At 37.6% G+C, this 144179-nt stretch overlaps 4 protein-coding genes and 1 pseudogene across 10 annotated transcripts in view; 3 read left to right on the top strand and 2 right to left on the bottom strand.

Annotated features, from left to right (window-relative positions):
* Nucleotides 1-20883: 20883 nt before the first annotated feature.
* On the bottom strand, nt 20884-35480 carry ANGPTL5 (angiopoietin like 5). Its single transcript, XM_010977799.3, has 8 exons — nt 35127-35480; nt 33305-33449; nt 31514-31617; nt 30554-30647; nt 28495-28595; nt 26667-26787; nt 24404-24589; nt 20884-21449 (listed from the first exon to the last, which is right to left on the bottom strand). The coding sequence occupies exons 1-8, from the start codon at nt 35220-35222 to the stop codon at nt 21130-21132; spliced, it is 1167 nt and encodes a 388-aa protein (XP_010976101.1). The 5' UTR covers nt 35223-35480; the 3' UTR covers nt 20884-21129.
* Nucleotides 35481-39972: 4492 nt separating this feature from the next.
* CEP126 (centrosomal protein 126) lies at nt 39973-101910 on the top strand. Of its 4 annotated transcripts, none has more exons than XM_010977798.3 (9): nt 39973-40343; nt 46730-46849; nt 57163-57308; nt 64711-64822; nt 81327-81525; nt 85102-87256; nt 87856-88065; nt 95289-95353; nt 101558-101910. In XM_010977798.3, exons 1-9 carry the CDS (start codon nt 40216-40218, stop codon nt 101618-101620), a joined length of 3198 nt encoding a protein of 1065 aa, XP_010976100.2. In that variant the 5' UTR covers nt 39973-40215; the 3' UTR covers nt 101621-101910. The 4 variants fall into 4 exon arrangements, with proteins under 4 accessions (XP_010976100.2, XP_064348915.1, XP_031316484.1 ...); XM_064492845.1 differs by having other exon boundaries at nt 87856-88057; XM_031460624.2 differs by lacking the exon at nt 95289-95353 and having other exon boundaries at nt 101558-101624.
* On the top strand, nt 78659-81025 carry LOC135322696 (uncharacterized). Its single transcript, XM_064492846.1, has 2 exons — nt 78659-80145; nt 80932-81025. Exons 1-2 carry the CDS (start codon nt 78975-78977, stop codon nt 80973-80975), a joined length of 1215 nt encoding a protein of 404 aa, XP_064348916.1. The 5' UTR covers nt 78659-78974; the 3' UTR covers nt 80976-81025.
* Nucleotides 101911-123552: 21642 nt separating the features above from the next.
* Nucleotides 123553-125299, bottom strand: LOC135322611 (tigger transposable element-derived protein 1-like; annotated as a pseudogene).
* A 14836-nt stretch (nt 125300-140135) lies between these two features.
* Nucleotides 140136-144179, top strand: part of CFAP300 (cilia and flagella associated protein 300) — a 23258-nt gene continuing 19214 nt past the window's right edge. For 3 of the 4 annotated variants that reach the window (XM_010977797.3, XM_031460628.2, XM_031460629.2), the window contains exons 1-2: nt 140136-140291; nt 140513-140594. In XM_010977797.3, the coding sequence (XP_010976099.1) occupies nt 140182-140291; nt 140513-140594 (192 nt within the window). In that variant the 5' untranslated portion in view covers nt 140136-140181. Of the gene's footprint in view, nt 140347-140512; nt 140595-144179 lie in introns of all 4 variants that reach the window. The other variant, XM_064492847.1, reaches the window with a different exon arrangement.

A 144179-nucleotide genomic window follows, 5' to 3' on the forward strand; every position in this document is an offset into this window, starting at 1 on the left:
AACAGCTGGTTATGTACAGGATCAGTTGAGTCTGACTTTTATTTTTGTATTCTTTCTCTTCTATCATATTCGTAAGGAAAGGTAAGAGTTGTTTGAATGGTTAAGTACAGGCCTGCTTGTGAATTGCTTCTTAAAAACCTTTGAAGTACTATATTCCAAAATCAGAACTGCATCAGATATTCTTAGAAGTCAAAGGGGGAGATCTATGAATAAAGTTCATCTATCAATAAGATGGTTGGGACCACTGTATCCCAGGTATGATGGAGGTGGTGATAAGCAAGACCCACAGTGGCCATATCCATGCAGCTTATTAACGAGCTGCAGTCACCGTCAAGTGCTAAGTCTTTCCTGAACAGAGTATTTAGTCACCACGTTTCTTTACGCCATTCTAGGAGGCATAAACATTCATGGTTTCCAGTACCAAGTAGGAGATACTGTATCGTGATACTGCCAAAGATGAGAACGGGGATCAAATCGTATTGAGGGAGTTCTTAGAGGAAAAGAAGCCAAAATTGAACGTAAATTCAGCCTCTGGTTTTAGTTCTAAGACTAATAAGAGGGAAATGGTGATACAGGAGCCAGTGGAGGTATCACAGCCGGAGGAGAGTTCAAATCCTCTAGAGGTGACTATCGGACAGACCTCCCAGACCAACCGTCAGCAGGGCAAGGCCTTAAAGGTGGATAGAACTTGTACAACTAGAGGAGGTGGAAGGACATTCCAACCAGTGGGAAGAGTATCAAACCAGGCCAGTCACCTTGCCAGCCAAGTTTAAAGTCGCCGTCAGAGAAGCGGATGGTTCTAGTGGAAATCTTTAGGATTACTCAGCTGCAGGAATTCTGGTTGTCTTAAAACAGTTGCTCTGACTCTGATGTGAGTCAGCATCGCCTAGGCTCTCTCAAGTACACTAAGGTCTCAGTCTGTTTTTAATGTTTTCCTGTGTAATTCTGATACAAGCAAAATATTGAGAACAACCGCCTCTCAACAGCGAAGCCAATTTTTTTTCAAAGCGTAGTTCATGACCTGCAGCGCCACCACATAGAAGCTGGTTATAAGTGCAGGGGAATGAGACCCACCCGCCCCCAACCTGGGATCTACTGAAGGAAAACCTGTGCGTTAACGAGATTCTCATATGATTCATATGAACATCTAAGAAAAACTAATCCAAACCAGTGACTCAACCCAGTTTCACGTTAGACTCACACCAGGAACTTTAAAAATTACTGATACCAGGATCTCACCCTCAGATTCTTAATTTGTGAGGCTGTGGCCTGGATGTGAAGGTGTTAGAGGCTTCCTGGCAGATTCTAACCGGCAGTAAAATTGGCGAATCACTGCTCGAAGCAATGTCCAGGTGTTCCTGATTCTTTGCAAGTGTACTAATGTAATACAGGGTCCTTGATAGGGTTTTTTTTTTAATTAGTCCCATAAAGTAAAAAGAAATCTAACAGAAGAAATTTCAATTAACTTATAAAATACTAGAATAAATTAATATTTTCCCTAACTTACTTCATTTTACATACATGTACACATGCTTAATTTATTACATAAGGAAGCAATAGAATTTAACCATGTATCATATATGTAAGCTCTTCAAGTCACAGATGTGTCCAGATCCAAAATTTAGCATTTGGTTGCAAAAGTTTCTTTTGCTTAATCAGTTGGGGAAACACCTGATTTTAGAAGGACTCCCCTAATCAATAAGGTCCTGACATTTAAAAGAGAGTATTTTGAACCTTAGGGATCAATGATACATTAGACTACGTAGACCACATCTAAACTATCATAAAACTGGAACTAGCATATATAATTTAATTTGATTTTACAATTAAAGACTCATCTAATGATACTATATATTTAAAAAATCATAAAATTAATAATTTTTCGTAGCTTTTAAATAGACATAAAAAGAAAAGACCAAAAAAGCCGTGGTGCAAGAAAATTGTATGAGTGAAATTAAATTTAATCTATGGGTGTAATATTCTATTTCCATCTTCTGTAAATTAATCACCTATGACCAGTAATATTTAAGATTATATTGCCATCTGCTGGTGGATAATTTAGGATTCTCCTATAATGATGTAATACTTATATTGGTTTAAGTAAACGACTTTTTGCTATTGTTTTCAGCGAATATATGTTCCATATTAAAATTTAAAACTTCATAAGAGAAAATCTTTCAACCATCATATAAACCTGGAACATAGTTAAGGCAGATTACAAAATATTCTTTGGGGAAATGCACAACCTGAGACTCTGTAAGGAGTAATGATGTACGTGCCAGGTTCGGTCTAAGACCGCAGGATGGAATGCGCCTGCGCGGGCGGCGCCCGGGACACTCTGAGCCGGGGTGACGCTGTGACGCTGAGCACGTTTATGCGCCGCAGGTACCCAGCTGGCCAGAGACCGGATTCCCACAGCAGGCACGTGAGGCGCCCTGGGCACCCTGGGGCTGGTGTGGGCCACCGCTGGCGGCTGATTCTGGACTGGGTGTCCTACATCAGCGGCAAGTTAAAGAAGGATTAATTAAATCAGCCCCCCTGAAATCTGGTAGTAGGTGGTGCTGCCTTCTTCCATCTGCATCTGGAAGAGCCCAGGCTCTCTGCATGGACCTTGAGGAAACCTACAGCACGACTTGGATTTTCAGTGGTTTTGAAAATAGCTTTGGTGTGTGAATGTGCACAGCATTAAACCTCGCTCTGAAATCGGGAGAGAAAAAAAAGACTGCAGGATTTTAACTATGCCACTAAAGCCAAGGTTAGGTTATCAGCAACCAGGAATAGAGATATATTCGTTGGCAAAAGCACTGAAGCAGAGAAAGCAGACAAGTTCAGGATTCTTGGGAATCATGAAAGTGCAATGTTCACATAATTACAACTGGCGGCAAAACAGAAAGAAAGACAGAGAGAAAAGGTACGGGATTACACATGTGATACTCCTATACTAGGAGGAAAGTCAGGACTTGTATTAAAAAATGTAGGTTATTCTACCCTTCTGGATATGGTTGGACTTCTGTTCCTAAGGAGAAAACTACATGGAACCCCTTCCAGTCCACTGTGGCTCTGGTGAAGAGCGATCTAATGCTTAAAACGAGAAAGGTTTGAGAATGTGCTGTGACTTTCTTCTCTGCAGAGACCTCAGGGTTCCTCCAGCTCCCTCCCTTACACGCAGGGGAAGGAGAACCTTAGCCAAGGCTTCAGGCTCAGCGCAGGGATGCTGGGGCTCTGGCTGGGTGCTGGCCCTTCCGCTCCAGAAGGTGGCTCCCTGCATATGGGATGCTGGGCCTTCTCTCTCCCTGCACTGCATCACGAGAACACTGTACCTTCTATACCTTCTCCTTTCCAACAAAAAAAAAAAAAAAAAAAAAAAAGGATGTGGAACCCAAAGAAGGGGCTGACATGTGCCTCAACTTCCAAAAAGCGCTTTGCTTTTTGCAAAAAATAAATACAAAATTTATTAAAACACCCACAATATTTTAAAGATACCAGGAGTAACACAGTTCCCAAACCCAGTTGTTTGTGTAAATTATAATAAAATACAAATCAAAAAAGGATATATACTTGCAATTTCTAGGTACCCTAAATTAAATTTGCTGAAACACTGGGGGAGAAGGAAGGGAAGGAGGGTAGTTCAGTAGGCAAACCAATAAAGTGGGAGAAAAAATATTAACAAACAAGTAAAAAGTATACAAAATAAAATTATCAGCATAAATTTACTGTACTAAGAACATCTGTAGTTCAGTAATACACATCCTATTGCCTTGGGATGTTTTGCCTTAGATCTTCACTTATCTCTTTCACAAGGCACTTCCAGCATTGCTAGTGGCACAGAGACATCTACATGGACGATATCACATACTGAATGCGTCCACTATAACTTTATGAATAACTTATCATCTTTAGAAATGAAACACGGGCAGCTGCTAGTGTTTATGGCCAGTTTTTACTCCAGTATTTTTCAGTGTAGTCTGATGCAAGTCACTTAATTTCTGTTTTCTCATATATAAAATTGAAGTGTTAACCATACCAAGAAGGGCAACTAGGTTTCAATGTGATGGTTAATTTTATGTGTCAGTTTGACTCGGGCTTAGTACCCAGATACCTGGTCAAATGTTATTCTCGATATTTGTGTGAAGATATTTTTTAGATGACATTAGCATTTAAATTATTAAAACATTTTGGGGAAAGCAGATTACCCTCCAGAATGTAGGTGGGCCTCATCCAATCAGTTGATGGCCTCATAAAAAGAGAGAGAGAGATCTACTAATGGCTCTTTTTCTCTGGGGAACCCTGACTAATACACATGATAATGCATTTATGTCAGCTAAAGTTATAAAGAATGTTCATTTATAGGTTAAAATAAGACATCCCTAACACTTTTTCCCCATCAAGGTAACTGACAAAGCCAAATTGGTCATCAGAAAGGGAGATCGATGGTTTTGAAGAGTAAAATATTCTTGGCACTTGATGTTATGCTGAGATTATTTTGCTATATAGTACTCATTTGCCTTTTTTTTTTTCTTCTTTTAGCTGATCAGCATCTGGGAGGTTATGGCCAATACACCCTAAAAGTCACCTTAAAAGTCATGCCCTGGTAGCCCTGCTATAGTCTCCTCCCCCTGAGTGTGGGCGGGACCTATGACTCACTTTTTCACCAATAGAATATGGCAACGGCGATGGGATGTCACTCTCTTGGTTAGCTTACCTTATGTAAGACTCAGTCATAGCAAATTGGAGAGATTCTCCAGCCAGTCTTAAAGAAGCAAACGGCCATTTGAGATCTGCCTATAGTGAAGGCTACAGGAGGGCCTGAGGGCCTCAGTCCTACAGCCACAAGGACATGAATTCTGCCAACAACCATGAAGGGCTTGGAAGTGGATTCTTCCCTCAACAAGCCTCCAGATGAGGACGCAGGCTGGCTGGCAGCTTGACTGAAGCCTATGAGATCCTGAGCAGAAAACCCAGCTGAGCCATGCCCAGACTCCTACCCACAGAAACCTTGAGAAAATAAACGTGTCTTGTTGTAAGTTACTAAGCTTTAGTAATTTGTTGAACAGCAATAAGAAACAAACACAGAGGCAGTTCTCATTGTTTTAATCTTGCTAGGAGGTAGCGCCCTGCCTCTCCCTACTGAGGCTGAAGGGAGCCAGACATTTCTTCTATGTTCCCCCAACATTGAATTCAGGATTATGATGTTAGGTCTGTTCAACTAGGTGCACTCAGTCCTGGATAAAAGACATGGATATTCACAGGAAACAGTAACAATGATATTAAGAATTACTTGGGGGAAAGGGGATGGGAAGGGATAAATTGGGAGTCTGAGATTTGCAAATATTAGCTACTGTATATAAAATAGATAAACAACAGATTTCTTCTGTAGAGTACAGACAACTATATTCAATATCTTGTAGTAACCTATAATGGAAAATGAATATATATATATATATACATGGAAGACTGAAACATTGTGCTGTACACCAGAAATTAACACATTGTAACTGACTATTCTTCAATTTCAAAACAAGTTTTTTAATTTAAATAATTATTTTTAAAAATTAGGCAGAATTATTTTTTTCTGTTACCTATCGCTTTTGCTATATTCCATTTGTTAGAAGTGAGTCATTAAGTCCAACCACACTAGCGGCGAGGGGATGGCACAAGGGCATGAAAACCAGGGAGCAGGATACCGGGATACATCAGGCGCCATCACGGAGGCCCCAGCTGCAAATGGAGCCACAGCAGGCACTCAGCATTGGTCTCTGCTGCCGGCAGGCTGGACGTTCAGAGGCAGCAGCAGGTCGATCAGCCTTAGGAATTGAAAGCCCACATGACCGACTCGTCCACAGCTCCATATAATGACCCCATAGCCACTTCATTTATGTGCCCATCATGTCGACACCGGGGTGGTCAGTGCAGAGGCTGGCTCATGTCGGTTGACTGAGTCATTCTGTAATTTTGGTTGTTTAGTTTCTCTTCCATGGTATATGCTTCCTGCTGAACATTATCATATGATACAAAAATCTTCGCATTTTGTGTCCACTTCAACATATCCATCCGATTAAAAACAGATAAACAACAAGGACCTACTTACTCTATAACATAGGGAACTATAGTCAATATCTTGCAATAACCTATAATACAAAAGAATCTGAAAAAGAATATATATATATAATGCAATACTGAATCACTTTGCTGTACACCTGACACATTGTGAATCAACTATATTTAAATAAAAAAAGAAAAGAAAAAACGTATTTATTCAAATGACTACCCTAGAATTTCATCTCGAACCTTCCCATCTTTTTCCTTCCAGACGCATGACCAACTGACCAGACTTCTTGAAATTGCCCATAACTTTCCATAGAACATAATCATCATTTGCATATTCCTGCTGCATATAGCGTGTCAATTATATTATGCCTACTTCCCTGAACCTTTCAATCCCTCCCTTTAGTGTCTACATAATAATTATAGCATTTAGACTTAACTCAGCTTGAGCGACTAATGGGTATGCTTTCTACCCATTCTAATAGTAAAGTTTGCCTCATTACCTGGTGTCCTTGCCAGTCTTAAGTCTTTTACTGCAGGAGAGTACTAAAAAGTCAATAAATTCTTTCATATTCAATTGTGGAATTCAGCCCCATAATCAAGGACCCTCACACTCCAGTCTCAGGCTCACTCTTCCAACTCCTACTGGATACTTCTGCAATGCCTTTGGGATATATTCCTGTTCCTCCCTTATCCAGTCCAGCACCTCTCAAGCTGTATTATTCTGTAATTTAATCATAATAAAACTACTGGCCAGGATAAAGGGTGAAAAGTAGGTCTGACAGGGGCAGGTTGCTTTGCAGCAGAAATGCCAATGAGTTGTCTTTCAACTCAATAAACCACTAGCTCTTAATAGGAAGACATGGGCCATTTTTGCAGATTCAGAAAATTCTGGGAAGCCAAAATGTAAGTAAGGGGTGTCTCTCCAAATAGCCCCATCTCAGGTGTTAGGGGTCCAGATTCTCTCAACCAGGACCCTAAACTTGATACAACAGATCTGCCTTGATGTGTCTTTTAACCATCTTTCACTCAGACAGTTGGATCCTAGGTTTGGTCATCTTCTTCTGCCCCCGCTGATGTGGGAAATAGATATTTCTTTATTGACAGTTAAATAAGTCTTCTGGCTTTTATACCTAATTTCAATTGTCTGTTCATTGGCTTTTCTGAAGCATAAAGATGTTTAGCAATAGCCCTTCAATTCATCCATTCTTATAGCTTCCATTTCCTCCGTGGCTCACCTGACACACTGCTCCCCCTAGCGCTCTTCGTTCACATGGTGGAGCATCACAGTCACACGGCGGAAGTCTGCACGTGCTCCTCCCGCCAACAGTGATGGAGTCCTCGTTACCAGCGGGGCAGTGAGTGACCCAGCCCCCAAAACCCCACCTTATCACCTTTTTTTTTCAGTCCATACCACTTCTGGTAACAATTGTTGCAGGTTACGTTTTCCAAAAGCTAAGTCTGCGACCGAATTTAGGATGCAAGCCCAACAAATCTTCTAACCAAACAGAAGGGAAGCTCGAGAGTGAGTACTGCTCATCAGACTTGCCCTGCTTCCGGCTGCAAGGTCCAGCCTTCTCACCCTGCTCTATTCAGTCACTGGATGTGAGTTTCCCCAACAACGGAGTGACCTTGGGCAAGGAAGGTGACCACAGAGGCAGACCCTGAAGGAGCTGGCAGCTAGAAGCTGTCTGTGTCCTGCACTCTCCCCAGTGGGGCTATAAACCCTTACAAGTGATCTGGGCGGCACATCTCTATGTCTACCACACGGTGGCAGTAGAGGAAGAACTGAGCTGAGAGTATAACAGGAAATTTCATCTGCCCAAACAATTGCAGAATACTGCTACATGAAGTTGGCAGAAATATGGGGAACGTGTCTGAGGCTGGAATGGGAAATGTGAAGCTGCTAGAGCAAGCGAGTTCTAAATTTTACCTTGGACTTTATTTAGCGATATGGATATAATTACCAGATTATGGATTCAACTAGAAAAGCTGAAGTAGCCAGGAGCTGCTTTCTTGCTTCTCAACTAATTGAGAAAATTTGAACTCAGAGGTGGCACTAGCTAGGTTCTGGCTTCTATATTGTAAACATAGAATTTCTTTCAATTAAGGACTTCACAAATAGAAATCCTGAGTGAATTTATAACATATGAATTAGAGGGTCACTACCTATTAATTACATCCTATTAAAGGATGTAGAAGGCATTCTCTCTCCATCGAGACTTAGAAAAGGAACATGTCAATATCTTTGAAGTCCTCAAGTGATGGTTTTCTGTAGATCAGATTGCTGGTGGAAGATGCTGAAAATTAAATAACCTCCCTAATTTCAACGGTAAGAAAGTCATTCTGGCAAAATCAAGGAACACTTCGCCAGAGAACCCTAGAGTCCAAACCATTCTGAATCAGAAAACTCAGCTCCCTTGGATAGAAATTATGCTGTTTTTGGCTCTACTAATTGTTATTTAAACAGGAGATCACCAGGATCAAAATATATAGGCAGCCCAGTAATGTTTAACTTTATTTGTGTAACAAAAATTCTTGAGAACAGGGGTCTAATTTAAGCCTTTAATGCAGGGAACTGTTGGTCTTCACCAAATTCCTGAACTGTCAGCTCACAAACCAAGAACCCTTCGAATACAGAGGAGACCAGCAGGACCACCACAATTTGTACAGGCAGACAAATTGTGCGTTGCACAACTTTAGAGGACACTATTCACTATTCCAATGATTTTGCAGTATAAGGCAATAAGGTATCTTGAAGACCAGGTTCTGGTTTTCAATCTATCCAAATTCAGTACTGAAAGAGAGGTAAGCCTGATGGCCAATCCTATTTCAACATCATAGGCAGATACAGTAATGCATCTTCCTAGCTCTCTCCAGTGGAAACTGCTGAAATTTTCAAGGTTAAATTACACTGGAGAAAGGAAATACCCAAACCTGTCAGGAGTTACTGGACATTGGCCCTAATCATTAATTGCTGGGAAATCAAAATGCTATTGTGGTCTTCTCATTATAATGGAGACTTACAGGGATCAAAATATAAGTGGGTATTTGACCCAAGACTGCTCTTTTATAAGCTCACTGGGACCCCAAAACACCACATGGTTATTTCCCCAGTTCCTCAATGTTTTATTGAATAGATATCCTTAGCACCTCGCAAAACCTGCACAGTAATTTAGTAGAAAAAGCCAAATCGAAGCCCATATAGCTCTCTAACTCTATCAAGAATAAATCAAAAGTAAGACCTCATCCGTGTTATCATCTCTAAAGTCTTGAAGAAATTCAGGGTAAGGATTCATGCCACATTCCTCCTTGGCTTCCCAGTTTGGCCACTGCTGAATGTAGATAATTCTTAGCAAGTGAGAGAGAAATATTTTAAGCTTAATCAGATCAAGACTTCTTTTACCATTCTTGTGCATGAAAACCTGATAGCATCTGACTGCAAACATCTGCTATGCTTTGTCTAAGGGCTTTCTTGACTAAGTCAAATGCCAGGGAGTAGCCACCAACAGTGATTTGTGGGAGCCCTTGGCTGGGATACCTCTGGGAGGATTTCTTCACTGCCTCCCAGAATTTCCCAGAGGGATTAAGACCCAGTTGACCACAGCAGAAGTCTGCTTAAAAACACACCCCATATTGGCTTCCTTTCCGTTCTTGTTTCATTCACATTTCTGCCCTTTTGTTGGTGCTTCCTGAGATTATCTCCCAAATAACCACTTATATTCAAATTCTCATCTCAGGATTTTCTTTTGAGGGAACCCAGTGTAAGAGGAATCTATGTCAGAAACAATGGATTGTAAGTCAGTTCCTTTACAATGAAAGGAAACTGTTTGGAGGGAGAACACTCTGGAAAATCCCAAGATTTAATTTATAAAATCAGTCTATTACAGAAATTCAGTAATACTGACATCAAGGGGAAAAGCATAGTGGGTGAGCCCTCATTACTGATTTGAAGTCTCAGGGCTGTTTTCAGCTTCCAACCCTCCCAGAGCTTGTCACTGCTACGATGGTCCCTGGGCTCTGCAGCATCTAAATCTTGTTCCCAGCTGATCTCAGGTACTTAGAGGACTGTTCTTTCTGTCACCTTCCCACTTCAGATGGAAATGCACACACCCCAAAGGTTGACTTCTACCAAAATGCTATGTGACCCCTTCTCTTCCCCTTAGTCACATCTGCTTCTCCTCTGCTCAGACCCACACATCTTATGACACTAGCCCCTCCATAATGGGCTTAAATTTCATTAGCCATCACGACCAGCTTTGGGGAAGCTAGATTTTGAAGGTAATCTGAATGTCTAGGACACCCATCTATCCACTTCCTTATGGGGCAAGAAGATGGACATAAGGTGTAGACCTTGAGTAACTGATAGAGGGAGCAAAGTTAAGCTGCAACATGGGATGTTAAGAAAAAGGCTCCTGCCACAAGCACACGAAATCTGTGAGGTGCAGCAAAAGCAGTCCTAGGAGGGAATTGCATAGTGATACAGGCCTTCCTCAGAAAACAAGAACAATCTCAAATAAACAACCTAACCTACCACCTAAAAGGATCAGAAAAGGAAGAGCGAACAAAACCCAAAGTCAGCAGAAGGAAAGAAATAATAACAATCAGGAGGAAATAAACAAAACCAAAATTTAAAAAAAAATAGAAAAATCAATCAAATCAAGAGTTGGTTTCTTGAAGGAGTAAACAAAATTAACAAACCTCTGGCCAGGCTCACCAAGAAGAAAAGAGAGAGGGCACAAATAAACAAAATAAGAAAGGAAAATGGAGAAATTACAACTGACACTACAGAAATATATAAGAAAAGGCTACTGCACTTCATTAGCATTTATTAGCTGAGAAAATTAAATGCTTGCTCTCTGCTCTGCCAGGACTCAGGAGCTTGCTACACTGATATTGAGGGGATATTAAATAACCTTGTCCAACTACAGTGACAGGTTTAGAGGACACCAACATTCAGGGTAAGACTTGAATTCTTGTTTAAAAGCAATAAAGACTCAAGCTCATCTAAGCTAAATGGGCCTTTTATTTTAACGAATGTCTGTGAGCTCTGAAGGGGAGACCAAGAATCTTGTGATAACTGGAATTTCTGCTGCCTGTCTTCAAGCGAAAAACTGAAATCCTAACGTCATTGCAAACGCACGTTCCTAAAGGTCAGACGCCAGCGGTGCGGTTCTATCAAACAGAATGGACTCATTACAAGGAGATCCCCCTGATCTGTCCCTGCCCCTTAATGACGTATTAGGATGCACTCTCCATCACAAACTGATGCTTTAACGTTTTTAATTCTGTTAACCCCACCCCAACTGGTAAAACCACCCTCACACAAGAAGTGAAGACATATTAAGCCTAGGCAAGTATTAGAAAGGGGGAGCTTCTCATTAACCTCAACCTTTCTCTCCAAACTCAGGTTGAATTTCTGTTACCTGAACAAGTTCCTAGGGAGAACATGGGGATGAGGAAGGACACGAGGCTAGGCTGCAAGAGAAAAGGAAAACAAGTGTTCTCCAGCCTGTGATGCAAACCCAGGTCAAACCACCTGCGGACAGGAACCGCTGGACAGGCTGTCAGATCCACTGTGGCTCCACTAGAGGGAGCAGGTGCCAAGTGTGGCTGAGCTCCAGAAAAGATGTTTGTGCTAAATACGTTCTGATGTTCTGAGATTATGGTGGAGGAGGAGCGGGAGCTTGGGTAGGACCAGAGTATTAATAGATTTGTTGACAGCACGGTGGGTGGGAGTTACAGTACAAGAACAAAGAGGGCAGTTCACACAAGGGGGCTGTTCCCTGGGAAGCCAGGAGAATTGCAGCAGAATTCCACTGACACTTCCCATTAGCTTTGGCCACCGAGGAGAAAAATTCATGCAGAATTTGGAACCAGATGTTTCAGGCTTCGCGGAGACTTAGGGCAACTCATCCTTCCTTTCTCAGTTAGCAGAGAATCAGTGTTGAATATAATGGACAACAGTTCCCAGAATGGAATGAATGCAAGGCTTCTGTGAATTGGCTGACATTTATATGACATTTATGCCCAAGCAAGAGCCTGCCTTAACTGTGGCTGATGGTCCAATTCTTCCCAAGTTGTCCTTGTCCTTGCTGGTGACTTGATGTGACTTTTGAGTATATGCTGTGGGCCCTGACATATCACATTTCTAAATTCTCCTAACCATAAATTCTGAAGGTGTGCTCACTAGGATGGAAACCCTCACCAGATAGTTCTAAGCAAGATTTGGAGAATTAAGTGCCTCCCTTCCTCAGGTGGGCAGTTCCTACAGCCATAATTTGTTGTCAGGAACCCTGTTGACGATCCTCAGAATAAGGTGATTTTCTGCCTATGCCCTGTTCACTCAGCCTGGTTCAACAGTGGCTTAATGGAAAGCTTCACCCTGACTTCTAGAAAGAAGTCATCTGGAAGTCCAAGGTCTCTCTGCTCCAAACCAAGCCAAATGGTTTACACTCCCAAAGTAGTAAACCTTGGATATTCAAAGAAGAATCTTCCATCAATGCACCAAACAAATGAAGGATGTATTAAAGTCTACAGAAAGCCCCTTCTCCCACATTTGAGGCCCTTCCCTAGCAAGAAATAAGCGTAGTTCCTTCCATTTCAAACAGAGACATTTTTGCTATTGACATAAAATAATCATTTCTAAAGTCAGGCAGATAAAATCCTTGTTTGGAAAAAAACACCTACTTCCAAGCTCTCCTTGGACAGGGGCCTACACTGTTAATTAGGCCCTGAGGACCCACTTAGACACCACCCACCCAAACCAAAAACCATAGCCACTGTAAGACCCTGCCCCATTTCCTCCATACCACTCCCTGTCCTGATGACGTAAAGGAAGCTCGGCCTTTCCTGGTCTTGTGACCCAGACAGCGAGAGATTAAGACCACAGAGGCCCAGTTTGGATAAGTGCCACCCAAGGTAGGTCTCTGCTCCCTAACGGCCTGTGCAACACTGCTACAGCTGGGAACTCTCTTGCTTGAGCAGAAATCTCAAGTCTAGCATAATACCTGGCACAAAGGATGAGTAAGCCCATCCGAAAAAGGATTCTCCAGATCCTGTGTTGGAGTGGAGGATACACAAAGGCCGTACCCCTGTCCATAGCTGGGGAAGCTGCCTCTCTGCAGAGCCTCAAGCCTGGAGAAAGGCAGAGTGGCCGAGCATCCGGCAGCTGAGCTCATTAACTGTTCAGTCCTTTGTTTTTTAAGTAGATTTGATTGACGGCATGAGACAATGCCATTCATCAGAGGGGACTGGGGATTCTGTCTGGCTGGTTACACAATCTTGTGAATATACTAAAATTCACCAAGCTTATACTTTGAAACAATGACTATTACGGTTTGCAAATTACATCCTAATTCCTAAATAAGCAGTCCCCTTTCCCCCCAAAATTTTCAGTGGTGGAAGGAGGTAAAATTATTGTTAAGTTTACAGATGACTGTGCTGGAAATTTGGTAAACTAAAGTGTTAAAAACAATACCATTTAAAACAATATTCATTGAGAAAGTTGTTCTGGAAAATGCCCTTTTTCATTATCTGTTCTATAAATACCCCAAGTTTCAGGGAAAAGAATAATATGCAATATATAATTTAAAAGGTGTGACCAGGCGTCAGAGTGTAGATTATATAAGATGGTTATGTTGCAGCTGGACCCGGACAGCTCTATGTTATCTCTGGGAATGCCTGGGATTCTGGCACTGACTCCTAGCCAAGATTAAGGGCAGTGAGCTAATGATTTATGACGTGCTGTTTAAAGTCTGAACTCTCCTGGTGTCAGCCAGGACCAATTTTTAGAATTGATAGCTTATACCTGTGTAACCAGTTGGACAGCCTGGCTTGGCTACGTGACCAAGAAAGACATAAAAGACCAAGATGGAAACTTAAATTCCTCTCCCAGAACAAAGATCTATCAGCATACAGTTCTTGGCAATTCAGTCTGGAGACAAGATACATCCTTGTGCAAATAAGGACACTGAGGAGCTACGCTGGGAAGTTTCTTGTGCTTCGGATGCTTGATTGTTCTCTTTTTCTCCTGCTGTGCTGTATACTTTGCCTTTATTGATCATGGTCTGTGAGGTCTTGTAAGTCTTTCAATTATCCAGTCTAATGTATCCTTTGTACTAGCAATGCATTCCACACTGCAGGTCTTTTATACAAAGTAAGGGACTATCACTTATATGTTGAATCTAAAAAAAAAAAAAAAAAAAAAAGACAAATGAACTTATTTACAAAACGGAAGCAAACTTATAGTTACCGGGGGGGGGGGGGGAGGGATAAATTGGGAGTTGGAGATTTGCAGATACTAGCTACTATATATAAAATAGATAAACAATAATTTTCTACTGTATAGTACAGAGAAATATATTCAATATCTTGTAGTAACCTGTAATGAAAAAGAATATGAAAACAAATATATGTATGTGTATGTATGACTGAAACATTATGCTGTAGACCAGAAATTGACACAACATTGTAAGCTGACTAGGCTTCAAACAAAAATAAAACAGAAAAGAAAAAGTAAAGGAAGACAAGCCTTAGAAATTCTATTCCAGTGAGGCTGTCAAAACCCTGTGAACAAATATAAGCAGAGGGCATTCCCATCTCTTGGGGCAGTGCCACCATATCCAGCAGCTGGTCATGAAAAGAGATGCCAAAGAGGACGTTGCCCTTCCCCAGCCTGGAAACTCCAACCTGGTTGCTCAATTCAAACCACCAAAACTGGTACATTCCACAGACAAGGGTACAAGAGCTGTATTTGTGAGAGAGAAGCTTATGCTGCTGAAGTACTTTCTCAGTGAGTCCAAGAGGTAAGGGTCAGGCTGCAACCCTGAATCTGAGACTCTACCAGCCCACCTCACGTCATTTAACACCTAGAACACAGGTCTAAGTCAGAGACTCTCATAACCTCCCAAGCCATGTCAGCAAATTTGTCACAAACATCCTCTGATCACGTCCGGGTTGAAAAATACATATGGTTAAAATTTACCCGAACAATCCTGGAGCCCAAACATCCAGTTCAGGAGGACAAGATCCCCCAAACCCCCCATACAGGTCACAGTCAGGTCCTCTAGACCCACCAGAGCGTTCCTCACATATTAGCCTATCTCTCTGGCACAGGTGTTCACATTTCTCCAAATACCCACTGATAAACTATCAGGGGCACACGGTTCTCTGTCCTCATGGCTTTGGAGTAAGCTTTAGACGCTTCCCTCTGCTGTTCCTGAGTTCACAGTGTCAAGACAGTACGCAGGGAAAGGCCTGCCTCACTGAATCTGATTACCAGACCCATCCTTTCTGACTGCCATTTAACCGCTTTCATTCATTCTGTCACGATGACCCGACTGCCATCCTCTTCACCCACAGTGTAACCAACGGGCAGCCGGCTTGCTGCCACCTTAGAGGGTTTCACCAACAGCCTGGGTCTCAGGATACTGGCTTGTATTTGTCATTCACTCCCACGGCGGTGTCCTAGACCTCACCATCTGGGACCACATGGCTCTGAGATCCATGCATTCAGCAGCTGGTTCTTTCCACTTGTTTAGGGGACAGAAGAGATTTCTGTGGCCTGCAAGAGCCCTAATGGAGGGACACCTTCCAAGGAATAATCAGGGCCAGTGCAAACCCCTCTGAGCCGTGGATTCACTTTTCCTCTTTGAAATACCTTTGGATATTGCTTTGAAAGCTGACAGCACAAGAGAGGAAATAGGTTGTTTTTGTTTGTCTATTTTTGGGTGGGAAGGAATCCAGTTAACCTTTTCTTCAGGACCACCTATTTCCTAGGGGACAGAGTAAACACTGAGAATCAGTTCTCCAAAGACTCTCTCCCAGGAAAAGACTCTGGCCTTAGTCTTTATTCCCAGGAGGATGATTCTCCCTACCCAGGCAAATGGAAAAACAGTGAAGGAATTTAAATTAAAAAACAAAAAACACGCACACATACAATAAATACAGCAGACTTGATTCTGCCTCACACTTTGATTTAGAGCAGACATAAATCACTCTTCTGCCTAAACTGCTTCCATTTTAAGCTCAGTTTTGGCTCTGTCAGGCCAGTGCATCTCCAGCAGAGCACCTAAGAGGAACAATGTGCAGCCTAAGACATGAAGTGTCATCTGGCTGTTCTTGCAGACTGGCTCTTTCCTCAATACCCAGAACACTGGTAAACACCCATGGGACACAGACACCTAGCAGGGCACTGAACCGGGAACATTTGACCTGAGACAAGACTATGGTTCACATATACAACAGTTGCGTTATTGAAAAATGTGTATTTGTTTATATGCATTCTCATTTAATTCAAGCACTATTGTCCAGCTGATAGACTTAATTGTCAGATTATCAGCTGTTTTGACATTTTTAATTTATGATACTAATTCTGTTTACTTTTTGCATATCTGGCAGGTTTTAGGTATCTTATTTGAGATATTTTTAAATTTTATTTTACTGCAGTACAGTCAGTTACAATGTGTCAGTTTCTGATGTGCAGCACAATGTCCCAGTCATGCATAGACATATATATACTCGTTTTCATATTCTTTTTCATTAAAGGTTATCACAAGATATTGAACATACTTCCCTGTGCTATACAGAAGAAAAAATTTTAATCTATTTTTACATATAGTGGCTAACATTTGTAAATCTCAAACTCCCAGATTTATCCCCTCCCATCCCCTTTCTCCGGTAACCATAAGATTGTTTACTATGTCTGCAAGTCTGTTTCTGTTTTGTAGATTATTTGAGATATTTATGGAGTTTCATCCCCCCTCAAAATGTATTTTTGTAACAAAACACTCCAAGTGTGGAATTGCAGTATTGTTTAAAATGTAAATTAAATGTGTTTTCAAATGTGTTTCTGAGAAATCTGTATAACTTACAAGAAATCAAAGTCCCTCTTATCCCATTTGTTTCGGTTCCAGAAGACTAGCCTTGCTGAAATACAAAATGTTTCGGGCATTAGTGGAAAATGAAATACCTCTTCTTATTCCCAGCTGTTCAGTGCATTAAACTCTCAAATGCCACGTAACAAGTATTTGACTTCTTAAACTCTGCTTTTATGAAAGACAAAAAGCATGAATATATTAAGTTTATAATACTAGAAACCATGAAATGAAAATAGCCTTTAAATAGCCTTTTATATACTTCAATATTACCAATTTTTCTTATTTCCTTTTCTCACCATTTCTAGTTGTGCTTGTTTATTTGAATTGAAAACTCGGGTCCTGTGAAACTCTTACAACACTTCTTGGATTGTAAGCAACCACTACAAGCCTTATGGCAAGCCTGGTTTGGACCAATTTTAACAGTGTGAACAAAAAATACTGCAAATCATCTCAGTAAACAAAGAATGCTGAAGCCATCAAGTCACCAGCAACTGCCACCCCCCACCCCCCAGTGAAGACAAGCCTGTAGCCTGCCCTCTGCAGCCACTCACAGTGGTGTACCCTGAGGGGACACAGAATAAGAAAGGACAGGAGACTGGCCTTAGATAGCTAGGTGCACATCAAAGGAATGAATTCAATGAGGCCAAATGTTTGCTTCCTCCCATACACAGAAAAGCTCTTAATTCTTTAACTTGAGATGCCTGGTTTTCTTTAGCTAACACGTAATCTTTAAAGTTTCAACTACCTGTTCTTTGTTGTAAAACTCGTATATATCCTGGCTCCTCCCCTACCTCCTTGGAGCAGTCCCTCAGAGCGATCTGAGAAGCTGTCATCCCAACTCGAAGGGGTTCAAGTCCTCAGCAATGTCTGCCAAATAAAACATAACTCTCAACTTTTAGGCTGTGCATTTATTTCAGTTGACAATAGAAAGTAGACTTCTGTTTTTTTTTTTCTTCCTACCTACCTTCATATCTCCTATTATATCAACACATGGATTTCCAAGTCTTTTTTTATAATGTCACTGAAACCTAATTCACACTAGCGTAAGGACTGACTTGTCCTTACTTATGGGAGCATTCACTGCACAACAGTCCAATGGGGACAGGAAACACATTGGGGGCAGGGCCAGATGTATGTAAGCCCCCATGTGACACCACACCCAGCTGTTTCATCATGGTGGTGTTGTGGAAAAATGTGTTACAGCTCAGTGTTACAGCTCAGTTGTGACAGCAAACTGGATCCAGGCGAGAGACCAAGCAACACTCAGAGAGTTGGAGAACTCAGGTTTATTACGCCAGTGGGCCCAGAGGAGTTAACACTCCAAGCTCTGGACCCTGATTGTAGGTTTACACAGGACTTTATGGGCTGCCCGTTTACACTTTGCAACATCATATGCAAATAAAGTATAACAAAAGTTGACCAACTAGGAACAAGCTTTGTAGAAATAGACCAATCAGGAGGGAGAGGAATAACCAATCAGGAGTGAGGGAAATGGACCAATTAGGAGTGAGGGAAATAACCAATCAGGAGAAAGCTCAGGGAACCAATAGAATTTTAGGGGTAAGTAAGCCGTTTCAGAGGCAAAAAGTGAGATAGAGCCTCTGGGCCAGGGAATCAGATGATGCTGGCAGGAGAGTGGTGGCCCTGCCTGGGGGTCCTGCTGATCTTTTTATGGGGCTTCCCACCTCAGTGGGAGGGGTTCAGAAGATTTGTGTTCAGGGAGGAGTGACCGAGATGGTGGAGTAGAAAGCTTCTGAGCTTACCTCCTCCCACAGACACATCAAAACTACAACTATTGAAGACCAAATTCGAGACCTGATGACTAGAAGATGACCTGATAGAGAGATCGTGCTCATGATTGATGAGAAAGACTGCAAGACTAGCAGAAAAGATCTTCTACACATAAAGATATAAAGAAGGAGCCACAATAAGTTGGGTAAGAGAGGTAACGGGGCAGAATAGTCAAGACATATTCTGCCAGGTGGGTGCAACCCACAAACCGGAAGAAATGACACTTTCAGTGGTTCTTCCTCAAGAAGCGAATGGTCTGAGCCCCACACTGGGCTCCCTGGACTAGGGCTCCTGCACTGGAAGACAAGTCCCCAGAACATCTGGATTTGAAGGCCAGCAGGCCATACCTTAGGGAGAGCCAGTGGGCATGGGGAACAGAACCCCCCCCCCCCCCTTAAAGGGCATATACAAAATCTTGCATGGTTTGGGATTCAGAACAGAGACAGTGATTTGGAAGAGCCTGGGTCAAACCCTTTCACTGATCATGGACAGTCTCTGGGAGAGGAAGGAAAACACTGGCGCTCACTCTGGGGACATAAACCCTGGGGGCAGCCATTCTGGGGACTTGTTCTACCATAAGGACACTGGTGCTGACAAGTGCCATTCTGGAGTCCTCCTCTAGCTTATTAGCTCCAGGATGCAGCCCAACCAACGAGCCTGTCAGCAGGAGTACCAGGACACCTCAGGCCAAGCCCCTAGTCCCATGAGAGCCCCATCCATGAGCAGGTCACATGCCCTAAGATCCCTTGAGCCCAGAGCAGTCACAGGACTTAACCTTGTTCACCAAATAGGTCCAGGATCTGGCCCTACACACCAGTGCACTGACACTAGTCCCAGTACCCCCAGGGCCCTGCAGCCAGGGATTCCAGGACATCCGTTAGGTGTAGCTAGCTGAGTAGCAAAATTATTTCCTTAATTTGTATGTAAATTTATTTCTGGTACTTATATCACTGCAAATGTGAAAGGCAGTGAACCCACAGTTCTGTGCTCCTCCAGGGTAATAGCCATCATTAACCACTGCTGAGGCACGGAACCTCAGCTGTGCCTCTGTGAGATGCACAGGAGGCCATGGGAAACCAGGTTCATCCACCTGCAGTCTTAGCCTGTGTATATTCTGTACATGATTTAGCCGCTGCTTGGCGAGGAGATCGAAGTGAAAGCAGTCTTGAATTGTCACCATGTCATTTTTGCTTACCCCTGAGCTCAGATCAGGTTCTGTGTTCTGATCAAGCTCAGCCCTGCTCTGGGCTCAGATAACTCACTCTGATCTCTGTATCCTCACGTGTATTTTTAATTCAGTCCTCCTCTCACCTCATTTTTCAGCTACTTCTACCCTCCTTTGTACATTGTATTACCCGAACTCTGGACAAAGTAATTTTCTATTCAATCCTAACTCTTAACTAAATGAAACTTGGTCTAGCACGTTCCTTGCTGGTGTTTTCCCTTGGAATCCTTACCACTCCAACTCCTTCCAACCTAGTAGAAAAAGTAGAATGGATGAGCTTGTCCCTAGAGTCACCTCTAGACCACTGGTTGATTGCTTTCTCCTTTACTTAAAGTTTATACCATTCCTATTGGCTTAAAGAGAGTTAAGATAGAAATGTGTTTTAGAATGCAACTGATCAGGATATAAATGCATAGTAAATTTATTACAAAAAAGCATAAATGTATTAACTATAATAAAATATGAAGGCAATAAGGACTTTATTTTTGCAGCAAACTCTTATTACCTATAAAATATTCTGGAATCACCTGGAAATAGTACAGTGAAGTTTACAAATTAATCTGCACAAAGCTATTTCTTTTTTTTACATGAGAACCTGTATTTTAATTATTATTAATTTTTTTGGCTGGGGGAGGTAATTAGGTTTATTTTTATTTTCAGAGGAGGTACTGGGGATTGAATCCAGGACCTCTTGCATGATTAAGCATGTACTCTACGGCTTGAGCTATACCTTCCCCCTGAATAAAACTATTTCTTGTAATTGTCTTCAACTGAAATTATCTGTGGATTATATAGTTAGCCATTTCAAATAAATATAGAAATAAGTATAATGTTCTCTTTAATTTTCCCAACCATCTACTATGGTTTAAAACTATGCTTTAAAGAAAAGGGAAAATCCTTTAAATGGACAACAGAATCCAGGTCCAGACAAGTTGCAATTCGTCAAAACAAATTTTATTACATATTGTTAACATAGTTAGTAGTAAAAGTATACATTGAACCATGTTTTCCGTTGTAAAACTCTACAAAACTAAAAATTTCTAATTAAACCCATAATACCTAGATGTCACCTATAGTTGAATTTTGGCTAATCTGTCTGCAACACTCAGTAAAAAGAGAAACCATTGTGAAATCTTTCATATATTTTCAAAAATAACTGTGGAACACTCATTACAATTTAAAATGAGGTTACTTAAAATATGGATTGTAAGTTCTTCTAATTTTCATTGAAACAGATTTAATCTTGATAGGTGAGTTGTTTTTGGTCCACGTGTCCCATCGAATTCCAGTTGCAAGCAATTTTCCGGGGAAGTGATGAATGCCGTTCAGATTAGCGAGACCACACTGGTTGAACCACCAGCCCGTGTGGTTACTAAGGTGACTGCAGCTCCTCATAGACTGACCACTGACGAAGCATGCAGGGCGACACCCATCATTATCGACGTCTGATGTGCTGAAAGGCATCGCATTTTGATTATCTTCTTTTCTGAAGCCCCGGAATGCATCACCTGGGTAAAACAGATTATTTTTTTAATGACTAAATTTTTGCAATTTGAACTGACTGTTACCAGCCTATTATGCAAAAGCACTGCATTTAGAACTAACGTTTAAATGATTTTTCACTAGGTATCATATTAAAATCTCTCCTCCAGACAGCAACATTCCAAAATCTGGTAATGAATCCCTCAACATTTTTAAGTGGACATTTGATATAAAATCACAATCCAAAATGGAAGCTGTGTAGACAGACCCAGATAATTTTTTCAAAAAAAAAAATGGTGTATAAATGTCATAGTTTGAGGAAGAATAATATGGTAATTGGTAATTTAGGAAAAGAAAATATTTTACACATAATATATTTTTTCTACCAGATAGAGAGATATGGATGAAGGTGAAACTTCTACCTTTAAGAAACAAATTTATAGCTGTAAGCTGTTTGGTTTTATTTAGAGGCCACCAAATTTAAATAAAATGCCCAATGCCTTCAAGAAAAAAATCAGCGACACTGCTGAGGTATGCCTTTTCCTCATTGCTCTCCACATGATAAATGGACCAACTGGACACTAGTTAAAACAATACTATAGTTTAAAGGCTTACATTGGACATTCTATGTATGGTATCCTTGATGGTCACAATAATTTTCAAAGATTAAGTATCTTGGCCAAGGCAATCCCGTTAACTAAGTGGCAGCAGTAGAAGTCATGTTTGTTTGTATGTTTTAAACCATATAAATAAAAGACTCTAATTAGTCCCATTGTACTTAGATTTCACTTATATGTAAAATTTGCTAATGTATATTTGAAACACTAAGTAAAAGTGAAGCTATGTAAAATCTTTGAAGAATTCAAAGCCCATCTTTGTTTCAATCTATCCCAAATGTTTGGCATCCCTTGAGATACGTCTTAGAGGAACCCAGAGAACTTCATTAACAATCTGTAACCTGTTTTGCAGCCCTGCTGAGTATTAAAATCTCAGACTCTGCACTTCATGGGAAACAAAATGCCTACACTGCAGATATTTGCAGGGAGAATATAATTTTCAACACCCACACAATGCAATACCTTTCCGAAGTTCAGATGACAGAGACAACACTTACGGAGCACTGCCTATAATAATTATCATATAAAGCGTCCCTCCACAGACATGCTCTCTGGTTTAAGTCCATCAGAAGCATCACACATTTTAAGGACTCCTAACTGGATTACATTTAATAGATTATTTTGAAAATATCATGCATAAGTCAGTTTTGGAAGAAATAGCCCATTAAAACTCATTGTCATGTTTTCTGGGAGACTATAGTTAAAAACATGACACTTTGTTTTCTCTAAGAACCCAGAGAAATTTCCCTCAAGTTTCAGAATCAGGGACTATCTGTCCTCCTGGGAGAACTGTGTTGCTCAAATGTTCAAACTTCAAATTTCCATTTTTGCTCTGAGCTCAAAGTCAAATTTGTGGCTCACCTCTATCAAACACCTGATCACATTCAACCCCCTGGTTTTCCTATGTTTCTATCTTTACATTCCATTGACGCCTTTTTCCTTAGTTTGGTCATATTGTGATCACCATTTGGAAGTTACTTGACAACAGTATTGGGAAAAGGCAGAGTAAGGCATGACAAAATCTGAGGGTTCTGAAATGAAAACATTCTTGCCATTATAAACTGAATCCTCTCGTTAGATCCTAGTCATCTTTTACAGAAACCCACATAAACTTTTCCTAACATTGTATGTTCCATATTTAGATAGTTCTTTATACTTTTAGAGATGAAGTCTCAAAAATTATATAACTCTTTAAAATGTCCCTATATGTCAAGATTTAAATTTCAGACTTTTACCTAATATCCTGAGACTAAACCCCCTGAGATGCCAGAGATTCCAACAGTACCAGACAACTCTTCGTGCCCAGTAATTTTCCTCCTGGGTGCCTTGACTAAGGCTGCTTTCTTTGCCAACATTCATTTGCCAAAAGCCTATCCACTCCTCCAAATACAGATCAGTGATTCTCAGCCAAAAGGATGCCAACATATCCATCTAGTGAACACAAATACCTGGGTGCAAACTTACTGAATCAGATTCCGTGTGAATATGTACTTTCAAAGAGCGTCCCAGGTGGATAACATTAACTCTCTGTTGAAAATAACCCTTTCATGAAGAGTTTCTGGATGCAATCAACTGCAAGCGTTTCTCAACCTCTCTTTACCCCCCAAACCTCTACCAGTACTCTGTGTTTTCAGTTTTATTTATCTCTCCCTCTCTATTGCGATCAGTTAAAGAACTGTGAACATAACTCATTCATTTTTGGATTTCCAACACTAAATGTACCCAATGAGCAAGTACCATGAAGTGCAACAACAGGGGAGCTGAATTCAGTATTAACTCAAATTTAAAATTTCAGCATCAAAATGTAAATCTAGCATCAAGTGTTTTGAAGTTCTAACAAATTTAATTTCTTTGGAAATGAGTAGATGCACTGAGGCACAGCGGGAAAGAAACCACTAAACTAGTAGTTCTCTTGACCTGGTCCCTTGCCCTGGCTCAGATGTGATGAGCTGGCAATCTTGGGCAAGTCACTTAATCTTTCAGGTTTCTTCACCTGTAAAGTGAGAAGAGTGGAGATCAGCTCTGACATTCGATGACTTCTAAATGCCAGCCTCTCAGAAACGTGAAAATGTTTAAGAAATACCTTCCCAGCCTTTCCCACAGACTCTCTAGCTAAAGAATCAATTGTGATTACATATGGTAAGTTGTTTTAAAGAATATGAAGCACTTCCAAATCATAAGGTGGTGCAACCATCATGGCAGAGTTTCAAAACTCAAGATTTAGACAGTTTTCTCATTCTTAATCTAGTCTGTTATCATTTATGTGTCATACACCAAAAGAAATGCATGAATTTTATCTCCACCTAATATTGAGTCAGTTATGTTTAACTCTTCTGGATAATTTTAGGAATTAAAAAACTTACCAGCATTTCCTGAATACCGTCCTAAATGCATTTTAAAAAATCTTGTTTCATCCTCTAGCCAAAAATTATCATATGATGCATAAGCGAATGTGTCATCTTCAGATTCCAGTGCCACATACAGCATAAAACTGGTATTCTTCTGATTCACTATATAAAAAATCTTCTTCAGCCCTAGCCAAAATTCGCCTGTTAAGAAAAATGCCTTTTTTTAATATATTTTAATACAAATTAATAACCCTTTATTATTTAGTGTTTGATGTTGTTTAGTGTTTCAATAACTGTGAGATGGCACACATAAATACTTTGAGGGACTGGATGACCCTAGCTCAAATGATCAGTGTTTGCCTAATTTACCAAAAAAATATGTATATCTCCCCACTTCTACTTTACTAGACTGAGGATAACTAGATTCTGTTTCAGTTTTTGTCTCCCCAAGTTAAATTCAAAAATTCATCTGAAGGCTAAGTAAAAAGTCAAGCTTTACCTTAAGGCATGTCAACAAAAGACCAGTTGAAATATCATGGCAGGTAACAAAATGATGTGTACCAGTAAGTGTAAGAGGTTTAACCTCCAAATTAGCCTCTCTTAAAGATATATGTCCTGAAAATGCTCAGTTGAAATTATTTTTTTCTATCTTTGTGAATAATGTTTTGTGAACAAATATTTCTTTGTTATAATACAGCTCGTCGGTTACCTATGACGTAACGTAGCAACACTGGAGACGTAACCTGGAGTATCCTCAGGTTTAGGGTCAATAGTTCCAAGATGATTGTGGATCCAAGGTGAATTATTAAACTCCCTAATTCAGACTGCATGCTTCTTGCATGTTCTAGCCAATGGCTTTCTACCTCCCTCTGCCCATGGCGTAGCCTCAACGTGAACACCCTTGCTCTGAAGTATATCCCTCCACCTGAATCATGAAATTACTGAAGGAAGTAGGGGTCTAGTCAAAACAAACTCCAAAGAGTTGGGGGACAATGGGACTGCATTCACACTCTTAAAACTACAGCTAAGATACTAAGTCAGTCTCCAGGGCTTACAGGGGCATTTTAGCTACAACCCACCTAGAAATGAAAAGTATTCTGAAGAAGTACAGGAATAAAATGGGTATGGGAAGCAAGAAGGAAGTACTAGAAGTAAGATGGGCCTGCCCTGTGCCTCACCGTCTAGGACACTCCAATTTAAGAGTCCTTGCCATCTTTCCCTTTATCCTGACCCTAAATTTGACTTAACAATATATTTTCCCTAATCCCAAGTTTATTTTTAAAATATACCAAATACAAAGCAGCCTGTTTACATGAAGGATACCTGTCTGAAGACCTGACACTCAAATAATTTCCCCATAGAAATAAGCATTTAAAGATGATCATTTAGAGCCTGCAGACCTATGACTACTCAATTCAGAAGGCAGGGCTCACTGGAAAATTGGAGGTAATGCGGAGAAAACACAAGTATATCAACTGCACTCCATAGCACAGCAGCAATCTGGCCTGCTTCATAACATTTTGTTACATTTCATGTCCCTTCTAACATCACTGGCACGTGGTAGCGTTTTTAGCAGCTACACTAGCACCACCACTCACTAAATCCTTGGGTGACATTACTATGGGGTTTAAATTTTTTCTAATTATAACAACAGTAATTTAAAATAATGGCATTGAAATGATCAAAGTCACTTGGGAAAGTTCCAATTAATGTAAAATTCTGCTATGTTCAGAAATACTGGTGGTTCTATTTGCCAGAAAAAGTGATGCTGCCACGTGGTAACAATGTGAACAGATTTTACAATTCACCTGGGGTTTACATTTTCCAAATTTTAAGCATAGTGATTTTTATTGACATTTTTATAAAACACTGCTCCCAGTTCATATATTTAAAGTCATACAGCCATGTACCCCAATTCTCTATTTCATTTGCCTGTGTAGACACAGCACAAATCTCAAGAATTTCAAGGTCCCTGACCATTCAGTTTTCCAGTCTACAAATAGTCATTGAGCATCTACCAGAACTCTGCTGGGGGCCTAGTCAATACTTAATAAATATCCAATTTAGAAATCACATTTCAACAGGTATCTGAAGATTTTCAGATCCCAACTGAAGATCTACTTATTTTAAATAATAATACAGAGAGTAACTTAAGCCACATTTTTATATTCATAAGGATTTGCCATTTTTTACTAGCAATTTGACCAATAGAGACACGGTCTGTAGGCATAATACCAAAAAAAGAAGAAAAAAAGAGGGAAAAGAAATAAAATTTGACCTAAAAGGTCGCCAAATCCATCCAGATAATCACACCACAACCTTTGGAAATCAATTATCCCATCAATTCTTTTCTGTATCACAGTCCATCCACCTCCTCTGTAATCCATGTCACACATTACCTAAAATAAACCCAGAAAAGGTAAAAATAACATACTATTATTTTCATTCTTTAATATAAAACTCATACCTCACCCTTAAGCCTAGAGTAAGAGGTGATACTTCCACTGGAAGTTTCAGTGCAACTGTATGCCATTAACATATTCAGATTTTTTTACTCTCTAGAAATAATATTGTTTATTATGATACAAACCTAACAGATAAACAAGAAGTTTCTACTGTACAGCTCAGGGAACTATATTCAATATCTTGTAGTAACCTATAATGGAAAAGAATATGAAAAGGAAAGATAAAAAAAAAAAAACCTAACTGCAGCCCCTGTATCAGTCATTTTTGTCTATATGTAAGTGTTTGTAGCATTTGAAGTCTATCCTCTTATTCCTCAACTCCATAAATATTTCCAGCTGAGTAACAGCAGTAGCAGTCTGATGTGGCAGAGTGATGTATTTTTTTATAAATTAACTTTTCCTTTTAATTAAAACACTGCTTTGTTTTTAACAGTGTTAAATGTGCCTGTATGCCTGTCTTTAATTGCTCTTTTCTCCAGAAGCTGGAATGCCTGTGTTCAGACTGGGATTTTTAGAGAGAAAGGCATGATCATGGCCCATCTCAGCAGGGCCTCAGAGGTACATCTGTGGTGCTCAGAGGACAACTGTAGGGGACCCACAGAAGTGACAAAGAGAGAAAATCAGAGCAAACCTCCATCAGAAACTTCCCACACACGGACAGAAAAAGGCAGTGTGGAGGAAGTCAGGGAACCAACACTTTCCCACAAAAGAGGTGATTATGCATCCTACTCTTCTCAAAATTAGAAGCCTTCCCTTTCCACATCTGTTCAAGCCCATTTTTGAATCTGTATGTGAAGTAATTTAGGTAATTTAAAATTATTTCCCACTTAATTCCCAATTTTTGACATCTTGCTGATAGAAGTCAAAAAATAATGTTAGCAATTCAAAGACAAGAAATTGGTAGTATCTACTTAGAAAAAAATTATTTTATTGTGTAATAAAGACTATCAGTAAGTTATGATATTGGTATTATAAACTTTCGTATGCACAAAAAAGTAACCAGAAAATTATATATATATATATATAACTTATGTGTATACATATAAAACAATATACATAATTTCAATAATATACAGTTTCTAGTAGAAATTTCTTCCAGAAGTCATATTATAGAACTACTAAGGGTAGACATGAGTAATTTAATCAATTTAAGAATGGATCAGCTTAATCTGTCTCACATTTTAGTGAAAGTTTTTTTAATTATTAATTTCTTATACAATCACATAAAATCATCGATCATTCAAAGAAAGTTATAACCATGTATAGGAAGAGAAATTAAAGTATTTCTAGCAAGCTCCAAGACAAAGCACACCATCACTTTTTAATATCTATAAGCTAATTAAAGGAAAGAAGTATTTATATTGTATAGTTCTGCCTACTGTAAGGATAAGATCTTGCATTAAATGGATTTACTTTAAAGGGTATAACCATGAAAACTCAAATAGAAAAGTGAAAGACTCTTTAGTTCTTTTACTGGTTTGTGGTTTGGGCCAGAATTCCAGAAAGCAAAAAATTTGAAACTGGAACTTATACTAATTTATTTTAAAATTTTCAAGAGAAAATAAAATATCAAAATAATTAAAATTTTAATATTAATTAAATACATAAGATGCCTATCCATATAATAAGGGAAAACTTTACCTCAAATGGGTAACTAGCTCCTTCTGGGTAGATTATATACAAACCACTCGGTGTTTTAGTCACAGAGCCAATGGTATCTTTAATATCAGTACAATCTAAACCTAGAAAAGTAAAATTCATTATTTAGGATATTTCCAGGTATAAATTTCAGACTTAATCATTTTGCTGTAGAGAATTGACAGTGCTAGCTGAAATCATTATTATAATTCCCATTAATGATATGATGATTTTAACTTCTTGGAAATGAAAAATTGTCTCAACTTTAGAAATAAGAAGAAACTAGACAGATAGATGGAAAAAATTGGATTAAACAATTTATGCTGCAATAAACCTTCACTAGTAACTCGCTGTTATTGATCAGTGTTCCATTTGGTATCAACATTTATTTAATATATTTTATAATTATGCTTCTTTTGTCCAAAACATAAAAATGCCCTTTCAGAAATCTAGGCTTATCTTGGGGGCATAACGTGTAGCATAAATCTGTTTGAATGGCAAGGAGAAAATCCAAAGGAATAAGTCCATTAACTACTACTGACACATCCTTTCTACCCTAAGATACTTCACTTTGTATTATCTTTGTATGATAAATGTAATAAAATAGTTCAACCCTTACAGCATCGATTACCCAGAGAACAAACACGTGAAAGCCTGAGACTGGAGAGCCAGAAGCCTTGGTTAGAGTCTTCGTTCTACTCTTTACTAGCCGGGAACCATTAGCTAAGTTATGGCACCACTTTTCTTCATGTGTAATATTGTTATAATAACACTACTGTCTACTTGCTATTCGGACAATTTACATAGTAAGGCATTATGTGAAGGACTTAGCATGGTGCGTAGCACACAGGAAATGTGCAGAAAATGTCATCTGCAAAAAATTAGGTATAAAAAAAATCACTTGCTTTGCCCTTCCTTTCCAGAAGACATAGATTTGTTGCCTTCCTTCTGAATTGCCAGGAGACATTTTTATAAAAACTTTACGCTTAGAGATATGATAGAAGTTTACAATGAAGGACTAATCTGAGTTGCAATATCTGCTTTGCCATCACCATCCAAATAAATAAACAGGTTATTTAGACTTTTCCGGGCTCCATATTCCTCATCTGATGATCATCATCACAGCAAACCCTTATACTGTCTTATGACACAGCAGGCAATATTTTAAGAGATTTTGGTGTATTTACTTATTCTCCACAACAACCATGTGAGGTAGGGACTATCAGTTTACTGGTGAGGAAACCGACATCAAGGAAACAGTGGATCAGGGACTTGAAGACAGATGGTCTGACATCAAAGTCCTTGCTCATTACCAGTGTACTACACTGCCTACACTACTCATTTACGGGAAATAAATGATATAATAAAATAATTTAAAAATCAAAAAATAACATGTGAAAGTGCCTGTCTATGTACCTGACACATAGGAGATTCTCAGTAACAGATTACTCCTTTCTCTTTGGAAGGAAAAAAGAAAGATCATACACCAGGCCCTCAATAAATATCTACTGGCTTGGAACTTTTTGGTATTGGTTCACATCCGTAGAGGGTATTTTTCTTAGAAACCCATGCCTTTAGGAACTACTATACTGTATTTTAGTATAAAAAGTGCTAAATTCCAGTTTGTTTCTATCTTAAGTTTCTTTTTCTTTTCAAATTTAATGTCTCAATTTGAAATCTTTCAAACATGTCAAAAATACTTTTTACAGGTGGGAGGAATTCTGAGACCTTCTTTTCTTCTAACTGAAGACGGATTGTTAATAAAATGTAAAGGGGAGGCTGAATTCAGTTACATAAACCCGTGCTATTTTCAACAGATTCAGGATATCTATACACAGCCATGGCTTTAAAATGGTCGGAAAAACTTCCCGATTCAAGAAAAGTACACATTGTCTGGGTTGAAATTTGCTTAATGGCAGGTATTACTTCTCCGGTCTGTTAAATAATAATGAGCTGTATTTTTTTTTTTTTAAACAAAACTTCTTAAATGCACCGACCTGTCCAGGAAAATTTTAAGCAATAGAAGACAAGTATGAAAGGGCTGAAATACCAAAGTTCTCACCATGTGACTGAACTGGTCTGTGAGGAAAAGGATCCAGCTGTTTTCTAAAAACTTCTGTAGTCAAAAGGAGAACTCGATTCATGAGCTCATTAACCTAGACACACATGCACGCATTTAAATGAATTTATATTTGAACAAAACTCCTTTAGCTGAGTTCTATGACTGATATTTCTAAGCCTCTTATAAATCCAGCTTTGAAATATATATGATGCCTGTTTTTCTACATTGAATCCCTTGCTGCTCTAAGAAAGCAGAAAAGGCATAGCTAAATAGCACTCATTAAATTCACATTGCTTTCATCTGCATTTGACTGCTCTTGCCTGTCTGTTCTTTGTATCTTGCCTGCTCCTTTGCTGTAGTTTCTTATCTGATCTCCCTGTCTCCTTTCTCTGCTCTTCCTCAAGTCTTCCTCCACACCAGCTGCCAATCTAAACATTTCATTTCCCTGCTCAGACACTTTGGTGGCTCCTTGGTGTGGCATGACTTAGTTCCTATTTCTTTAAGTCAGTTTTCCTCATACACCCTCAAACTCACCAGCCACTCCACCCTTGCACCAACTCCGCGCGGTTTCCTGGCTTGGAGCGCCCTACCCTTCCTCTCCAACCTTTGTGACCTTTGAAGCATTTATCCATCTTTCATGACCCAGCTCACAATCTCTATCATCTGGCAACATTTCTCGAAGTTCAGATCGTGAATTTCTCTTGTGCTTCATTCTAACAGCATTCATAACATTTTCACTATCTTTTTCTGTTCCGCTAGGCTGTATATACCTTAAGTGAAGATTCTCTTTTGTTCTTACTGCTTTGTTTGCCCGAGGCTTACTTACTATGGTGCCTCTAACATAATAGGCATTAAATAGATATCTGGACATGAGTGCATTAAAAAATTAAATGATTATACCTCTGGCTAACTATATCAATGTACACATGCAATATCAACACAATACAAAAAAATCCATACCTGATTAGATAAGTAATCCAAGGAAGCCTGCTGTTCATCCATCATATTTCTTAGTAGTTTTTTCGTATTCCGTGTGTAAGAAACAATAGAATTTTGCAAGTTTCCTTAAATCATAATAAAATAAGTGATTTGCTAAATATTATATTGTTAGTTAAATATTATATTGTTATAGAAAACAATTCCAGTGGAAAATAGTGAACTTCACATGATTTTGGATAAATATGTAAACACAGTAATATCTCAATTTACCTAAGTACTCAGAATTGCATATTCTAGTTAGTATTTTTTGTTGTTGTTTAACTCAGGATTGACCAAGAAAAAATTGTTTCAACACTTCTCTACGACAGTATGCTTCCTAATCATTTAGATTACCCCCAGTAATTTAATCTATTATAACCAAAAGACAACATTCTGAATACAAGTTCTCACTTCATAAGATGGGAGGTATAGGAGGTCCAAGACTCATTAATTTTTCCTACATAAGAAAGTAAAAGGCAATCATTCCATATTATGCAAGTTAACTTTTAAAATAAGTCTTTAAAAATTTTTTTTCTGTTAATGCTATATTTTTACATAAAGAAATTGCAAACACACATACATATACACACATAATAAATCTGAATCAAAAGTTTTGGCTGGTTGGTTTCTGGTTAAACTTTTACTATATATTTTCCTTTTTAGAAATGTTTTTATTTTAAAACAATCTGACTTATAGATTAGTTGCAAGACAGTCTGACGAACTTTTTCCTAATTCTTTTGAGAGCATGCCACCATGGTGCCCCAGGAGATTTCATTGTGTTTTTCTCACACCAAAGACATTCTTTACAACACAACCATCAAAATCAGGAAATAAACATTGACTAGCATATATTTGTCAGACTTTATCCAAGTTTATTCATTTATACTGATGTCCTTTATAACCAAAGGAGCCACACATACATTATTGCAAACATTATTCTTTTAAAAATTATTTCTATTATCCTAATTTTCACTCTAGCAGTATAATCACATTAACAATTCTTGACATTTTAAAGCCTACTTCATTCAGCTTCATCTCTCATTTTTACTTTCAGTCTCTCACTTTCTATTAGATATTCCTTATATTTAGACTTTTGTCTTAATGGATCTAAAGGAGGCTACACTCATGGGTTTGAGAAGCCTGAGATACTTGTGTTACACATAGAATTAAACACAACAAAGTGAGCGTTTCATACATTCTAACCTAGGAGTCACAGTCCTATAAGAACTGGGTCAGATCATCCCTGCCCTGCTTTCAGATCCTGCTACTCACCACACCCACTGTATACATAACAGACCATGAAAATTACTACATTGTTACTAAATAGTTTTAAACAAAAATGGAGATTTTTAAATTTTTTTTTTTAATGCTTTGCTACATAAGTTGGCTGTGGATTTGTACTATACAAGTTATGGTATTGTCACAGTTATTCAACACTAAGGAAGTCCTCCCTCAAAACCAGGCTGTAATTTCTTATTGGTTCAGATGGAAGCAAGAAAATAGCCTCCAGGGAGTTGGATACGAACAGTGCCTCCTGGCTTGCCCTTTCCCTCTGCAGCCAACTGATGCCCCGGGGCTGTATAGAAGAAGGGTTTGTTCACTTACCAAATAGTTATTAAGCACTTACCATGTGCCAAACACTTATAATCTCTGGCCTAGGATGGTCAAGATACATATAAAATGAGCCAAATGCTTGAGTATATTTTTTCCATCTCTCCCTTAGAAATAATAAACCATATACCTTTATAATTGCGGTTATTTTTAATACTTACTACATATGAAATGTTTTTCTTCTCGTGTAACTTTAGTTTTAACGTCACATGATTCCTCGCAGTCTTCTTTATAAACAGTATCATTACTTTTACTTTCACCTTTTGCATTAGATTCATCTTCTACAATATTGACTGCTGGAGAATCCTTTACATTAAAAATAGAAATAAGAAAAAAGATATGAATTACCTCATATATAATAAGTAAGAAGACTCTAGAAAAAAAGATGAGATTTCAGGACATACACAAGGATGATCATTAGAAAAAAAAATGTAATTAACTGTTTAGTTCAAACTCCCCCAAATAAATCTTATGGGTGAATTCTGGGTATGAACAATAAGTGTATGTTAATTCAATATTTTTGTGCTTCTTTTTCTTCTCAAAATCCAAAAGGATTTATTTAGGGTCTACTTTCCATTATGCTGGCTCAGTGGCCTTGACCTTTAACTTCTACACATTTCATGTGTGATATTGTGCTGAGTCATCCCTCTTCCAGGACTCCTTGAAGAGGGACTAAGAAGGTTCTCCGAGATACTGACACCATTTCTATGCCAAAAGGACTTTCTGCCACCAATTATTAGGAATTATGGGTGTAGTTGAGGGAGAAATGTGCAGAATTGTCACTTTTGTATAAATTAAAGCATTTACAGATTTAAAAGCTATCAGTATAACAGCGGAAAAAAGGCATAGGATTTTGCTTTGCGAAATCAACAAAAGATGCCACTTTAAAAAGCCAACAAAAAAGTACAAACTAGTGGTTACCAGTGGGGATCGGGAAGAAAAGAGGGTCAAGGTAGGGGTAGGAGATTAAGAGGTTTCAAACTACTATGTTAAAATCAAAAAGAAAAAAAAAGCCAATTACAGCTGTCATTTCAATGGTATCTATTCTTGTTGGCACACTTGTGGTTTCTTTAATATTAAAGCATTCTTTGGTAGAAATTATATAATTTAAATAACTCTGCTATTAAAGTCCAAGAATAAAACCACGCTTTGTCCTCTTTGTCCCAAATATTCAGAGACGGGTAAAGAGCTAATCATATTACAAAAGATATTTGCCCCAAAAAGATACTTACATTTTCTTACATAGATCAAAATTAACTTCTTGCTTTTTTCCCCCTATAGTCCTATAATAATTGACATACTAGGTTGTAACCTAGGTTACAATGATATTTTTGAAACCAAAATAAGATTCTTAAATTTTTAGTATACAGCATTAAGTTTTTAATATTTCTGTGGCTTTCCTAGAATTTATTTTTGCTTCAACCTTGGTATTGACATAGTGGTAAATACATTTTCTAACATTTAAAAATCATAAGCCAGCATTTAATTGTATAGAGAGTCAAATCACCATCTGCTGATAGTATCGCATACACTGCCTTAGCTATCACTCTAACATTGTTTTGAATAAAATTTTGTAATTTTTAATTTTAGAATTGTCTAGGTAACCACTCACAAGATTATATCTGAAATACTGAAGTTTATAGAATAGTTTTTTTTTTTAAACAAAGCGAATTTTGTTCTCAGGTACCAAATATTTCATCATCAAAGTTAACCAGAAAACTTTCTGGCTTCTTAACCTAGGCTTGTGATTTCTTTAAAAATTTTTCACAAGAAACTTCTTAAGAGTCACTCCTCAGTTTATAATTTCCTAAGTTTAAAAATAATACCATTAAAGCATAAGTCTCAGCAATTCTAAATAAACACTTTAATTTTTCCACAACTTATATTGACTAGTGTAATTAATCTTTTCTAACAACTAATGCATATCTTGAAAACTATACAATCATGCTTTCCTAGCTGAAATAATATTGCTGAAATTCTTACCGTAGAATGATGCACACAGTTACCTCGTATAACTTCTCCACAAGTAAAAATACATAGATTTAAGAACAAGAGTGAGGCTTGGAAAAGAAACATCATATTTTTCTTGGTTGGAGAAACGAAAAATATCTTCAAAGATCAGTCAGCTCTCTGTGTAAAGAACTCCAGTACATAGCGTCTTCAGTCGAAAAGTTCTGGAAGCTGTACAACAAAAACAGAGGCCAGTACTTAATCGTTTCCATGCCCTTCTTTGGAACAACACCCTTCAGATGAGAAACAAGGTAGCCTCTAGAGATGCTATCATTTTAAGTGATAAAAATCTTTTTTTTTTTTAATCACTGTATGCCTGCATTATAAATTCATGCTTTTGCAATAGGCAATAGCTAGTTAACTAGGTAGCTAAATCAAGCAAGCCAACATGAATTTATAAAATCATCTCGCTTCTGAGTTAGATTTTTTTTTTGCCCTTGGGAAAAAATGTCTTTGATAAGTTGTGCCTCTATAATTGTGAACCAGTTTGCATAAAAATCATAAGGAAGTAGAAATAAGTGGTGGAGTGGGAAGAAGAGTACATTGGAACTATTTCTAAAAAGTACTAAGTAGAAATTTATCAGTGTGGATATCCAAAGAGGACAATTCAGACTTAAAATGTTTCTAACTGAATTTAGCTGTCAATAATGGTCATATTAACCATACATATGTGAGATTTCTAGGACTCTAATTGATTTGTATGGTTTACATAAATAATGTTAAAACTTCAACAATTCTGAACATAAGGGCACTATTGTTATTGAAAATTACCACTCTCTGAAAGTTGATAGATCAATGTCTACGATGAATTTTCAAATTCTCCGTGATAGTGGCTCCTTCTCTTCATCATAAAAACATGCCTAAGTCTTCACTATCCTAAAATTAGGAGGCAAAGCAAAACTTTCCTGAGTCTTGCTTCCTGTTCAGGATATTTTTTCTGTTTCCTTTTCTAACCCAAAATCTCAGGGTAGAGACCATAGTCTTTATGGTACTAGTCTAGTGACTGATACGGTATAGGCACTAAAATACTAATTAATGAAGTCATAGCTTAAGCTAATTACCTAGTCTCTGACTTCACGTCCTCACCACCTACGGTTTAAATGTATTCTTATCGCTTATTCTACTGAAACATTCTCAGAATTTCTCCAGTGAGGCAACTTGGGGAGGTTGGGAGTCCTGGCTCCGGGACCAGAAAGTTTGAATATTGATTCCACCACACATTTGCTCTGGAAACTTGAGTGAAGTTACCTAATATCACTATAGCTTCGTTACTTCCTTTGTAGAATGGGGATTGTTGTGTGGATTCGATGATTTAATATATGTAAGCACTTAGCACAGTGCAAGAGAAACAAGCACTCAAATATTAAGCGGTATCACTATCATTCTTTTATTATTATCATTATTATTATTATTTGACCTGTTCTAACATTGCTGACAATATTGATGACTTTTAACATCGATATTAGGACTGGATGAGTATATATCTTTAATCTTAAATTTCTAGTTGAAGTCTAATGAAATTGAAATGAGGATGGCAGAACTTTAGCAATTTTAAATCAGCCAGATGTTAAAACACTTTGGTCTTTCACAGCTTGCCCAGAGACAAATTCAGGAAATTCTTACTTGAGGAGAAAAAAAAGAAAAAAAAGCTTCAGCAGGGAAAGTAATAGCCTCAGTAAGAAAATACTTCGGCAGAGGAAAAAATTGTCTCAGCCAAGATGAAACTGAAAGCTCAAGAAATTGTCCACCACACGCTGCCTCACATAATTCAAAGGTTGTAAGAGTATTCAAATTAGATAAATTGTGTGAACATGTTCTATAAACATAAAGTGGCTATTACATTTCCTTTTGTAAGTAGAATACCATTAATGGTTTATGAGACCGTGTTAATGAAGTTGGGTGTCTACTAGGCATCTCACATTTAACATATTTGAAGCCCAAATCTTATTTCTTCTCCCACCCTCAACCTATCCTTCCCCATCTTAATAAATGGTAATACGCTTTATCCAGTTGGTTCCAGTCCCAAATTTGAGAGTCATATTTGACTCTTTTTTTGTTTTCTATTTCACTCATATGTCACGCACATGCATCAACACATCTTATTTATCGGCTCAAGGTTAAAATTTTGAAAACTTCTTGACATCTCATTGCTACCATCCTAGCTCAAGTTCCCATAATCTCTCATCCAACCTACAATAATAGCATTCAATCCGGTCTCATTGTTTCTAGTCTTGCCAACTGCAGTCTAGGTTCCCCCATGGCCATTAGAGCGATCCTTTGGAAAAGTTAAGCTAGATATTACTCTCCTACTCAAAATTCTCCAATGACTTTCCCTCCATTGGAGGTTGGATTTTTTATAAATTCCTTGTGTAATACTTAAGTCCCCACCGAATCTGAAGGACATCCCCCACGCACTGCTCCAATCTCGTGTCCCAGCTCACTTCCCCTACCCAACTCTGTTCCAGGTACAGTGGTCTTCTTGCTCTTCCTTGAACATATCAAATATAATTCTGTCCTCAAAGCCTTTTGTACTTAAAGCATCCTCTGTTTCTGGATAATATACTTCAACCAGATATTTGAACGGCAACCTCCTTTCTTCATTCAGGCCTCTGCCCTTGACTTCCCTTCCTTGGACACTTTCCCTGAGCATCTACCTAAAATAGAATTGATCTCCATCACTATCTCCCTACACTACTCCATTTTTCCTCGTAGCACTTTTCACTGCCTAATATATTCTAGTGAGGAAGAAAAATAAATACCAGTTTAATCAGCATAGGGACTTTGGAATTTTGCTCACTACTGTATCCCAGCACCTAGAAAGTGCTTAACACGTAGTAGGTGCTCAATATTTATTTCCTTAATAAAAGAATGAATTATTTTATGGTTTTGAAGTGTGAAAGAATTAAGCATTATATTTAATTCCAATGTCTCTTTTGACAAAATATAGAGATTTTAGTGTAATATTCTTTTTTATTGCTTGAGTCATACTTATCTTTCCTGCCAAGAGATGAAGTTTATAATTGCCTCAAATTTATATTTCTATTAACCAAATATCTAATCTTAAGCCCTTTTTTCAGAATCTATACAGCTTACAATTATTCAACTTAATAAAGAACTGTACAACTTAAAAAAGTGAAAAACTGCTTAATATTTTGAAGAAAGAAAGAATTTAAAGGGCAAAAATAGATCTTGTAATGTTTGTAAAAAGCTTGTAACGTTGTGTTTAAAATTTCTTTTCTTCCTGGTTATCATTTTAAAGCAACATTTGAATAAGAAATGATTATATGAGCAAGCATTTGTAAGCAAATGAGAAACTAAGTTATGCTTCTTAATGCTAATGTACCATGCAACAAAGCAATGAGGTGCCTATGAGTGACGAGATACCAAACTAATAATATAGCAAAAACTAGACATTCAGGAAGGCCAACCATGCCCAAGTACGCCAAACAGCAAACACAACCTTTTCACTTTTATTTGCCCTTTACAGTGCCCTACTTTGCTTACCTCTCTGAAGTTGGATCTAGAGAAACAGACTTGTGACGATAGCAGGGGGAAGAGGAGCAACACCAATGCGGGTGGCTAGGCCAGTTAAAAATTTGCAAAGGTAGCTAATCGTCCCACTGTACACATTTAGCCTTTCTTTGCCAAGATTATGTATTCTTTCCTCTTGGAGTGGTCCTGAAAGGGGCTTATGTGTTTTGTGTTTTAAGTCAAAATCAAATTTGTTGTTGCACTTTAAAATCTCAGTCACCAGAGCACATTCCAATCTGAGTCATTCCATCCAACTTTGCAAAAACTCTTTTAAATAGTTTCAGCTGGAAAAGTTGATTATTTGAACTCTAAAAGTGAACAAATTGATTCACAAAGGCAGAGGCAGTTGCATGGTGGGTGAGTGATTTTTATTCGGTTTGTACATTCTGCTTCTAGTCTGGGAGTTTTTACACACACACACACACACACACACAAAAGCTGACTGAAATATACTCAGAATTATATGCACTTTTATAATGAGCTCCAACAAAAAGTTTCGGCCTTTTTTCAAATTTTCACTTGCAAAGCCTTTTAAACTGATGGCTCAAAAATCCATTCACTTTTCCATACCTCCTGAAACAATTTCAGTATCATGATCTCTTTTGGCATCTCTTCCCAGGAGATTACTAAATTAAATCTGCACTTCTTTTCAGGCCGCCGATGCTGTGATGATCTATTTCCAGAATCTGGCAGCAAGGCTGGCACCAATAAAAGCCTTTGAAATGCAGACCTTATAAGTAGGGAAATGGCAAGGGAGACGGCTGCAGACGGAGTGGCAGAAGCATCATGGAGTGGGTGAGGGAAGGCAGAGAAGGGAAATTTCCATTCCACAGAGCTTTTTAAAAGAGATAGTGTTTGGGGATAGTGATGCCCAGAAACACTTAAACCTCAAACCCCACAACAGGACTCGATACTTAAACAGCAAATCAACCCTGAATTATCCCCGAGGCAATCATTTCAGACTCCCGCCACGGTGGTGTCTGCCTGAACCTGGGGATTTTGCTCTCAGTATCTCCACGAAGACATCCTCATAGGAGGGAAGGAAGAACTGAGTCAGGCTCTGAGGCGCAGTTCAGCGCCACCACTCCAGCAAGGACTCCGGTCCCTGGGGATGCCAGGGCTGCTGCCCGCTCTCCCCTCCCCCACCCCGCGCGCAGCTCGCGGCCGGCGGGGGCAGCGGCGCCTCCTATTGGCTGCCTCGGATACCCCGCCCCGCCCCCCACCCCGGTTTCGGTCGCGAAGGACGCGGCGTCGGTTGGTTGTCAACATGGCGGCGGCGGCGGTGGCGGGGTCGCTGCCGCCACCTCTGCCACTGCCAGACAAGGTCGCCGCCGCCGCGGCTGCCGTCGCCACCCCAGCCACGAGCGCCGCTGTGCGGGAAGCAGAGCTGCCGCGGCCATCCCTCCCTCGCCAGTGACGCGGGGCCTGGGAGACGGAGTGCGGGAGGGGCGGCGGCGGAGGAGGAGGAGAAGCCCTAGCTGCCATGAGGGAGGCGCCGGGCGCGAGCCGGGAGGCGGCGCGGAGGTGAAGGATGCTGGCCGGGAGGCCCGGAGCCCGGAGCGCGGTGGCAGAGCTGGGCGCCGAATCCTCGGACTCCCGCGTCCGAGCCCCGCTCAGCCCTCGGCTGAGCGGCGCGCGTCACCGACCTGGCGCTTACCTGTATCCTTCCCAGCCGTGGCTGCCGGGGTAGCGGTGTTGGAAGCGGGGCCCATCTCTTTTCCCGTTCGATTCCCATTCCCACTGATGCGAGGGTGGGAGAAACGAGCCCGTCATCTTAGTGCGGGTATTTTCTTTAGCAATCGTTCTTGGGCCCCTTAAACCCGAACTATTATTTTATCCGATTCTAGGACCGCATTCCCCGCTACCTGGTTATCTCACCCCCATTCAACTTTGCTGTAAATTTTTTGTGAATTTTAAAACACATCCACCTTGTGTTCTGTTGTTTTATGGCTTTCTAGAGTTATGCCCTTATGTTCTTCCTATTATCCACCTCCTGATTAATCATGCTACTTGGAGAACAGAATTCCTCAAATACGTAAAATGTTTTGCCCTCCTGAAACAGTCCACGTTTTAACAGTTAACCTACCACATCCCTAATTGATTTACCAGAGCTGCTAAAGCCTCACACAGTTGGGATTTGTTTTGTTTTCCATCCTCTGCCCAGTCGGTTGTCAGAGAGACAGCAGACAGAAATTGAGAAGCGGAGGACCTGGAGGCTTCAGGCTAGACTATCTCTGACCTTTTCCTAAAAATTGGCCGAGCCCACCTTTGAAATTGCTGGGGGTGCACTGTAGAAGATTGAAAGGGTGAAAGTTTTGTTTTCAAAATATGTAAACCATGTTTGTTCCGTCAGAGAATGTCATGATAATTAGGATTTAACCTTTGTACTCTCAAAGGACTTGGTTGGTAGTGATGGTGCCATATAATCATTCTTGTCAGGGAATGGAGTGTCTTCTCTTTCCAAGTGAACCCCCATTTTCCTATCCTTACTGTCTCCCTCTTCTGAGATGTTGCAGTTTTAAAAGCAAGTCAACAACCAGTTTTAACTCTGCTTGCTCTTTGGCTAGGTGCTGGGGATGCAACTCTAGTGAGGAAGACAGATACGTACCAAGCTTAACAAATGGTAAAATATCCTCCTCTAATCATGGTTTCCTCAAGCTTCTATCCCTTTTGTCTTTCATTAGTCAACTTCTCAAAATGGTAACCTGCAAAAACAGCTTCTTTTCAGGTAGTCAGTATTAACTCTGTTCACTTTGGCTTTTGCCCTTGCTACTCCTCAAAACTGTCTTCTCTCAATGTGTATTCTGAAATTATCTGTATTGTTTTCTGCATGGATTTGATTCTGTCTCCTTGACATGGTATTTTCGTGGACACTGAACTCCTATTACACTGACCCTGATTTATCTCTAAATCAGAAAATAGGGAAGCATTGTAAGTGGCTCATTGACAGTTATCTTTACTGTCCATTTTCATTAATAAAATGGTCATAGACAGTTTTTTTAACTTATATGGTATGAAAGTTGATACAAGAAAGAAAATACTTGTAAATAGAATTCAGCAGTACCTCAAATGAACAAAACCAAATAGACATAATTCTAGAATTCCAGATGGTTTCCTGTAAAGAAATGCATTCTAATAATATACCTGAATACTAAATATAAAGCTAAAATTAAGAAAGTTGTAAATGATCATTTCAATAGATGCCCAGAGGCTTTGATAAAATCCAACAACTTTTGCTAGTATGTGTATATATATGCATCTATATGTGTATATGATATATAAAATAATATACATTTTTGCTAGTTTATATATATTTCCTATTATATATTAAAATATGTGGTCTGTACATGTATACATATTCACATTGGGAAAGACGAGTTCCTTTTGAACGTAATAAAGACACTAAATCAAGAATATCATATTACTAGTTAGAGAAACAAACACCTTTTGTATTATTTTGAATGTTCTTAGTGTCTGTAATATTTCTCATTGGATACCTGGTACAAAGTAGGTGTGCAAATGTATTGAATGAATGAGGAAATGAAAAAATGAACTGTAGTCTTAAAATAAGTGAAGTGGCTTGGTAAAAGTTCTACATAACTTCGAAATATGAACTCAGTACTCAGAAGCCATCCAGCTTTCTGTTGAAGATGTTTTCTCACTGGAGTCAGAATTTCCTGATTCTAAAGGCTATAGAAGAACAAAACCTTATAAAGTTCCCCTAATGAAAACTAACTAAAGTTCTAGCATTTCAGTTTTTTATAAGAATTCAAATAGAAATAGAATAAAGTTTGTTTTTTAAAAAAGTGAAGATTTTCATGTCCCCTTCATGCCTCTTTTTTTCCCCATAAATACCCCAGTCTTTTCCCCTTCCATTTTACCCTAGCACCCACCTTGCCTGTCTATTCCCTACCCAGTTTATACCCTGTTCTTCATTATCTACACATCTTGTCTCACCACCATCCTCAGTTCTTTGCACTCTTACTCTTCTCCCTCAACCACCCAGTCACTACTCTAATCCTATTTCTCCACTCCTTCACTCGGATAATAAAAATGCTATCAGAGAAAAATCACAAAACAGTAGACTAGCACTTGCTACAGCTTGATGGGGTCCTGCTTCACTATAACAAGATCAGGGTTCTCTCTTGTTCCTCTTAATTGATGCCTATGCCACATCTTGATCAGCTCCCCTCACTCTCTCAGTAGACTGTCTTACCACGTCATCAGAGAAGGGATATCCCATCTCTCTCTTACAATTTACTTCCAACTTTTCTCTAATGACCTTTCCCTTCAATCTATAAACACTCAGGTCTTGGCTATCCTTAAGGTTAGTAATCAAACCTTTTTAACTCTGCTCTGTTATCACCTGTCTATTCAAACTTCTAAAAAGAGTGGTCCAAATTCACTGTCTCTACCTTGAGTCACACTTTGTACTGCATTCCAAAATTAACTTGAGCTGATAAAAAGGATAAATATAAAAATAACTACAAAATTGTAAAGGAAAACTTACAGAAAATAGATTTCACATTTTTCATGGTTTGAAGGTATACAATTTTACCTTTTAAAAAGAAAGAAGAAATTTCAGATGAAAACTATTTCAAAGATAACTCATTAATTTGAAATTTTAGTATAAGGGGAAATTGTATAATTAAAATGAACTATCTGAGGAAAATACTTGTAACTATAATAGAGAGTTAATATTTACACTATTCTATTTCTATTGAATTTATTGAAATTGTTTTTTAATGAAGTTCTCAATAAATAAATGGCCACTAACTCTGAACTAACAGTTCACCAAAGAGGAAGATAAAAATCAGCAGTCAAATATGGAAAGTATTCTATTCTGTTAATATATACACATAATAAAACATGACTTCCCATCTGGTCTTCCTAAAAAAGAAGAAATACTGCCCTATGCTCATGAGGTTTGAAACTGAATTCATATATTGCTAATGACATGTAAATTTTTAGAACTCTTTTAATTTTTTAAAATTGAGGTATAGTCGATTTGCAGTGTTATATTAATTTCTGGTTACAGCATAGTGATTCATATATATATATATATATTCCCTTTCATATTCTTTTTCATTATAGGCCATTACAAAGTATTGAATATAGTTTCCTGTGCTATAGGTGGCACCTTGTTGTTTATCTGTTTCATATATAGTAGTTAATATCTGCAAATCCTGAACTCCCAATTTATCCCTCCCCACCCTTTTAGAAACCAGTTTGTCTGTAAGGCACTAAAAGCTGTAAAAATGTGTATGCCTTTTGTCCTAGTATATCTGAGAATTTTCTCCAAGGAAATCATTCAGCAAGCTTTTATTAAGCCATTACCATATTCTAAGCACCAAGCCAGGCACTGGAGTTATAGAATATAGAGGAGACACATATGGTGTACCCATGAGGGTGTCAGTTCATCCAGTGGGTGTTAGGAAAAGCTCTGTAGGAGAGGAACTGCTTGAAATGTCCCTACAAGAATGAGCAGAGTTAGCCAAGCATGCACCAAGAGATAATGGCATGCTACATCATGGTTTGGTCTGTTAATAAGTATCTTAATATGGCTGGACATAGGATTCATGCAGGGAAATGTTGAAAAATGAGATTGAAAAAATAGACTGGTTTATAGAATGCCTTATATTCCAGGAAATTTGGAATGTGTCATGAAGGTGATAGGCAGCTTCTGGAGAACAGCAAAAAATGAGAAGTCCACTGAGGTTTATATTTAGCTGGCTTTGCTGGGGTTCAGATGGAGGATGGAAAGTTTAGGAGTAAGGAGAAGAGGTAAAAGACTACTGAGGTAGTCCAGGCAAGGGATTTAGAGCATCTGAGCCATAGCTGTGAAAAGAGGTACAGAGAAGAGGAAGAACTAGGATAGCTCTAATAAATCTCACAAAAATGTGGGTTATATGATTCATAGTCATTAGTGATGGTAACATACTTAAAACAATCTAAATGGGCTCCAATTAGAGGGAGACTAGATTGGGAGAGGAAGAGATGAGGATGAGGCAGAATAGAGTAGGCTATGCTTTTAAATTATAGTCATTATGTGTTACCCCATCTAACAACCCATAGTATTCTTGGGTTTGTTTGTTGATTGGTTTTGTATTGTTAAGTATATAAAAATTACTTTTCTTTTAAAAAAAATTTACTTTCCTTTGAACAAATATTTTAACAGTGATTCTTATGGAAATATATTACCTTTACAATACAGCTTATATGAAAAGTAAAAAATTAACCAGCCATCTAATATTTTAAAAATTTGAATATCATACTTTGAAAAGGTGCAAAGGCAGCAGCATTTTTTATAACTCAGCAGGCAAAATTATATATATATATAGAGAGAGATACACATATATATATAAATAGAGAAATTTAATAAAATCTAACAATATATAGTTGTCAGAACATTATTACAAACATTGTATTTGTGATTTTCTTTGTGTTCTTGTGGTGAGATCTTAAGCATGTTAAGCAGAATTATCTCCACACGCATCATAGTCCTGCTCACCTGAGCCAAAGTAACTTTTCCCCCCACGCTCACGTGTAACCTGAAAAGAAGCTGTACTTTCCCCCAGTGCCAAGTTGTGACATAGTAGTTAGCCATCTTATTGAAGTCTGACTCCTTCTAATAAAGTACTCAATTAAAAAACAAGATAAATCTTTAGCTGTTTCTGTACTAACAAAGAACCAGATTTCCTTCCCTTTTTGTTTCAACTTCAAAAGAAACTTTAAGTAAAAATATCATGTGTGTGAGTGTATGTGGTTATTTGTTTATGCTGAGATGGTGCAAAATTTTATAATAAAGGTAAATGAATTATGGCCAATAGTATAAAAATGGTTTAAGTAACATAATTGAAAGCTTCTGTCAGCAAAGTTTCAAATGACCAAGAAGTTCAAATTGTTTAGAAATATAAAATAGTTTTTAATATATTGATGCTGAAGCATTGTAGGATCCTAAAATTAACACATTTTAAACTAACAAATTATGTACAATATAATTTATTAATGAATGTATTTCTTATATTGTTTTACCATTAATATTTACGGCATATAAAAAGTCTTAATTCAATAGAACTCTTAAAGAGGATTTGGAGCCTTTATTTTGGGGTAGAAAAAATTTAAATACACTGTTTATCCTGAAAAGACAAATAGGCATGCCCTGCAATATATAACTTCAGTACAATCCCACATGCATCTACATCTAATGGTAAGGTACTGAAAAAATGGTAATTGAATGGCCACTTTTTAAAACTGCAAAATCACTAAAACAGAAAAATACTGTGATAAATTTGATAAAGGTATGCAATAATGACAGTGGAAATGCAACTAAGTAAACTGGAACATCAATTAACCACATCAGTATAACTTATTTAAAGAAAGTTTAATTTTATATATAATAAATTGCAAATGAATAGTGGATCAGGATAACTAAAATACTCCTTTTCTTATCTGGCAAACTTCTGAATAAACATTACTATGAATGGTTTTCCTAGTGGGTATTTTTTCAACTTAATGAGTTTTAAACTTATGAGTTTATTACTAAGTAAATGAACAATATGCCCAAACTTTCTAGTTATATTGCTGATGGATTTTTTAATATTTGAACATGACTTTCATACAGTAGATTAAAGGATCTACTGAAATGTTTAATTCATCTAATATCTATTAGTGAAATATAACCTTTCATTTTTCTGTATATATATGTCTAAGATAGTAACTGTTAATAAGTACTCAAATATCTGTATAATGAATGGAAAAATGAATGGAAAAATCCTTGTCTGGGCTCATGATGTCTAAAAGGAATTAATTTTTTTCCCTGGAGAAAGTGAGATGTATCTTCAGCTTTAATACCAAATCAGAGTATTTTTTACAAAAAAAAATCTGCCGGTTATAAACTAACACTAATGTGTACACATAATAATTGTTCCATGAAAAGTCATAACATCATTAGTATGAGGCCGTAATTATATTTACCACGTATATCATTTATCCTCATCCACTAAACATGCAAACCATTATCCTTAACTTTATGCTATCATTAGAGATATGAAAATCCATTTAGAGAAAAATTTAGAAGAAGAACGCCAAATATTATTGCAGCAACAAAAAATATGTCGAAATCGAGCACGTAAATATTTTGTGGAGTCAAACCGGAGAAAAAAGTAAGTAATTGTATTTTATTCAGAAGCATAGAAAAATCAAAGTTATTATAAATTAATCATTTCTCTACTTTGTAGCATTTTGGGAACCCAAGTCATGACAGTGCTTTATCTATAAAACTGATCAAGATTTGTGTGGCTTTCTAAATTTTATTGTTTTTCTGCCTACAGCACAAAGATAGTGATACATCGTCTAGTTTACTGATGTGACCATAGCAGTCTTTTGTCATAGAACTTCTTATAACAGTGTCATATTCACTTCTTAGAATGACTGTAAAATATATTCTTTTTTTGTATCATTTTCTGATAAAAGATTACCAGTTAGCATTTAGTCTCTAATAGAATATATTTGATTTTAATTTCATTATTATATATAATTTTTCTATATGTTCTACCCCCATTCATCCAATCAGAAAAATAAGAGAAATAAGAATAATGGTGAAAATGTGATTAAAAAAATTTTATAAATGATTGCCATTTAAAAAAGAGTTTTCTCGTACAAATTGGAAACTAAATAAAATAAAAATGCAAACCATTCTATCACTGCTGAACAATTTTTCAGGATTTGTTTGAATTATCAGGTATTTTTAGACAGTGGTTATGCCATTTTTTTATTGTTGTTTTTGCTACCTTGTTCATATTTCTACAATACATGAATAGCAGAAAATCTCTAGAGTTTATTAACTACATCATTGGGCATATGTTGCAAATCCCATCTGGGGAATATAAAATTGTTTATCTGTAATTTTTTTCTGGCATTATTGTTCTCTTTAGATTAACTCTACATTGCCTGGTGTAGTTGAAATTATTTAATGAAGCTTGTTTTCATTTTTGTTTTTATTTGTGTATTTCTGGTTTTCTCCTACTTTTCAGTTCCTGAAGCCTACAAAAGGCACATGCTAGGTGTTCAGTAAAGATGAATAATCATATGTCAAAAGGGTCATCATGGACTTTGGAGTCAGAGATCCTAGGTTTAAACCCTAGCTCCATGAGTTTGAACAAATGATTTCATCTCTTTTCTTCAGTTTCTCATTTATGATTAGAATTAATACTGTCTGTTTCAAGGGATTGTTATGTAGAGCAAAACACTTAATGTTAGAGAGCAATAGTTGAGAACGCAGTTACAAATATTTATCTGTCACATAGTACTTCTTCCTTAAGCTTGCTTTATTGATTAATAAATTAATATTTGTCAATTGTATGTTTTCTAATAATTGTCTTGCTGAATGAACAGCAGGCCTTATATAAGGAATTTGATTCATAAAGTTCCTACCTGTCTTCTCTCATCAAACACCCATAAGAATTCTGATGTAGAAAATATAGAGGATAATTTAATGTGATTTCATGAGGAAAAGAAATTGAAATAAATTTTAAGAAGTAAATAACGGAAAAGGAGCCTTCAGATAGTTTAAAAACAATATAATGTAAGGATGTGGACTTAAAAGTTCAGATGACAGACAGAATTCCTATGTAACAAATAACTAACTGGCAGAATAAGAAAGAGTGTGGAAAACTGCTCAAATAAAGGGAAGAGGAAACTCTACCAAGTGATGAGAGACAAGCAGTTTGGAAGAGTCACTAGAATCTAAATGAAAAAGATTCCTTAAATAACTTATTGGCAGAAGAAAATTACCTAGAGAATCGTGGAATGAATTACTCGGTGAACATGAAATATGGGGTAGATGCATTGTCTATTTGTGAAAATGATGGAGTTTGGAGTTGTGTTTGGACGGAGTAGTAGGATTACTATCTAAAAGTTTTCTGTCTTGTTGGATTGGCCTTTTCCTCCTGTTGACATTTCCAGGTTGCCTGTTTCTCCCACTCCAAGTGTGGAATATGTGAAGCCAAAAGTAAACCCAGGGAACTCACCACCGTATTGTTCCTCAGGTCCTGAAGTCCCTAGCCAGTCTGCTTCCCCTCCACCTTTCAAAAAGAAAATTCATTTCTTTGTGATGTTGGTATTTTTTCCTTCTAGAAGCTCCCTCACCTTTCTTCTTTTATATTTCTAATACATTATTACCTAAGTAAACAGAGGATTTTGTTGGAACTGAATCTAAGGCAAGTTTCTATGTGAATAAGGACCTAAAAGACTCATGATTAAAATGTATAAGCTTTAGTTAATTGATATTGGCATGTTTATTTTGGCTGACACCTCAGCCTTCAGAGAAATGAATTGCTATTATACTTTCCCTTTGTAGTATGTGCATCACTAAATCTACGTGTTAAATCAGAATATTGACCTTTGTTGTTTAGGTATTTTCTCTTCCAGTAGTGTGTTAGGGTGATTTTTTATTTTTCATTTTTTTTTCCACTCAAATAACAGACAATAAGTTGGAAATACGATATTCAATATAGACTTTTGGGATTTCAAATAATTTTAAGTCTCAGCAAGTCTAAGATTAATAACCTCTGGGACATATATGCTTCTTTGCCAAGTAGTGAAAATTGAGAGTATATTCTTGGGTTTAGTTTCATTTCTTATAGGATATTGCCATTGTTTGTTAAAAATGTTATACTTTAAGAAATATTTTTCTCCAATTGTATTTTTAATTTAAAAGAGTAATATTTTATCCTATTTTAAAATGTTCTTAATTTCTGTCTCAAGATATAATTGAGTTTTAAAGTTAAATATGATCATATCTCTAGAAAGTTGTAGCTGTCTAAATCTACATTATGGTTCCAAACAGAAAAAAGAAATGCATCACAAAAGGACAGATCTCCAGTCCTGCCTGTGTCCCTGTGAGCTCAGTTAGTGTTAATTGCTACTGCTTGGGTTCTACTGTTAAAGAAAGTTATTGCCATGGTGGCTATTTGTTCCCTTCTTAAAGAGTATTTCCAACAGAAGAAAATTATACTCTGGGAAACCAGAACAAACAGTTTGACATATGGGCATCTCGCTTTGAACTAAGGTGATCTACATGTTTCATGAGGCAGAACTGTAAATTGACCCCTCAAAAGTTGCTAAGACACATTATTCACAGTACCCAATCTGAATGTCTGTCAACAGATGAGTGGGTAAAGAAAATGTGCTAAGTGTATCTATATCTATATGTGTCTGTCTGTCTGTCTATCTATCTATCTATCATAAAACATTAACCTTAAAAAGAGGGAAATCCTGTCATTTGCAACAACATGAATGAACCCGGAGGACATTGTACAAAGTAAGACCAGACACAGAAAGACAAATATTGCATTATCTTTCCCTTATATATAGAATCCAAAAAAAGTTTTGAATTCATAGGAACAGTGGAATAGTGACTATAGTTAATAATAATGTATTGCTAAGAGAGTAGAGCCCGTGTTCTCACCACACACACACACAAAAGAGTCACTATGGGAGATGATGGATATATTAATTAGTTTGATTGTTGTAATCATCTCATAGTGTATATGTATGTATTGCAAAATATCATGTTGTGAACCTTTAATACATACAATTTTTATTTATCAACAAAAAACTGTTTTATGTTGCCAAGGTAGACCGTGCTGCTTCTGTGAAAAAGGCTAATCCCGGGGTTAATGGGATGCGGCAACATACTCTACCAACTCTAAAACCTACAATGGTGGAGATGCTGTATTTCTTGTTTTTATCACCAGCTCCTTCCATTTCACAGCACTTACCATGGTGCCTGGTGCATAATAGCATAAAAGAAAATCAGTAACTACTCATTAAGTGAATAAGGAAGGAACTATACTAATCATCAGTGCAATTACTTATTAAACCTTTTTTATTATTGGGCCCATTATTGAGTTTAGGAGTGGAAACTTCTGCCTTTTGCTCACATTCCATCCCTGGTTTAACTTGTTTCAGTCTATCACAGGCTTCATTTCCTACAGTCCAAGAAAGTGTTGTGTGAAATTATTATTGCTGTCTGTATACATTTTATCCTAGAGAACGGGGCCACTGTGGAACAATATTAAATAATAGTGATGGTAATTTGCTATCAAAAGGATTTTCTAATTATAGCAAGGAAAATTCATCATTCATCGTTCGTCATTGACAAACTTTGTTGAACTGGTGGTATTTTCTCAGTTTCTCAAAAATGGTAATTTTTTCCCCCAACACAGACTTTTGCATGCTGTCTTCTGCCTATAGATCATTTCCACCCCCCTATTCTTTTCATAACTGGCCTCTTTATTCTAAAAATTTTAGCTTAAATGTCATGTCTCCAGAGAAATGTTCCCTGTTTACTTTATTTGAAGTGAGTTTCCTTGGTTCCCTGTCATGGACTAGAGTTTTACTTCATAGCACTCACAACAATTATTAACTCTTTGTTTACTTGGTTTTGTTAGCTTGCCTCAGTAGATTATAAATAACTACATAGACCATATGTTTTTTACTTACTGTTATATCCTCAGCAGATAAATTATTAAGTTAAAATAATAGATAACTGCTTTTAAAAGTGTTCTGATCTATTTTTAGTCCTTTGGGGAATCTCCATACTGTTTTCCATAATGGCTGCACCAAACTACATTCCCACCAGCAGTATAGGAGAGTTCCCTTTCTCCACACCCTCTCCAGCATTTATTGTTCATGGACTTTTGAATGATGGCCAGTCTGACTGTTGTGAAGTGATACCTCATTGTAGTTTTGATTTGCATTTCTCTGATAATTAGTGATATTGAGCATTTTTTCATGTGCCTATTAGCCATATGTATGTCTTCATTGGAGAATTGTTTAGGTCTTCTGCCCATTTTTGGATTGGGTTGTTTGTTTTTTTCCTATTAAGTTGTATGAGCAGTTTATATATTCTGGAAATTAAGCCCTTGTCAGTTTCATCTTTTGCAAATATTTTCTCCTATTCTGTCGGTTGTCTTTTTGTTTTGCTTATGGTTTCCTTTGCTGTGCAAAAGCTTGTAAGTTTGATTAGGTCCTATTTGTTTATTTTTACTTTTATTTCTATTGCCTGGGTAGACTGCCCTGGAAGAACTTTGCTGAGATTTATGTCAGAGAATGTTTTGCCTGTGTTTTATTCTAAGAGGTTTGTAGTGTCTTGTCTTACGTTCCAGTCTTTAAGCCATTTTGAGTTTATTTTTGTGTGTGGTGTGAGGAAGTGTTCTAACTTAGTGATTTACATGCAGCTGTCCAGTTAACACCATTTGCTGAAGAGACTGTCTTTACTCCATTGTATATTCTTGCCTCCTTTGTCAAAGTTTAATTGACCAAAAGTCTGTGGGTTTATTTCTAGGCTCTCTATTCTGTTCCATTGGTCCATATGTCTGTTTTTGTACCAATACCATGCTGTTTTGATTATCGTAGCTCTGTAGTATTGTCTGAAGTCTGGGAAGGTTATGCCTCCAGCTTCATTCTTCTTATTCAATATTGCTTTGGCAATTCTGGGTCTTTTGTGATTCTATATAAATTTTAGGATTATTTGTTCTAGTTCTGTGAAAAATATCCTGAGTGATTTGATAGAGATTGCATTAAATCTGTAGATTGCTGTGGATAGTGTGGCCATTTAAACAATATTAATTCTTCCAATCCAAGAACATGGGATATCTTTCCTTTTCTTTAAGTCATCTTTAATATCCTTGGTCCGTGTTTTGTAGTTCTCCTCATATAAGTCTTCCACTTCCTTGGTCATATTTATTCCCGAGTATTTTTTTTTTTTGGATGCAATTTTAAAAGAGATTGTTTCTTTGCATTCCTTTTCTGATATTTCATTGTTAGTGTAAAGAAATGCCACTGACTTCTGTATATTAATCTTGGATCCTGCTACCTTACCAGATTCTTTTATCAGTTCTAGTAGTTTTTGAGTGGAACCTTTAGAATTTTCTATATATAGTATCATGTTATCCACATATAATGACAGTTTTACATCTTCTCTTCCAATTTGGATCCCTGTTATTTCTTTTTCATGTCTAATTGTTGTGGCTAGGACTTCCAATATCATATTGAATAGAAGTGGTGAGAGTGGGCATCCTTGTCTTGTTCCAGATTTTAGCAGAAAAGCTTTCAGCTTATCACCATTGAGCATTATGCTGGCTGTAGGTTTGTCATAAATAGCTTTTATTATGTTAAGAGATGTTCCCTCTATACCCACATTGGCTAGAATTTTTATCATAAATGGATGTTGAATTTTATCAAATGCTCTTCCTGCATCTATTGAGATGATCATATGATTTTTGTCCTTTCTCCTGTTGATGTCGTATATCACATTGATTGATTTGCATGTATTGAACCATCCTTGTGTCCCTGGGATGAATCCAACTTGATCATGGTGTATGATCTTTTTTATGTGTTATTGGATTCTGTTTGCTAATATTTTGTTGAGGATTTTTGCATCTGTGTTCATCAACGATATTGGCCTATGGCTTTCTTTTTTTGGTAGTGTCTTTGTCTGGCTTTGATATCAGGATGATGGTGACTTCATAGAATGAGTTTGGGAGTGTTCCCTCCTCTTCAGTCTTTTGGAGGAGTTTGAAAAGGATTGGTATGAGCTCTTCTTTGTATGTTTGATAGAATTCCCCAGTGAAGCCATCTGGTCCTGGACTTTTGTTTGCAGGGAGTTTTTTTATTGTTGATTCTATTTCACTTCTAGTGATGGGTCTGTTCAAATTATCTATTTCTTCTTGATTCAGTTTTGGTGGACTATATGTTTCTAGAAACTTGTGCATTTCTTCTAAGTTGTCCAATTTATTGCCATATAGTTCTTCATAGTATTCTCTTATGATTTTTTGTATTTCTGTGGTGTTGGTTGTAATTTCTCCATTTTCATTTCTTATTTTGTTTATTCATGTCCTCTCTCTTTTCTTCCTGGTGAACCTGGCCAGAGGTTTGTCAATTTTGTTTACTCTTTCTAAAACCCAGCTCTTGGTTTTATTGATTTTTTTCTATTTTTTTCATCTCTATTTTTATTTATTTCCTCCCTCATCTTTATTATTTCTTTCCTTTTGCTGACTTTAGGCTTTGTTTGTTCTTCTTTTTCTAATTCTTTTAGGTGATAGTTAGGTTGTTTACTTGAGATTTTTTTCTTCTTTTTTGAGGAAGGCCTGTATCACTATGAACTTCCCTCTTCAGACTACTTTTGCTGCATCCCATAGATTTTGTGTGGTTGGGTTTTCATTGTCATTTGTCTTAAAGTATTTTTTAATTTCTTCTTTGATTTCATCAGTGGCCCATTGGTTTTTTTAGTAGCATGTTGTTTATTCTCTGTGCTGTCATTTTTTTCTCATTTGTTTTTCTGTGGTTGATGTCTAGTTTCATGCCATTGTGATCAGAGAAGATGCTTGAAATAATTTCTATCCACTTAAATTTATTGAAGCTTCTTTTTGCCCAAGTACGTGGTCTATCTTAGAGAATGTTCCATGAGCAGTTGAAAGGAAGGTATATTCTGTTTTTTGGGGATGTAATGTCCTAAAAAATATCAACCAAATCCAACTGTTCTTTTGTGTCATTTAGTATTTCCATTGCCTTATTGATTTTCTGTCTGGAAGATCTATCTGATGATGTTAGTGGGGTGTTAAGCTCTCCTACTATTATTGTATCTATAAGGATCACTGAAGCATCACAAAATTAGTAATACATGATTTCCTCCTTATCTGACTAGATAAATTATAAATCGTTCTCATTACCAGTGAGAGACAGTGTTTTAGAAGAAAAATACAAAAATATAAAAAAATCTAGAAAATCCCTAGAACAGACATCTGTTTTTAAAAAAAGTTGTAAGTCGTTTTGTGCAATTACATGCTATACTGTCAGCCATGAGACATAAAAATGACATTTCCCTAAGTTGACTGTTACAATCTACTGATACTCTAAAACTGCATAATTCATGGCATAGTGCTGTTTACTGACAATATTTTATTATCAAAATACCAATTTCTAATATACTCCTTAACTTTTCCTAGTTGGAAAAGCAAATACAATAGATAGATTAATAAATTCTTTATAATTAGCATAAATATAGAAGTAAACAATTTTTTATTGATAAAGATTTATCCTCATCCCCACTAAATAAATGTTAACTGGTTTTTAAATATAGTGGATTAAAATTATTCTGATCATTTCCTGATATTATAACAAACCACCTATAACTTAGTGGCTTAAAATGATTTATTACAGTTCTGTTTGTTGACTGGTTCAGGTGGTTGATTCTCACTTGGGAATCTCATGCTGTTGCACTCAGATTTTGGCTGTGGGTGGAGTTCTACTGAGCTGGACATCCAAGATGGCTTCTTGTCACATATTTTGTGTTTGAGCTGGAATAGCTAGAACAGCTGGAGGCTAGCCAGGAGTGTCTGTCCATACTCTCTCTCCCCCTTTAGCTGGTTTGGACTTCTCCACATGGTGATCTCAAGATCACTCAACTTCTTACATGGAGTCTGGCTTTTCCTAGAGCAAGCATTCCAAACGAACAAGTTGGAAGCTGCAAAGTTTCTGATATCACCTGGGATGTCACACAGCATGACTTCTATAACATTCTGTTGGTTATAAGAGAGACACTGCATAGTCATGGTTCATTGGAAACTATCTTTCTGAACTGACTATCAGCTTTTGTCAAACAAGTCTCCTAAGAGAAAGTAGAATACTCTATTAATACATCCATTTAGTTACCTATGTTTTCTTTACCTGTCTTCAAAGGCTGCATTAAAAAAAGTTAGCTGGTCTGCCATATGGTTTATTTTTCTTTTCTCAATTTCCAGTTCTTTCTTTATAGTTATGTCCAGTTTAGGTGTCTTAAGTTTCATGTGCAACTTGAACCTCTGCCTTCCTCTTTCCTCAAAGGTTACCTGCCTCTAACCTAGTGGAAATCAAGGATGAAAGTATCAAAGTAGGCTACACACAGACACAGACACAGACACACACACACACACACAGAAAATTACAACTGTTGACAAGATCATCAATGTTTCATAGTTTCCATGTGCAAGTCTTTCACCTCCTGGGTTAAGTTTATTCCTAAGTATTTTGTTCTTTTTGGTAATATTGTAAATGGAATTATTTTAATTTCCTTTCCAAATTGTTCATTGTTGGTGTATAGAAACACAAATGATTTTTATGTGTTGATTTTGTATCCTAAAACTTGGCTGAATTTGTTAACAGTGTTTTGTGGAATCTCATGGGTTTTCTACACATAATATCATGTCATCTGTGAATAGAGAAAATTTTACTTTTTCCTTTCTAATTTAAGTGCCTTTTTTTCCCCTTAACTTAATTGCTCTGGCTAGTGCTGTGTTGAATCAAGTTGTGAATGCAGCCTTCTTTGTCTTGACTTGGAGAGATTCTTGAAGGAGATTGTTTGGGGAGGTAGAAATCTCTCCCACCTATGGTACCACACCACTACCTCCTATCTACTGTGAGGGCTGGACCACTTGAGGATCCTTATCCCTACAGCCCAGAATAAGAGTTCCCTAAATCTGCTTTATTTAAGCTGAAATAATGCTCCAGCCAGCAGGGGTCTTTAGAAGGGTGGTTAAAAGTAACCTATGGCACTAAAATTTTAAAGAATTCTTACCAATCACCCCTCCAACCCCATGTATTCCCAAGAAGTCACTTGGAGCTTTCTCTCCAGTGCATTTTAGGCTTGCTTCTTCATTTTCTCATTATCCAGAAGACAGCTGTTGAATCACTCAAGCATACACATTTCTATGAACAAAATTAATTCCTTGAAATTAATTATTTGAATATAAACTCAAATGCCTGAGGGCAATCATAAATAAATGAAACAGGAAAGCTAGGGAAAATAAAGAATGGTAAAAATTATGGGCAGGTATTTATAACCATGTGTGAATGAGTTCAGGGTTGCCAGATCTTTCATATTTTCAAGAGAAGTTGAGAATCAAGAGTTTTATGTAAATTGTCTGGATTTTTAGCACAGTTCAGACTTAACATGACTGCCAATTTGAAACTTTTGGTCTAAAAGAAAAAGAGAAATATACAGTATTACCTTGGCTACTCCATAATTTGCAAGGCTGCTTCTTTTACTGATGAATTAGAACTAATAACCAGTGTGAGTTAGTTCTTCACATTACAGAAAATACTGTAGCATTTTAGAAAAGATTTTTTCCACATCAGGGCTTAGAAAGTGGAAGTAAGAAGTGTGTGCAGGGCTGCCCAAAATTAGAAGACACCTCATTGCAGAGCCTTCTCTTAGTTGCAAGAGACCTGGAGAAGGTTCTGAAATTACCACTTGCAAAGATAATTAAATTCTTAGCAAAGGGACTTTTTTGAATTTCAAATTTGTTATTTCTAAGTGATTAAACTTTTGAAATGTGAAAATACTATTATATAATAAGTGTGTTATTTTGAAACTAATTTCTGTATTGAAATTTTTAAAACTAATTCTGTTATCTACATCACATTTTAAATATAGAGCTTTTGAAGAGAAACGAAAAGAACAAGAAGAAAAAGAACACCAAATCAGAGAACAAATACTTCAACAAAGGAAGCAGAAGTTTGAAGAAGTCACTGAAAAATTCCAGCGTGCCCATATTCCTCTTTCACAGAGGAGGAGAGCAGGTGCCTTAGTTTATAGAATAATTGAAAACAAAAATGAAAGTTATAATCACATTGAACTTGAGTAGACAATAAAATGATAAATTAAGAAACAAAGTAGAAATTCAGACTCAAAAGACCACTGTGCCATTTGAGTAACAGGACTTTAACCAAATGAAAAATTGCTGTCTGATTTAGGTTTAATTCAGAGAATGAATTTTCGTTGGCTCTATTGGTAAATTTGGAAAGCTCACAAGTTTGATTCTATTTCATACTGGCTTACAATGTTTTGTCTTTTTAGAACTGACTTAAAAAATAGTTTAATATTAAAAGAAAATTTAGCATTTAGGTTTAGGAAATTAGTGTCACATTCATTTTGGCATTTTGTGCAGATTTTTTTTAAAATTCATATTCAAACAACTGGTAAAATAAAAGGAAAGTCTGCATAGTGACATAATCCAACAATCTAAGCCCGGAACAAATTAAAAATTTTGAAATGATTACATTTGATTCTTTGGTATCACATCTACATTTTTTATGCCTTAAATAGTAACATAGAACTAGCAACAAAATGTCAAAGCTTCAAAAGGAAAAGGACAAGCGAATCTTTATGTATTCAGCAAACATGCTGTGCTATGTTGTACTTAGCCCTGGGCTAAGCTGAAATGCTGAGAAACAAAAAAATCTAATGGTACTCTATCATTAAAGATCTCACAGCTTATTTTGGAGATGATAGTAATATAAATAATTAATATCAATAAATATAATTGCTATTGTAGCAGAATGTGTAGAGTAATATGAGAACATAGATAAAAGAACACTAAACATATACAGAGACAGCAAGAATATCATCCTTGGGAATGTGGATTTATTTGTATCTTGAAGAATGTGCATTTTGCCAAGCAAAGAGAAAATTCAAAAACATCCCAGACGTAAGGGAACAGATTTTGCAAATGAATTATGTATTGCAATGTACCTAAAGCATAGAATGGGAAAAAAAGAGAAGAAAAATGAGTTGGAACAATTCTCAAGGAGCTTTGTATGCCATGCTAGGAATTTCAACTTTATCCAAAATGCAATCCACTTAAAGTTTTTTAACTGGAAGGCAAGCCATTACTGAGTCAGGAAGAGATCTTACAGAAAGTAAAGGCAGCTAGTAACACTGCTGAAAATACTAATAGCTTGAACATCATAGGGGTTTGTTTTTTTCTCATATAAAGTGAAATCCTCAGGTGAGCAGTCAAGAGCTGATTTGATGATTATACAGTGTCACTGGGAACCCAGACTGCTTCTGTCTCGCAGCTCAGCCACCCTCAGTATGTGATTTATAGCTTCACCCTCATGGTCACATGGTAGCAGCTGGAGCCCCAAGCATCATGTCAGTGTTGTAGGCAGGAAGAAGAAAGAAATGTAAAGGACAGATGGGTGTACCTCTAAGCTCCCTTTAAATTGTTTTCCTAGAATCCCCTATCTGTCTGCTTATATCTAATTAGCAACTCCATCTGCAAAGGAGACTGGAAAATATAGTTTTTTTTTAATGTGGCTATATTGCCACCCCTAGCAATATAGAGTATGTTACTAAGGAATAAAGGGAAAATGAATATTAGGTAGGAAACTAAGGGTCTGTGCTAAAATTAGATTTGTTTGTTAGAAAGATAATTATAGTTACAACATGGAAGATGAACTGAAGTAGAAACATACTAAATTAAATAGACTAGTAGGAGGCTGTTTTAGTATTTGTGGCAAGAGGTATTAGGCTACTAAAATAAAGCACTGCACTGGATGTAGAGGTAGGAGGTAATGTCTTCAGGAGATACAATAAATAGATTCAGTTACTAATTTATTAAGAGTGCTGGAAGAAAGACTAGGAGAACAGTGCCCCTAGGACTTAGCATAGAGCCTCACAGATTTTTAGCACTCAGTAATTACTTTTTTAGTAAATTAATTATTTTGGTGGAAGATGATAATATTAATCAAGGTTACAAATAAAGGAGGAGAATCAGGTTAGAGTTATAAAAGATTTATTAAGTTTTAAAAGCATTGATTTTGAACCTCCCTGGCTCATACAAATGGGGAAATCAAATCAGCAACCGGAAATATGGATCTCAAACTTAAGAAAAAGATACATAGAAATTCTATTTGAAGTCACCAATGAATAGATATATATCTGATAAAGGAAGCCATGGGGAAAGATAAGGTAAATATTGGGTATAGACTGCTGACAACTGACATACACATTCACTCAATGGAATATTATGCAACTATTAAAAATAATGGGAACACTATTTATGAACTGATATGGAAAGATCTCCAGCAGAGGTAAATTTATCATAAAGCCAATAAGGTTTTAGTTTAAGGGGGCCTTACTGTCATAGCCCCTACATCTAATTTTATATTTGTAATTTTGCATTATTTTTTCTTAATGAGGACCCCCAAGTTTTATGAGCCTTATACTTTCATAAAACCTGGATCTACCCCTGATTTCCTGGATATATTATTAAATTAGAAAAACAAGGTCCAGATCAGTATACATAATATTCTACTGTCTATGTAAGAAAGGGGGAAAACTAGAATATATATTTAGGGAGAAGATCAAGATGGTAGAATAGGAGGATGTGGAACTTACCTCCCCAACAGACACGTCAAAAATGCATCTACATGTGGAACAATTGTAACTGAAAAATAACGAAACCAGCAGAAAGACTCCTGTACAACCAAGGCTGAAAGAGTGATCCACATGGACTAGGGTAGGAAGGGAAGAGAAGCAATCAGTTTGGGACCTGTGCCCCAGAGAGGGAACTCAGAGGAAAAGGGAGATTACACAGGGAGAGATCCTTCCTGGGTAATGAGTGTTCAGAGCCACATATTAGACGCCCCAGTTCTGGGGTTTGACGCAGGGTAGATGAGCCCCTTGGCGGTCGAAGGGCTGGTGGAACTAACAGGAGTGTTGTGGAAAGCCAGGATTACACTTGGGAGGAGGGTGCACACACTTGCTTACTCCAAACACAGGGCAAAGAGGGCAGATTGAAACTGCACAGGTGGCTGACTGGTTGTACTTAATAGATACCTACAGGACATTCCATCCAAAACATCAGAATACATATTCTTGTCAAGTGCACATGGAACATTCTCCAGGATAGATCACATCCTAGGTCACAAAACAGTTCTAAGCAAATTTAATAGGATAGAAATTATAGCAAGCATTTTTTCTGACCACGGTGGTATAAAATAGAAGTAAATTACAGGAAGAAAAATGAAAAAGCACAAATGTGAAGATTGAACAACATGCCACTAAAAACCAATGGGTTAATGAAATAATCAAAGAGGTAATTAGAAAATAACTTGAGATGAATGAAAATGGAAACAAAACTTTCCAAAATCTTTGGTATGCAGCAAGAACAGTTCTAAGGAGGAAGTTGATAGCAATATAGGGCTACTTCAAGAAACAAGAAAAATCTCAAATAAACAACCTAGTCTATCATCTAAGGGAATTAGAAAAAGAAGAACAAATAAAGTCCAAGATTAGCAGAAGGGAAAAATAATAAATATCAGAGAATGTGTGACTGAAACATGCTGTACACCAGAAATTGGCACAGCATTGCAAACTGACTATATTTTGATAATAAAAAAAGAAAGAAAATAATAACAAATAATCAGAGAGAAAGTAAATAGAATAGAGATTAAAAACAGCACACAAGATCAATGAAGCTAAGAGCTAGATTTTGAAAAGATAAACAGAATTGGTAAACCTCACTAAGGAGAAAAGAGAGGACCCAAATAAACAAAATAAGAAATGAAAGAGAAATAGCAACTGATACCACAGAGATACAAAAAATCATAAGAGAATGCTATGAACAGGTATATACCAACAAATTGGACAGCCTAGTCTTCTAGACAAAAAATGGACAAATTTCTAGAAACATACAATCTGGCAAGACTGAATCAGGAAGAAATAGACAATCTGAACAGACTTATCACTGGTGGTGAAATTGAATTTGTAACTGAAAAAAGAAAAAACTTACAGCAAACAGAAGTCCAGAACAGGACAGCTTCAAAAGTGGATTCTACCAAACATATAAAGAACTATTCCAAAAACTGAAAAGGAGGTAACACTTCCAAATTAATTCTATGAGGCCACCATTATCTTGTTACCAAACCAAAGATACTATAAAAAAAGAAAGTTATAGGCCAGTATCTCTGATTAACATATATGCAAAAATCCTCAACAAAAAATATTAGCAAATTGAATCTAATAATATATAAAAAGGATCATACATCATGATCAAATGGGATTTATTCCAGGATGCAAGGATGGCTCAATATTCACAAATCACTCAATATGACACACCATATTAACAAAAGGAAAGATAAAAATCACAAGATCAGCTCAATAGATGCAAAAAAGGCATTTAAGAAAATATAACATCTATTCATGATAAAAACTTGAATCAAAGTTGGTAGAGAGGGAACATATCTCAACATAAAAAGGCCATTTATGGCAGCCCCATAGCTAACATTATACTCAACAGTGAAAAGCTGAAAGTTTTTATATAAAATCAGGAACAACACAAGAATGCCCACTCTCACCACTTCTGCTTCACATAGTGTTGGAAGTCCTAGCCACAACAATCAGACACAAAGAAGAAACATAAAGCATCCAAATTAGAAGGGAAGAAGTAAAGCTGTCACTATTTGCAGGTGACATGATCCAATATAGAAAACCCTAAAATCTCCACCCAAAAATTATTAGAACTAATAAATTAATTCAGTAAAGTTGCAATATGGGAGAAAGTATACAGAAATCTGTTGCATTTCTATATGCTAATAATAAAGTATCAGGAAGAGACAGCAAGTAAACAATCCCATTTAAAATCTATATACACAATGGAATATTACTTAGACCAAAAAAGAATGGAATTCTGCCATTTGCAACATGGATGGACCTAGAGAGTATTATGCTTAGTGTGAAATAAGTCAGATGGAGAAAGACAACCAATCTCTGTTATCACTTATATGTGAAAATCTAAAAAATAAAACAAATGAATATATTTATATATATATATATATATAACAAAACAGAAACAGACTTACAGATACAGAGAACAAACTAGTAGTTACGAGTGTCAGGAGTGAAGGGGTTGGGGCAAATAGGGGTATAGGAGTAAAAGATACCAACTATAATGTATAAAACAGTAAGCAATAAGGATGTATTTTACAGCACAGGGAAATATAGTCATTATTTTTAATAAATTTAGATGGAGTATAATCTATAAAAACATTGACTATCTGTATTGCACATCTGAAACTAATATAGTGTGGACTATACTTCAATATTTATAAATAGAATGTGTCTGTATGTGTTTGTATTTACATTAGCAGTGAACGAATACACAAATGACCAATAAGAGCAAGACTTCCAAATATGTTTGTAATTTTTTGATTTTTAAATATGAATATATTACCTATACAAAATATAAAATTAATATTTTAAGAAAATTTAATGCCATGAATGAAGAGCAACAACAAAGCTATGAAAAACAACTATTTATTTAATCATCTGTTAGTTTATTCCCAAATTATGAAAGATAAACCAAAGGTTCACCTGATTTGCATGATAGCTGAGGCCTCCCCTTGCTACAAAGAAGGGATAGGCAGTTTCAGTGAGGTCAGAAAATGTGTAGAGTCAGAGAGTCATTGGAGTGAGAATATTAGAGCAAAAGAACTGAAAGGAGGCTCCTAAATGAAATAACAAAGCCCTAATACACAGTAAGTACTCAAAAAATGTAGGCTTAAATTTTCACCGAGTGAGAGGTAGTGACTAGGAGAGCATTAGTTAACAGCAACAAGAAGCAGTAATGGGTGTTTGTAAATTGACCTAAGTTAGTTGTAAAGGTAGTTTTTAAGTTCTCTTTGATAGACAACAAGTGATGAGTGTTAATAAAAGCAAGTTTCAGACTATAATCTAGCACAACTAAACATTTATTAGCAAAGCACGCACAAAACAATTGGTGCAGCTAGTTCACTAAGCTGAATAAGTTCCAACTCTGTCTTTTTAGGTGCTCTGACTATACCTTATATGAAAGGTCCATTCAGACTTACACAGTCACATTCCAAAGGCAAAATTATGTGCCTTCTGGCATTGGGCAATCAGAAACGTTACTGTATTAACAGCTGGATCCAAAACTAATTAGAGATCAAACCCCAATGCCATCCATAAGGGTAAGGGGTATAGACTTTCCTAGATTCTTATTCTCTGTTCATGCAAGGTAGGGAGCGATTAAAATATGTTTAGGAAAGTCCACATGTCTTGAATACCTTTAATTTCAACAAAGAAAGCCCATCTTTAACATTTATCAGGTTATGCAACTGGCCATTAGTTTAACCAATAAAAAACTGTTTTGGACATTGAGTATGCTAATTAGAAAAACAATTAAAATCTAAAGCTTGGTAATATCTGCCTTGAGAGTATTGGTCCTTTATGATTAGAATATCCAGCAAACCATCCCATAACTATGCATTTTTCACTAGTATATTATGCAGTCACCCTTTCACTCTAGAGCTCAAGTTTGAACTAATGGTACATATTAATATTACTGGTTTTACTTTAAGGTAAATAACAAATTAATAGTGGAAAAATCTGATGACACATGGGTTTCTTAAGGAGAAAGGAGGAAAGACAGTTTGGCAGTGTCACTGGAGAGCTAGAAAGTCACCTGCTCTACCTCCTTGAGTTGTTTGTAGTATGCTGCAGGAGAAGCAGTAGACTTTAAAAAGCAACTATGTTTCAACTTGAACAAGAAGCTGTGTACCAAAGTATACACTGGAAGTTTTGGGAAACTGGGTACGTACAGAAGGGAGGGTTAGATTAGAGGTAGCGCAGAGTGATATGTTCATGAGTGTCCATGTAATTTATGACCTTCAACAAGTTACTTAGCTTCTCTATGCCTCAGTTGCAAAAGGAGATTCAAATAAGTTCTGCCTCATAGGCCTTAGTGAGAATTAAATTAGTTAATACTATAAGTATTATAATACTATACGTGTTTTAAAATAATATCTTTTGAGTAAGTGTTTAATAAATGTTAACAGGTATTTTCATGTCTTCCCCTTTTCTTCATGAGAATGTTTATAAACTGTCAGAAATTTATGAGACTGTGCGATCAGATATAATGGAGTTTGCATGCCAGACCGAAAAGCCTGGACATTTTTCAGTTTTGTTTTGCCAGATAAATATTCTTAAATTGGTGATGAGAATTTTGAGGTAACTGTTTCTCACTGGGGAATTGGATGTTTAAATTTAAAATCTTTACACTATTCTAAAAAATATTTTTTGGAAATGTTATTTTATCACTGACCAATTAAATTATATATAAAGAGATTGTTGAAGACAAAGTGATTCTGAACTACTTGATCTTTATTGTTCTCTTAGTTTTTCAAAAACCAGTTCCTCCATTAGAAGAGGCCCTCAAACAAATTCAGGAATCCGACTTAAAACCAGAAGTAAACCTTCCCTCTTCCCACAGACCAATAATAAACTGGAGGTAAGTAACTTATGTTTATCATTATATAGTTATTAATATTTGGTAATTAAATAGCTCTCTAGTTACTGAGCTTTTAGGCCTTTTCATGATTTACTCTTCACCTCTGTTTAAAAATTTACCATTTTATTTTCACACTGTATTGAAGTAGAGTGGAATATAAATTGCTTCAAGAGTAAGTAAAAATGTTAATTTATTGTCTTTTTATTACAACGCTGCCCTTGCTGACTAATTTTCTATGGAAACTATCATCAAAACCACTTAAAAATGTTGATACTGGTTATTCGTCTTTACTGAGAGGAAACAACTGTATTGACTTGTAGTGAGACAAAGTTAGATAAAAGGAGCAACTTCATGGTAGAAATGGGTTTTTTCTCACTGAAAATCTTTCCTGGATATCTTTAAAAAGCTACAGTAACTCCTGGTTCCTCTCTAGGTTAGTTTAAATGAATCATCTTGAAGCAATAGGATGAAGCAGCCAACCACAGAGTATCTTCTAACATCCTATATTTTTAATTTATTTATTATAAATGTTTCTTGAACCTACTGTGTGTATATTAGATCAGGCATTGTAAAGGAATATGGAGAAGTGTAATATTCTAAAATATGATCCCTAGAGTATAATCTAAGAGAGAGGTGAAATAATGCTTCAAAAAGTATGGAATAGTATCAAATGAGTAATGATAATAGTACTTAATTTTTTATATAAAGATATCTACAATTCTTACATAAATTATGCTAATATTTTACCTGTGTGGAATGTTATTTACTAAAGTACCTCCATTTTTAGAATACCTACGGCAGATAGTTCCCTTGGTCAGAGTTAAGAACAATTAAATTCATTCTCTCAGTCTTTATTATAGTTCAAGAAAGACTTCATGGTATGGAAGACTCTTCAGAAAAGCTTTGAAAAAAATAGGAGTTAATCATGAAACAAGTGGGTAGATGATATTCCAGATAGAGAGATGAGCATGTTGAAAGGCCAAGAGTAACAGGAGTGACTCATTCTAGGAGTAAGAGTATAACTGAATAATAAAAATAGCTTCACTAGATGTGAGATTGGAGAGGAAAATGCACCTGCATGCTAAAGAATATAAAGTTTATCCTGAGAGCTGGAGAGGGGTCAATGAAAGATTTTAAGCAGATGGGTGATAAGATAAACTTTTCTTTTTTAACATATCATTCCAATCTATTGTGAACAAGTGTGGATAATAGATTGAAAGCAGACAGAACAGGAGGTTATTTCAATGTATGTAATTGAAATTACATGAATTTAGAGCTCAAGAGAAACATCTAGGCTTACGATATTTGAAGCCAAAACAATGGATGAGCTCAGTCATGGAGATTGTGACAACAGGACTAGGATAGAACACTAAAGAATAGCAACATTTAAGGAAGTGAGAAATGGAGAAACCTACAGAATGGTTGATATAGGACTATATACAGAGAGAAGGTGGAACTAAGGAATACAGAGTTTCGTGGGGACAAAAAAGCAGTGTAATAGAGATCGAATGTCTTCTGAGGAATCAGCAACATAAAAAGTTGTATCATTCAGGACACTGGCAGAAAACATGTGACATTTAAAAGGAGTGACTAAAAAGTGGTTAGTAAAGTAGCCAAAAAGGGATGGCAAAGCACCCTAGAACTGACAAGAAAGTCAATATTACCACCACAGATCTGAACTGAAAAGAGCTGTGGCTATACAGGAGGGCTACTAGACAGGACCTGCGGTCATAGGTGGAGGAACACTGCCACTGCTAAACCAAGCCCAGCAGAGAGGAAGCCAGAGGAATAATTAGCAAAAACCTCTCTCTTCTGGTACTCTCTCATCTCTTGCTAGTGCCTTTCATTGCTCAAACTCGGCCATAAATCAAAAGGCAAGGGATCATTCAGTCTCTGCCAAGCAGAGACAAGTGGAAAAGTGTGAAAAGTGAATCTGGATGGGCAAAGAGAGAATATCCAGCTTAGAGGCAATGTGTCCACTGTATTTCACAACAGAAAAGGTCACAATGACAACTTTTGTCAGAGCAGTTTCAGTGGAGGGATAGGGACAGAGAAGAGATTACAATGAGTTGGAGAGAAATGGAGAGCAAGAAGATAAAGATATCAAGAATAGCTTGGCTGTGAAAGGAAAAGAGTGATAGAACAGTAACCATAGGAGATATCTGGCCAAGATATGACTTTTTCCCATGAGACAGAAGAAATATTAATCATGTTCAAATATGGATGTCAAAATGTCTAGAATTTCAGTCTAGAAAGGTAGAGGAGAATCAAAATGTGAAATGTCTTAAGTACCTATCGTGTGCTAGATGCTGATTAGCAAGGGTTATACATATGAATGAGATATAATCCTCAGCCCAAAAAGTGTGTGCAGGTACATTATAATACTGTGTACTGGTAGTTACATCTTAAGACCCAAGTAATACCACGTAACTAGGGGTGGTTACAGAAATACTAGCAAAGTGATAAAGAAGTATAAAATTTAAAGTTGAAGAGAAAACATAAAGGATGAGTATGAATTATCTACTAAAGAAGCATAGGTTGATTTTAGGCATGTGTAAAGTATAGACACCTAAGGAAATGAACTTGTTCAAAGTAGCAGGACTATAGCTGTGTTGCTGGTAGGACAGGATATTATCTAGAAATGTAACTTGAGATCAGATGTGAAATGCTTATATGTCTAACTAGGAAGTTTTAGCTTTATCCTGTAATTAGTAGAGAACCAATGGAGGTTTTTGAGCAGGGAGTGATATAATCCTCTTTATTATTATTGAAAGATAATTGGTATGAATGTTGGAAAATAAAAAGGGTGGAGAGAAATTGTAAGCAAGGAGACCAGAGAAAATTAATGGGATAATCCAAGGGATGGATCACTACTATCTAAACTAGAATAGTACTATTTTGTATAGTGAGAAAAGGATAGATCTGATAAAGAATAAAAAATATTTTGAGTAGTTAGGAGGAAAGAATGAGAGAGAAGAAAGAATGAAAATGCCTTTCGACAGCAGAGAAGTGACAAATAAGAGTTTAAGAATGTTAATCAAATAGCAGTATAAAAATAGGAATATGGAAGGAGGGAAATCAAGATGGCAGAGTAAGAGGACATGACCTCACCTCTCCCACCAATCAATTCAAAAATACATCCACGTGTGGAAAACTTGTCATGGAAAACTAACTAGAAACTGGCAGAAGGATTCCCATACAACCAAGGCTGTAAGAAAGATATACACATGATTGGGTAGGATGGGAAGAAAGGGGTAGGGAACTGTGCCCTTCGGAGGAGACTAAGGGGAAAAGGGAGATCACGTGGGCAGACACCCTGTGGAGTGAGCTAGTCAAGTCACAGACTAGGCATCCCAATCCTGGGGTCCTACCCATGGGAGACAAGCATCTGTGGCTGCTTGGGGAACTGCTGGGACAGGCAGAAAGGCTGGAGAAGCCAAGACTCCACCCATGAGGAGTGTGAGGGTGCTAGCTAGCCACCAGACAGGGCAGAGAGAGGGCTGCCCTAGCAGCTGCTGCCTTACCGTGCTCCACAATCTGAACCAAGTGAATGTCTGGCCCCACTCACTGCAAGCCACAACTTGGCACTGGATCTAGGGTAGTCAGGACCAGGAAGAATACCCAATCTGGGGACACAAAGTCAATCCAGATGCCCGGGGTTTGGTCCAGGTAGAGTGTTGTCCATTGTTGGTACTTACTCAAACAGAACCCCAGAAGTAGCCCAGACTTCTGATGGCAGTGCAGCTGCTTGAACTCCCGTAACCAACATGCCACACTCCCTAGTCCCAGGTGAGTGAATGTTCCAGCCCCACCACTCCACACCACAGCCTAGCACTAGATCTGGGGCAACCAACACAGGGGAAAAGACATGACCTTGGGCTGCATCTGAGCAGAGCCACAGATGCCTATGTAGGCAGCACATTAGACCTCTGTAAGCACATAAGCCTCACTTGCTTCAGCACTCCCCTCCATTGGGGCAAAAGCCTCAGTGTGGGGAGAAGGAAAAATACATACTTAAAGGGAGCAGAACCAGCGCAAGCCCAACCCTCAGGGCTTCTGCTCCAGCAACTTAGGAGCAGACCTTATCCCTGACAGGGCAGTGAGCAGAAAGGAAGTATTGCCTCACACCCTGTGCAGTTCCTCCATAACCAGCTGTACCTCCTACCAAGGTGATAGCAGTCAGCATACTCTGAGAAAAGACATAATTGGCATCCACATCAAATCCAGCCCTCCAACAAAAGACACTGGGTACATGCAGTCTACAGAGGGACAGTCCTACATAAGAACACCCCTTCAAGACCACAGTAAGTAACTGCTTCACCTTAATTCATAGATTCAGAGAAAATTAAGTAAAATGAAAATGCAGGGGAACTACTCTCAACTGAAAGAGCAAGAGAAAACTACTGAGAAAGTAAATAATTAAACGGACATAATCGGTCTACCAGACAATGGATTCAAAACTTTGGTCAAAAAATGCTAACTGGATTAGGAAAGAAAATTTATCTAAGCACAGATCATTTTAACAAGGAACTAGAAAATATAATCAAAATAGATAATTCGATATCTGAGACACAAAGCACTCTAGAAGCAATGAATAACAGACTAAATGACACAGAACACATAAGTGATCTGGAAAATAGAATAATGGAAATCACCCAATCAGAACAGCAGACAGAAAGAAAAATGTGAAAAATGAAATTACAACAAAAATACAATATCTACAGGATAACATAAAATGTGCCATCATTCACATTATAGGGGTTCCCAAAGCAGGAGAGAGAAGGGAATTGAAAAGAACAGAGAAGGAGATTGAAAATGTATTTGAAGAAGTTATGGCTGAAAACTTCCCAAACCTAAAGAAGGAAACAGATATCCAGGTACAGGAATCAGAGAAGGTCCCAAATACAATGAACCCAAACAGACCCACAACAGGATATATCATAATTTAAGTGGCAAAATTAAAGGTAATAAATTCTAAAGGCAGCAAGAGGAAAACAAAGCGTCACATACAAGGGAATCCCTATAAGGCCATCAGCTGATTTCTCTGCAGAAACTTTGCAGGCCAGAAGGGTGTGGCATGATGTGTTCAAAGTGCTGGAAATGAAGAACCTGCAACCTAAGATACCCTACCCAGCAAGGTTATCATTTAAAATAGAAGGTGAGATAAAGAACTTCTCAGACAAGCAAAAACTAAAAGAATTCAGCAATGCACAGGAACTACTCTCAACTTAAAGAGCAAGAGAAAACTACTGAAAAAGTAAATAATTAAACAGAGATAATCAGTCTACCAGACAATGGATTCAAAACGTTGGTCAAAAAATGCTAACTGAATTAGGAAAGAAAATTTATCTACCCTAAAAGAAATGTTGAAGGGTCTTCTCAAAATGGAAAACAAGTAAGAATCTATAGGAAAAGGGAAATCCCAATAGGAAAGACAAATACACAGTAATGATTGAAGATCACTTATGTAAACCAATACATAAGAAGTCGTAAAAGCAACTATATCTACAGTAAACAGTTAAGGGAGATACATAAAGATGTAAAAATTACATAAAAAAAACAAAATGTAGGGGAAGAGAGCAAAAAATGTAGATCTTTTAGAGTGTGTCTGAACTTAAATGACTGTGAGTTTAAAGCTAGTAGATATAATTGTGAGTTAACATATATGAACCCCATGGTAACCACAAATCAAAAACCTACAACAGATACACAACAACAAAAAAAGAAAGGAACACAAGCATACTACAAAAAGAAAGTCATCAAACTACAACAGGAGAAACAAAAAGAATAAATGAACAGAGAAAAACTATAAAAACAACTGGAAAACAAGTAATAAAATGTCAGTAAGTACATACCTATCAGTAATTATTTTAAGTATCAATGGACTAAATTCTTTGATCAAAAGACATAGGGTAGCGGATTTGATTTAAAAAAAAAAAGACACTTCAATATGCTGCTGCAAGAGACTCACTTCAAGGCAAAAGACACACAGACTGAAAATGAAGGAATAGAAAGAGATATTTCATGCAAGAGGAAATGACAAGAAAGCAGGGGTAGCAATACTCATAAAGACAGAATAGACTTTAAAACAAACTCATAAAGACAGAATAGACTTTAAAACAATAAAGACAGAATAGACTTTAAAACAAAGGGCATAGTGAAAGACAAAGAAAAGCATTATATAATGGTAAAAGGATCAATACAAGAAGAGGATATACACTCTTTAACATATACACACCCAGTACAGGAGCATCTAAACATATAAAGCAAATGCTACCAGACATAAATGGAGAAATTGACAATAATATAGTAATTGTAGGAGATTTTAACACTCCACTGACATCAGTAGACAGATCATCCAGAAAGCAAATCAATAGGGCAACAGTGGTCCTAAAAGACACAATAAGACTAGTTGTACTTAATTGATGTCTGCAGAACATTCCATCCAAAAATAGCAGAATATGCATTCTTTTCAAGAGCACATGGAATGCTCTCCAAGATAGATCACATACTAGGCCACAAAACAAGCCTCAACAAATGTAAGAGAATAGAAATTATAGCAAGCATTTTTTTCCAACTTCAGTGGTAAGAAATAAGAAATCAACTACAGAAAGAAAAACAGAAGAGAACAGACACATGGAAACTAAACAACATGCCACTAAAAAATACCAATGGGCCAAATGATGAAATCAAGGAGGAAATCAAAATACTTTGAAACAAATGAAAATGGAAACACAACTTTCCAAAATCTATGGGATACAGCAAAAGCAGTTCTAAGAAGGAAGTTCATAGCAATACAAGCCTTCCTCAAGAAATTAGAAAAATCTCAAACAACCTAACCTATCACTAAAAGAATTAGAAAAAGAACAAAGCAAGCCCAAAGTAAGCAGAAGAAGAAAATAGTGATATCACATGTGGAATCTGAAAAATAATGCAAATAAATCTATATACAAAACAGAAACTGACCCACAAACATAGAAAACAAACATGATTATCAAAGGGGAAAGGGAGTTGGGGGATAAATTAGGAGTATGGGATTAACAATACAAACTACTATACATAAAATAGATAATCAATAAGGATTTACTGTATAGCACAGGGAACTATATTCAGTATCTTGTAATAATCTACAAGAGAAATAATCTGATATCTCTCTTTATATATATATATATATTTATATATATATATATACTATATATATCTGAATCACTTTATACCTGAAACTAACAGAATATTATAAATCAAACTATACTTTAATTTTTTAAAAAAGAAAGCATTTCCTAGGAGAGAAAAAAAAGGAAAACCAATAAATGAAGCCAAGAGCTGTGTTTTTGAAAAGATAAAATTGATAAACTTTCAGCCAGGCTTGCCAGGAAGAAAAGAAAGAGGACCCAAATAAAAAAAAGAAGAATGAGGAGAAATAACAATTAATATCAGAGATCAAAAAATCATAAAAGAATACTGTAAATAGTTATATGCCAACAAATTGGACAACCTAGAAGAAATGGATGAATTTCTAGAAACATACAGCCTGCCAAGACTGAGTCAAGAAGAAACAGACAATTTCAACAGACCAATCACTAGAACTAAAATTGAATTTACAATAAAAGAAACTCCCAGCAAACAAAAGTCCAGGACCCAACAGCTTCACAGGGGAATTATACCAAACATATAAAGAAAAACTAATACCTGTCCTAATCAAACTGTTCCAAAAGTTTGAAGAGGACAGAACACTCCCCGATTCGTTCTATGAGGCCACACTAACCTGATACCAAAACCAGACAAAGATGCTACAAAAAGATAAAATTACTGGCCAATATTTTTGATGAATATAGATGCAAAAATCTTCAACAAAATAGTAACAAACTAAATGCAACAATATGTGAAAAGGACATAAACCATGATGAAGTTAGATTTATTCCAAGGCCACAAGGTCTTTGAACATACACAGATAAATCAATGGATACACCATGTGAACAAAAGGAAGGAGAAAAGTCACATGACCATCTCAATAGAAACAGAAAAAACATTTAACAAAATTCAGCATCTATTCATGATAAAAACTCTCATCAAAGTGTGGATAGAAAGAATATATCTCAATATAATAAAGGCCATTTACAACAGACCCACACCAACATTATACTCAATTGTGAAAAGCTGAAAGTTATCCTTTAAAATCAGGAACTGGATATGAATCCTCACTTTCACTGCTTCTGTTTAACAAAGTATTGGAAATCCTAGCCACAGCAATCAGACAAAAAGTAATAAAAGGTATCTAAATTTGATGGGAAGAGGTAAAACTGTCACTATTTGCAGATGACATGATACTATAGAGAGAGAACTTAAAGCCTCCACCCCAAAACTGTTAGAACTAATAAATGAATTCAGCAATGTTTTAAGATACAAGATTAATACACAAAAATCTGTTGTCTTTCTGTACACTAATAATGAAATACCAGAAAGAGAAAGTAAATGATCTAATTTAAAATCACATCAAAAAAAAAATACCTAAGAATAAATTTAACCAAGGAGGTGAAAGACATACACTCTGAAAACTATAAAACACTGATGAAGGAAATTGAAGATGATTCAAAGAAATGGCAAGATACGCCATGCTCTTAGATTGGAGGGATTAATATTATTAAAATGGCCATACTACCTAAAGCAATCTACAGACTTAATGCAACCCCTATCAAAATATCCAAGACATTTTTAACAGAATTAGAACAAATAATCTTAAAATTTATATGAAACCACAAAAGATCCAAATTGCCAAAGCAGTCCTGAGGAAAAAGAACAAAGCTGGAGGTATAACCCTCCCAGACTTCAGACTATACTACAAAACTACAGTAATCAAAACAGCATGATATTGGCACAAGAACAGACACATAGATCAGTGGAACAGAACAGAGAGCCCAGAAATAAACCCACACACTTATGGTCAGTTAACCTATGACAGAAGAGACAAGAATATACTATGGAGAAAGTCTCTTCAATAAGTGGTGCCGGGAAAACTGGACAGCTACATGTAAGGGAATGAAACTAGAACATTCTCTAATATTATATACAAAAATAAACTCAAAATGGATTAAAGACCTAAATGTAAGACTGGAAACTGTAAAACTTCCGGAAAAGAACACAGGTAGAACACTCTTTGACATAAATCACAGCAATTTTTTTTGGATCTGTCTCCTAAAGCAAAGGAAATAAAAGCAAAATAAAACAAATGGGATCTAATTAAACTTAAAACCTTTTGCACAGAAAAAGAAACCATAAACAAAACCAGAAGACAATCTATTGAACGGGAGAAAATATTTGCAAATGATATGACCAATAAGGGGTTAATATCCAAAGTATATAAACAGCTTATACAACTCAACAGAAAAAAGAAAAATCAAAAAACAGGCATAAGACCTGAATAGACATTTTTCCAAAGAAGGCGTACAAATAAATGGCCAACAGGCATACAAAAAGATACTCAACATGACTATCAGAGAACTGCAAATCAGAGCTACAATGAGGTATCACCTCTCACTGATCAGAATGGCCATCATTAAAAAGTCCACAAATGATAAATGCTAGAGAGTGTATGGAGAAAAGGGAACCCTCATACGCTGTTGGTGGAAATGTAGTTTGGTGCAGCCATTATGGAAAACAGTATGGAGATTCCTCATAAAATTAAAAATAGAACTACCATATGATCTAGCAATTCCACTTCTGGGTATATATCTGAAAGAAATGAAAACACTATTTCAAAAAGACATATGCACCCCAATGTTCATAGCATCGTTATTTACAGTTGCCAAGATAGAGAAGCAATACCAGTTCCCATCAACAGATGATTGGATTAAGATGGTCTGTGATACATACATACATGATGGAATATTACTCAGCCATAAAAAAGAATGAAATTTGGTCATTTGCAGCAATGTGAGTGAATCTGGAGTATATAATTCTTAGTGAAAAAAGTCAGACAGAGAAAGACAAATACTGTATGATATCACTTACAGTAGAATCTAAAAAATAATACATAGGAATGCACAAGCAAAACAGAAAGACACACAGATATAAGAAATAAACTTGTGGTTACCAAAGATGAGAGGGAAGAGGAGAGGGACAAATTAGGGGTGTGGGATTAACAGATAGGAACTACGATGTATAAAGTGCATAAGCAACAAAGACATACTGTATAGCACAGGAAACTACCCATTATCTTGTAATAACCTATAGTGGAGTATAATCTGCAAAATTCAGGTGCTGTACAACTGAATTTAACACAATATTGTAAATCAACTATACTTCCATTTTAAATTAATTTTAAAAATTAAAGTATTGTGATAGGTTTCATAGCAAATAAAATGTCCCTTGAGTTTAAAAAAAAAAAAAAAAAAGAATTGAAGTATGGAGGTAATAGGGTAGGAAAATCAAAAGGTATCCAGCCATGAGTTTAAGAGGACTTATGTTAAGAGGGTGGTAGTGAAGTAGAAAAGAAAGATAGAAGGAAAAGATATTTCATGGAAAGAATAGGTTATGAGTTTGGTGTATGGTGGAATAAAGAAAATGAGAACAAAAAAAATCACAAGGAGCTGAAATTTTGTGTCGTGATAATTGAGGGAATTTGGTGACTTTGAAAATAAAAAAGAGCATAATGAAAGGGTACGAGTTTGGCAAGATATTATTAAATTTCATTCGAGCCTTCTGAGTTTAGGGAGGAAATATTCAAGTAGAAGTGTATAAAAGCAATTTGACCTAAGATGAAATGAAAGGTCAAAGACATATAGACATAAATTTTAAAGTCATGATTCTATATGTTGTTGCTCAGTGTTTATATGTACTTATGTTTCCCAACCAGATTGTAATATTGTAGAGAGCAAGGGCTGAATCTTACACAGGCAGTGTTCCCCATAGTGCTTAGCTCAGTGGTATGTATGTTGGAGGTATTCAGTAAGTACTTTGAATGGAGAAACATTTCCGGCATAAATGAAAACTTCTCAGAGGGTATAAACTTGACCCAAAACTTAATCGATGAGAAATATATTTATTAGAAAGAAGCATTGAAAGGGAACTCTAGAAAGAGGGAATAAGTAGTATATGAAAAGGAATGAAGGTAAAGGACATGTTGTATTAAGGGAACTGAAAATAGGCAGTTCATTTTGACTAGTGTGTACAGTGAGAGGGTGTGAGCATATAGGTTGCTTGGAAAGGAAGCCATGGGTTAAAGCATGAAGAGCCTTGTTAAGGAGTTTGTCCTAAAAACAGTTGCTGAAAGATTTGCAGCGAGCATAAAACATTTGTATTTTGGGAATATTGCCAAAATGAGAAAGAGTAGGGTGAGACTGGACGTGGGAAAATCAGATAAAATGGTACTTTAGTTATGGAAACAACGACTTTTTAAGACCTATTTAGGAAGTAGAATCAACATGATTTGGTAACTGTTTAAGAACTGGAGGGTGATTGGGAGAAATCAAAGGTGACTGGAGATTGAGTTTGGTCAGTTAACGGATAGTTGAAACCATCTATCAAAATAAAGACTATGAGGACAAAGAGGTTTAAGAGAGGGAGTAACTGGAAGGATGATGATAAGTTGTGAATTTGAGACACTTAAGGGGTATTCTGGAGCCCGTTTCTCATTAGCAAGATATCTGAGCCATGAATATAGATATGATAGTTGCCAGTGAATTGATGAAGTTAAAGCCATGGTTCAGTACCCCCCAGTGGCGGTCTTGGGTCCAGCTAAACAATCAGACTCCCATGACTACAAGAGACCATGTTTGGCTTCAAAGACATAAAACATTGCATGTCAACAGGCAACATTCTTCAACAGGAGGAATCCTCATGGCATGCCACAAAACAGTCAAAGGATTCGTCCTCTTCCCACAAAGTGATGACATTATAATGGGTGCGCATTCAGCCACCCTGGGTTGGAAATCCCCTTTTCCAAGCAGGAACCAATATTTCCTGTAATGGCTCCACGTGAATAGCTTTCATGCAAGAGGCATGTCCATTACAAGACCACACACAAAGCTATAGCTTCCTGTCAGAGTTCTGTGATTTATTCACAGACCTCTCAGTACAGGTATGGTTTCTCAATGAAGGGTCATTTTTTACATAATAAATGTGCCTGAAACACAGTTCAATTCCAACTAATAATCCAGGTGAACAGAATTAGAAAGTTGACCCAAAGTTGAATTGATCCACAGAGAAGAATGATTTTATTAACCCTTCACTCACATACAAGTTCAAATAAGATCACACAGACAGTATAAGATCACAAGAGAGTATGGATAAACAGGCAAAAAAGAGGATCACATAACTCTCAAAAATTCCAGCATTTCCAAGCAAAGAAGGAGGAGCTCAAGAAAGACCCTAAGAAGGAACAACCAGAGAAGCTGGAAAATAACCAGGAACATTTGATGATAAGGAAACCAAGGGAATTAAAGTTGAGAAAGATAGTGGTCAAGAAAGTGTCAATTTTTGCAATTAAGTCAATTAGTTAATCGCTAGCAAAAGCAGTACATTGGAGTGATAGAGATAGAAGCCAGATAGCAGTAGGTTAAGGAACAAATAGATGTTGAGGCAGTGAATGCAGGATAATTTTAGAGTACTCTATGGAACAGTTTATCCCAAAAGTGAAGATGACAATTAGAGGCGGGGTAAGGGTTCTGGGAGAATTTAAAGTGATAAAAAAATTCCAAATCATTTAGTATAGAACTAATGTGCATTTTTACGTACAGGTTTTCTTTACTGTCAGTTTTCTTTTTCTGTGTGTTAGTTATTATCCTTTGTGTTACCAGGTTTTTCAATTAACAAAGCTCTTTTGCACTGTGAATGTACAGTTCCTTAAAGTCTTGGAAGAGATTAAGTGTCAGACACCTTTGATCTCCCTGTAGCAAACAAATGGTTCGTGTTATACCAAAACTGTGCTAGGACCATTATATAAAGTTTGTTCTATGAGAAATGGCCTCCATGCTAAATTAGAATACATAGTTTTTGTTTATTATTATAATATACTATTATGACTATGACTTCAGGATATCTCTATATGTACACACACATTAACTTTGTGATTTGGAAAACAACAAATGTGTATAGTTTATTGAGAGAACACTATTGTTTACTTATTAAAAAGTTGAACTCCTCTCCACAGATAACTAACAGTATTAAATAATGTATGTGAAAATGCTTTGTAAACTACAAAATGCTATACTAGAAATATGCAAGCTTAATCGAAATATTTATATGTACTGTTTATTGAAAATATAATTAAGCTACAAATACTGTTAAGCTATTGTCACATTAAAAATGCATCTGCTTTACAATATAAACCTAAAATGTGTTAAGGAATAAAGTAATGTCTAGAAACAGGGAACTTCCAAAGACGGGAAGATATATCGGTACTTACAGACAATTGTTCTAATGTGGAAAATATTAGTGGTAGATAAAAATAATTTAAAATGTTGGTAATGTGATAGTCTAAATTAGAAAAAAATTGTATGAACAAATGGAGGGCATTCAATACTTAAGCCTCAAGAAAGATCAGAGACTATGTACATATGAAAATAGAAGATACTTCAGGAAATAGTGAGATATAAGAATATTAATAAAAGACTAATAAAAATATAAGTAGTCAGCCTTCCATCTCAACTAAATCCTTATCACAAAGATAGTATACTTGACCATTCTGGTAGATGTAGGGTAAAAGAAACTATTTTTTTCTCATATCAAGTTTTTATACTTTAAAATGATATTGTTAGATATCTATCTCCAATATCCATGTATCTGTGGTAAGACAGCTGATCCTGAACCACAGGCTACCCTGAGAAATCTGACCAGAGCTGAACAGCAATCTGTTTAATCCCTATTTGCCCTTTGTAACAGTACTTTAAACCAGATTTTTCTAGCCGATACTCATTATCTGTATGACTGTCAGACTTCTGAGAGGCGAAAATACTCTTAAGAGCAAGGAATGAGAAAAGGGGAACCTGAATAAGCTATGTACATTTCTCAGCTCATGTGAAAGGACACTGGTTGATCAAAAGAACATCATGCATGGATCCTCAGAACAAAAAATAATACGAATTGAAAGCCTAGAGGCAGCCCAATAAACCAGAAAAAACATCTTAATAAGGCTGTCTCTCTACTTCCTGTCCAAATGCTTTCCCACCTATGCAGATCCATTCCTGCTTGTCCAGCTGTCTCCACACCTGATCCCCACTTACCTGATCAGCAGTCTCCTTTACGAGCCCCCCTGCTATCCCAGCGTTCCCAAATTCTTCCTAGCTATCCCACTGTTCCTCCCACCCGCCAGCCTCAGACCCTGCCTATCTATCCATCTGTCCCCTCTACTCTCCCCAGAACCTTCCTACCAGCCCCATTACTGTCCTCCCCAGTCAAATATCTTCCTCGTCCTCCAGCCCCAGTCACTCCCAGCTTTTCTAGCAGTTTCCCATGTCTGCTAGCCCCAATTCCTTCTGGCCCTCCTGACCGTTTACCCCACCCACCTCAAGATCTGCCAGTCATTCCTGATTCTGACTCACACAGCAAGTTATTTTACAAAACTTTCAGACCCAAACGTTTCCTTCCAGCACAGCATTCTACCGCAACCACTCTAATGCCTGCGCTTGTTCGTCGTTCCCTTCCAGCTCGACTGGTTGTTTCCCCAGCCCCTTTGGAAGGTCTCCCTGTTTTGAAGCCTTCTTGTTTATCCAATCATCCCCCTCATCAACCAACCCCCACTCTTTCTTATGTCACTCCGTTGCCTGAACATCCTGCTAGCTTAGATCCTTCTCAGTCAGTCCAGCAATCTGTTCCACAAACCAAAACATTGTCAAATCTGCCCCAAGCCTTTGTAGACCATCCGCCTACATCATTTCTCTCCAATCCACCTCCCTGTCGTTCTCCATCCTCTTCTTTGTCTTCATCTCCTACTTCCATATCCCCTCGTTCATCTTCTGTACGGTTTTCTTCCTCTTCATCCATTCTTTCCTCTTCTTCACCCTCCCCTTCTGCCTCTCCATTCTTACCTCCTTCGACTGTTCCTCTTTTTTCCTCTCCTTTGGATTCATCACCCTCTCCATATTTGCCTCCCACAAATTTAGATTTTGCTTCTCCAGTTCCACCTGTTTCTTCTTCCTTTATGGTTTCTTCTTCCTTTCCCCCCATGCTTCTCTCTTCCTCTCTTTCTACCTCCCCATCTCCTTTTATTCCTATCCATTCCTTCAGTCCTCCTCACTGGGGGAAGAAAGTAGAGAAGAGAAGAGAAGCAAGTGGAGTAGAGAAGAAAGAAATAGAGAAGAAAAAGTTGAGAGACGACAACTTTAAAGGTAAATAAATTTAGTTTATTAGATATTTTGTAGATTTAGCAATATTTCACTTGGGAAGGGTGACTGAAGGGGGAGGAATATGTAAAAGTAGGAAGCCTAAAAGAAGAGGGAGAAACACACTCCCAGCGTTCAGGACCCTTGTTAAACACCTTTCTACTCTCCTTGACCTCCCTGTGGTCACAGAAGGATAGTCAGGGAACTAGTCATCATTGACTTTGACTGTTACAGTCTGTCCAAATAAAGATATATATGGGTATTGGAGATAGATATATGTCACCTGTGGCCATGTGTCACCTTCCAAAACATCTTAATCCTCATTAAATTGGGAATAATTTGAATGAATTGGGGATAAATACCCTTGGGATTCACAATACTGGCCTTAATGCAACAATAGTCAGTTATTTGATATATTTCATCCCAATCCTACCCCTCAAAAAAAATCTTCTTTTGTTCTTTGCTTTTCACTTTGTACATATACTGAAATGTACAACATGCTGTAAGTTTCCAGAAGAGGCAAAGTTCTAAAAGAAGATGATGTCATCCCCTGATAACTTGGGGGCAGCACTTTGACATACTAAAAATAGACTCTTCATTAAAGGTACCCCTTCTGTGGCATGAAAACCATGGTTATATTTGTGATACAAGTGAAAACAAATGAGTACACTTTCCTCCACGGAAAAAGATCCAGGCTCCCAAATCTAGTAAAGTAAGATGGAAATGCCGGCCTACTCTGACAAGCATTTTTTATATTTTCTATCTGCTTTACTCTTCAATCAACTCTATTAGAGTTACAGGAATACCCACTAGTGATGAGGTCAACTCAGAACTAAGGGTAATGCAGCATACTGTTGTCCAGATGGGAATGCTCTTGAAGGACTGAGGACTGACTCTGCACATCTACAGAAATTCCTTCTACGTCCATCCCGAACAACAGAGGAGCAGGATTTCATAGTCAAGGCCATGAATAATTGGGCATCCCTGCATGAAGGTGGAGTGCTTTATTGGACTGTGATCCCACATCCAATGACTCCCTTAAATTCCCATTCTGTTATGTCTATGTATTTCTCCAATATCCTTATATGTGATTATCTGGACACACACTATCACATATTACATAAATATGTCATATGTATGTTTACTTTATTTAAATGTACTAAACATTTTTTATGTATGGTTCACAGAACTATAGATAATACCTTACCTTCATCATTGTCAAAAAATGATCACAAGCATCAGAAACATCTCGTATCCAAAATCAATTGTGATAAAGAAATGAAGGAAAACAGCAAGGCAAACTTGACTGCTAACAAAGATGCATTTCAGCTTAAACTGGAGGAAACTCAGAAACTCCTAGAAGATCATCATCTAAGCAGTTTGCAAGTATGAAACTCTAAATATGTTATTAATACTTTAATATCTAGAAATAATCCTGTCCCATTTTGCAGTGTTCTCCACTAAGGAAATGCACACCACTAGCCAAGGGAGCAGTGCTGCACGAATCAGCACAAGCTCGTCACAGACACCAGCGACGTACGCTTTTGGTACTTTTTAGCCTTTTGCTCCATTTTTCTCTCTGCTTCCTTTACTCTTCTTTCCCATCTCTTATGTTTGGAAAAACATGCTTTATGAATGTTATTTTCTGAAAAAAGTGAAAGCTATCTGAAAGTATGATGTAACGTAAGTATCACTGTTAGAGATTGGGTTATAAAAAGCAACCTTAATATTATAATACATATGGACATTAGGTTCTTAATGAAAATATGGCACAATTAGCTAGAAAAGGTGTTTCTATTCTATCTCCACTAGGGCATTTACTTTATTTCCCACAAATGAGTATGGATTTCCTACTAAATTTCCTGAAATGTTCATGCACATTCTTTTTTTATGAGTAACTACACACATTTATGAGATTCTTAGTAGCTGGTATCAAGATTAAATTCATAACCATGGCCTAATTTATCCGGTATCTAACCAATTGTGGCAAGGCTGGAGAAGTGAAGCAGGATACTTCTGGCTATGATGAAGTCCTTTCCTGTCAGAAACAAGAATAATTCTGAATAAAATACATGAAACAATTGTTTTTAGACATTAGAGAACAGGCAGTATAAGATATGATCTTGAAAAAAAGGAAAACAAATGAAGTAAGCCCTGTGATCACATAGGCCTTTACCTGGACATAGTCTCTGGACAAGCCTAAAAGAATCCACAGGTAACCCAACTAGCTGTCCAAAAAGCCCATGACGCTCTCTTAAAGAAGACTGCAGTCTAAACATATGACGTGGTGCCCACAATGTCCAGCACTCAATTAATCAGACTTACTAGACATGTGGGAAAAAAGCCGTATGGCCCATAACCAGGAGAAAAATTAGTCAGTATAATCAGGCACATAAATGACAGATATCAGAAAATATCAGAAAAGAATGCAAAATAACTTACAAATCTTTTCAAAGAATTAAAGAAAAATGAACATAATGAAAAATGACATTTTTATGAGAACAAAATAGAACTTCTCAATGAAAAATACATTATCTGAGATTAAAATTACACTGGATGGACTTTACAGACAAAAAGATCGGTGGACAGAAATCGTCTAAACTGAAGCATTGGGAGAAAAAAAGATGGAAAAAATACAGATAGCAGAGTGTTAGTGACCTGTGAGACAGTATCTAAATCTAGCAATTAATTAAAATCTCACAAAGGGAGGGAGAATATTTAAAGAAGCAGTAGCTGAAGGTATTTCAAATGTGATGGAACTATAAGTCCACAAACCCAGGAAGCTCAACTCCAAGAAGGATAAGTGTGCACCCATGTGCCTGTGCACACACACCTCACAAAAGCACATCAAAATTAAATTAAGCTAGAGGAAAAAAATATATATACATACACACACATATATATAATGCAGGTGGAACAAAGATAAGGTGCACCACACTAACTTCAAGCCAGAAGACAGAGAAATAATACTTTTAAAGCTCTGAGAAAGGAAAAATCTACCAACCTAGAATTCTATACTCAGTGAAAATGTCCTTCTAAAGTGAAGGCAAAATAGGCATTTTCAAACAACAACTGAACACCACGGTACGCCAGTATTTGCACTGTAAGAAATGCTCCCGGAAGTTTTTCAGGCAGAATAAAAATGGTAACAGATGAAAATTCAGATCTACGGTGACAGAAAACAGATTAGTGGTTGTTAGTCGTAGGTAGGTATTGACTACAAAGAGGCATGAGGGCACTTTCAACAGATGGAGAGTTTAGTATGATGGTTATGGGTGAATAAATTTGTCAAAACCTATTGAACTACACATTTAAAGTGAGTGCGTTTTATTGTAGATAAGTATATCAATAAAGGTGATTTAAAAAGCTAAAACACAAAGCATAAGTCTAGGACAGTTTCTATCAGTAACTTACAAGCAAATCTTAAAGCTGATCATAATGTTTTATTTTTTAATGGTAAGAAAAATTCTGAGGGAAAAAAGTATAGTTTAGTGAAATCGAAAGTTGCTGAACTTCCTTTGATGTGCTTTGGGAAATGAGGCCACCACAGGCTTCTGCAAAGGGAAATCTTAGAGCCATGGATACCGCAGTTATATCCAGAAGGACCTTCTAACCCAGATTTCTATATCTCATTAGGTGCAATCTCAAACAAAGCCCGCCAGGCCTAGTTTCCTTATCATTACCAATTAAAATAACTCAGTTCCAACAACAGGCATTGAAGGAGCCTAATCAGGTTGAGCGACCTTCTCTTTAAAAAGACACCACAGTGCTGAAGGATATGACGAGCAGGGCTAAATGCTAGCAACATCAAACTCTGAATCATTTTCTAAACTTATTTCACAATAATAGTATATCAATAAGTAATATACAAACTAAAATAATTTTATCATGTAACTGATTTCCTTGGTTTCTGTTTATTTTCTGGGCTAGAAAAATAAAATTTTGTTTAATACTAGAATATTTAAATTTTCTAAAATTTCTCTAAAATTTTAAGGGACACTAATTTTCCTTCTTTGAGTCTGTAACTTTTTGACTAGATTTGCAATTCAAAGTCTTCGAATTTATTTCTACATATGTGATACTGATTAATGCATTCTCATTTGTTATATGTGTGAGAAATTAGAAATACTTTTAAACATTGACTATACTTTGAAGTAATCATGAAATCTTATTTAAGATTGATAATTTCCATGAAATTTCATTGAAATAGTGATGAGAATGTGTATGGAATTCATGGAAATCATCACTGTGCTAACTCTCCAGAAATGAGTCATTAAAATCAGTAGTTCTCAATCCTAAATCCACATTAGAATTACCTGGGGAATTTAAAAATAATAATAATACCACTAGTGCATGGATTCCATCTAAATACTCAGTCAGCAGGAACCAGATATAGATATTTTTACAAAGCTCCTTATTTGATTCTAACATGCAGCCAGAGTTGAGAACTCTATTATGTAGACCACAAGATTAACTTTTATAAAAAGATGTAGCCTTACCAATAGAAAATGCATATTAGAGTCATCGAGCTTTTAGGAGCTTCATTCAAAGTCCAGTGAAAATTTCAGGAAAAAATACATATATAAATAACTATTTTTCAGAAGTTTACATGCTGTTATGAAAGTTTCAGAAAAACTCCATCCTTTGAATGGAATAGCAATAGCAAAATTGTTTTCTAAGCTATAACTGTGGCTAGAATAATTGGATAGTTAATTTAAGGTGAAGAAATTAAGGCAAACAAACTTTATTGCTGAGTCTCTGTTGGCTCCCTATTTTTCACTCTGAGGGTTGCTCCAAGGATAGAGATTATTTACGTACCTAGACTGTTTATAGTCATATTATTCTATTTTATATGCCAAGTAGAGTTGGGCTCAGCAACACTTATGTGTAGAATCATTGATTTTGGCACTTAAAAATTTCTCAGCTATTGAACAATGTTCTTTTTTTTTTTTTTTCTTTCAGAAATTTTGTGATGAAGTTAATCAGATAACAAATTCTGAAACCCTCTCAAGTATAGACAGTCTTGAGGCTGGGGAACATGAAGAAATATATTTAACTCTTAATGAGGAGACTTCCACATCAATCCAGCAGCAGAATTCTGTTTCTCTCAAATTAGCAAATCTGCAATCAGCTAATCTAAGCTGCTTTGATGAAGATAAACTGTCATTCTGTAAAACTCAACATATAAATAATTGGCTTATAAATGTAGATGATCCACATACTCAGACTGTCACGCCTTTCTCAGATATTTTAAGTGAACCTAATGCTCTACCTTCATGTGAATGTTTAAATAGCAAAGGACAAAATCCATCTCTTCTGAGTAGAACTGTGGAAAGAACCACAAATACTGCTAATAATTCAGTAGCCTTTGTACATAGTCCACCCGCATTTGCACAAGATAAAAAAAGCAAAAAGACCCCTGAAACTAGTACTGTGAGGATAACTGACTCCTCTTCTGGAGCATTCAAAAGGGAGAGACCACTGGTTACTGAGAGCCCAGCATTTAAATTCAGCAAATCCTGGACCACTCCAGATTCTCTAACCCAGGAAATGGCTGCAATTTCTGATGAAGAGAAATATTCTGAATTAACTCAAGAAACTAGAACTACTTCAGCTCCCACTTCATTTGTACCTGTGGCAACACCTTTAGTTTTGCCATCTAGCACACAATCAGCCAGGCCTTTACCAAAGAACAGTACACATATAAAAGAAGTCGACCCGGTGCAGTGTTCTGATAAGTTAGGAGAATTGAAAGACATTAAAGATGAAAAGGTAAAATATGTTCATTGTAATAAGGAAGAGTTGCCTTTATTTTCAGATGATTTTCAAGCCACCTGCATACCTCACAACTCTGATTCGAAAGATGCAAAACAGAAAATAGCTGAAACATCAACATCACCGTCTCATGTAATTTCTGATTGTGACTCAGTCGGTCAGCACAAGAAAATGAAATATAATATTCACGAGAGAAATGGCGTGAGGTTTCTCAAAAGTATTTTAAAGAAAGAATCTAAATACGAACATGATTATTTTAAGGCACTAATTACAAACCAAGGCTTCAAGTTAGGAAATCAAAAAGCAGCAGGTATCAGAGATAGTATTGAATTAACAAAAGAAAGAGGGAAAAGTGCAGAAATACCAAAGACTATGAAAAAACTGAGGTGGTTCGATGAAACTGGAGATATGGGGAAAAATGCTGAAGATAAACATTCTTTGCAGAATAGAGTAGGAATATTGCAACAGTGGTCTCAACCATTCCACATTCAAACTAAAAGCGGTACTGCTAGCAACATGGCGAGTGTTCCTGCTTGCGCTGTAAATTCTGCTGATAGAGAAATGCCCAAGGATGATGTTCTCTCTGAAAATGTCACTGCTTTAGGAAGATCTCGAATAGACCATGTGCCTTTGAACTGTTTTATACCTTCAGATTATAAAATTGCTAAGCAAGCCTGGCCAGCCTCAAAGAAAGAGGAGAGTAAATCCCCTGTACATAGTGGTGATGCTAAAAGTCAGAAAGCGAATCCACAAAGAGGCGGAGCCAAAGTAATTAGAAGAACAAGATCTGCTAAAGTCCAATCAGGCTTTACATATACGAACAGAAAAGGCACTGTTGTTCGACCACAGTCTGCGAGGAAAGCCAACACATTTTTACAAGCTCAGGATAAATTAATTGTGCCTCATCCTCCTCCTAAATCTCCATTAAATGTTAAGAGTTGTAAAAATACACACGTATCTCAGTATCAATCAGTAAGGCCTGAAAATTCTCAAACCATTAGTACATACAACTGTTTTAATTCAAAACATGTGCTTTCAACAGAACACAAGTTGAATCAGTGGAATCAAGAAAGTAGTCTTCCACTGTCACAGGTCGGTTCTGACTTAGTCACTGTGACGCCATCTCTACCACATTGTTCTTCTGAGTGCCAAACTTCAGCAAAAACAAATCATTCAAATGGCACTCAAACGGTTGCCCAGCAAGATGCGACGTTATATTGCTCCCAAAGATGTCCGACATATGAAGAAAGCCATCCCTCTGTGACTCTTAGAACTACTAAAGAAGACTCTGTTCCCTTGTGGAAAAGACATCATAATATTCTGGGTCAAAATAAGGTTGCTGGTAAGAATAAATTGACATTTTTTATGGGTAAAACGTACAACTTTTTAAATTTATGTGAAGTTTTTCTTATTGCGGTATAGCAGTGTGTGCCTTGTAGGTATTAGTATTAAATAATAACAGCTTTATAGAAATAATTTCTCTCCCTTAATATTGTACCTTTGTCTGTCTAGTAGCTGATGCTTTTAAGGGAATGCCCCAACCTTTGCTCAACTACAATTTCCATAGTTTCCTTTTCTCTTACTCTTTTATTTATAGCTCATCTTGGTGGCTATTGTAAGGACAATCTTCTCTTTGTACTGTCAATGAATAACAAAAACAACACATAAAGTAATCTGAACAATGTATTTTTTTCTTCAGTTCAAGTAACACTCTAGCAATTTTTATTATATGACTGTCATCATTTTGAATATTTTTTTTAAATTAGAGATGGAAAAATGCTAAGTATAGAAGATATTGATAAATAAAATTTACAGTGACAGAAGATTACTGGGTTTCTGTTTGTGAAATGAATACATAAACGTATGTCAATTAAGTTTGTGTAAGGGCTGATCCCGAAGACAAAAAGGGATCAGAGAATAGTTAATGTAAGGTTTCTGTAGTTTCAGGCAGTACTTCTGAATTTTTGATGGCTGAAAACCTAGTGGAAGCTTCAGTGCCTGAGGATGAAATTCTAACTGTCCTGAACAGCAGGCAACTACAGAAACCAAACCTGGCTTTCAGTCAGATCCAGCGATTTGACATCTGTGCACTATCTGCTGAAGAACAGAAGATCCTGCAGTCCCTTAATCGTCTCAATGAAAGGTTGTACTGTGAGTATGGAAGAACACCTTCTAGAGAAACGTTACATTTTGTACTTAGACAATTTGAATTTAAAATTTAATTTTAAAATTGAAAATAAAAATCCAAAGTGTATCCAAATTCTCACCTACTTGAATCAAGTTTGTAACAAACATTTATTTTAATATACATGCTATTGCAAGTATACTGTACTCATGTCGTTTATGATGATGCCATTTTCGTTGGCAGGCTTAACTGTCTTTGGGGAACGTATGAATACACTTCCATTTCAGCATTGTAGCAGCCTAGGTATCTGTACTAATCATCCATCAAAGATAACCATAAATCCTGGATTAAGTACTTTTAAAATCTTAAATACAGCAATGAGCTGGTAAGAATATAAAGAACTTAAGACCAGGAACTAAATATACGTAAGAGCCTAGAATGATAAGCAGAATGTTGCTGCTAGCTTTTGTCTTGAGGACATTTAACCACAGAGTGAAACTGAGCTTTGCTTTTTGTGGCTTCACAGAAAAGTGGGAACAGAAGACAAAATTCAGGGCCTACTTAAGATGAGTGATCTCGGAGAAGGTCCTCCCACCCTAAAGTTGGGCCTCCCAAAAAGCCACGTCCTACACAGACAGAGAGAAACGCAGAGAGACAGACAGAGAGGTGGAAAAAAGCTTGCATATCTTAAACTTCAGTATTAAGCAGATGAGATAAGACATGCAAACTTTTTTCACCTCTCTGTCTCTGTGTATATGTCTGTGTAGGATGTAACTCTTTAATAAGAGATTTTGTCAACAGCAGTCTCTTACTAAAGGGAATTCTAAAGAATGTACTTCAATAAACCAAAAGTAATTTCAGATGGACAGTCTGATAGGGTAATTTTGAGCATACATTGTATAAAACAATAAAGGTAATTTTTAAAAAGTAGTATATGTTTCAAAGTGAAAAATTACAATTTAAATACCTTCCAAAATAATACATAAATTGGGAGAACATAAATGAAGATAAAGTGTACTAGGATTCCTGTATTGTTAACAAATTGGATAAAGTTATACATTAACTTTAGATATTGATAAATGAAGGATGTCTGTAGTAATTATAATTACTAGGGTCACAACTAAAGGGTTAAAAATAGAGTATTCAGATTCCAAATTCCCAGAGAAAGAAAGTGACATGCAAAAGGAAAAATCAAATTAATGCAAAATAACACAACAAAGAACATAAATAGAAACATAGAAGTGATAGGACAAAAGGACAAATAGAAACACTATGAGACGGTACATACAAATGTATTTACAATAAAAGTAAATAGATTAAATTCTACATTTAAAAAACAGAAGTTGTTAGATGAAACTTTATAATAAACCTATATTCTGTTTATAAACAATATATTTCAAACATAAGGATATAGAAAAGTAAAAAAAGATGGAAGATATGTACCAAGCAAATCCTAACCAGAGGAAAACTGGTTTGATTATTATCAGACAAAATTTACTATCAAGCAGAAAACATTACTAGAGATTAAAAAGATCACTTCATGATGATCAAAGTTTTAATTCAGGAGAAATATGTAAAACATTTTCATTTTATATGCATTTTAAAACATAGCCTCAAAGTATATAAGTATTTTCTAGGCATAGTAAGAGATTTTTTTACATTGTCAGTAATTGATAGAACAAATGGACCAAAAAAAAAAAAACCCAAATAGATGTATAAGAATCAAACACAATTAACAAACTTGATCAAGGGAACATATTCTTTGTAGGCACACATAGAACAGTTATTAAACCATATAAACCAATGTATGGACCATATATTATACCACAAAACAATCCTTAACACATTTCAAAGGGTTGTAGTCATGCTTGTCCTCTAACCACAATGCAATATAACTAACATGAGTAACAAAAAGATAACTATTAAGAAACACATTTCTAGATAAACCAATTTTTTGGAAAATTAATAACCATAATGGAAATTACAAAATATTCAGACATGAACAATAATAAAAATATTTTATGTATATATGTGTTTATCAAGGTCTCTCAATCTTGACACCACAGGCATTTTGGGCCACATAATTCTTTGTTGTTGGGGGGCTGTCCTGTGCCTCGTAAGATGTTTAGTAGCATCTCTGAGCTCTACTCACTAGATGCCATAGTACCTCCCAGTAATTACAAGTGTCTCCAGACATTGCCAAATGTCCCCCAGGTGGCAAAAAAATCACCTGTGGTTGAGAACCATTGAATATATATATATATATAATATGGCATATAATATATGTCATATAGTGTATTCATATATAATGCATATATATAAATAGATGTATATTTACTGTGTGTATATTCTACGTCTGCCTAAAATGAAGAAAGCTAAAATGTATCAATCCCACCCTAAGAATAAGAAAAAGCAGATAAACAACAAAAGTATAGATTTTCCTGAACCCATTTGAGAGCTGAAGTCACAGCACAGCCAAGTAGCCTGACATCCAAAGGAAAGACAGGAACTTCCAAAGAGAGACATGACTTGACCATTGGCTCACCTGTGGCAAGATATGGGAGAAAGAAATGCCAGATTCCATTCAGGCTGATATTAGGAATTATGCTTGGATTTTTAGCAAATTGCTAAAGGATAAAGAGTTCATGCCACTCACAGATGCTTCTTTATGAACCTACCCTGTGTGTTCGTGAATAAAAAGAGGGGGCAGAACTAGAGGCCAAAGAGTCCTTCCTCTGGGTGCAGGCCTGGGAGAGGGCAGCAGCCATGGCTGTAGGAAAGGTATGAAGCCCCATGCAAAACCTTCTCTACTACAGAATAAAGGCCTTTAGGTGCTGGGACAGAGGCAGCAAACTTTGCTGATTGCGTTGCACAAAACCTGCCAAAGATACAAGACAAAGTTGACTGTCATGGGAAGAAGGAGCAGGATGACTAAGAAGGCATAGAGGACATGCCTAAGACAGAGCCTGGACCAGGACGACAGAAAAGCACCCCTACTTCCCCACCATGAGGCAGCAAGTACCAAGTAACAAGCAATAGAAATCAGTTGGAGAAAGGCAAGGACATAGAGAGAATCTTGTTGTATTGTGCAGGCACACAGGAAGGCCAAAAGCTGAAAGAAGAGCAGGAAAATTGAGGAAAAAAATCTCCATGACCCCCGCAGAAGCACAAAATAACACTAGAGGATTTTGAAATCATTGATGTACTGAAGGTAACCATGGCAACAGTAAAGCCCAGCTCAATTCCTGGCTAAACTGACTAACTGCACACACACACACAAAATAATAAAATTTTTAAAAATGAAAAATAAGGAAAAACTCACTGTCAAGGGACAAAGCAATCAGCAGATTGAGACACAGAGATGACCCACATGTTGGAAATACTAGACAGATTATTTTTTTGAAGTTTTTTAAATTTTACTTTTTTATTAAAGCATAGTTGGTTTCCAATACTGTGTTAGTTTCAGGTATATAGCAAAGTGATTCAGTTTTATATGTATGTGTGTATATATATATATTCTTTTTCAGATTCTTTTCCTCACAGGTTATTGCAAGATATTGAATATAGTTCCCTGAGCTATATATAGTAGGTCCTTCTTGTTTATCTATTTTACATATGATAATGTGTATCTGTTAATCCCAAACTTCTAATTTATCCCTCCCCTGCCCTTTCCCCTTTGGTAACCATAAGTTTGTTTCCTATGTCTGTGAATTTTTTTTCTGTTTTTTAAATAAGTTTATTTATATCATTTTTTTCAGATTCCGCATATAAGTGATATCCCATGATGTTTGTCTTTCTCTGTCTAACTTACTTCACTTACTATGATAATCTCTAGGTCTATCCATGTTGCTGCAGATAACATTATTTTATCCTTTTTTATGGCTGAGTAATATTCTATTATATATACACACACACCACAACTTCTTTACCCAGTTTTCTGTCGATGGACACTTAGGTTGCTTTTATGTCTTGGCTATTGTAAATAGTGCTGATATGAACATTGGGGTGCATGTATCTTTTTGAATTCGAGTTTTTTTTTTCTTTTCTGGATATATATATGCCCAGGAATGGGATTGCTGGATCACATGGTAAGTCTATTTTTAGTTTTTTAAGGAACCTCTATACTGTTCTCCGTAGTGGCTGCACCAGTTTACAGTCCCACCAGTAGTGTAGGAGGGTTCCCTTTTCTCCACACCTCCTCAGCATTTATTGTTTGTAGGTTTTTTGATGATGGCCATTCTGATCAGTGTGAGGTGATAACTCACTGTAGTTTTGATTTGCATTTCTCTAATAATTTGCCATGTTGAGCATCTTTTCACGTGCCTATTGGCTACCTGTAGGTCTTCGTTGGAGAAATAGCTATTAAAATAAGCCCATTTTTTGATTGGGTTATGTGTTTTTTTGATGTTGAGCTGTATGAGCTATATGTATATTTTCGAAATTAAGCCCTTTGTCGGTTGCGTTGCTTGCAAACATTTTCTCGCATTCTGTAGATTGTCTTTGTTTTGTTTATGGTTTCCTTTGCTGTGCAAAAGCTTTTAAGTTTAATTAGATCCCATTTGTTTACTTTTGCTTTTATTTCCAGTACTCTAGGAGACAGAGCCAAAAAGATATTGCTGCAATTTATGTCAGAGTGCTCTGCCTGTGTTTTCCTCAGGGGTTTTACAGTATCTGATCTTACATTAGGTCTTTAATCCATTTTGAGTTTGTTTTTGCATGTGGTGTTAGAGAATGTTCTAATTTCATTCTTTTTACATGTAGCTGTCCAGTTTTCCTGGCACCACTTATTGAAGAGACTTAGGTAGTTTTAAATAACTGCGACTATGTTAAATATGTTAAAGGTTATAGTGGAAAAGGTGGACAACATGGGAAAGAGAGTATTTGCATGAACAGATAAAGCATTTCAGCAAAGAGATGGAAACCATAAGAAAGAGTCAAATAGAAACGTGAGAAGTAAAAACACTGTAACAGAAATGAAAAATGTTTTCAATGAGCTTGTCAGTAGACTCAGCAGAGCTGAGGAAATCGAGGAATTTGAAGATAAGTAGGAGAAAACTTCCAAGCTGAAGCAGCAAGAGAGAAAACAACAAGACTGGGGGAAATACCAGCACAGAGGATCTAAGAGCTGTGGGACAATATAAACCAGTCTAACAAGCATGTGACTGGAATCCCAGTGTGAGAAGCTGCAGCCTTTTTCGCTGGGAGAAGGAGCTACTAACTAGATTTAGGTTCAGCCCCTCTCACATGGGGGAGAACCTGTTCTTGGGCCCCAGCTGGCACTGAAGAACTTCTGGGGTCGTTTTGAGATGGCTGCCTCTCACTTCATCGTGGAATAATTGCATACCAAATAGAAAGAAATTAAACTGAACTCCTACCAAACATATACATAAAAAATCACTTCCAAGGTGATTAAAAAGTAAATGTGAAAAAAATGTGAAGCTGTGAAGCTTTTAGGAGATAATATAAGAAAATATTTTCTAACCTCAGGGTAAAGAAGGATTTCTTAAGCAGAGCACATGGAACATAATCCTTGGAAGAGAAAATTAATAAATTTGACTATATTAAAATTACAAACTCTTCTTCACATAAAAACATCGCTGAGGATGAAAAGACCACAAAATGAGAGAAAATATTTATAATACATAGAATAGATGATTCTTGTTCAAAATATATAAATCAATAAGAAAAAAGGCAACTTAGAAAAACAGGGCAGGGGAGACGTGTACAGGAACTTCACAACAAAGGAAATGCAAATAACAATAAACATTGATAGATACTCAGCATGATTAGTAACACGAAATGAAACAATGAAATACAGTCACACACTCACGACAAACACGTAAGTTTAAGAGCCTGGCAATGCTAAGTGTTGGCAAAGACGCGCAGCAATTAAAGCTGCCAAATAATGCGAGTGGGAGTGTAAACTGTGGCAACCTTGTAGGAAATGTTTTGCCACCACCTAATAAATAAAGTAAGCATGGACATACATGATAACCCAGCAGTTTTTCCTCTAGCTGCATACCCTGGAGAAAACCCTGCACATGTGTATCAGGGGACACGTATAAATCTATAGAGACCATCTTTGTTATAAAAGCCAAAACTTGAAAACATCTAAATGTGGTATATCCATGTGCTGGAATACAATTCAGCCAGGAAAATGAGCAAACTACAGCTACACATATCATCATGGGTGAATCCAAATAGTATATAATTTTGAGCAAAATAAGGCAAATCACCAGAGAATAAAAACAGTACAGTGCCATTTATGTAAACTACACAGCTAATGTGTGTGTGTAACCACTTAGAATGCACAGGGCAGCGTCGAGGTAGGAGCTCCAGGGTACCTCAAAAGTGGTGGTCATGTTCACATTTCTTAATCTCGGTGGTTACATGGCGTTAGCTGTGTAGCTGTGTGGTTACACAGACATTAGCTTCATTTTTACTAATTAAAATGTGCACAAATGTTTTGTATACTCTATGTTAATTCAAAAATTAAGATTTTAAAATAATATATTAATAAAAGGCAGGGTGCTATAACCACAAAAGCAATACAGAACCAAAGTTATAAGTCTTAAGATGTAAAATCATGCAGATAAAGAGTAAAAACTTCAAGTCAGTTTTTTTGAAGGGTTCGTTTTTCCATTAGATGCTACCACATATCTTAAATGCTTCATGTAAAAAAAGAAAGTTATTTTTCATCAGTTTTTTGGAGGGTTCTTTTTTTCCATTTGATAATTCCACATATCTTAAATCCTTCATGTAAAAATTATGTCTAAATTTTTTTCTTTTGCCCAGATCCTTGCTAGGATATGAACAGAAGCCAAAATATTGAAAAGGCAAGAGTTGACCAGATCACTAAATTTTTTTGTGTCTCACTGGTTACATAAAATTTCCTCCTCTTTCCTGAGATGCTTGAGAATGAAATTCATTTTTTGGTTTAAAAAAAAAGAAAGAAAAATTCAAAAGAAAAGATAACCACAGCATTTAAATAAAGAGATTGTTACAGAATAGTCAAAGTACCAGGAATGCCTTTTAGCAGTATAAGTTTTATGTAATTTTTTAACCAAATTAACTTTGTTTCCTCACCTAATGTAAGTATAAAGACTGTTTCCGGGGACAATAAGAAAAAAGTCCCTTACTCAGTTTTGAACATTTGACACAACAGAATTTAATACTTGATTCTTCAGTCACTCTTCTCCTTCAGTATACATGACTAAGTTATTTTTGTATCATGGTATAATTATTTCAGATGTACAAGAAACCATTTGCAAAAATCCATCCATCAAAAGTACTTTACAAATAATACCACTCTTGGTAAGTATATTCAGAACCTTTTTTTTCTTTGTTTTAGGAAACTTCATGATTTTATAGGTAAGAATCCTGAATTGATACTAATTTTTCTTGAGATTGGCTTTTAGGAAGTTTTCCTCCCCAATAAACTTTCAATTGTAAGATGTTTTATTAGACTCAAGCAAATATCCTCTCATTTAAAAAAGATCATAAAGATTTTTGCATCCAGAGTATTTCATCAGTCATGGGGCTAGAAACAGGCATCACTGCACTGCTTTTCAAGTAAGTTTAGATACGTGGCCTAATTAGAGGATGGTTGAGAAGTTTACACTGACAACGATCCCATCCTTGCTCATATCCCTTCCATATCTTCAGAATTCAAAACTAGACGTTACTGGTTTGAATTTTTTTTTTTTTTATATTTTGCCTTGACACTGGATTCTGGTAAAGATATTCATATAAATGAAGAACAGTCATTGTATTCAGGAATGTTCAGTCCATCAAGGAGAAAGACATAAATGGACAGTGTAAACAAATAACTGCAATATAAGATGAGACAAGACTGCATGGGACACAGTCTTAGGAAATCACATCTGGCCTGAGGTGATTAGGAGACGTTCAGGTCTATGAAAAGGGCATCCTCAAGTTAAGAAGCTGCCTGGGGAGGGAGGGCATGGCTCAGGGTAGAGTGTGTTCTTAGCATGCACGAGATTCTGGGTTCAAACCCTTGTACCTCCATTTAAATAAGTAAGTAGATAGATAGATAGATAGATAGATAGATAGATAGATAGATAGATAGATAAACTCAAATTACCCAGTACCTCCATTTAAATAAATAAATAAACCCAATTACTTCCCCCAAAACAAAACAAAACAAAAATTTTAAGATGTCACCTGTATTCTCACAATCCTCAACTTGAGTGTTCAACAAAGAAATGTTATCTAGAACGAACTGGATACTTGCTCAGTTGTTTTTGGTCATGCGCCCTCAGTTCTGAACTCACGACGAAAGTAAGATTATGCAAGTACACTTCATTTTTTATTATTTGCTTTACATAAATAAAGTTATGCACGTCTTACCCATGTTTCAGAGTTTTGCTAGGCTCTGGGTGCAGTACTGAATACTAATGAGTAAGAAAGAGGCTGACCTTGCCCTTATGAAGTTGATTGTTTATCTCTGGGCACATGGTTCTTAGAAGTGACCTTTTTGGTGTGGCATCTTTAATGCTATGATTTTTAGACAGAACTCTTGGCAGTAGTCACTTTGATACCTGAGATACTTTTTCATGGTTACTTTTTACATGCTAGTTTGGTTTTTTGCTCAATTTTCCATCTCCACCAATTCAGCAATTTAAGTAATTTTTACGGACTTAATTTTTCTGGGTCTGAACTTTGTGACAAATTTTTGTCATTTATGACATTTATGATTCTTACTTCAGGCAAGTGAGATGAGACCTAGATAACAGATCACTCCTCTATACACCCACTCAGCTTGAAAACCATTCACTAACCACAGACGACAAACGGAGCATGAATGGTAAATGCTGCTCAGCAGGGAGGGGAAGTTACCTACCCAGCACATCACTCTGCTGTGCACCCTGGTGCACTGTGTTACGTTGCTACAGTGTCTAACCAGTAGCCTGAAGAGTTAATGGTGTGGACTAGGGACTGTAGGCTTGCAACCATTTTTATCATATATCTTTTTCATTCTTTTTGACAGTTGGCAACAATTAGCTTTCTTCAGTCTCTTTATCTTCAGACATGTTACTCTTCCTTATTTTAACATCACTAACAGGTCAGAAATCTTCCATTTATTTTCTGGGGAAGTGGTTTAAATTCACAAAATTATTAACTGCCTGTTTGAACGGCTGGCATCAGAATTACTCTGTCCCCCTCCTCCATCAAAACTGCTGAATTTGCCATATTCCACATGGGGATTTGAACCTTTTCTTCTTGTTTGCCCTTTTTTTCTGCTGTTTTTATTTTCTGTTATTTTACTCTTCACTTGAATTCACCAGTTGTTGACATCTTGCCATGCTTGGTTTATCTGATGGATGGATGGGTGGATGGATGATGAGTTTATAGAAGAACGGAATAGAATACATTGACTAGGACAGGACAGGACCTGAGATTCACTCTCACACAAACATACACTTTAACCAACTGTTTAAAGTGAGTTACAGACATGATGAAACTTCCTCTCTAAACACCTCAGCATACATCTTGTCCTAAGAACGTTCTCCTCCATAACCACAATGCCATTGTCGTACCCAAGAAATTTAATATTGATACGATGTTATCTGATACGCACTCCATACTCAGGGTTCTCTAGGTGTCTGAAAAAAGTGTCTTCCGTGGCTATTCTATTTCTCTGATCCAGGATCCAGCCCAGGATTATATATTGCATTTGGTTGTTATGTCTTTAACCTAGAAAAGTCTGCTCTTTTTCAATCTTTCATACACATTGACACTTTTGGAGAGTCCAGACCAGTCATCTTGCTGAATATCCCATAATCTGCAATTATCTGATTATTTTCCCCTGATTAGATTCAGGGTAACATTTATGGTGGTTGCGGAATTTCAAAGTTTTTATTTTTGTAGCCTGTTTGTTTCCCTGGGCTTACTTCTACTTGTGTCTTGTCTTCAAGTCTTCTATTTAATTGCTTGTCATTTATTTTGAGTCCAGAAAACAAATGTCCAGGCTTTTAGAGTTATGTTAAAGCAAAAGTAAATAGGTGCTTAGTACCATGCCTGGGGATGAAGTGCATGGGGCTTTAGATATATTTCGGTCTTCTAAAAGCTTTCAAAGTCTGTTCCTGGATCTTTGTTGCATTTCAAATAAGGAAACATATTTAAAGACAGATTCTAGAAAAGTAATATATAACCATATTCATACACTTTCTGTATGTATGACACAAGAGACCATTAAAACTGTATTGTATTTACCAGGACAGTTGTGGTATAGCCTAGTTCTAGTCAATAGAGATTTTTCTAAAAATGATTTCATCTCTCCAGACAATGGAAGAAATATCTATTCAGGAGTATTGGTTGTTTGGGAAATGTCGTAGGTAAACTTTTTATCAATGTTTTTATTTTACGTTTCAGTCCCAGTGTTTTCATACCCATATAAATAAGAATTTCATTTTAAGTTATGTTACACAATTTACAATTATAATGTAGTTAATTCAGAAACTGAATTTCTTAGCTTAGCAATATTAATTATACAATATCTACCAGGCACCCGAATTCTGAAACCTCAAATGCTATTAGTTTAAGATTTGAGAATTCATATTTAATTCCCAGAAATTACATACCTCTCTGGAAAATTCACAGCCTGAGTGAAGTTTATTTATATATTGATCCACCACCTCCCAGCCCCGCACATATGTGGTTTTGTTGTTGTTTGAGTATTAACCCAGTTCTATTGCTTTGGGTTTTTTTTTTTAACCCCCACAGTGCTTGATGGTGTTAATTTGAGTTTCTCATCTCAGTCAGACAAGTAAACTGACATATTCGTTCTTGCTAAGGTGTTTAGCATGAATTTTAAGACATTTTATCATTTTTAAAAATCAGTTTAAAAGATCTAAAACCATTCAAATCACTTGAAACCAATATCTGGAAAGAATAATAATGAATTTCTAATAATGGGATTTCAGACACTTTGACACTTGAGTGAGAGGAATAATTTTGAGCAGGAGCGCCTTCTCAGTACCTTTCACAGCACAGGCAGTCAGCCGCTGTCACTTAGAGCAAGTGCTGATCTGAGATGTCAGAGGAGAAGTATTCAACCCACTCCCTTCATTAAACACTCAAAATCATTTTAATAATAATATTACGTACCCCCGTAGAGCACCTGTGAGGATTCTGTGAGATAATTACCCAACTAAAGTACTTAGAACAAAGCCTGTAACATAGTATATGCTAAATACATGTTAAGTTACATTATTATTATTATTGCCACCATTATGATCCTCTTACTAATTAAACTGTCTCAAAAAATGTAACATTCCAGAAATTACTTAAATGAAACTTACATGCAAAGTATGACTTCCCTTCTAAAACACAGGAATTATTCTAAACAACAATTGGTAGTCTCACCTGCCTTTCCACTTGCACTATCCATCTTCCATTCCAGCCAAACATGTTTACTGTATTAGGCTGGAATCAAGTTTGCAACACTCTGTTCTGCCTCCGCGCGTTCACATGCTTTGCTTATGTCCATGCCCGGTTCCAAACGGCACTATATTTTTGGTCTACTCTTAAAATCCAACCCATCTAACTTGGTATTAGTTCACACATGAAGCCACCCACGACCAGTCCAACATGAGATGCTCTGACCCTCCTCTGAATCGATCGCTGTAGTGCCTCTGGTTTTACACATGTACTCCATGTGCACTTCTGTTAGTTCTACAGGAATAGTCTTCTTGGAACTATATTCTGAGAGGCTGTTTTTCACTTATCTGACTACTTCATGGAAGCTAGCACATACTAAATTCTTGAAAGTATTTGTTGAGTTTTTGTGATTTTTTATACATGATCTTTGAATATATAAATTATCTGCCTTTTTCAGACTGCAATAAAATGCAATGTTTTATTTGAATCTGAAACTTTTTAAAAAATATCCTGAAGATTTTATACGCCATAAAAATATCACTATTTCTAGAGTTCTTCCAAAGCCCTTTACTAAGTGTTACTATTTAATCAATTAGTACTCTTTGGCAACCAAACGTTGTTGGTGTATAATTTGAAGGAAGCCCACACTTACTGGGTTCCTACCATTGAAAAGTACCGTGCCAAATGGTCTCACAACATACTCTCTTGTTTAATCTTCTAAGTCGGGGACATAAGGTAATTTTCTCAAGTCTCAGAACTGTCCAGTGGTGAGCCAGGGTTTACACTCTCCTGTCTTCACCCCAAAATCTGTTCTACCTTTTATAGTTCTTATTTCAATTAATGACACAGAGAGAAATATGTATCTCATCCAGGCTTCTCTTTCTCCCATACCCCGTGTCAATAAATCCTGCCATTAATAAAGTGCATCTCAAGTCCACTCACTCCTCTCCATGCCTACTGACAGAATCAGGTTGAAGACGACACCATGTCTCATCTGGACCTTTTCCACAGCCTCCCTGTTTGCTCTCTCCGCAGCATCTTTCCCACCATCACCACCAGAGTCATCTTTCTAAAACACAAATATGAACAAATCACTCTCTTAAAACCCAACCTTAGTAGCTACCCATCAACTAAAAGATAAAATTAAAACTCCAGAGAATTCAAGACCTTTTCACCCTTATCTCCAGTTGCTTCCCAGCTCATAATTCACACACTGCTGAGTAACACGCGGGCCTCTCTGGAACAGCTTGCGTGCTTCCTGGGCCCACGCTGCTCCCACTGCCTCACAGCCGTGCTCTCTCAACGCCTCTCCTACTGTTCTTTAAGACTTGACTTCAGTGTCATCCCCTCTAGAAAGACTTCTCCAGCCCAAGCTTTGTTCTATCCAAAATTTAGAATTCCTTCCTTTGGGCAACCGTAGCAGCATGATTTTCCTTTTTGTAAAAGTTACCATATTTGTCTCTTTTTATACATTGACTAGATACTGCCTGAGTTCTTACCATGTGCCAGGCACTCTGCTAGGGCTGGAACTAGAAAGAGGAAAACACTTTCCTCAGGTTGCTTGCATTTTAATAGAGACAAAATGCAAACAAGACAGGATGCTGGGGTTACTGCAGGGCATTCTCAACACACCTGCCGTGATTTTTCAGTGTAAAAACTAGGAAATCTTACAAGCAGAATTCTCAGTTTGGAATATTTTGTTCCCTCTTTAAAGCAAAACAAATTTAATGCTTTTTTAACATTTACCTTTCCAAGCAACATCTTTAGCCCATGTTAAAGCACTCCTCGGGTAGCATGTGGGCTCCAAATGCCTCCTGTGAAAAATAAAATTTTTAAATCTTGACCTTTTACGTAGCAGATTTTGATTTTAAAAAGGCAACTCTATACACATCTTACCAATAGCAAAGAGCAACAATTATGAATTATAATTAGTATCATGCCTTACATAAAGCGGTATTCATTATGTTGAGATTGATGTATATGTAGAATCTGAGAAAATGAATTAAGAGTTTAGTCTTATTAAAATCTGCAATTGCTAAGGAGATCCACCTTACAGATTTCATGTTAAAGTCTATGAATACTACAGTAAAAGAATATTCTGAAATTCTGTTACAGAACAGCCAGCCAAGGACCAGTCTATCTCCTGATGTCGGATCCAGATCACAGCGAAAATACTAAAGACGTGTAACAGTTGCTGTTACATGGAAGAATTATTTTTGAGAATGTCCTGTAAATATATTATATATTTCTGCATTTGTTAATTATTAAAACACTATAACCATAAAATAGAAATAAATCATAACATGGGCAATGGAGATAAATTGACCAGTTTACATTTATGCTACCAATTACACTTTATTATATATTTTATTGATAAGTACATTTTTAACAAATGGAAATACTTCACTGTTTTTCATGAGAATGCTACTGGAAATAAATTCATTATATTTAAAAATAAAACAGAAGATATTTTGTTATTCATATTATGTATTAGCTAGTTGTGAAGCTTGTTTTTCTGAAGTTCCTAATAAATTCTACTAAATTTTTGTACAGTGGTGTAGAAACTTTATGACTGATAATATCCCTCATAAATAGTAATGCTTCTTGTTTAAGACTCTGAAGGATCCCTGCACTTTGGGGATGTTACCAAGGGGGTCTTGTTCTCAATTCTGCATGTTCAGAAATCAGCGTTACCACTTTATCCGGGGGTGGCTGGCCTCAAAGAACTGACTTCATTACCAGCGCTCACAAGGTAAATGGTAAATACAAAAAATAAACCGCAATCCCAGCTGGTTTTCTTGAATTGCCTGATTAGTTATGTTCCTTTCCCAATAAGAATGTCTACTGGGAAAAAAAAGATCGATATTTGAAGGTTGTTTTTTCCAATAGAGAAACAAAACCAAAAGTTGAATGATCATTAAAAAACATCTTGTCACAGAATTCTGGTAGTTTTATATATCCTTTCATTTTCCATCAACTATTTCTCTTTATGCTCGAGATCACCACCCCTCACTTGGACTATTTCAGGATGGATTTCTTACCTCTGGTACCAATAAGACTGCTAGAATAGTAGCATTTCTAAAGTGTGGGTCAAATGGCCAGAGTGAAAGTCGTATCAACCCCATCTTAAAAGTTTTGAGAGCTTCCCTTCCAGCTACTAAAGAAAATTTACACCCCTTAGCATGAAGCACGAGCCTCTTCATATTCTGAGGCCCCCTGCTTACCCACATCATCTCTGCCACCTCTCTCACCACACTGTGTAGCCCCCCGTACCCACCCTGCTATTTCGCACCCCTCTGCCTGCTCGTACACTATCCCCTTAGCCTGGAACGCCTCCTCTTTCACCCCACTAACATCTGCTTGATGAACTTTAACTCACTCTTTTAAACTCTGCTTAGATTGAATTTTCTCCCATTTCTCCTAATAATCCTCTCTAATACTTCCTCTGTATAAATTATGTCCTGCATACTCTAAACCGTAATTATTTGTGTGTATATATGTCTCTTCTTCTAGATCAGGAGCTCCTAGAAGGTAGAGATTGTCATTCGTTTCTGTGCCCTTAGGAATTAAAACAGGAGACATGATGGCAGATCAAAATAGCAAAGCAAGAAAACAATATTCAGCTGTTCAGTGTATCAAGCCCCGACTTTGTGCTAGGTACTGCTCTGTGTGTTAGGCACACAATCGAAGACATTATGGAACTTAAATTTCAGTGAGGATTACAGATTTTTAAAACATAAGAATATAACATCAGATAGCTATAAGGTGTGCTGAGTGAAAACCAGAGCGTGGTGAAGGGACAGAGAGTGACAGGGGGACTATTACAGTTAGAGAGGTGGAGTGGGTCTCTAAGAAGGTGACAACTGAGCAAACGTCTAAGTGAAGTGAGAGAACAAACCTCGGTGGCAGTGGGAGAAGGGAATTCTACACAGAGGGAACTAGTGCAGAGGACCTTGGACGGGAGCCTTCTTACCATGGTTACGGAGCAGAAATGCTAGCACGACTGGTGAGCAGTGAGCAAGGCAAGGCTTCAGGGAAGGGGGGTAACAGGCGCCACGAGCAGGATCATGTACGAGGGACTCTGGATGCCAGTCTAGAGTTATGTGAGTGACTCCTTTGTGGGGATTAGAGTAAGAAGGGACGTGATCCTTTTAAAAGATCACCCTGGTGTCTGGAGAATATATTTAGGGGAGAGAAGGAGGCAGTAGGTGTTTAAGGAGGGGGACCGATTAAAGAAAAAAATAAGTATTTCAAAATATGTTCTTTATCTGACCACTTATTACTGCCGCCATTGTTAACCTCATCCAAGCCATAAACTTCTCTCACTTAGCTTATTGCAAAAGTTCTTTATTTTTTAAAAACTTACGATGGATTGGGTGTGAAGTATGGGAAAAAAAGGAGGAATCAAGAATGATCATAATGGTTTTTGGCCTGAGTAGCTCTGAATGACGGAACCATTTACTGAGGTGGAGAACACAGGGGGAGAAGCAGGTTTGGTTTGAAAATCAGTCTTTAGGCTTAAAATGCCTGTTATCTCCCCAAATGGTTTATACTGAATGAGCAGTTAAATACACAAGTTAAAAACCTAGAATTTAGGGATTGTCAGTATCTAGGTGATATTTACAGCCGTGAAATTGGATGAAATCACCTGGAGAGAGAATGTAGGTAGAGAAGAGGTCTGAGGAGCCGAGCCAAGGAATTGTCTCAAGATAAAGGATGGATCAACCATGTCAAAGCTGATAAAAAGTTTAGGTTAGATTAAGACTGCAAAACTCCCACTGGATTTGGCTACCTGGAGGTCACTGGTGGCTTCGACAAAAGTGGTTCAGCAGAGTATTGGGACAAAAACCTAACTGGAATGAGTTAAATCAAGAGGAAATTTAAAAAGATAATAATTGGATACTATTAGCAGTTTTATGATAAAGTTAAAAGTTAGATACAATAGAAGTGGTAAGCAGAATCATGGACCCCAAGATGTCCACATCTTCCTCCTCAGGACTTGGAAGACATTATCTTACGGGGCAAAAGGAACTTTGCAGATACAACTAAGTTAAGGATCTTGAGATGGAATGTTATCTGGAATTATCTTGATGGATTCAGTGCAATCAAAGGGTCCATATAAGTAAAAGAAGAAGGCGGGGGAGTCACAGTCAAAGTCAGAGGGAGATTTGAATATTATGCTAAACTGCTAGTTTTGAAGGTGGAGGAGAGGACCATCAGCCAAGGATCACAGGTGGGAAAAAGTGGGAAAAGGCAAGGAAAGAAATTCTCCCCTAGAGCTTATTGAAGTAACAAGGTCCTATCAGCACCTTGATCTTCGCCCACAGAAACCCATTTCAGATTTCTGATCTTTATAAGGTAATAAATTTGTATTATTTTAAGCCACTAAGTTTGTGGTAATTTGTTATAGCAGCAAGAGGAAACTAATAAACCATTTTTGTATAACATAGACATGAATTATGAGGATACAAAAGTGAACATCTTTGGTGAACCATTATTCTGTTACCATAATCCAGAGAGTTAAACCCACCCAAGGTCATATTAAATACTTACTAATAACTAATTAGAAAATTAGTGGGAAAAAAATGAATGATTGAAAGAGGAAGCATTTTGTACTTATTTGGTGTGTAGAAGAGTAGGATTTAGGAAGGCAACAGGAAATTTAGAGCTCATATTTAAAAAAAATAGAAAGTTGCATGCCACTACCAGTAAATATTTTGGACAGTTTTTTAAGCCATCAAGACACAAGTTTGTGCATTAGGATATCATTTATAAAATGACATTGTGCCCAGTCTAGTCTCAAGCACTGGGACACAGGGCTCCAAGGAGCAGGACAGACCCAAGGTTCCTCAGGGTCCTCCCAGGGTGCTCACACCATCTCCTTTGACCTCAGGTCTGTGGAGCGGCCGTAGGAGCCAGGGCTGTCCCAGCCCCTGCCCTCCCACTTCACGTTGCAAACCATAAAGTTCGTTTGTACTGCAAAATAAAATGAAGTGAAAATTCAGCATTAGAAAATTGTTACAAGCAAGATCCACCAGTGAATGCTAAAATCAGCTGCAAAGTTTCAGGAGAAACAGGATATTTACATAGTCTCCAAGCACCTCACTCAAAGTACTTAATTACAAAGGGGAAAATGTGATCTTTACTGTAGTAAACAGACCTGGGGCCGGTATCACCTGAACCAACCGTTCAAGGTTAAAGTTACCAGTGAGGGAACATACCGATGCCGTGTTGTACCCATTAATATAATGCACTGGGAAGGGCACGTCTCTTCTGTGGTATCCTTCCCAAAAATCCATGCACACAATCAGGAGAGAAATATCACACAAACCTGGACAACTGAGAACAGTCCGCAAAATGCTTTACAACGGTACTTTCTAGAAGAAGTGTCAAGATCATGAAAGGAAAAGAAAAGAAAAACAGATGAACTGACACAGATCGGGAGAGACTAACGCGCAGAGCAAAATGGAACATGATATCTTGGGTTGGACCCTGAAACAGAGTAAGAACATTAGTGGAAACAAAACTGGTGAAATCCTAATAAAATCTGCCGTCAATAGTGTTGTACAAATGTTTGTTTCTAAGTGTTGATAACTCTGCCATGGTTACACAGGATGTTAACGTTAGGGAAAGCTGAGTCTTGGGTATGTATATGGGAACTCTGTTCTGTAAGTCTAAAATTATTTCAAAATAAAAAGTTAACATTTTTTAAACTCTTAAATAAATGTTTAAAATATTTTGTTGTATCATACATCCCAATTTTTGGTTTAGAACCAATGTCAATATGATTGTATAAAACATTAAACATATATTCAATAGTTTGTTTTAAAATGTCTTAAGCATATACGTACATATGCCATTTTTATATAGATTATATAGAGTAACGTTCCTACATTACTAAAAGGAATTACTAATGCAGACTATCTGTTCGAAAGCCATATTCCAAGGCCAACATCAGTGATGCTGACGAAGAGAAATCTCACTCTTGCCTCAAGGAGCTTCATAACAAGGCCAGATTCCTCACTGCACCTGCAAGCAAAGGTGAGAACGCTGGTCGGGAAACACTGTGAGAGACTTTTTGAGGCTCACGGATGCCCGTCCCCCCACCCCCAGCCACCCCGGGCTGCAGCATCCCACCGTGGGGGCTTCCCCTTCCCCAAGGTTCTCATGGTCACGAGCCTTCATTTGCTTATGGCATATGTCTTACCAAATTGACAAAAATAATCATTCTTACTGCCGTAGTGGGGGAGAAAATCCATTAAGTACTGGTTATTTGAAAGAAAAAGTCTGCATGTCAAGAAAAAATGATGTGCTCTTGCAGTAAAGATCTTTATCTTATAATAATAGCTAACATTTTTTGAGGTGGGGAGGGTAGAGCTCAGTGGTGGAGCGCATGCTTAGCATGCACAAGGTCCTGGGTTCGATCCCCCGTACCTCCTGTAAAAATAAATAAATAAATAAATCCTCCCTCCAAAAAAATACAAACGACATTTTTAAAAACACATTTTTTGAAAGCTTGCACTATGTTAAATCTTATGCAAAGCTCTTTATATGCAGCACCTCCTCAAATCCTCCCAACAACCCAGCAAGGTAAGTATTGTTGTGTCCATACTTCAGATGAGAGAACTGAGGTGAAGTGAGGTTGAGTTACGTGCCCCAGGTCACCAAGCTAGAAAAAGACATATCCAGGAATCAAACCAAAGTCGATTTGATTTTAGAGATCACTTAACCCTTCAAATGAACAGCCAGGTCTCTTTTCAGAGCAGCGTTTTCTAAATGTTTGAGAGTCTGGGCAGATCTATAAGATTTAAAGCATGCTACAAGTATTGTTTTTTAATCTTTTTGCAAATATAACTAAGGTGAACATATAACAAAAACTTTTATAAACAAATCCATACACTTGGATGGAGAATTGTTTAATTTTCCATGTGAGTACCTGGGGCAAGTTGAAACATGACTCTGATTCCTTTAGCTTTTGTAGACCTCGATGGGATGACCCAGGAACCCTGTCTTCTTAATGCCAAAGCTGTCAGGGTTGTCAACTGCTAGCCAAACGGCAAACAAAACCACTTTGCCTACATGGCTAACGTAAGAAAAGGACAGAAGAACAAAGATTGTTTAGTCTCAGAATACCATCCCCTGAGGCATCACGGGGAAAATATTAGGGAAGCCTAAATTATCCTCCAAAATTCTTTTCCCTTTCCTTTTCTTGTTTGGCAGAGCCTAACTCCCCCTCAGCACCAGCAAGTCAATACCACCTGTCTTTGGTTTGCTATGGATATTGGTTAGTTGCTTTTTAGCGGCATGTACAGGAGAGGGTAGAAGGATTAATGGAGATTGTGTAGGAAGTTATCTCATTACAGCATCTGTTCATAGCACTTTTATCTGCCCACTTATTAAATATGCATTTTAAGCACTGTCTACGTGAAAGGCACTACCACAGCTCTTAAGCAAAAATGAACAAGACATCCTTTGCCATTCCGGTAGCTCCGTTTCCTAGGGAAAAGAGACACAGGTAATCAACTGTAAGGGGACTAAACTTGCTTCCAAAGGAGTGGACTGGAGAAAGCACACGCATTTAACTTTGTCTGACAAAGTCACAATATTGGTGCTTGAGATGTAGGTGAGAGTTCACCAGGCAGAGAAGCACAACCAATATTCCAGGAAGAGCAAGGCAATTACAAGCAGCTCAGCACGACTGCAGCTCAGGTTGCAAGGCGGGGAGTGGCGGGGTATGGGGCTGGAAAGGCAGGCGCAAGCCAAGCCGACATGGATAACTAGGTGCCTTGTGTTATCACCACTGTCTTCTTACTAAATTATGGGACAAGTTTATTCATCGGTATATCCCTAACTCAGTGTATACTACGTGGTAGTCCTTCACATGGAGTTAAATTAACAGTCCAACAGTGTTTTTACGTGTAATTTTGTGTCTATGTACAACCAGGTCAATTTGTTTTAAGCAGAATTGTCTGAGATTTTTTTTTTTTTAAACTAATGTCTTATACTGCCCTCTAGTGGTTATAAAACAATGGACGTTCCATTACAGGGAATGCCAGGAGCTTTCATTCTTTACAAAACGGAAGGATGCTGGTTGTTTGCACGTCTTGGCTATTGTAAATGATGCTCCAGTGAACATGGAGGTGTGGGATCTGTTTGAGACAGTGATTTCACTTCCTTCCTATGAAGACTCAGAAGGAGAATTGCTGGATTATGTGGTAGTTTTATTTTTTATTCTTTGAGGAATTTGAAAGTTGCTTGCAAGTTAACTAAACTTAGTGTGGTAATCATTTTGCAATATATACATTACTTTGTACACCTAAAACTAATACAATGTTATATTTCAATTATATCTCAATTAAAAAAACAAAACAATGCTGGTTACAACCAATAAGGTATCTTCACCCACTAATATCTTGCCGACCAGTTTGAAAATTAGCGGTCTCTAACAATATTTGTTTTATTTTAATATATTGTTTTATATATTTACATATATATACATATATATCACATAGACTATGGTTCATGATATAATTCATTCTGAAAGTAGATATGATTTAACTTCTCAAAGAGTAAGTCGGTTAAGTTTAATAATACAAATAATGTAAATAAAATTTCCCATATACTAATAGTTAAACCCAGTAAATGTATTTCATTTTTTAATTTGTATACATTTTACATGCATTATCTCAAACAAGTCCCTACTACAAACCTCTTTACTTTTAATCTTCAGAGTTAAAGACTGAATTTCAAGAATGAGAAGACATAAAGTTTATTGTTACAGAAAATGTAATAAAGCACTCTACATGACAATAGGAAAATTATTATGTACACCCATATGATGGCAATTACACAACTATTAAAATCACATTTGCAAAGAATATTTAATGAAATAGAGAAATAGCAATGATTCATTGCTAAGTAGGAAAAGAGGGCTCTGGAGATACACTTATAGCATCTTAACTATGGGAGGAAACAAACACTGGGAAAGAAAAACCAGGAATCCATGCAGCAGAGCATTAGCAGCGGTGGTTCCTCGGGAGTAATTTTTCACACTATCTACTTTGTGTATTTATTACTTTTTGGATCAGATAAGTCAAAAAAGTCAGAGCAAACATGAATGTCCCTTTGATGGAAGTGTATATGTGAGACGTTAAGGAATGCCCCTTAACGGCTGCCTTTCCAGATGTGCTATGAAGCTGAATTACAGATCTGATAACAGTTTTCCCGAACTGGACATTGAGTTTGCTTGTCACAAAAGCATCTTCCAGGGCTTTCTTTGAACAAATACTCCTGTAAGGGGCTCCTGTACCTTCAGAATCAGATAAGTAACTGACCATAAACTTGCTTTATTTCCTCTTGAATCTGAATATCAATGAAAATAGACTCTCCAAGAACTTCCTTGGGAAGGTTACATCAGAATGCCTTTTGTTCTGTGTTTGGCACTTCTGAAAACAAAGTCTAGTAAAGCACTATTAGTGTTGCACTGCAGGATGGTAAACGAGATCAGCAAAAGGGCACGATTAAAGGGTTCTTTTAATAATTGTTGTTGGTTATATTTCCTAAAATTTGGGTTATGAACACTTAAAATATTTTTAAACCTATTTTCCATTCTTAATATTTTATCCTTATATTTTATTGCTTACATGGTTGTTGTCAGAATTCTTCTCCTATAGATTTCTATAATGCCTAGATTCTAAAAATAGAAGTTAAAGGAGTAAACTTTCAAAGAATTTTAAAGTGAGAGAGAACGTTACACATCGTCTACTCCTAACTCATATTAGTGATAAAATCCAAGTACCTTTAAAATGTCCTTGATAAAGGTAATAAATACTTGAAACTCAAAAAAAAAAAAAAAAGATAAACAACAGGGTCCTACTGTACAGCACAGGGAACTATATTCAATATCCTGCAATAAATCATAATGGAAAAGAATATATATGTATAACTGAATCACTTTGCTGTACACCAGAGAGTAATACAACATTGTAAATCAACTATATTTCAATAAAAATTTTTTTTAAATGTAATTGGTTAAGGCATTAACATCTATGATCTAATGACCATGCAAATAAAACTAGTCTTGCCTTTTTGGTTTCTACAGTCCAGCAAAGAAAGAAAGGAAAGGATCTTTAGCTACAGAAAAGTGAGAGCTTTATAAGTTACTGCATTTATAGGAAATCAACTCAAAGCTATGTGATTTATTTACATATGTATTCATTCACTCAGGACAACTCTGCTGAGTACTTCTTAAATCATCTCTATGCTTGGGACTGGGGACTCCAACAGAGATCAAATACCGTCCCGCTGTCAGTAAATGTGCAGCCTATGAAATCCTAAAGGCCGATAAGCAAGCATTTAGGGCAAAGTGTGACACATGTTACAATGAGTGTAACAAGCTTATAGTGCCATCACATAAGAGGAGAATCTAACCCAGACTTGGGCTGTGAAAGCAGGTGTCCTGGAGAATGTGACCCGCAGGGTGGGTTAGACAAGCAAAGACAGAGAAGGAAGAAGGGATAATTTCAGGTATCCGAAACAGCCTGTGTCACACTCCACCCGCTTTACCCTTGTTTCGTAAATCTCCAGATCAGGCCAGTGAGAGAGCTTCCAGGCAAGAAGAGCAACTGAACACACACTTTTACCCATGCTCTTCCTGAACTCAACTTAAATGACAGGTAAAGGATGAAAAGGAGAGAGACATGGGGAGGAGACAGCATCAGACCTTTGAAGGTCAGAAAGCGGGTGGGTAAGGGGTGCCTGCCTTGGATGAGCACAGACAGCTAAAACCCACGCTGCAGTGGGTGAAGCGGGAGAGCAAGCCAGCCAGTCCTGCACAGAGAAGCTCGGGTTAACTGGGCGGAAAGTGAGGCTGACGCGGGATCAGTTGAAAGCCTGCTGAAGAAGCAGTTAGACCTCAAATCCAGTTCCCCACATCACACAGCGAGGCAACGCCTCTCCTTCTACCAAAGCAGGAACAGTTTTAAAAACTAAGAATAAAAGAGAACTTCTTCAAGCTGTTAAGGGGCTTTTAGGAGTTCTGTGAGGCTCCCCCTCCAGGCCTAAGTCGTCTTTGCCCAGCTGGTGGGAATGTCTGTGGCCGGCAGCTCTCAGCTGAGTCACTCCCCAGGCCTTGGCCTCGGGCCAAGAGAGCCCTCACACAGGGTCACACCGAGTCCCTGAGGGCAGTCCTGGCAGACACGGGATATAAAAGCCAGAGCCCTTTGCCTCAGGGTAGGACAATTCTGAAAGGCATGACTGTACACCTAGCAAAAAACAGGAAATATAACTTTTTTAAATAAAGATACCACTTACATTAATGACAAAAATTTATAGTATCAGTGATGAATCTTTAAAAAGATACGCGAGCCTTTTCTAGAAAAAAATATGTGTAATATTGAAAGACGTTTTAAAAGATTTAAATAAATGGATGCACATAGTATGTTGTTGGATTTGAAGACTCACTGTCATACAGGTGTCAGTTCTTTCGATTGATCTGAAATGCTCAATGCTGTTCTAGTCAAAACACAAAGGGCTGCTTGCGGAACTTGACAAGCCAGTCTGAAAACTGATGTGAATGAGGAAAGGAACAAGACTAGCCCAGATACACCTGCGTTAGGACAACATGAAGATACTTGCTTTGTCAAGTGACAGGACTTAATGGAAAGCGTTGATCATTAAGACAACGTGATATTGGCATAGGGATCCTTATAAAAATCAATGGAACAGAAGAGAGAACCCCAAAATAAACCCATGCCAACAAAGAAACCTGATTTATGACAAAGCAGGCATTACAGCTCAGGGGGAAAGGACAGAAGGGACAGTCCTGGGTGTGCACGGCTCAGAGTCCCCTTTGTAGATGAAAATAGCAAAGAGTGCAGCTAGGCATCCCTTCATACAAAGGGTCCAGTTGAAACCCAGGGACCTTGCTCCCTGAGGGGGATTCAGGATGGGAACAACAAGATGAAGCAGTCTGTGCTTTGGGTATGTGGGCCCTTAGACACTTAAGATGCAGATCTAAGAGAGAATTTCAATGACCCCAGATTCTTGCGTCTTCCTAAAGTAGAAAAGCACTAAAAATCAACTAAAATTAACTTGCAATTTCTATTATTTGTGATTAGCAGTCATGTTTCACCAAGATATATGCTCGCCTACATGTATTTCCCAGCCAAAAATAAATTCATATGTACACTAGCTCCTCCCCTACCTCTTCAGCACATCCCCTCAGAGCTACTGAGAGGCTGTTTCTCAGGCGATAGTCCTCAAGGAGGTCCCTGAATAAAACTTACACACAACTTTTATGTTGTTTTTCTTTACGATGACACCTGCAGCTAAGAGATAACCTCCACCAAGGAGGATAGTGGCTGACGGCTTCTACCCATTGTCCCTTCAGCATCCACCACAGTGTACGCTCCCCCAGACTAAGCAGGGAGTGGACCAGAAGAGGACCATTCTGGCCCAGTGGAGACTACACCGGCGGGCAGTCTTTGTTCGCTGATGCCTCGTTAGCCTGGGCAAGACTTTCTCTTTCTCAAGACTGCTTCTTCCTTTCCTCTCCCCTTCTTCAGGTGCCAGACCCACATCATAATATCTAACTTTTCTAGCTATAACCCCTGCTCCGGCTCCACTTTATCCTTCACGGGCGTTTCCTCCCAATAAATCTCATACATCTCTCTTTCCATCATGGTATCTGCTTCTTGAGGAACTGAACTGAATAGTGGGTGTCAGGAATGGTCCACGAAGGCAGCCCGAAGGGTGGAGATTGGACCACCCACTGGCTGGCAAGGAAAGCCCCAGCCTGAGTGGAATGTTGGCCGCAGATTGTCCCTGGCACAAGATAGTGGGCCGACTGCTGACTATTTCAAGATAACGGCCTGGAAAACAGCCAGTGGAGGGGAAAAAGTCTACTAACGCAGTGATTCGGGCCTTTAGAAGACACAGGAGGGACACTGCCTGCGATGACAGTGGCTAGTTATTATTAAGTGAACGGAAGCCCTTCAGAGGGATAATGAGAAACCGAGGGTAGTTAACCAACAGTTAAAGGCTAAGTGTGAGAGCCAGCGTATGCTCGTGGTGGTGGCACTGCTCACAAAGAGAGAGTAGGAGAGGAAATACAGCTGAGGAGCAACCACAGGACCCCGTATCTAGAACGGGGACCTGCGGAGGCGATTAAGTGCTGTGTTACACTGAGGTCAGGGCCCGGAAGCATTGGATGGGGACTTCTGGGTGGATGTCCCCGGTACTGGGCTCTGTGCCCACTTTCGTAGCATCAGCCCCAGGCTACAGAGGGGCACCCCATCCCTGAAGTTCTCAGTGATGTGCCTCTCTCACCACACACTCTTCTTGCTGATCCATCGGGCCCGCACTTCCCCAGCCATACTGTGCTGGGGTTTAATGGTCGTTACCTGCCTGTCAGCCAGGAGAGGAAGTGGGGCAACTCTTAGGGGTACAAATTGCTTCGTGGTCGAGAAGCCTCAGCAGGGTCCTACAAGGGGTGCGTGCTAGCTCATACAGAGAGAGGTGCTGCCATAGGAAGTTCATATCCAGTTCTCTGCAGTCCAGGCCTGAAGGTAGGAGAGGAGGTCACAGGGCTGGGCTCATTAATGGTGATGGACATCATGAGCCCCAAAGTAAGAGAGACCGGCTAGCGGCCCAGAACTGCCAGAAGTCAGGGAGCCACGGTTTCCAGAACAGCCAGCAAGCTTAAAGAGGCAGCTGAGAGAACTTAACTGGCTGTGAGAGAATTAATAGAAATCTGGGGTTCCTAGGGACTAAATAGCCAGGCACCCTTCAAGGGTACTACTTAGCACCTGCAATCAGAAGATAAGAATGAAGGCACAGGGGGCTGAAGATAGTGGTCCCAATAAAAAGTCACAATGCCTTGCTCAGTTCCCAGACTTAAGCCAATTTCCAGATCTGGAACCATCGAAGGAAGAGATGGCTAGGTCCCCAGGAAGAAGGGCCCTGCGGTACACCCAGCAAATACATACTGTGAAGATGCTCTCAGTCCTTGCCTAAAGGGACCACCTCAGCGAATGTACACTAAGAAAAGGGGAATAAACCAAACATTAAGGAAAATTGCACAGCATGTTAGTGCAGCATGGTCTTAAGCTACTAGAGGATGTGATCTGCCAAAACAAAGGCGTAAAAACTAAGAAGAAGGAAAAAAAAGACATGAAATCTAAGAAACAAGGTGGCTATCGTGGCCATGAGAATTCACCTGGCAGCCTGCCAGCTACAGGAGGATATTGACCAAGGGCCAGCGGCTGTGCTCGGAAATCCAGCTCAGCCCACACTTTCCGTGCACTGGTTCCAGCGAATGACTCCATTACTCAGGCAGGTTTATTTCTGGGAGACACAGAAGTCTTCTGATGAACCACCTGAAGGCTTGTTTAACCTTCCTTCCATCTAACCATCCTTCCCTGAGGGTCAGAGTTGTCTCATGATCTGATGGATTCCTTCAGCCCCTCCCAGTTTCCTCTCCATTTTTGCTCACAGGCATTTCCTTAATAAATTCTTTGCTCATTTAACCCGATGTTGGCATCCAGTTCTTTGAAGACCCAGTGCCAATGCAGGAAAAGGCTAAAAAATATCCCTAGGATGATGGTAAAGGAAGATTCCAGCTGTGCACCAAGCCTAAAGTGTAACCAGTTAAGACAAATGCAGAAGGGATGGCTACAAGAAAATAAAAAGGACAGAAAATCTACCATGTTTGATGTTATTTACTACTCTGAACTCTGGCAGAGTAAGAATTAGCAATAAGTTAAGTAGAAAATCGTGATTTTTCATAATACACAAAACAAAAGGTTGACAAGAAATAAGTATGTTCATAGTATACCACATGACAATGGCAAAAAATTATATTTACATAGTCATAATAATGTAATTATTAAATATCAATATAACAAATTATAAGTATTTTATAGACTAAAAGAAAGAGAGGTATGGTGTAGAGAATACTGTAATTCAGAGTTAATATATCACATATAAAACTGAAATATCAAGGATGACAGAATAAGCATGTTGTTTAGAAATATGGAGGTAAACAGTAGAAGAAAAGCTAAAAGAATTAAAACTGATTATCACTAGGGAGAAGGAATGAAGATAGATGCTGGTAATTATTTCATAATAACACAAGTATAAATTTTTAAGCTATGTGCAACTTTGATAAAGCAAAGTTAAATTAAATTAAAAAAATATTAAAATTAACAACTTGACAATCATATATGGAATATATAAAGAGTTATTAGAAATCAACAAAAGGCAAATACCACAGTGTGAATAAACAGGTGATTTATGAAAGGACTGAAAATATGAATGAGAATATAAAAACATATTATTTCAAAATTAATTAAATGAAAGTTTACAAAAAAGGCAATGAGATGACTTCTAGATTTATACCCAAGAGAACTGAAAACAGATGTCCATATAAAAACTTGCACACAAATATTTATATCAGCATTATTCATAATAGCTTAAAAAGTTGATGGAGACAAATACTCATCAACTGATGAATGGATAAATAAAATATGGCATATCCATAAATGGAATATTATTCAGCAATAAAAAAGGAATGAAGTACTGACACATGCTACAACATGGATGAATCTTGAAAACAATATACTGTGAAAGAAGCCAGTCAAAAAAGGTCACATATTGTATGATTCCATTTATATGAAATGTCCAGAATAGGCAAATCCACAGAAGCAGAAAATAGTTCAATGGTTGCCAGAGACTGGTGGAGGGAGAAATAGGGAGTGTCTGGTAATGGGTATGGAGTTCCTTTAAAGGGTTGTGAAAATATTCTAAAATTAGATCGTGGGGATGATTGCACAACTCTATGAATGTCTTAAAAACCACTGAATTGTATACTTTATAAGGGCAAACATTATGAGAATTACATCTCAATAAAGCTATTTTAAAATTAAAACCACAAAAAACACCAAAAATATTTTTTAAAAGAAAGCAATGAGAAAAAAAAAAAAAAAAAAAGCAATGAGAAGTATCCAGCAGAAAAGAGTAAAACTAAAAGATAAAGAAACAGAAAAAAAGCCGGAAACCACAATTCAAGCAAATGCGTTTCGTGGTTAAATAAGTGAGTGATAAATCAGGGAGATCCTGACTCATGGGTCATACATTGAAATTAATGTCTCAAATTTGGACACAATAAGTAATACTCCTTCTGATGTGTCATTTCTGTATACAAAATATTTTATTTTATGTACTGATTACCACAAACAAATGTTCAAATGGCTCAAGACATTTAAAAAGAAAACATTTTTAAGGGCTAGGGATTAGAATAAAAAAAACCAATGACAGAATCTATTTCATCAAGATAGAGAAGTTAGACTGTTTTCTCCTTGGCTTGAGAAGAAAAACAAAGAACAAATGGGATTAAAAGTTAAAAACTATTGAAGTCACAGGCTTTGCAAGCAGACACCACATTTCTAGGGGAATCTAGCTGAACTACCCCAATGCAACATATTCCCTTGTATTTATTTAGGTTGCTTTCCAAGTGTGCATATTGTCTGAAGTGAGTAAGGTTTTCAAATGGCTTTTTGCCAAATGAATTGGGAAGGCAAAAATATCATCAAAGACCCAGAGATGCTATCAGAACATTACAAGAAAAGACCTGGAAGGCGCGCACTGCCAGGAAGCCAAGAGGACCTTTAATCCAAATGACTCAGGAGCCAAAAAGCATCATTTTAAACAGGAGACAAAGAAATCAGCTTCTTCCATAAAACCGTCACCTCACTTCCCAGTTTATCAACACGACAAACAAGGTTTTTAATTATTTGAGTCATATTTATAAGTTAGTTATAAACAAAAGGGTATCTCCTCCCAGAAACATCTGTTAGTGTATTTCTCACCCACGGAGATTTCATTGACACATATGCTCTCCCAGTCAAATCAATTCTTAAATAATTCATCTGAGTTCATCTTTCAGTGTGGGTACCTAGACAAACATCAAACAAAACACTTTGAAAGTTTTTTTTTAAAGAAAATTAAAAGCAAGCCAAAAAAAAAAAAAAAAGAAAGAAAGAAAGAATCATTTTGAGGAGGAGGGTATTTAAGCACGGCATTTCAGGTCTTTGGAAGGCAGGAGTATATGTAAACCTTCTAACTAAACCTTGCTAATGTATCTGTCGAGATTCTGACTCTACTTTTTGTTATGAGTTAGAAGTGCAATAGCAATATTAAAATTTACATGTTATGTCCACTCTCCTGTTAAAACGATCTTAAAATAATTGTAAATATTTATATTCAGGCATGCTATTTTGAGACTTTCTCATTTTCAAAAAGAGTGATCATTCATATGTTCCACTATTTCCAGAATGCATTAATTTTAAGGTAAAATTCAACCTGCCTATTATTGAAATGTTTTGCTGTGCCTTCTTTTAAGATTAAAGGAGTCAAATGAAAATAATAAGTGACAGTTGATTTAACATATTTGACCCGACAATAGATTCATATACCGCATAAACGGAAAGGCAAGAAAATTCAAACTAAATTTTCAGTCTGCTTTTATTGAGGACTCACTTCATGTCAAGCCTTCATAAAAAGGTATTCTAGAGAATTTTTCAGAAGTAAACCATGGTGTGCAGTCATGGGCAGCTTGTGGATGAGTTACAGTCATGAGAATTTATTGACATTTATAATTGATGTCAATCGATATTGACAATGATACTTTAATGACAATTTATTGAGCACTTACAATGTACGAGGCACAGAACATGATAATTTCATTTCATACTCTCAAAATCTTATAATGTAGCTAGAACAGTCTTATCCCTTTCAATGGCTGGGAACGGTGAAGCACAGAGAAGTTAAGAAACTTGCCCAAAGCCACACGCAAAGTGTGACAAGCTGGAATTCTAAACCAGGTGATCTGAATCCAGAACCTACACTCTTAGCTACTATGCTATCTCTTGAAATTCAGAATGAATTTTCCTTTGGAACCACACTAACTGTAATTAGTGCCACAAACTAGTCTATGAAAGCCTAAAAACATATCTAGGCAACAGATTACACACACAGAACAGTTCTGACCGATGAGCCAATTCAGACACAAAAGGAACTGATAACAAAAGAGGTGTCTTAGCTTTATTTTCAACAATAGTCATTACCTTGGGGGGAAAAAAGAATTTCAAACATTTTAAAGCCAAAGAATTCTCTTTGCAAATGAAATCTTACCCAGGAGTTCAATTGCTAAAACACATAAGAGTAGGACGGTTCTAACTGAAGTGGGGAAGGAAAAGTCACTCTCCTCACCCCCATTCTCTACGATAAACCCCGAGCACTTCCCCCAAGCTTCAGGGCTCCAAGCAACACAGCCTGAAAACCCCTGAAGTAGACATACAACACCACAGACCCAGCAGACTTCATTTTCCAGAAACCACTGGACAAAGTACCTAGTGATGTTCTCCCAGACTAAACAGATAAATACGAGTTTTAAGATAGTTATAGTCATGTTACCTTTAGATCTGCCCAGGTAATGGAAGATCTTTAGTGTTATGCCAGAGGACTTTGGTCCTGTTCCCATTCATTTTTTAAATTAACTTATTTTTTAATCTTTTGCTGTTGTTGCTGTTAATGGGGGTACTGGGGATTGAACCCGGGACCTCATGCACGCTAAGCCCACACTCTACCACTGAGCTATAACCCCCAGCCCCTTGTTCATTATTTTTCATCGAAGACTTGGATGAAGTCATAAAAGGTATGCCTATGAAACAAAACAGAAAACAGCTGAAAATTATCCCCAAACATAATCAAAGAGCTGCAGGCAATTCAGGAATACACATTTTTAAAAATTTTTATTTTTCTTGAGCAATTTCACCTTTTTTTTTTTACAATTTCACATTTTTATTTTTATTTATTTTGGGGAGGGGATAATTAGGTATGTATGTATGTATGAATTTATAATGGAGATACTGGGGATTGAACCCAGGACCCTGTGCATGCCAGGCATGTGCTCTACCACTGAACTATACTTTCCCTCAGGAAGACACATTTTAAAACACTAAATATTTTCCACAGAAATCTTTTTGGGTAAGATCTAGTGTACAGGAGCAGATTCTTGAAGGAGTCCAAGCATACAAGACTTCATCTTAAACTTCAACCCCAAAGTAAACTCAGCTCCCTTCTTGCACAAAGTAACTTTTCAATTGTATGCATTCCTGCCCTCCTCCCCAGCTGCAGGAATGGATTGCTCATAAGACCAGAGAGAACGCCAAAATCAGAGAATAGAAAACTAAACTTCAAGAAGACAGAGTGATGTACAAATTAAATGATCTAGAAACAGATACTAAAACCAGCAGAAGGAGCCAAGAAGAATGCAAAAACCAGGGAGAGGATGGTAACCGATCCACGGATCACAAGGAAAGGTCTCGGTCAAATTCTCATATAAACTGGCCAGGGTGTGGTGCAGGGGCTGACAGCCAAGTTTAAAGGTCCAGAGTCAAAATGGACACAATTCTTTCCAAGGTAGGGTGGAAGCAGTATTGTCCTGGTTAACCCAACAGGAAGTTATAACAAGTTCCAGGCTGTTCTTGAGATGAATGCATATTCACATGACTTCTTTCAAACTCCAAGAGCTCTTACAAATACCCTAAGTACTTGAACTGAGTTGGTGTCAAAAATAATGTAGTGCTTTTCCACCCTGTGTTCAGCTCCCTGTCTCAGATAACAGAGCATCGGGAAGAGGGCAGGGTTTCCGCTGGCCAGGTGAAGCAAAGAAGCGGCGGAAGGTGGGGTGGAGAACCATGGAACAGCACAATGATTGTGGACATGCCATAGCATGATTCCTACAAAGGTGGAAACCCAGTCTCCGGCCATCGCCGTCTTTGTTGCTGCTTTACGGGAAGGCAGTGCGTGTCTGTCGGAAGGACAAACGAACAGTGTCTTTCTTATTGCCCAGTAAAAAGAGATCTATGCTTTGTATTATTAGAAATACCCATGTAACAGTGTTTTTGAGAGAATTAGGGGAAAACCCATGGAAAATATTTAGAACAATGCCTGATAAAACAGTACACACTTTAAAATGTTAGCTATTATTTTGCTATTATCCTATCATCACTATGATCATCATCCTGGCATTATCGTCCTGGCACCTATCAGTCGTCTTCAGGCACCCATAAACCCCCCAGATACTGCCCAGCTGCAGGGGTGGTGGTATAGAGAGACCATGGCACCATGAAATGGGAGTGTTAAAGCCAAGATCTGGGATAAGGACAAAGCTAGTTCTAGAAACTATATGAACACCATCTTAAAACTTGCTTCCCACTGTGTATCATCTGTTAATTGCCTTCTCTGGGCCACATGAGTGGTGATGCTTCTTGTAGGCCACGCTGCAGGGAGTTTGCCTAGGTTGGAAGTCAGAATAAGGAAAAGCAGTAATGAACCAGAAGGCTCATTAAACTAGTGCTCAATGATGGTGGCACGAACGAGCACGAGGGAGACAGAGTGATGAAACCTCTGCAAGCTGTCAACGTCATCAGTGTGGGAAAAGTTTGTTCTGGACTTGGATAAGGAAGATTCAGCTCAGACCCTGGCCATCAACTCTGTTTTGAAATGACACCTATGTAGGGGCTCTCTTTCACTCCCAGGCAGAGTCTGAAACTACCCTCTGGCAGGTAACCTTTGTTCAGAATTCAAGAACTGCTGTGGGACAGAAAGCTCGGGATGGAAGCGGCGTAGTGTGGAAGTCATAGATAACGGCAGAGCAGAATTCAGCCGTAAAGAAAGTGTAGAGGGTGGGTTTCCCGGCAAAAAAGACTGCGAGCTAGAGAGAGACTCACATAGCACGTGAGGAAAACTATCCATCCTCAGAATCCACCCTCAGGTCTAACTCATGGGGCAGTTTTACAGATCACCACGGCCCCTAGCAGAAAGTGGCCACCAGACAGCGGACCTGTTCCAGGGCAGATGCGGGTCTGATGAGCCGTTGGACCAAGACTTGCGGTATATTCTGATCTTTTTTTGTTAATGTATGTGTATGTTTTGTAAATAATGGGATCATCACTACGTAACTTTTCTTAGCTGCTCTTTTTTGTCTAAAAAGATATCAAGAAGCTCTTTTCATATCATTCAATAATGTTTTATCAACTCCTTCATTCATTCAGCCAACGTTTACTGAGCACATACTACCTGTCAGGTGCTGTTCTAGGCACCCAGGATACGGTGGTGGACGATGACCGAGTAGGTTCCCAGTCTCAGGAGAGTTCAGATCGGTGGAGGAGAAAATAACTAAATAATAAACAGAGACTGAAGATGTCAGGGCTTGAGAGTTGCTGTGCAAAGAATCAGGGTGATGTGGTGGAGTGTCTGAGGCTGCCTTCAGCTGGATGCTTACAGAAGGCCTCCCTGAAGAGGTCTTAAATTGAGATCGAATGACAAGAGCCAGCCGTGCAGAGATGAGGGTGGGGAATCACAGACAAATGGAAAGCTAGTGCAAAGGCCTGAGGCAGAAAGAAACTCAGCCCGTGAAAGAAGCAACAAGGCCCGGTGACTGAGAATGAGGTCCCAGAGGTGAGGAAGGCCTCCTCCATCTCCCGGCAGAAGTGAGAGGAGTTAGGAGTTCTGTTCCAAATGTGAAAGGAAGCCACTGGCGGTTCTTTTACATAAAATTTGTGTGTCTGTGTGGGTATATCAGCTCTACGGAGGTTTAACTCGTATACAATACAATTTCCCAATTTTAACTCTACGATTTGATCAACTTTAATAAATGTATACAGTTGCGTAATCCACACTACCATCTAGGATATAAAACATTGTCATCACCCCAAAAAGTGTATTTCTGCCTCTTTGCAGTCAATCCCCTTTCTCCTAACAACCAACACTGATCTGCTGTCACTAGAATTTTAACTTCTCTGGAATATCATATCATCATCTCAGGTCGTAACAAAGGAATCATGCAGCGAAGACAATTACATAATTTGCAGGGCCCAGAATGAAAGTAAAATGTGGGGCCCTTTGTTTAAGAAAAATTATTAAGAATTTCACGGCAGCAAAAACAGAGCATTAAACCAAGCATGGGGCTCAGTGGTAGAGCCTAGCGTTAGCAGGCACGATGTCTTGGGTTAAATCCCCAGTACCTCCATTAAAAAAATAAATAAAATTTAAAATAAATAAATAAAGCTAATTCTCTCCCCCTTAAAAAAACAAAGCAAAACAAAAACCAAACACAGGGCCCTTCTGAGGAAGGGTCACACGCCCCTGAAGCCAACCAATTTCATCTTTCAGTCCATGTATATCTTTCCATTTATTTGTGTCTTCTTACATTTCTTCCATTAATATCTTATAGTTTTAAATATACAGGTCTTTCACTTCCTTAGTTAAATTTATTCCTAGGTATTTTATTCTTTTTGATGCTACCGTAAATGAGATTGTTTTCTTAATTTCTCTTTCTGATATTTCATCATTAGCATATAGAAATGCAACAGATTTTTCTGCATTGATTTTTTATTCTGCAGCTTTAATGAATTTGTTTATTAGTTCTAACCATTTTTCTGTGGAGTCGTTAGGATTGTCTATATGCAATATCATGTCATCTGCCAATAGTGACAGCTTTACTTCTTCCTTTCCAATTTGGATGCTTTTTATTTCTTTTTCTTGCCTAATTGCTTTGGCTAGGACTTCCAATACTATGTTGAGTAAAAGTGGCAAGCGTAGAGATCCTTGCTTATTTTTGATCTTAGAGAAAAAGCTTTAAGCTTTTCACCACTGAGTTTTCTTGTATGTGGATATTCAACTGTCCCCACTCTATTTAAAAGGCCATTCTTCCTCCATTAAATTGCTTATGCACTTACATTTAGACCTGTGATGCATTAAAGGGCTTTAACTAGAAGAACGACAAACTCTTTTGACAGGATCATGCAGCTGCTATGAGGAGAATGAATTACAGGCATACCTCAGGGATATTGTGGGTTCAGTTCCAGACCACTGCAATCAAGTGAATTTCACAATAAAGTGATTCATATGATTTTTTTTTTGGTTTCCCAATGCATATAAAAGTTATGTTTACACTAAAACATAGTCTATTAAGTGTGCAGTAGCATTATGTCTTTAAAAAATGTATATATCTTTATTTTAAAATACTTTATTGCTAAAAAATGCTAACCATCATTTAAGCCTTTAGTGACTTGTAATCTTGTTCATGGAGCATCTTGCCTCAATGTTGATGGCTGCTGACTGATCAGGGTGGTGCTTGCTGAAGGCTAGGGTGGCTGTGGCAATTTATTAAAATAGACAAAAATGAAGTTTGCCACAATGATTGACTCTTCCTTCCGTGAACAATTTCTCTATAGCATGCAATGCTGTTTGATAGTGTTTTTCACACAGTAGAACTGTTTTCAAAATTAAAGTCAATCCTCTCAAACCCTGCTGCTGTTTTATTGACTAAGTTTATGTACTTCTAAATCCTTTGTTATCTTTTCAACCATCTTCACAGCATCTTCATGAAGAATAGATTCTATCTCAAGAAACCACTTTCTTTTCTCATCCCTAAGAATTAACTCCTCATCCATTAAAGTTTTATCATGAGATTGTAGCAAGTCAAATCTTCATCTCCACCTCTAATTCTCGTTCTCTTGCTAGTTCCACCACATCTGCAGTGACTTGTTCTACGAAAGTCCTGAACCTCTCAAAGTCATCCATGAGGGTTAGAATCAACTTCTTCCAAACTCCTTTTAGTGTTGATAGCCTGACCTCATCCCATGACTCATAAATGTTCTTAATGGCATTTAGAGTGGTGAACCCTTTCCAGAAGGTTGTCGATTCATTTTGCCCAGATCCATCAGGGAAATCACTGTCTGTGGCAGCTATAGCTTTATGAAATGTATTTCTTAAATAATAAGACTTGAAATTCAAAATTACTTCTTGAGCCGTGGGCTGCAGCATGGATGATGTGTTATCAAGCATGAAAATAATATTAATCTCATTGTACATCTGCTTCAGAGCTCTGGGTGACCAGGTTCAATTGCCAATGAGCAGTAGTATTTTGACAGAATGTTTTTTTTTTCTGAGCAGTGGGCTTAAAATATTCATTAAATCATGTAAACAGATGAGCTGTCATCCAGGCTTTGTTGTTTCATTTCTAGAAAATAGGCAGAGTAGATTTAGTGTAGTTCTTAAGAGGCCTAGGATTTGGGGAATGGTAAATGAGCATTAGCTTTAACTGAAAGTCAGCAGCTGCATTAGCCCCTAACAAGAGAGTCAGCCTGCTCTTTGAAGCCTGGCATTGACTTCTCCTCTCCAGCTCTGAACGTCCTAGAGGGCATCGCCTTCCAATATAAGGCTGTTGCATCTACATTGAAAATCTGTTTAATGGAGCCACCTTCATTAATGATCTGAGCTAAAGCCTCTGGGTAACATGCTGCAGCTTCTCCATCAGCATTTGCTGCTTCACCTTGTACCTTTACATTATGGAGGTGACTTATTTCCCTAAACCTCATGAACCAATCTCTGCTAAGCTTCAAACTTTTCTTTCGCAGCTTCCTCCCCTCTCCCAGCCTTCGCAGGAGTGAAGAGAGTTAGGGTCTGGCTCCTGATTAGGTCTTGGCTTAAGGGAATGTTGTGGCTGGTTTGATCTTCTATCCAGACCACTCAAACTTTTTCCGTATCAGCAATAAAGCTGTTTGGCTTTCTTATCGTTCATGTGTTCACTGGAGGAGCACTTTTAATTTCCTGCAAGAACTTTTCCTTTGTATTCACAGCTTGGCTCAGTGTTCGGTGCAAGAGGCTGGGCTTCGGGCCTGTCTTGGCTTTCGACATGCCTTTGTCACTAAGCTTAATCATTTCTAGCTTTTGATGTAAAGTGAGAGAGGTGAAGCTCTTCCTATCACTTGAACATTTGGAGGCCATTGTAGGGTTATTCACTGGCCTGATTTCAATATTGTTGTGCCACAGTATTTATCAGCTAAGTTTGAAGTCTTACTTGGGCGTGCTCTGTGTGCTCCAAAACAATTACAGCAGTAACATCAAAGATCCCTGATCACCAATCACCATGACAAATAGAATAATCATTAAAAAGTCTGAAACACTGTGAGAATTACCAAGATGTGATACAGAGACATAAAGTAAGCAAACCCTGTTGGAAAAATTGCTCTACAGAGGGTTGCCACAAACCTTCAATCCCTAAAAAGCACAATGTCTGTGAAGCACAACAAAGCCAAGCACGGTGGAATGAGGTATGTCTGTATAAATGGACACAAAAGTGGAAGCAGAGTTGGAAGAATATTTATAGGACGAGTGAGAAGCGATGGAAGCTTGGACTGGTTTTGAGCAGCAGAATGACAAGATCTCAGTGTGGTTTTGTCATCTTCCTAATGACTAATGATGCTGAGCACTTTCATGTGCTTATTTGCCATTTATTTTTCATCCTCTTTGAAGAGTCCGTTTAAACCATTTTCCCTTCTAACCCTCCTACACTGCTGGTGGGAATGCAGTTTGGTGTAGCCACTGTGGAAAACAGTATGGAGATTCCTCAAAAAACTAGAAAATAGACTTACCATATGACCCAGAAATCCTGCTTCTTGGCTTATATCCAGAAGAAACCCTACTTCAAAATGACACCTGCACCCCAATGTTCACAGCAGCACTATTTACAGTAGCCAAGACATGGAAACAGCCTAAATGTCCATCAGCAGATGACTGGATAAAGAAGAGGTGGTATATTTATACAATGGAATAATATTCAGCCATAAAAATGACAATGTAACACCATTTGCAGCAACATGGATGTTCCTGGAGAATGTCATTCTAAGTGAAGTAAGCCAGAAAGAGAAAGAAAAATACCATATGAGATCGCTCATATGTGAAATCTAAAAAATACATACATACATACATACATACATACATACATACATACAAAACAGAAACAGACTCATGGACATAGAATACAAACTTGTGGTTGCCAAGGGGGCGGAGGGTGGGAAGGAACAGACTGGGATTTCAAAATTTGTAGATACTGACAGGCATATGCAGAATAGATGAACAAGATCATACTGTATAGCACCGGAAATATATACCAGATCTTGTGGTAGCTCACAGAGAAAAAAAAATGTGACAATGAATATATGTATGTTCATGTATAACTGAAAAATTTTGCTCTACACTGGAATTTGACACAACATTGTAAAATGACTATAACTCAGTAAAAAAAATGTTAAAAAAAAAAAAACCATCCGCCCTTTGGTGCTTGTGGTCGTAGTTGTTGTCACATTGTTGCTGTTGCTATTTTACATTTGGGTCCAATACTCACTGCAGGGTTTTAAGCAGAGGGGTGACAAGATCTCACTGAAATTTTAATTGGCATTTCCCTAATACTGCATGATGTTAAGCATTTTTCATGTGCTTCTTTGCCATCCATTTAACATCTTTGGTGAAGTGTCTATTCAAATCATTTGTTGGTTTTGCTTTTTGTTGGGTTTTATTTTTTGATGCCTTATTATTATTTTTTTAATGGAGGTGCTGGGGATTGAACCCAGGACCTTGTGCATGCTAAGCATGTGCTCTGTCACTGAGATATACCTTCTACCTGTCTTTGCATTTAGTTCTATGATCCATTGGAAAATATTAAGCAGAGAAGTGACAAGATCTTTTAACAAGCTCATGTAGCTGCTATGAGAATGGATGATAATGAAGCAAAACTAGAATCAGAGAGATCAATTAGGATCAATTTTTCCAAGAAGGAAAAAATAGAGGCTTGTGCTGGTGTAGGAATAGGAGACGGGAAGAGAAATGGACAGGTTTATAATGCTTTAGAAGTAGAATTGAGAGGAACTGCTGGCAGATTGGCTGTGGAAAATAGGGGCAAGGTGAGAATTCTTATATTTGTGGCTGAAACTACAAAGAAGATGGAGGGGCTGTTGACTAGACTGGAAAAAACTAGAAAATGTTGGAAGAAGCAGGAGAGAGAGGTGATCTGCTTTGACCGTGTTAAATGTATATGCTTGTTAGACATCCACGCGTCTACGTTGAGGAGGCATTCAGAGATACAAGCCTGGAATTCAGAGAGAGGGCAAAGTCACGGATTTTTTTTTAATCAGCATCTAGATGGCATTTAAAACTAAAACAACTGTTATGTACAAAATTGTGTGTTCCACCCTCCAAAATTCATTGGTTGAAGCCCTAACCTCCAATGTGATTGTCATCAGAGATAAAGCCTTTAAGGAGGCAGTTAAGATTAAACGGGGTCATAAGGATGGAACGCTAATCCACGGGACCGGTGTCCTTATAAGGAAAGGAGGAGACACCAGGAGTACACAGCTGCTAATAGGGCAAATAAAAGAATAAAGAGGAAACAGTAAGATTGAGAAACACTGGGGGTCACTAATGACCTTGGCGAGACAGTCTTAGCGGATCGGTGTAGACAGTAGTTCAACTGGAGCAGATGGAGGAGAAAATGCGAAGTGTAACAGTGACTAAGACAAGTTTTCAAGATGTTTTGCTGTGAAAAGGGAGCTAAGAAACGGGGTGGTGAGAGGACACGGAGTCCAAAGAAGTTTTTATGGGTTTGTGTTTGTTTTGTTTTTAGGATGGGCGGTAATAGTGCACGTGTGTGTGAATGATCAAGTAGGAAAAAAAAAAAAAAGAATCAAGTGAAGAAGAGCTAATGCAGGGGAGAGGGAAACAAATGCGGCAGGTGAGTCCTCACGGAGGGAGAAGGGATTTGATGTTTGACGGGGGGGCAAGGCAACGGTGCTTCACATAGGCTGACAGAGTTGATGGTGTGAAAATCAAGAGATTCTCTCTGAGTGCTTCTATTTTTCTCATTCAAATATGAGACAAGGTCACCAGCTAAGAGAGGAACATGAATGTAGAATTTAGAGGCTATCAGAGAAGGTGTGCTGGAATTGTTTTAGAACTTGGGAAAGTGAGTTTACTAGAGAAATCACATAGGATTGCTCAGCAATATTGGAAGTCCAGGTTGGAAAGTCTTTCCTGGAAGTCTTCTGGCTGACTTACACTTTCTATTTCAACAGCCTAAAGGGACCTCAGATTTACTCCTGAACCAGGGACTGGAACCGCCTTCACTGAGAACATTAAACCTCTCCCCAGTTTGAAAGCAGAGCTATGAGTCTGTTAGCAAGGAAGAAGGCTGGGTGGCGGCTTTTGTGTAAGCAACCAACAGTGTCTTTGCCAGGTTGATAAGCGGGAAAAAAAAAAGAACATCATTGTTTTAATTTATACTTATTTCTTTGATCATTAGAAATGTTGGGGTTTTTTCATTTTGGTTGGTCATTTGGTTTTTTTTTTTTTTTTTTTTTTTTGCAAATTAGTTGTTCGTATACTTACCTAGTTTTTCTATTTTTATGTTGATTTTTATGAGCCTTTTAAGTATTCAGGATAGTTATCCTTAATCAATTTTCTTTATGTCAAAATCTATTCTCCAGTTATCATTTGGCTTTCTTTTTTAGTTATAGTGTTTTACGTGTGCAGATGTTTCTAATTTTTCATCTAAATCTGTCAGTCTTTTTGTTTCTCTCTTGAATATCAGGCTTAACATGAATGCCCCCAGGTAACTTCTGTGGTATCATGTTTTCAAGGAAAACCCCAAGATTTTAGAAATATTTATGTATTTTTAAAGGAATTTTATGGTTTCATTACATGCGTGTCTTTAAGCCATCTGGACGTTGTTATATAACGTGAGGTAAAGATTTCAGTTCCTCCTCCTTATGTTTAGCCATTTGCCTCAATGCAGTTCTGATCATGTTAATCCCTTAATTAAGTACCGTCAATAATCTCCCCACCCTCCGACCCTCACCTCCAGAATAGTGTTCACGTTTCCGTCCCAACCTTCAAAGCACTCAATGGCCTGGTCCTGTTTTCTTTCCCACACTATGTTATGGACTCTGTGGATTTTTCTACTGGCTTTCAAACTGTACTCAGATGAGACCTAGTGGGTGTGTGAAGCCTTCTGAGATCCGTCTTGGCATAGAATACAAGGGAGCCGAAATAGCCAAAGACCTACGTGGGGTTCACTCCCACTTCAAGGACAGAAACTCCCCTTTCACCTGACTGACATGATGTTGCTTCCAGACAAGGATTTTACTGAAGAGATTCAACAGCTTGGAAAGGAAAACAAACAAACTCGCTTCTTAATCCTCCTGTGCAAGTCTCAGAATAGCTGCTTATCATTGATCGAGTTGCACAGGAAACAGACATGGAGGCAGAGATCTCTGCACAAGAGGTTTATTGGGGTGTGCCCTCCTGTGAAGGATGTTAGAACTATGAAGCAGTTACAAGAAAGATTCCAGTCAAAACTAGAAGGAACTCTGAAGCTTAAATGAGACGTCCCAGACTGAGGTGAGGGGCAGTGGCTTGTGGCTGCCCTGCCGAAGTAAACTTGGGTGAAGGAGTCGTCTTTGGTTGTGGGCCGTTCCTGGAGAAAAGACCCAGCTGTAAGCCACTCACAGACCTCCATTCCATCAGTCGGGGAATGAGTGCCTCAGTTCCCCCAGGGCTTCCGGGTGGTACGCAGAGCACCTACATTACTTCCACGCCCTGACTCAGGAGATTTTGTCAAGGGTGACATTTCTCACCACCTCCAAATCCTATTCACCACAAACCCTAGCTCTGGTACTATACCCTCCACTGAACATCCCCTGATTCGCATCCTTGTAAATAATATTTTTCTCCTCTAAATTTCATGCACTTTATCTCTGTTCATCTTATGGCACTTATCTTCGTCTACCTTCCCTTAGAGCTACTTTTCACTCCAATTAACTGAGAATTTTCAAGGATTCAGGCAATAAATTAGGACCTGGGGACACAGAATGAGCAAAACAGATAAAGATTCTCTCCATACTTTAAACAAATAATTGGAAGTTTCAAAGTTCATGGTAGTAAAAGAGCATGTAGAAAAGAATTTAATTCAAATGATGGTATCAGGGGATGACTCTCTAAAGAAATGATATTAAACACAGACCTAGAAAAACACCAGAAATTGACTAAAACTCAATTAAAAAAAAAAAAAAAACACACACCTAAAGGGTAAGCAGAAAGTAGTTCAGTGAAAGAAAGTGGTGAGGGTAAGGAGTGGGCTGAAGTCAAGTAAGAGAGCCGTGAATGCTAACATTGACTTTTATTCAACAAACAGATACATAGATCCCTCCTGTGTGTCAGATATCACCTTAGGTGCTGGAGTTTCATCACTAAACAAAACAGCAGAAAATGCCTTGCCCTCATGGCGCTTGCATTCTAAGAAATGGGAAAATCCAATGTAGCTAGAGTTTAAAGAACAAAGGAGACAGGGGTACAAGAGGTGGCTGAATTGGTAGGTAGAGGCAGGCTACTTGTGGCCTGGAAGGAATTTGAAGATTCTTATACCACAGGACACAATCAGACTTTAAAAAAGCCAATAACTCTGGCTGCTTGGGCACGACCTCTCTCCCCTAATATATTATAAGCTTTTAGAAGATGTTCTCTGAGAAGCACATGAAGTTCCTTTGTAAATAATGGGCACCTAAAAAGTGATAACAATAGCTAACACTTAAATGCTTTCTGCGTGCAGGAGACTGGTCTAAGCACATCCCACGTGTTAAATCAGTAATCCCCGCCATCCACCACCTCCGTTGCCTGGCTGAGTGAGACGAGGGGTGCCTATTCATCTGCAGCATTGGAACCTGGAAACACCTGAAAAGGTAGATTTCACTCTATGTGCAAGGGAAGGGGAGAGGGAAGTTGTGGGGAGAAAAGAAAAGTCAGAATGCCACACGCATGGTTCCATAAGCCTTGGCATCTTATTCAAAGCAAATCATTTGAAAACATTCGCAGTGAATTTCAAAGATAAATACGTGGGCATGAGAACAGCGTGATCCTATAGCCACGAAAGGCTGGTGTCCACATTGTCACATGTCTAGGACTCCCATCACATCATCTGTATTAATAACTGTTTAAATGTATGTCTGAAGTGGTGGGGAAGAGCTCAGTGGTAGAGCGTGCGCTTAGCATGCACCGGGTCCTGGGTTCAAACCCCAGTGCGTCCATTAAAAAAAATAAAGAAAAGAAAATATTAAATAAATAAATGCATGTCTAAAGAACATAGGTTGGTTTAACAAAATCACTGTGCTTTCTGAGGAGCCATTTATTACAAATCATAACAATCTCTTAAAGCACCAATCCCTCTTGTAAAAAAAAGTATTTACTTTTTAAAAAAAATCTCAAGAGTTTGTCTCCTGGGGTCTGCAAAGAGAACCACCCTGATTGGGAGACCCCCATCTCCCACCCCGTCCCTGCAGCTCCCTGACATCACAACCCACAACTCTCCTGTGGCCTAGAAAGAGGGCCCCTGCCTGCCCGGGAAGCTGGATAAATGTAACACCGATGAATAGGCACTAAGGAGCAGCTATGACGGCCCCCCAAGTACGTTCCTATTTCCAAACAGGAGACAACATAATGAGCCAGGACGGCTCAGAAGATGAGGAAAGGCAATTAAGGGGGGAGGATATGGCTGTCTAGGGAAGGGTGGTCACGGTTAATAGGTTAACATGAAGGATCTTGGACCAGGATTCCATTTGAATACTAAACAAGTGTGAAACAGCTCAGCAGTCCTTCCCTTCAAGCAATCCCAAACAGCCAGTTCTTGGATTAAGTGTAGGTTTGTCTATAGGTTTACCCATAAAGACCCCTGCTTCGCTTAGCGTCTCCGTCCACCGCAGGCAAGAGTTACAGTCCCTTGCTGGGCCTTATTCCTTCCTGAAGAGCTGGGGGCGTGGCGGACTGATTAGAGAAGGAAACCGGGGTACGTCCCTTTATAACCTTTCATAAATTTTGTTTCAACAAGTGTAAACCAAAACCAGGATTTTACAAGAAAAAGTGTTTATAGAAACCAAACAAGACTAACAGGCGTTGTACCCAGCCATTAGAAAGGTGAAGGAATTGCTTCTCTGGGCAGCACTGAAAAGCTTTAAATTAACGTCAAAGACAGGAGCCCTGTCACAGAACAGAGACAAGTTCCAGCCCCTACTTGTTTATATCTTCCTGCGGCCATAACTCCTCCCCACCCCATCCCCCTCCGCACCACTCCCACCCCAGAAGTCTTCCAGAAACTGAAGGCATCAGGTTTAACCCTTTCCTCTACCACAGGGCCTTTGAACTGTCCGCAGATATGACATGATGAACTACAGGCTGCTGCTGCTGTGCTAAACGTGGCCAAAGTTCATACGTAAGCAAATGAGGATAACGTTCATTTAGTCAGCATATACCAGGCACTGTGATAAGCATGTATATATACATTTCCTCAATAAATTCTTGCAACAACCCAGATGAGGAAGTTGAGGCTTACGAAAGGCAACTTGCCAAGAGCAAATTGCTTGACCGAAAAATCTATACTTTACTGACAATACTACACTACCTACGAATTAAATTTATAAAATGTTATCTTTAAATCAGCTTTTTAATCCTTAAGGCTTAAGTTATTTTTTTAAATTAAATATATCCAGGCAGCAGGTCTGCCTGTGGCTAAAGTTAATGCTTACAACAAAAACACAATTTAGTCAAATTATTTATCTTTCTCGTATATAACAGAGAATGTGATATAGGTCAGTAAAATCAGAATCATTGGTTCATTTACTCAATAAATGTTTTTGGAATGTCCTTCTGTGTGCCAGTGACCAAGAACACATGTTGAACAGTCTCTGACCTCTTGAATTTTACTGGCTAGTAAGGGAGAGAAACGTTAGCTATGCAAGCACACATATATTTAAATAATTGCACATGGTTATAAGCATTGTGAGGGACATCATGTGTTATCAGAGAATAACCAGGAAAACCAGTATTCATTGGGCCATCAGAAGGGTCGCTCCAGGGAAACAGTTTCTAATTTGAAACGTGAGGAATGCACAGGAAGTAGTCAGGCTGAAAGTAAAAGGAAGGAAGCTGTTCCGGGCAAAGGACATGCTTTTACCAACGCCCAGAGCAAGAAAAGAGCTTGGCTTTTCCAGACCAGTGATCCCTGAGTAGGGAACCCAGGAAGGAGACAAGAAATGAGGCTGAAAATGAAGAACATAGACCACCAGGAGTTGAATTTTACCCTAAGTGCAACAGAAACCCATTAAAGGATTGTCAACAGTGTAGTTTTAGAATCTGACCTGTTATTTTTAAAAGCTGAATATGGCTGCTACGTACATGTTACTGGCTCCAAACTCCTTCTGCTCGCCTCTTGACAGGCCAATAAATCGGGAGACGAGGTGTTGGGGCAAGGAATAATGACTTTATTTGGAAAGCTGGCAGACCAAGAAGATGGGAGACTAAAGTCTTGGAGAACCATCTTACCCAAGTCAGAATTTAGGCTCTTTTTATACTAAGAAGGGGAGGGGGTGTGGTTGGTTGTTGCAAACTTCTTGGTGTCAGAATCCTTTGTTCTTGCAGCTGTCCACGTGGGTCAGGTCATGGTGTCCCTGTAAACCTCCAGCAAGACAAGTGTTATTTCCCATTCTGCACCTTTTAATCTTCAGATGAATGGGAAAGTGTATCCTTAAAGATCAGAACTTTGAGAATAGGCTCTCCTGTATATATCGGCAACACTCTTTTCAAAAGATGCAGAACCAGCAAGACTCAGCACAGGAAACAGAGCGCAGGGTTAGAGCCAAAGGAACAGATCTACTATGGAGTCAGACTTGTTCTTCCCTACTGCATACAGAATGGATGTCAGGAGGGCAAAAGTGGAAGAGGGAGATGAGTTAGGAAGTCTTGCTTACAAACATCCAAGCACAAAGATGGTGGTGGCTTGGACTAAAGTGTCAACAGTGGAACCTGGAGAGAAGTAGACAGATTGTAGTATATACATTTAGAAGATTAGAGGATTTAATGATGAATTTGATATGGGAGAGGGGAGGGGAGGGTGAGACAGGTGGGATCAAAGTAAGCCCCAGATTTCTAAATTGAGCAACTTGGTGGCTGTGTAATAGCGAAGAATAAATCTGACTCCATTAGATCTATTCCTTTAGCTCTAACCCTGTGTTGTTTCCTGTGCTTAGCCATGCTGGTTCTGAACCTTTGGAAAAGGATGTTGCCAATAGCCTGAAATATACAGGAGAGCCTATTCTCAAAGTTCTGATCTTTAAGGATACACTTTCCCATTCATCTGAAGATTAAAAGGTGCAGAATAGAAAATAACACTTGTCTTGCTGGAAGTTTACAGGGACACCATGACCTGACCCACGTGGACAGCTGCAAGAACAAAGGATTCTGACACCAAGAAGTTTGCAACAACCAGTCATACCCCCTCCCCTTCTTAGTATAAAAAGAGCCTGAATTCTGACTTGGGAAAGATGGTTCTCCAGGCCATTAGTCTGCCGTCTTCTCGGTCTGCCGGCTTTCATTGTTCCTTGCCCCAACACCTCATCTCCTGATTTACTGGCCTGTCGTGCAGCAAGCAGAGTTTGAACTCGGTAACAGTTGGAGGTGTAGAATAGCTTGAAAATAAGAGTAAAAGAGGGGGAGGCTGGTATGTACAGTGGACAGGTATTGTCTAGACCAGTGCTTCTCTCATTTAATGTGTGTATGAATCACCCGAGGAATCTGATGCAGTAGGTCTGGGATGGCGTCAGAAATACTGCATTTCTCTAAGCTCACAAATGATGTCAATGCTCCTGGTCCATTGACCACACTTTTTTGTTTTTGTTTTTGTTTGTGTTTTTGGTTTGTTTTTTTTTTTTTTTGACATTTTTTCATTGAGTTATAGTCATTTTACAATGTTGTGTCAAATTCCAATTGACCACACTTTGAATAGTAATGCTCTACTCTACAACCCAATAGATGTAGAGTTGTAAAATTTATATTTAATGATCACGATTTCCTAAAGAAAGGAGATTTTAATTACAAAAAAAGAGCATAATTTAAAAATAAAGATGATTCTTTAATAGGAAGCAATTTAATTTTATGAAAAAGTATATCACCTTAGTTTGTTCACTTAGCCACAGATGAAGTGGAATTTTTATTATGAACTGACTTTGAATAGGCACTCATCTAAACAAAATAACTTTTTGATGACATTTTTCAAATTTCATCTACTTATGGTCACAGCTACTATTTCGTTCCTCCATAAAAGTTAAAAAAAAAAAAAAAAAACTACCACTATTTACCAGGAACACACAACCACTAGAATCAACCTAATATCATTCTTGGCTTCTAACTGTGTTCAGTAAATCTTTTTCAAATCAATACAATCATAGAAAATTTATACCACATAGAACCATGGAAAGAAAATAAGTACCATTTTGGCACATAGATATAAGTTGGTATTAAAATTAGCTCCCTCCTCACAGGCTCACTTTAGGTTAAATATATGTGTATCGTAAATCACCAGATATAAGCTGACAATGTGGCAACTTTAAACAGTGACCAGAGGCAAGTAAGTAAATGGTCAATGAGAAGTATTAAATTTTAGAAGAACGAGAGGAAGCAAGCAGAGTTTAAATACATGAAACAGCAAGATGACGAGAACTGTCCAATAATTTCCAACTAATTTATAAGGGCCTTGCAGGCAGGGTCAGTATCTTATATATTTTGGAATTCCCATAGTGCCTAGCAACATGCAGCATACGTGCTAACCAGCCAGATGAAAGGAATGTAAAACCCGAAAGAATAATAACAGCTAATGACCAAATATTTGAACAATGGTAATAATTCTTTCATTTGGTAAACTTTTACAGTTAAACGAAGTGAATGGGAGCCAACAGTAATAATTAACACATTCATCTGGTAGCAACAATCTACAGTTCAGTGAGGCAATCAGTACTAGTGTCCATGTTTTAAGAATGTAAAATTGAGATTCAAAATAGTGATGAAAAACTAGAAACAGCTGAAGGAGAGAATACAATCATTTCTAACCCAATTAGTCTCTAGGGGATAGCCATATATTGAAATATGTCAAGTCAAAACTTATTTCCTATATACAAAAACTATATATATTGAAATTCTGTTCTTAGAGGCCATATGAAAATAGCCATTAATTTTAATAACTACCATGCATTGGAATTTTAAGTGTCAGTCATTGTGATAAGCTCTTCTTACAAATTAACTAATTTAATCCTTGATAACCCCATAAGGTAAAAAAATTTATATTCAATTTACAGATAAGGAAACCTAGACACTAATTACTGATCTGACTTCATTGTCCACGCTATTAAACATAGCTATACTGTGAACATACCAAAACTGATCATAAAAATCATAAAGATAAAACAAACTACAAACATGTCTAAAATTAAACACAACATGAGAACTGTTTTCTAAATATGGAAGGTCTTTTTTCCACACATACTTGTCTGGCCAATGCTCCTTAAAGAGTGAGTCAATGAAATTTAGACTGAAAACATCTTTTTTTCTGGTAAATCTCCCTATGGAAAATGTTCTTCATTGCTCCAAGAATTTGAAAAATTATAATTTATGGGATTAGATGGATTTTTATTCTTTTTATTTGCTTGTTTTTCTTCTTGTATTAAACCTGTATTACTTATGTGATTTTTTTTTTAAAAAAGAAAAGATGATTAGGAGATTAAAAAAAAACATCGTCAAGACAATTAACAAAGAATGTACAGAATATATACTAACCATGCATATTTAAGTGACAACCAACAACTAGAAAACTATCAATTTCCAAGTAAATATTGAAGTTAAGACTATATACTCAAAGTATAATCACTGATTATAGGGCTGAAAAAATAGATAATAAGTTACACCAATAACACAATAAAAATGATTTACTTTGGGGCGAGGTGGGTGGGAAGGGACAGACAGGGAGTTCGAAATTTGTAGATACTGACAGATATATATAGAATAGATAAACAAGTTTATACTGTACAGCACAGGGAAACATATACAAGATCTTGCAGTAGCTCACAGTGAAAAAGAATGTGAAAATGAATATATGTATATTCACATATGACTAAAAACTGTGCGCTACACTGGAAATTGACACAACACTGTAAACTGACTATAACTCAATAAAATAAAATAAAAAAGATTTACTTTTGAGTAGTGCAAAAAATAAGCGAATAATTTCCTAATTTAAATTAGCAACTTAAATCCAAAATAAATATAATTATATCTTTACTTTTAATTGGGGACTTAAAAAAAAACATACAGACCACATATATCAAACCTCATCACACTGTACACTTTAAATATGAGTAGTTTATTGCATGTTGGTTACACCTCAATAAAGCTGGAAAAACCTAGCAAATAGTATTTGTTTAGTTAATTTTTTAAAACTGCTCTGTGATCTATTGACAATCAGCCCTCAACACAAGGGTTTGGGAAAAAAAAAAAAAAAAAACTGCTTTTCACCCTATCTACTTTAGAGCAAATAGTAAATAGTTTCTGGTGGGAGATAATATCTTCTGAATCTTTTACACTTTTTAAATACACAATGTTGTACTTAAAACAAAAAGTTGTTAAACATATGAAGGCAGAGAAACATGATTTATAATCAAGAAATAAAATAGGCAAAAGAAGCAGACCCAAAAATAATTTTCCTGTTGAGGCACTCAAAGATTTTAAAATAACCTTGATTAATCTGATAAATAAAGAAAAATGGATACTAAATGAATGAAATGAATGAATGAATGAAATGAATGAAAAAATGGAAATTTAAATAGAATAGAATATATTAAGCAAGATTAAGATGGACATTCAAGAACATTTTTAAGTAAAATATCTGAAATTGAGAATTAAGCAGAAAAGATTAGTGAATTCAAAGGCAGGTAAATAGAGAATGGGAAAGCTGAAGTGCAAGAAGAAACAAAGGATTGAAAAAGATATAACAGAGGAATATGGGACATACTTAAAAGTTCTAATATACATGTAACTGGAGTCCAAGAAAAAGAGTAGAGTGAGAACATGGTAGAAGAAATATTTGAAGAGATAATGCCTAGGAGTTTTCAAAAACCGATTAAAAGACATCAACCAAAGAAATCAGCAAGTTGAGCAAATCCCAAGCAGGATGAATACACGAGGTACACACAAAAACACACATACACACAAAAACACAACACACACTCACACAAGAAACAGAGAGAGAGAATAGCCAAACTACTGAAATCAAAGGCAATGTAAAAAATTTTAAACCAGAAAGAGGAAAAAAAAAAAAAAAGTAACTTTGAAAGGAGCAGCACTAAAACTAAGGGTTGACTTTTTAATAAAACTTGGAATCCAGAAGAAAACAGAACACATTTTTTAAGGGCTAAAAAATAAAAAACTTTCAACTTAGAATTCTGTACAGTCTAAGATAAAAGATATTATTCGAAAATAAAGATAAGGGCATTTTCCAAAAACAAACTCTAAGAAACGTACTCATCAGAGGACCTGAATTACAAGAAATACTAAGAAAGATGTTCAAGCTCAATGAAAATAATCCCATATTATAAATTCAGAACAGCTGTAAGGAGTAAGAAAAATGTAAAGGCTAAATATACTGGTAAATATGGAATAATATTGCCTATTTAAAATAATAATAACAAAAAAATGAATTTGGGGCATATGTAGAAGCAAAATATTGACCAAAAGATCCAAAAGGTAAAAGATGAATACACAGATTTTACCAGTTGTAGGGTTCTTGTTTGAAATACGGTGAAAGTGATGATTTAAGGTGGTACGTAATAAATCAAGAAGCCATATGGTATCTCTGGAGTAACCATTAAAAATTATACTAAAATGCATAACTAAAAGGCTAAAAGGGAGGAAAATGGAATAATCAAGCTACTTTATTATTCCTTCTTTCTTGCCAGCTTTTGGATTAAAGGGAAACAGAACAGAATTAGAGAACAACAAACAAGATGGTAAACTTAAATCCAACCATGTCAGTAACAAAAGGACTAATGCACTTAAAAGACAAATTAGTGTTATGGAACACTAGTTCCAGTGCAATGGAACACTAATCAACAATGAAAAAGAATATCGTGTTGTGTGTGTGTGTTTCTCTCCCTCTCTCTTGCTGCTGCTGCTGAGTAAGGAATAATCAAGAGTAGTTTTTTGAGGATTAGGGGAAAAGAAAAGGGAGTTAGCAAAGAAGTGGAAAAGAACAATATCCCTCCCTCCCTCTTCTGAAGCCAGATACACACTATTAGACAAAACAAAACTGTAGATACAAAAGGTAATTTTCAATACGAAGTAAGAAATACGTGTTTCCATTAGACATCATGCTGTACTGTTGCATGAATGGAAAAAAAATTTAGCCTTCAGATTTAACTTTTAAAGAAAAAAAAAGTAAGATGGTAAAAGAGAATAGTTTCCCAAGTAGTCACACAGACATCTGTCTTCCAAAATAGATAAACCTAATTAATTCAGAATAATTTTTTCTTCAGAAATGTTTGAGTCACTAAATTTAGACAGCTATAAATCTAAGATTACAGCATCTGAGACTAAGAAATTAACCCACGCTGAGAAATTATTACTAAGCGTTAATTTCAGCAAGCACGTACTGGCAACTTTTCTCCCCGATCCCGACCCCTAGTTTCCAGCTCCGCCAGGCAGGGGTCGGCGAGCGGGAGGGCTGGGACCTGGGAGGAGCTGTGGCACCGGATCCCGGACAGCGCAGGGTGGCTCTCATCACCCTCTGCCCACGCCCGGCCGTGAGACCGCACTCCTCGGTCCGGGTCAACGCTTGGCCCCGCCCCGCCCCGCCCCGACGCCGACCACGCTCCGCCCCGACGCCGACCCCGCCCCCATAGCTTAGGGCTACCCGACAGCCGCCGCGTCGCTATGGAGACGGCCTCCGCTTCAGCGCAGCGGGGACCACGATGGCGGCCGGGGAGCCGGGGGATCTGGGCGGCTACTACTTCAGATACCTGCCTCAGAAAACCTTCCAGTCTCTGAGCACCCCGGAGACCACCAGCCGGCTCCGCCAGTGGTGAGAGGCCGAGCGGCAGGGAGAGAAGAGCCCCTTGGCCTTCGCGGCTGCGGAGGTGCGGGCCGGGCGTGGAGGCGGCGGGGCCGGGTCGGCCTCCTCCTGAGTGAAACCCGGAGGCCGCAGGAACCGGGCGAGGGGCGGACCCCGTGGGTGGAACCGCTGAATGTGCTCTCGCACAGGGGGCCGTCCCGGGCTGACTTATTCTCCCTCTTCTGCCCCAGGTCCATGCTGGGCAGGATCAAGGCGCAGGCCTTCGGGTTTGACCAGACGTTTCAGGCCTATCGGAAGGATGATTTCGTCATGGTTGGTATGGGGGTGGGGAGACCCTTGGATCTCTGCTGACTTTACATTTTTTCCCACTTGAGCGTAGATTCCTGCGAACACGCCATTACTTACTGACGTCGTTTTCTTTGAGAATAATAAAAAAGGTTCGAATGCTCAATCTTTTAAGAGGAACTTTTGCGTTTCCCATCACCCTAAGTTAGCTCATCTTCGGTATCCTGTCACAGAGAACTTTTCAATTTTGAAAATTCAGTCTCTCTTTAGAAAACCAACCTCTTTTTCAGTAGGCACACATCATTTTTAAATATCCAGCTTTATCACTGGCTTGATTTACTAGGCTTAGCTTCAAATGACTTTTGGTTGTTTCTCGAAATCAAATCTACCCTGTGAGTACATACTCTGTTAGCAGTTTTAAATGAAGAGATCCAAAAAAAGTTTTAAGCCATAGCAGAGTTACTAGAATAACTCTTTAGGTGATAAGTGGCTGCTTTGAAAAGGGAAAAACTCACTTGAAAGTACAAGTTCTGATGTGTTCATTAAAATTCATTCACGTTTTTTAAAATCCTGGGGTTTTATTTTTTTAATCTCAATCAAATGAAAAATACCCTTACGGTTTGCGATATTATCTTTTCCTTTCATGTCCTTCAGGCATCGCTGTGGAATATAGTTGGCTTAGTTTATTCACTCATCCACAAACACTTCCCCAGGGCCTGTGATGTGCTAAGAAACCTGTCAGGTGCGACGGGGTGGGGGTGGTAATGCAAGAAGGAACAAGACAGACAGGAGCAAAACTGCCAGTAAACAAGAAAATCCGATCATCTCATACAGAGCGATAGTGCAGTGAAGAAAATATCAGCCTGATTAATTAATCAAAATATTTACTGTGAGGGTATGTTAGTTTCCCAGGGCTACTGTAGCAAAAACCACAAACTGGGTGGCTTAAAACATCAGAAATGTATTGTCTCACAGTTTTGGAGGCTTGAAGTCCAAAATTAGAGTGACAGCAGGGTTATACTTCCTCTGAAATCTGTAGGGAACAATCCTTCCTTACCTCTTCCTGGCTTCTAGTGGTTGCCAGCAATCCTTGGCACTCCATGGCTTGCCCCTTGAGAACTTTAATCTCTACTCCTATCAAAGACCCTTAGTTCTCTCTTCTCATGTATCCATGGCTGTTCCTCCTGTTAGAAGAACACTAGTCATATTGAATTAAGCCACCCCCACTATTGTATAACCTCATATTAACGAATTATATCTGGAACAACCTTGTTTCCAACTAAGGTCACTTTCTAAGGTTCCGGGAAGGACCTGAATTTTGGAAACAGGATTGGTGACAACTCTTCAACCCTAAACAGAGGATAAATTGGTTAAATGTCTATTTCCCTTTACTTAAAATAGTGTTATAATGTTAATATAGTGTGCTACTGATGATGACATTTCTCAAATATTCTTGGTTAGATTTTTTTTTTAGTTTTTTATATATTTTTCATTTATACCAATATTTGTTGGATACTGCGTCCCTGCTAGGAGGTGTTAAAAGGATGAAGAGATCTGATCCCAGGTTGTAAGGCATGTGGACAGTTTTGGAAGCTAGAAGTGTGAAAAATCCTCTATAAGGCAATAAAATAATTGCTATAAGGGAGGATTTTATAAGGCAAAGGGAAAAAGAAAGATCACTCAATGGAGGGGCATTGGTGTCAGAAAAATTTCATGGAGAAGGATGTAGAATTAATTTGGGTTATTCAGTAGACACACAGTTCTTCAACAGAATCAAGATTCATCTGTAAAGCACAATAAATTTCCATAATAGGCAATTTTTTCCTAATTTTCAATATCTTCATGTTTATTTATCCTCATTTTTTTCTAATGCAGTAGACAGTATTATTCCCATATTTCAATCTAAAGAAATATACTGATACAATCACTGTTTTAACTCTGAGATACTCCAGCTGTATGTTCACATGGTCAAATATTTTCAAAAGTAGATGTTTTGTATTCTTAGAGCCCCTAAAATTGTGTAAGTTTATGACGCTACAAAACCTGAATCCTCCCCTGATTTGGCCTCTAATTAGCTGTCTATGTTCAGCTCCCAATTCTGCCACTTACCAGCTATATGACATTGGGCAAAATACTTAACCTTCTCCAGCCTCTGTTTCCTTTTCTGCAAAATGGTCACAGTGCTTGACACATACAATATCTATTTTTGAAAATGAAAATAAGGTTGAATAGCTGATGGGTTTGTTATGAAGATTAAATGAAATATCTAAGATATTTAGCAAAATGTTTGGCTCATAACAAGTGCTATTATTGTTATTAGCATTTGTCTGCTCCTTTACAAAGTGTTTTCCCAAAGCAGTAGTTCCTCCTGCATGCTGGATTTAGCTTTCGGCACTTTTTATCCATTTATCACTAACCTTTACAACACTCTGGTAAGTTTAGTGTTTTTACCCCCATTTTGCAGTTGAAGAAACTGGAGCTCAGAATGGTTGAATAATTTGTGCAAGTTTGTCGAGCGAGTGGCAAAACCCAGGCTTTTTGACTCAAACTTCCACGTCATTTCTACTACAAACACTATAACTGACCAAAAAGTATTGCTTAAACTAGAATTCCAGATTTGGAATTTTCCCCTTCAATTTAAAAACAAGTTGTGTTCCAAAAGTTTGTGTTGTAGTAAATGAATAAAGTAAAAGAAAGGAAGGAAATATTCATCCAGCAAACATTTTTTAGTTTTTAAGTCTATATTCAAGAGAGCGAAACAGATCAAAAATTGCATGGCAGAATGAGATGTGATACAAAGCATACCATAGTCACAAGGTCCCGCGGTGGCACAAAAGAGAAAGTGATCGTTTTTGACTGAGGTGGTTAGAGGAGGGTTTACAAAAGCCACTTGAGCTAGGATCTGAAAGATGAGTAGGAGTGTGTCAGGTAGACAAAGTGGGATAATGTTAGACAGAAGGGTGGGATGATATTCTGTAAGACTTTCTGTGCCATGGAAAGGAGTTTGGGCTTTAGCTGAGGAGTCGCTGAAAGGTTTTCAGCAAAACGGTAAAATTGAAAGTACTGAGATAAGCTGGCAGAAGTATGGAACGTGGATTGTTAGGACTGAGCCTGGAAGCAGTGAGACCTAATAGGAAACAATTATCCTCCAGAGAGTATATGGTGATGTCCTGAGTTAAGCCAGTAGCACCGGCATGTCGTGGAGAGATGTTTATGAGAAAGGCAGTACTCCGGGACTGAAAAGATACTGACGGTAAGGTAGGGCGCGGCATGTAGGATGACCAAGTTTCTGACTTGGTTGTCTAGAGCGGTAGATTTAGACGCATACGAAATGCGGAAGAATAAACAAGGAAAACGCATTCAGCTTTAAGCACGCCAAATTTGGTGTGCATCCAAGTGGCAATATCCTAGATGGTTGAATGTAAGATCTCAATCTGGGTCTCAAGGGAGAGCTCTGGGTTCAGCATACAGTGTTGGCATCCTCACCAGGGGACTAGGGATATAGTAAGCGGATTCTTTCACATAAACTGTAAGGGAGCGCCTTAACTTACAGCGCTTTCTGGAGGTCCACAAAACACTGCTGCTTCTGTCTCATGACCAGACTTTGCTTAC

The sequence above is a fragment of the Camelus dromedarius genome, chromosome 12 (genome assembly GCF_036321535.1).
Source record: "Camelus dromedarius isolate mCamDro1 chromosome 12, mCamDro1.pat, whole genome shotgun sequence".
In the NCBI taxonomy this organism is placed as follows: domain Eukaryota; kingdom Metazoa; phylum Chordata; class Mammalia; order Artiodactyla; family Camelidae; genus Camelus; species Camelus dromedarius.

Bases quoted from the DNA above. Each gene is read 5' to 3' on its own strand.
- LOC135322696 (XM_064492846.1), top strand. From the start codon at position 78,975: ATGCTTTCCCACCTATGCAGATCCATTCCTGCTTGTCCAGCTGTCTCC. The intron at 80,146-80,931 runs GTAAATAAATTT...CAACTCTATTAG, and splicing joins GAGAGACGACAACTTTAAAG to AGTTACAGGAATACCCACTA.
- ANGPTL5 (XM_010977799.3), bottom strand. From the start codon at position 35,222: ATGATGTTTCTTTTCCAAGCCTCACTCTTGTTCTTAAATCTATGTATT. The intron at 30,648-31,513 runs GTATGGATTTTT...ATGTGTGTCTAG, and splicing joins TGGATTACTTATCTAATCAG to GTTAATGAGCTCATGAATCG. The intron at 24,590-26,666 runs GTCAAATTTTAT...TTTTCTTAACAG, and splicing joins TGGATTTGGCGACCTTTTAG to GCGAATTTTGGCTAGGGCTG.
- CEP126 (XM_010977798.3), top strand. From the start codon at position 40,216: ATGCTGGCCGGGAGGCCCGGAGCCCGGAGCGCGGTGGCAGAGCTGGGC. The intron at 40,344-46,729 runs GTATCCTTCCCA...TGCTATCATTAG, and splicing joins CACCGACCTGGCGCTTACCT to AGATATGAAAATCCATTTAG. The intron at 88,066-95,288 runs GTGAGTATGGAA...TAATTATTTCAG, and splicing joins TCTCAATGAAAGGTTGTACT to ATGTACAAGAAACCATTTGC.